General features: G+C 39.3%; 2 protein-coding genes across 6 annotated transcripts; both read left to right on the top strand.

The window, feature by feature from the left end:
- The first annotated feature begins 25,582 nt into the window (after positions 1-25,582).
- On the top strand, positions 25,583-130,846 carry KBTBD12 (kelch repeat and BTB domain containing 12). 5 transcript variants are annotated; one of them, XM_037803182.1, is made up of 8 exons: positions 25,583-25,732; positions 26,743-26,822; positions 31,267-31,375; positions 32,989-34,170; positions 39,636-39,906; positions 41,959-42,109; positions 96,654-96,851; positions 127,416-130,846. In XM_037803182.1, the coding sequence occupies exons 4-8, from the start codon at positions 33,101-33,103 to the stop codon at positions 127,595-127,597; spliced, it is 1,872 nt and encodes a 623-aa protein (XP_037659110.1). In that variant the 5' UTR covers positions 25,583-25,732; positions 26,743-26,822; positions 31,267-31,375; positions 32,989-33,100; the 3' UTR covers positions 127,598-130,846. The 5 variants fall into 5 exon arrangements, with proteins under 5 accessions (XP_037659110.1, XP_037659101.1, XP_037659105.1 ...); XM_037803173.1 differs by having other exon boundaries at positions 26,740-26,822; XM_037803177.1 differs by lacking the exon at positions 31,267-31,375.
- On the top strand, positions 65,625-66,359 carry LOC119509266 (ADP-ribosylation factor-like protein 5B). The gene has a single exon (XM_037803200.1). The coding sequence runs from the start codon at positions 65,757-65,759 to the stop codon at positions 66,294-66,296; it is 540 nt and encodes a 179-aa protein (XP_037659128.1). The 5' UTR covers positions 65,625-65,756; the 3' UTR covers positions 66,297-66,359.
- Positions 130,847-144,179: the final 13,333 nt, after the last annotated feature.

The following is a 144,179-nucleotide window of genomic DNA, read 5'->3' as shown; positions in this document are numbered from 1 at the left end:
ACACACAAAACACACTCACACACACATGTACTAGGATACTAATAAAAGTGTCATAACTTCAGGTGAATTTTATTTTCTTCCTTGAACTCTCCTGTATTGATTGAATTTTTTATAATGGACACATTTTTTTTTAGCATAGCTTTTTTCTCCACAATGAATGACAAATTAAGTCTAGGATCAGAGACTTCCTCATGAAAGTCATATAACCAGGTGTCACAGGTACATTCCCCAGGAAACAGCCTCTGAAACTCTGAGGTGTGTGTGCAGGAGGTTGAATGGAGACTGCTTTGGGAGTTGACAATGGTAAGGGACAAAGGAAGCAGGACTGGGCAGAGGGAGAAGTAGGGCTGCAATGCAGTTGCAACATAGGTCTCAGCTATTCTGAGCTCACCATGGTGAGCTCTGGATCTGAGGTGGCCCTTCAGGGCTATCTCAGATTAAGGGCCTTTGTACCCCCTCAGTGACCAGTCATTGGAGGCAAATTGCCTAAAGGCTAGGGGCATAACCATGGGCAATTCCAAGAGGGGGCTCAGCTGTGCACCCTCAGTAGTTTTAACCCTTTGGCAGATGGTAGAATGAGTGCCTCTCTGCAGAAGGGAGGAACTGAATGTAAATCACAGTATGCACCATACCAATGATAGATACAAAGGCACAGCATGGAGCCACAAGAAGGAAGGAAAGGATAATCAGAAATATTCTTTTGTACATACTATGTGCCTTGTGTTTGGCAGTGTACACGTTATCTTATTTAATCTTCTCAATAGCCTTATGAGCTGTGTATTTAAGTTTCACCATTTACATATATATAGAATCTGAAGTTCAAAGATATTAGTAACACTTGCTCAAGATCAGGCAATAAGTAAAAAATAGAACCAGGATACTACCCCAGACACAGATATCTTATGGCAAAACCTCTTTCTACCTCATCATTAAGCCATGAAGACTGATTCCCAGTGTAGATTGATTAGAATGAAAACCCATAAAGGCATAAAACCAGACTTTTAAAGCCATGTTGGCATGAAGAACAAAGAAGTAAAAATGGTACAATACAAAAAAATCAAATAAATATGAAGGTAGGCATTAACAGAACAATTGAAAGACAAAAAAAATACAAGACTTACAAACACCAAATAGCAAAATGGTAGAAGAAAGTCCTGCATTATCAGTGGTTGCTTTAAACGTAAATGTATTAAACTCTCCAGTCAACAGGCAAAGATTGGCAGAATGAACAAAAAATCATGACCCAACCATAGGCTATTTACAAGAGACTCATTTAAAATCAAAGACACAAGTAAGTTGAAAGTAAAAGGATGAGAAATAAATACCTTAAAATAGTAACAAAAAGAGAGCTGGGGTATCTAGACTAATATCAGATAAAATGGACTTCAAGTCAAAAACTGTTACAAGGGACAAAGAAGGTCATTATATACTGAAAAAAAGAGACAATTCAACAATAAGACAATTTTAAATATATATGAACCTATCACGAGAGCCCCAAAATATATGAAGCAACTATTGACAGATTTGAAGGGATAAACAGACAGTTTTACATTAGGAATGGGAGACTTCAATATACCACTTTTATTAATGAATAGAACATCCAGACAGAAGTTCAATAAGGAAATAGAAGACTTGAATGATACTATAAACCAACTAGTCATAGCAGATATATACAGGATATTTCACCCAACAGCAACAGAATACACATTCTTCTCTAATGTATTTGGATCATTCTCAAGGATAGGCCAAATAATATGTCAGAAAATAAATTTCAATAAATTGAAAAATGTTGAAATCTTACAATGTATCTTTTCTAACCACAATGAATGAAGCTAGAAATCAAGAGGAAGTACTGGAAATTCACAAATATGTGGAAATTAAATAATGCTCTCTTAAAAACCAATGGGTCAAGGAATAAATCACAAGGGAAATTAGGAAATATCTTGAGACAAATGAAAACAAAAACACAAAATACAAAAACTTATGGGAGGATTTCAGGAAGATGGCAGATCAGGAGAAGCAAAAGAAACTTCTCCTCCATGAAAAAGACTAGCTAAAGGGCAGAAATCACTCCAGGACAGCAGTGCCAGGGTGCCACCAGCCACACTGGGACCTGTACACCACATAGTGGGGACTTAGATGGCGAGGCAGAGACGGCACTCTCTATGGACAGGGTGAGTTTGAAAAGATGAGATGAGTTTGTTCAGCCAGGACCACCATCAGGGACTGGTGGATGGAGCTGGCCACTGAGTGCAGGAGGGAGCAGCTTTCCATGACCTGTGCACCCATTTCAGCAGTTGGCTGGAGAGATAACTCTTCACAGTCCTGTGGCTGAGAACTCTTGTGAGGGAACTTGGGGTTCAGTGGTCTTGTGGTGACCACACCCACTCTTCCTCTATGGAAGCCCATGGTGTACACAGCCAAGAGGCGAGGGCACCACACTGAAGCCCCTTCCCAGCCCCAGAGACTCACAGGTGCATAGTGGACAGGGACCACAGTGCATTCGAGCTGGAGGCTGAGATGTACAGCCCTGCAGCCCCAGAGTGGTCCATTCCCAGATCCACTGTGCCTACAGCAGACTTCCTGCAGAACTGTGCAGGGCCCACCACACAACCACAGGACTGGGAGTCTCCAGTGCACACAGAGAACTGGTGTACTGATTGGATTTTGACACAGTTTGGACCCCCTCATACTTCACAGATGAAGTTGGGATAAGCTGACTTGAAAGTAAGAGGTGGCTCAAGAGTGCCCTCTGCTGGTAGGACAGGGAAAGTGCACTCCACCAAGCTATAGCTCTGCCAAATTATAGTTAAATGTTCAAATAATCCTACATATTCCTAAATAACCATATCAAGATCAGCAAATGCCCTGAGGCCAACAACAGAAAATCATAAAGCACATGAAGAAACTGGAAGGCAGGGACAAGACAAATGAACAAATTAAAAGCCAAAGGAGACACAGAACTTGGAGGAATTAATCAAAGAAGTACACACCAATCTCCAAAACAACTTCAATGAGTTGGCTAAAGACATAAAGGACATCAAGAAGACTCTAGAAGAACATAAAGAAGAATTTGAAAGAGTAAATAAACAATAACATCTCCTGGAAATAAAAGATAACACTGATCAAATAAAAAATATATTAGAGACACACAAGAGCAGATTTGAAGAGGCAGAAGAAAGAATAATAGTGAACTAGAGGACAGAACAAGGTAAGCATATGTATGTGTATAGCATAAATATACACCCTTAATATTTAAATTTTTAAGGTTGAATATTTAAATATCAAAATAATAGTAAAAGATAGAACTGAAAAGCACAATTAATAATAACAGACAAGTCGGGGGTGGATTAGATGGAGTTAAAGTGTCTCAAGGTCACTTGTATATCAAGGAGAAGAATAAAGGAAGTAATTAAATTTAGCTTTTTCAAAAGTTAAGTATCCATAATGAATTTCTAAGTTAACCACTGAAACAATATGGAGTATAATATTTCCAAACCAGCAAAGGTATAAAATAGAGTAAAAAATAAATGCAAAATAATGCAATAAAGAAGGAGAAACAATTAGAAATCCAGAAGTGGGCACTGTGCACAGTAGAAGAGATCTCCAAGTCATCTAGCTCTTTCTTGAGTTACTGGAGAAGGAACTCCTAATACTCAGAGTGTGGATATCCCCCTATTTTTTCTCCCTCTTTTCTCTGTTCTCTCACATCTCTGTCCCTAGGCAATCTCTTGGCAATGGTTAAATGACATAAAATGCAGATCAAAGATGCCCAACAAACTCCAAATGAACAAACCAAATAACCACACTCCAAGACATATACTAATCAGATTGTCAAATGCTGAAAAGAACAAACTCCTGAAAGCAGCAAGAGAGAAGCAATTCACCATATACAAGGGAAACCAATAACTAAGTGTACTCAGAGGCACCATAGAGATGAGAGGCAGTGGTATGATATACTTAAGACTGAAAGAGAAAATTGGCAGTAAGAACTCTTTATCCAGCAAAGCTCTACATCAAAATTGAGGGAGAATTTAAATTTTCACAGGCAAACAATACAGAGAGAATTTGTTAACACGAGACCTGCCCTGCAAGAAAACTAAAGGGAGTTCTACACTGCAGGAAAAAAAAAAAGAGGAGAGGTCTGGAGAAGGGCACAAAACTGAAGAGTATTAGTAAGGGTATCTTGAAAAAGAGGGGGGAGGGACAGATCTGACAAATAAAAACCAAGGATAAGATGGCTGATTCAAGAACTGCCTTCACAGTAATTACATTAAACGTGAATGGATTAAACACCCCAATGAAAAGATAGATGTCAGAATGGATTAAAAGGTATGAATCATTAATATGCTGTTTACAAGAGACTCATCTTAGAACTAGTGACACAAAGAGATTGAAAGTGAAAGGATGGAAAAAATATTCCACACAAGCTACAGCCTAAAGAAAGAAGGGAGAACAATACCAATATGAGAAAAAAAATAGACTTTAAATGCAAAGATGTCATAAGAGACAAAGAAGGACACTATATTTACAAGGAACAATTCACCAAGAAGAAAATAACAGTCATAAAATGTTTATGCACCCAAACAAGGAGCTCCAAAGTAGATGAGACAAGCATTGGCAAAACTGAAGGGAGCAATAGACATTTCTACAATAATGATGGCAAACATCAATGCACCACTCACTTCTATAGATAGAATAACCCAACAGAGGACCAATGAGGAAACTGAGAATCTAAACAATGGGCTAAATGAATTAGATTTAATAGACATATATAGAGTGTGTGCATCCCAAATTACCAGGATATACATTGTTCTTTAGCACTTATGGAACATTCTCCAGGATATACCAGATGCTGGGGCCTCAATAAATTCATAAAAATTAAAAGCACATTCTCTGACCATAACGGAATGCAACTAGAAGTTAAAAACACCAAAGAACCAGAACATTCACAATATATGGAGGTTAAACAACACCACTAACAATCAGTGGGTCAAAGAAGAAATTGCAAGAGAAATTGGCAATATCTAGAGATGAATGAAAACAGGAACACACCATATAAAAAAACTATAAGATGCAATGAAGGCGGTGCTGAGGGGAAATTTATAGCTCTAAATGCATACATTACAAAGGAAGAAGAGCAGAAACCAAAGACTAACTGAACTGTAGAAGCTAGAGAATGATCAGCAAACTAAACCTAAAGCCAGCAGAAGAAAAGAAGTAACAAAACTAAAGCAGAATAAATGACATGGAGAAAAAAAGAGAAAGAGAGAGAGAATAAATAAAACCAAAAGCACATTCTTTGAGAAGATCAAGATTGGCAAACCCTTAGCTAGACTGACAAAGCAAAAGAGAGAAGACCCAAATAAACAAAATAAAAAATTAGAGGGGGACATTACTGTGGATCACAAAGAAATTTTAAAAATCCTAAGAGGATACTATGAAAAACTGTACACCAACAAACTAGACAACTTAAAGGAAATGGATAATTTTGTGTAAACACATGAACAGCCTAGACTGGCCCAAAAAGAAATAGAAGACCTCAACAAACCAATCACAAGTAAAGAGATCCAATCAGTCATCAAAAAGCTTCCTACAAATAGAAGTCCAAGCCCAGATGGCTTCATGGGGGAATTTTGTAACTTTCCAAAAAGAACTGACAACATTCCTGTTCAAACTCTTTCAAAAAATTGAAGGAAAAGCAACACTACCTAACTCATTTTATGAAGCTAACATCACTCTAATACCAAAACCAGATAAAGGTTTGACAAGAAAGGAATGCTACAGGCCAATCTCCCTAATGAATATAGATGCAAAAATTCTCAACAAAATACTTGCAAATCAAATCCAAAGACAAGTTAAAAGAATCATACACCATGACTAAGTGGGGTTCATTCCAGGCATGCAAGGCTGGTTCCACATAAGAAAATCAATCCATGTAATATAACACATATCAAAAGGGAAAAATCAAATGATCATCTTAATAGATGCTGAAAAGGTATTCAACAAAATTCAGCATACTTTTTCGATAAAATCATTTCAAAAGGTAGGAATTGAAGGTATGATAAAGAGCAGATATGAAAAATTCTCAGCCAGCATAGTATTCAATGGTGAGAGACTGAAAGCCTTCTCCCTAAGATTAGGAATGAGACAAGGGTGCCCGTTGTCCCCACTGTTATTCAACATTGTGCTAGAAGTGCCAGCCAGAGCAATCCAGTAAGACAAAGAAATAACAGGTATCCAAATTGGAAAGGAAGAAGTAAAACTGTCATGATTTGCAGATGATATGTTCATACATTTGGAAAATCCTGAGAATTCAACAATATAGTTACATTCAGCAAAGTGGTAAGATACAAGATTAATGTGCAAAAGTCAGTAATTTTCTATACACTAGAAATGACCTAATTGAAGAGACACTCAAGAAAAAAAATTCCATTCAAATAGCAACTAAAAAAATCAAGAACCTAGGAATAAACTTAACCAAGGATGTAAAAGACTTCTATACAGACAGTTACATAACTTTACTAAAAGAAATCAAAGGAGACCTAAAGAGGTGGAAAGATATTCTGTGTTCATGTACAGGAAGGATACACGTCCTTAAGATGTCAATTCTACCCAAACTGATCTACAGATTCAATGCAATTCCAATCAAAATTCCAACAACATATTTTGAAGACTTGGAAAAGCTAGTTATCAAATTTATTTAGAAGGCAAAGATGCCTCGAATTGATAAAAACATTCTAAAAAAGGAAAACAAAGTGGGAGAACTTACACTTCCTGGCTTTGAAGCTTACTATAAAGCCACAGTAGTCAAAACAGCATGGTACTGGCACACAGATAGACATATTGATCAATGGAATCAAACTGAGAGTTCAGAAATAGACCCCGGATCTATGTTCAATTGATTTTTGATAAAGCCCCCAAATCCACTGAACTGGGACAGAACAGTCTCTTCAACAAATTGGGCTGGGAGAACTGGATATCCATATCCAAAAGAAAGAAAAAGAACCCCAACTTCTCACCCTATACAAAAATTAACTCAAAGTGGATCAAAGACCTCAATATAAGAAACAGTACTATAAACTCCTAGAAGATAATGTAGGGATACATCTTCAAGACCTAGTATTAAGAGGTAGTTTCTCAGACCTTATACCCAAAGCACAAGCAATGAAAGAAAAAATAGATAAATGGGAACTCCTCAAAATTATAAGCTTCTTTACCTCAAAGGAATTTGTCAAAAGGTGAAGAGGCAGCCAATGCAATGGGAGAAAGTATTTGGAAACTATATGTATTAGTTAGGGTTCTCTAAGGAACTAGAACCAACAGGAGATATCTGTAAATACGAGATTTTATAAAAATGTTTCACACAACTGTGGGGATGCACGAGTCCAAATTCCTTAGGGCAGGCAGTGAGCTGGCACTCTGATGAAGGTCTTCGATGAACTCCCCAGGAGAGGCTGGTTGGCTGAAGAAGAAGTGAAGGTTCTCTCTCTTCTCCCTTAAAAGTCTTCAACTGATTGGATTAAATCCAGTTGACTGAATTCTCTCATTGTGGAAGGCATGCCCTTTGGTGATGTAATCACCCACAGAGGCAGTCAATTGACTGACAATTTAGCAAACCAGCCTTCTGGTTTATTAACCAGCCACAAATCTCCTTGCAGTAATGGTTAGGCCAGTGCTGGCTTGACCAGACACCTGGGCACCATCACCTGGCCAAGTTGACCTAACTACCACACCATATATCTGATAAGAGACTGATATCCTGCATATAAAGATATGCAACTCGATGACAGTAGTACAAACAGCCCATTTATAAAATGGGCAAAAGATATGAAAAGACATTTTTCCAAAGAGGAAATACAAATGGCTAAAAAACATATGAAAAAATGTTCATCTTCACTAGCTTTTAGGGAAATACAAATCAAAACCGTAGTGAGATATCATCTCACACCAATTAGAATGGCTGCCATTAAACAGGAAACTACAAATGCTGGAGAGGATGTGGAGAATTTGGAACTCTTATTCATTGCTAGTGGGACTGTAAATGGTACAGCCACTCTGGAGGACAGTTTGGCAGTTCCTCAGAAAACTAGATATCGAGTTACCCTACCATCTGGCAATTTCACTTCTTGGTATATACCCAGAAGATCTGAAAACATAACATGAACAGACATTTGCACACTGATGTTCATAGCAGCGAGGTTCACAATTGCCAAGGGATGGAAACAATCCAAGAGTCCATCAACAGATGAGTGGATAAACATTATGTGATGTATACATATGATGGAATACTATGCAGCAGTAAGAAGGAATGAGATCCTGAAACATATGACAACACGGATAAACCTTGAAGACATAATGCTGAGTGAAATAAGTCAGACACAAAAGGAGAGATATTGTATGTTACCACTACTATAAACTCCCTGAACAATGTAAAATCAGTCTTATAATACTGGGGACATAGAGATAGACAGAACCTAGTGAAGAGAGAATGATAACCTAATATGTACAGACATGATAATGAGGGTGAAATTAAGAGTATGGACATGGACAGGGGTAATGACTATTTGTTAATGGGATTATAAGTATTAGTGCCACATTGAAGGTGAACATGAATGAAAGTGGTTGTTTAAAGGCATGTATCCCACAGATTAGCACTGCAAATATAAATAAGTGCTTGCATGATATATTTTTAAGGTATAACACTGTTACAAAGAATTAACAACAGTGTGGTATATGGGAAAAACTACCCATTGCATATTATAGATTATATTTAATAGGAATACCTTACCAGTACTGCACTAATACTAGGGATAAATAATTAGGGGGTTGATAAGAGCTTTGGGATGTTTTGTGTTAGGATAATTGTTTAAAATTGAGAGTGATGATGGTTGTACAACTAAGTAAAGATAATGTGAAATACTGATTGTTTATCTTGGACAGAATATATGCTATGTGAAATTAGGAACCCTCTACTTAGTAAGTCAGGCTCTTGATATTCAGGCTTGCTCTTGTGAAACTTATGGCTATAAAAGGAAGGCTAAGCCTTCCTATAATTATGCCTAAGAGGCACCTTCAGAAAACCTCTTTTGTTGCTCAGATGTGGCCTTTCACTCTCTAAGCCCAACTCGGCAAATAATTCATTAACCTCCCTCCTATGTGGGACATGACTCCCAAGGGAGTGAATCTCCCTGCTGACATGGGACATGGCTCCTAGGTATGAGCCTGGCCCTGGCATGGAGGGATTGAAAATGATTCTTGACTAAAAGGTGGAAAAGAGAGGTAACAAAATAAGGTTTCAGTGGCTAAGAGATTTCAAATAGAGTTGAGAGGCTATCCTGGAGGTTTCTCTTATGCAAGCTCCAGTCAGAGATCCCAAATGGCCACAGTATACCATGCCTTAACCAAAAGTAGTCCCCAAATACCTACGTCCCTACCTGAGATTATATAAAAGATGCACTCACTAAGTTTTATCTTTCAGAAACTTAAATCCACCAGAGTGTTCCTATGCCAGACAAATCCTAAAACCCAGAAGCAATAGCTTCTTTAAGACCATCAACCAGATGCAGCCTCCTTCCCCATAATGTTGACACCCCTTTTTAATATGAACAAGTTAGGGTGGTCACTGCCTAGACACACCTGAAGATCAAGAAACATTAAATGATAGGAAGGGGTAGCCAACATTCAAGATAGGATTTAACAAAGGATTATGAATACTGGATCTTTATGTAACTTTTTTTTAGGTGCTAGGGTATTAGAATAGCTGGAAGTAAATAGCTGAAAATGTGGAACTGTAACCCACAACATTCTTTGAAATTTGCTCTCTAACTACTTGTTAAATTGTACTTTGAAAGTTATCACTGTTCTATATATATGATAAATTTCACAATAAAAAAGTATTAAAAATTAAAAAATAAAAAAACTTATTGGATGCAGCAACTACAGTGCTAAGATTTGAGTAGAGATAAATGAAATAGAGAATTAAAAAAAAAACACACACACAATAGAATCAATGAAGCCAAAAGTTGGTTCTTAGCATGGACATGAGTGAGCTCATATTCAATAAAGGCACACACAGGAGATGGATGTGGGTTTTTCCAGCTTCCTCTGGGCCACAGTCTTGCTCATGCTCTGGTATTTTCCTAGGCTGTGCTGAGGGGAGATTACTCTGCCTCCTTGCTATTTTTTGCCCAGCCCAAGGATGGCTCCAGCCTATAAGTCAGCCCAGGACTGAGTGAGAAAATCAAGAAATTGATACAGGAGAGAAAAATAACCACTCAGTAAGGGTACACATCTGAGGTATGGGACCCAGAAGGTGAGAAAAAAGGAGAGTGATGTTTTGAGGAAATAACATGGAGAGAAAATTGCATCAGTTTGGCAGGCCCAGATCTGGAACAATGTCGGTAGATCTTGAATCTGTACTTCAAGATGTTATTCTAAGCTTCTTGCTTCAGCTAAATTCTCTGGGCTAAAACTAGGCCATTGGTTAAGATGGGATCCTACCATGACTTCAGTCAGCACTGTGCATTCCTGGGAACTAGGATATATGAGAGAAACAAAACAATTATGTTCATGGCAATGATTCAAACCCTACACCTTTGCTCATGCAAATTAATAAATAAAAAGTACTCAAGGGGAAGATTTATAAGCAGCACTGTAAGTGCTAAAGGCTGTATGGCCAGTGGGAAGAGCGTGGGCTGGAATCAGGCCTGTTACCAATTCCCTGAGAGTCTCAGAATACAAGTCCATTATTAACTCTTGTCCAACACCTTAGTATCTTCATCCCTAAAATCAATTTGAACCTCAAATGTCTATGATTATAGCAATTGTTATCACCACAGGGATAGGAAATACTTATATAAAAAAAAAAGCCTGCATGTTTCTGGCACAAGGACAGACAGAAAGACCAATGGAATCAAACTGAGAGTTCAGAAATAAACCTTCACATCTATGGCTGATTGATTTTTTACAAGGCTGCCAAGTCCGCTCAATGGAGAAAGAATAGTCTCTTCAATAAATTGAGCTGGCAAAACTGGATAGCCATATGTAAAAGAATGAAGGTGCACCTCTATCTCACATTATATACAAAAATTAACTCAAAATGGATCAGAGACCTAAATATAACAACCCAAACTATAAAACTTCTAGACAAAAACATAGGGAAACATCTTCAGGACCTTGTGTTAGGCGGCGGTTTCTTGACTTTATGCCAAAAGCATGAGCAGCCAAAGGAAAAAATAGATAAATGAGACTTCACCAAAATTAAAAGCTTTTGTGCATCAAAGGACTTCATCATAAAAGTAAATACACAACCTAAGAATGGGAGAAAAAATTTGGAAACCACATATCTGATAAAGGTTTAACATCCAGAACAGACAAAAAATTTTACAATTCAACAAGAAAAAGACTAAAAACCCAATTTAAAAATGGGCAAAACCTTTGAATACACATTTCTGCAAAGAAGATGTCCAAATGGTCAAAAATAAAAAAGCATGAAAAGATGCTCCACATCATTAGCCATTAGGGAAATGCAAATCAAAACCACAATGAGATAACATTTCACACCCACTAGGATGGCTACTATTTAAAAAATGGAAAATAACAAGTATTGGAGAAGTAGGAACACTCCTTCATTGTTGGTGGAAATGTAAAATGGTATCACTGCTGTGAAAAGTAGTTTGGCAGTTCCTCAAAAAGATAAGAATAGACTTACCATATGACCTGGTGTTTCGGTTTGCTAAGCTACCTGAATGCAATATACCAGAAATGGGTTGGTTTTACAATGGGATTTATTAACTTATAATTTACTTGAAAAAGTCCAACTCAAAGCATCAACAGGATACCACCTAGACTCTGAAGACAGGCTGCCAGGAGCTGGGACACCTCTGTCACATGGGAAACACATGGCCAGAGTCTACTGGTTGTTCTCTCCTGGATTCCATTGCTTCCTGCTGCTGGCTTCAGTGGCTCCCTTTCTGTTTTCTGTGTGCCCTCCCTCAGCTTCTTGGTGGGTGGGGGAGTGGGGGAGGTCTCTAAACAGCTCTGGGTTTTTTTTCCCATCTTTTATCCTCTTATAAAGGACTCCAATAAGACTCACCTTGAATGGGGTGGGTCACATCTCAATGGAAATAACCTAATCAAAAGGTCCCACCCACAATAGGTCTGCACCCACAGGAATAGATTAAAAGAACATGGCCTTTTCTGGGGAACATGACAGCTTCAAACCATCACACCTAGTAATCCCACTTCTAGGTATATACCCAAAGAACTGAAAGCAGACACTTGAACAGACCTTTGTACACCAATGTTCATGGCTACCTATTGACAGTTACCAAAAGATGGAAGCAACCCAAGTGTCCATCAACAGATGAATAAACAAAATATGGTCAATACATACAATGGAATATTATTCAGCCGTAAAAAGGAATAAAGTCCTGATACATGAGACAACATGGACGAACCTTGTAGACATCATGTTGAGTGAAATAAGCCAGACACAAAGGAACACATATTGTATGATCTCACTGATATGAAATCATTAGAACAAGCAAATTCATAGAGTCTGAAACTAGAATACAGGTTACTGATGGTCAGGATAAGAGCAGGGAATGGATACGGAATTTCTCTTTGGGGCCATGGACAAGTTTTGCTCATGGATGGTAGTGATGGCACAACATTGTGAATGTACTTAACACCACTGAATCATGTATTTGTATGTGGTTAAAAGGAGAAATTTCAAGGAATATATATGTTACTAGAACAAAAATTTTTAAAAAATCTTGGACATACAACACAGTGAAGTCTAATGTAAACTATGGCATATAGTTAATAGACTAATCATAATAATATTTCATCAATTGTAACAAAGGTACCACACTTATGCAAAGTGTTGATAATGGGGAAAACTGTGAGTGTGTATGGGGAGGCTGTTATATGGGAACTCTGTACTTTCTGCGTGATATTTCTCTAAACCTAAGAACTTCTAAAGAATAGAGAGAGAAAGAGAGAGTAACTTTCCCCAAATAGGAGAGCCAATAGGATGAGAGTATCCAGCCACTCCAAAGGAATTCAGATCCGATACTACGGTTCATCAAGGGCAAATGTTGTAATTGATCAAGAGTGGGTTATGGTCATTATAGATTGTAGGCTTGATTCTGATCCCTGAAAAAATTCCAGAACCTATTCTCAAACGGATGGTTTGTGAGCACTTAGAAAACATTGTGAGGATCTCTAGGGGTCCATATGTACTCTGTTGTAAAATAAATATATATAAATCAGGCCAGACTTAACTCATGTCCTCTTCTAAACTAAAGTCAATTAAAGAAATGATTGCTGGTGCAAAGTTTTTTATTTTGGTGAAATTTTTGATAAAGTTGTTTGCAACATTCTCATGGATCAGATGGTGATATAACACTTGAGGACATTTTCATGGCAACCTAAAGACCACTCAAAGAAAACTGATGGAACCTTCTTTAGACAGGAAGGGATGTCTTTAGTGGAGGGTCACAAAGACCTTCTCTGTTAAACTCTTCTTTATCGAAAGAAGACAGTATCAGACCCACTTATCACATTTGGGGATAATAATAAAGATGCAAAAAGAACATAGTAAGCAGGGGGATGAGGCAGTATAACAGATATGGAATTAGAGGATGGATCTTCCCTGTCCAGCCCCCTCACCAGCTAAATGGACCACCCTGTCATTCACCATTTATCATGCTGAGACTCTGCGTCCTCTCAGGCAGCAGAGGGAGGATTAAATGACAGAATGAGCAAAAGGCATTATGCAAACTGCAAGCCCCAGATAACCCACTAATCATCAGCAACACCTCATGCTGGGAAATTCAATCAGAGCTCCAGCAGCGTGAGAGCTGAGCGGGTGGGATGGAGACAGCATCTGTAATTCCTATTCGAGATCACGCTGTCATTTTTTTTTTTTTGGTTGTTGTTTCTACCCCTGTCTTTGTCAGGTTTCGGAGACAGGGATTTACTGATTTATAAATCTAATTGTGTGCTAATTTATAAAGCATATTTAGAAGATTTCCATGCACCTGCTACTCTTCAGAAGAGTTTAGATAGTCAGTCCTGTCTTAGTTTCCTAGGGCTTCCGTAACAAACTACAACAAACCAGAAGGCTTAAAGCAACAGAAATTTATTCTCTCCCAGTTCTGGAGGCTGGAAGTTAGATTCAAGGTGCCATTCTACCTCTGACGCCTCTAGTGTGGGATCCTTCCTTGTCTCTTCTAGTTTTTGCTGTTCTCAGGTGTTCCTTGGATTGTGGCTGCATTACTCCAATGTTGGCTTTGTCTTCGTATGGCCATCTTCCCTGTGTGTCTGTCATCTCTTCTCCCATTTCTCATAAAGATACCAGTCATTGTACTGGGGCCCTCTTTAGCCCAGCATGACCTCTTCTTAACTTAACTAATAACATCTGCAAAGACTATTTTCAAAAAGGTCACATTCACAGGTTCCTGGGCTTAGAACTTGATCCTAACTTTGGAGGGAAACAATTCAACCCACAACAAGGCCATTAAGACATTCTTCACAGCTTATTCTAGAAACCTGCTTCTCAGAACTCAAACCCATTTATTTCTTTCAATTTCACACTTCCTTATGGTAAAGGAGGCTATTTCAGTAAAGAGTGTTAGCATTTCAACCGCTAAGTTCCTTCCTAGTTTCCCAGCCTTGTTCTCACAATCTTCTTTCTCCTCTAATGTTTTGAACCTCCCCCTTGCCAAGGATGTCTCAGTTTTTTGCTGTCATTCCAATGTAAAGCTTCTATCTTATGATATCCTTGACTTACCCTGAGGTCTCCTTGAGCTTAATTAGTGTTTCCTAGGTGTCCCCCACAGGATATTAATAGGCATCCCACCAGACCCATATCCTCATCATAGACCCAGAGTTTCCAAGGTCAAGAACAGTTAGGAAATGCTTTGCCTCCTGACTGTAGGATTCCCTACAACTGTGAATACTGCTTTCTGATTCTTCAAGAAAGGGATATGGAATGCAGCATTTCCCAAATTTTCAAATTTAGAATTCCATGTTCCAGAACATCTTGAGGAACTAATGTCCCACTTTCACAAATGCTGATCGGTACTCAGTATTTCCACTTCCTGTTGGTCTGTGACGAAGACTGCTAACTGCCCACCAAAATCCTTTTTCCTTCCTCTCGGATGCAGAGTTAGACTCCATTTCCTAACCTCCTTGCAGCTAGGTGTGAGCATGAGACCAAGTTCTTGCCAAGGAAATGTGAGTAGGAGTGATACTTGGCTCTTCTAGGTCCTACACACACAAAAAAAAACATATACTCTTCCATGAGCTTTCTCTTCTGGCTGACCAGGATATCAACATTCAAGTGGCCTTGGAAGAGATGGCAGAGCCACTATCAGCCAGGTTCCTGACTGCTAAATGAAGGAAAGCTACACTGGTGACTTGAATAGCTGCCAGGACTGTTGCATGAGCAACAGATAAACTTTTATTATCTTAATCCATGAAATGTTGACTCCTGTTCTCATTTGCTAAATCTGACGAAATGCAGTATACCAAATGGGGTTGGCTTTTACAATGGTGTTTTAGTTTCCTTGGCTGCTCAAGCAAATACCATGAAATGGGTCAGGTTAAACAATGGGAATTCATTCACTCACGGTTTGAGATTGAGAAAAAGTCCAAATCAAGATCAGCAAGGTGGTGTTTTCTTCCTGAAGACTGTGGCATTCTGGGGCTGGCTGCTGGTGACTTTTGGTCCTTAGCTTATTACAAGGCAAAGTACTTGGCAGTATCTCCTGGTCTCTCCCTTCTCTACTGGATTCCACTGTTCAGGTTCTTGCTTCCTGTGGCTTCCTCTCTCAACTTCTGTGGGTGTATCCTTGTCTCTCAGCTTCTCTGGGACATCTCTGAGCTCTCTGGGTTTCATCTCTTAGCTTCTGTATTTTTTATCCTCTCATAAAGGACTCCAATAAGAGGATTAAGACCCACCTTGAATGAGGTGGGTCACATCTCAATTGAAATAACCTAATCAAAAGATCCCACCCACAATATGTCTGCACCCACAGGGATGGAATAAAAGAACATGGCCTTTCCTGGGGGACATAACAGCTCCAAACTACTGCAAATAGGGATTTATTAACTTATAATTTACAGTTCTGAGGCCATGAAAATATCTGAATCAAGGCATCAACAGGCAATGCTTTCTCCATGAAGACTGGCTGCTGATGATCTGGGACTCCTCTGTCACATGGGAAGGCACATGGTGGTGTCTACTGGTCTCTCCCTTCTCTCTCATGTTTTGTTGCTTCCAGCTTCTAGCTTCAGTAGCTTCCTCTCTGGGCTTCTGCATGTTTTTTCTTTTAAAATCTTCTCTGTGTACTTCTCTGAAATGTATCTGTTAGCTTTCTGGGGCTTTTTCTGTGTCTTCTCTCTCTCTTTTATTTTCTTATAAAGGACTCCAGTAAGAGAATTAAGACCCACCTGGGACATGCCTCAACTGAAATAACCTAATCAAAAGGTCCCACCCACAATAGGTCTACACCCACAGGAATGGATTAAAACAACATGATCTTTTCTGAGGTACATACTGCTTCAAACAATCACAAGACCTATTTGTTACTGTGGCCTATATTTAATCCAGCCTGGTTTTCCTTCTTCACCCCCAGTAATTTAGCCTCTGCTCCTAACTTTGTTGCTGAAACTGCCCATGACACTGTCAGTGACTTTGTAGCCTTACCCTGAGGGCTTGTCCCAGTTCTCAACCTCTTCACATAATCTGACCTCCTTCACCACAACTTCCTCCTTGTTGGATATCGGCAAACTTGTTCTGTCTGTTTCATCATGACATGGTCATTCTATCTCCTTCACTGTCTTTTTTTCCCACTTCCTCCCCAGCTTCAGTTGCTGCCTTTGGTCCTCCTTGCTTTTCTCCCTAGTTTGTTTCATCTCTGATTTCATGGGCTCTACCATCTCATCCACAGAGCCATTCGGGTATCCAGGCTAATGGTAGCTTATCAAATCTACATATCTCTCCCTGAACTCACATGTGTGTCCCCAATACTTATTTCCAAATTACTACAGGATTTCTTCACTTAGAATCACAGATCATAGATGCCTTAGTTTGCCAGGGCTGTGATGACAAATATCATAAAATGGGCTGTCTTGAGAAACAAGGATTTATTGATGGTTTCATGGTTTTGAAGAACAAATCAAGAAGTCAGCAAGGCCATGCTCTCTCACAGAGTCAGTAGCATTCTGGGGGTGTCCTCCTCTATCATCAAGCAATTTTCTCTCTCCTTTCTGGCTTCTTTTGACTCTGACTTCTTCCTCACTGAGAGCATCTGAGTTTTCTCTGTTTATAAAGCCTCCAGTCATCTGTAGTAAGACCCAACCTGATTCAATTTGTCTACACCTAAACTAGTAATAACATCTTCAGAAGTCCTATTTACAAATGGGCTCACACACAGGAGTGTGGATCAAGATTTGAACATGTCTTTTGTGGGGGATGTGATTCAAACCCCAACAATAGAGACAGTCTTTTCCCTCTGAAGCTCTCTCATTTCCTTCAGGTCACCTCCTCAGAGAGGTCTTCTCTGATTGCCTTATATATGCTATCACCCCTTCCCACACCTTTCTATCCCCTTACTCTGCTTTCATTTTCTTCATAGCACTTATCACTACCTGACAAGATATTCTAATTTTGTGTGCTACTGCTAGAATGTAAGCTCTATAGGAGCAGGGACTTTCTTTGTTTTGTTCTATAATTAACCTACATATGTAGAACAGTTTCTGACATATAATAGATGTTCAATAAATCTTTGTTAAGGAATTGATGTCCAAAAGTTCATCTACTTAAAGTCACATAGTTAGTGGTACAGTATGGACCTCAGTAAGGTCTTCCAACCCTATCCAGGGCTCTTTTCACTGCCTGATAATCCTAAATCTCTTCAACTCATAATATCTAACAAAGGAACTCTTCCCCCATTCAGTTAGCCACTGCTATAACTGATACCTTTAGTCTTCCAGTTTCCTCAGGTAAAGATTGTTAATCCTATAGCTCCCTTTGACTCTTGACCCTCTTATATTAGATCTAGATCTAATCTGTCAGGATGGCCATTTCCCTTCAAAATGTCTCTTACAACTGTCTTGGCCTCTTATTCTGAAACTCTACCTTAGACTCTCAAAATAAATTTTAATTGAGTTTCCTGCTTCCATTCTCAGTCAGCACCTTGGTGACTGTTCCGGTTTGCTAATGTTTCACTGAAGAAAGGCTACTGGCATCCAGAAAACCTCTGTTCACTTGGAAGGCACGTGGCTGGATTCTGCTTGCTCCCAGGCTGTGTTTCAAAATGGCGTTCTCCAAAATGTCAGCATCAGCTTTCAATAGCCATCTTCAAAATGTCTTGCTTGGCTTTAGCCAACATCAGGGGTCTGCAACTCCAAGCATGTCTAAGCATCACCTTCAGCAAGCATCTGGGCCTGTGTGGCTCTCTTTTAAAGTAATTCAGTGATTAAATCAAGACCCATGGTGAATGGGAGGGGCCACACCTCCATGGAAATAATCTAATCAAAGGTATTACCCACAGTTAGGTGGGTCATATCTCCATGGAAACAACCTAATCTAAAGATTCCAACCCAATCAACACTAATACATCTGCCCCGACAAGACTACATTAAAGAATATGGCATTTTGGGGGACATAATACATCTAAACCAGCACAGTAACCTCGAAGATTCAAGTTCATAGGGTATCTCTAGAAGATTCAAGTTCATAGGGTATCTCTAGAAGACCCAAGAAACTGATAATAGTCACTCTGGAGATGAGGGACTGGGAGATTGAAGATTTGAGGTTCCTAATGGTATGAATTTTTATCAATTGCACATATTATATTGAAATTGAACAGTTTTAAAACATTCTATTTTTAAATGCTGTTTCATGTCCAGATTTCTTTTGTAGAAAACTTTTTGAAGGAGAGAATATATCTCTTAACTTGGCCAAGCTAAAGATATAAAATGAAATCACTGCCAAACAAAGAATATAACGATTCCAAGAAGAAAGGGAGGAAGGAATCACTGCGTTAAATGAGCTTGAGGAAAAAGGCATTGGTTTTGACTGGGTTCTTTATGGCCACCAAGAGAGCAATTTTGGCAGGCTGTGAGGACAGGAGAAGGGAAGTAATGAATGGAGAGGAAATGAGCACCAATAGCACAAGTCACACATTTCAAACTTTTAGCAGCAAAGAGAAGGAGCAGTAAGAGAATGTTACTAGGAAGGGAAGCAAAGGTAAGTAAAAGTTTCTTGGATTTTTCTTTTTTTTTATGATTAAGAAAATGTTTCTATGTTTGAAAGTGAGAGAAAAAGTGAATGAAGATGTCAGAGATTTGTCTTCCCTCTAGATTATGGTCCAAAAGACCATGTCTGTTTAAACTTACATCTAACTATGGCTGACAAAGAATAGAGTCCCAATAAATATTTGTGAAAGGATAAGATGAATGGACAGATGAAGACAGAGATGTTACTCTTCCTTTCCAGCCAAAGTTTATGCTGAGTTCCTCTGACAATGGGAAAGAGAAGCTGGGGGTCACAGGGATATCCATGTGACCCCCACCTTGCTTATGAAACATGGAGTGAGGTTCTTTGCTCCAACCAAGCATTAGCAGGTGGGAAGAAAGGGCTGGACACTTAATTCAAGAAGAGTGCTTTGGGTTTATTGGAAACACTGGACAGAGCAACAAATTAAACTATATCACACACACAGTCAGTCTGGGGGACATTCTATAAGGCAAATGGCCTGAATTCTTCAAAAAGTCAATGTTAGAAACAAAAACAATAAAAACCATTGGGAGAATGTTCTATATTAAAAGTAACTAAAGATTAATAATTACCATATACAATGTATAAATCTCGACTGGATCTTAGTTGGCAAAACAAAACAAAACCCAGCTGTAAAAGACATTTGGGGGGATAATTGGGGAAATTGAAATATGAACTGGGTATTGGATGATGTTAGGAAATTATTAATATTACTGATAATATTACTGTGGTTAGGTAGGAGAATGTCCTTACTTTTAGAAGATACATTTTGAAGTATTTAGGGGTAAAGTGTCTTGATATACAATTTATTTTAAATTGTTCAGCCAAAAATAAAGGACAGAAAGTTAAAAACTGATTAGTATAGATGGAGTTCACTTTACTAATCTTTCAACTTTCTTAATCGTTTGATACTTTCCATAATATAACTTGAGGAATAAAATAAATAGGGAAGAAAAAAGAAGAATGCTTTGGGAGAGGAGCTAGAGTGAGCAGCGGTAGACAAGAGCACATTATAGCTGGAAAGCAAAAATTTATATTCTATGAGTAAGCCATTCTTTTTGAAGCACAAATCAAATCAAAGCAAGGGCACTGAGGGTCTCCCATGTGCCGGCCATGGGCTGAGCACTGAGGATGCATACATGGGTGGGACACTCTCTGCCCTGGAGAAGCTCACCAGCCAACAGGGTATGGGACTCTAAACCCCCATAATGCAATCGGCCAAATGCCTCTACCAGTGGCAGAATGAGAGTATTCTAGGTATACAGTTGACCACTTCATTAATTCTGCTGGAGACGTGTCCTGGAAAAGATAAACAGGAGAGGTGACCTTTGAGCTGGACTTGGGAGAGAATCAGATCCCTAAGTATATTCATTCATTTACTCAACAACTATTTATTGAGCTCCTACTCTGTGACAGGACCTGTGCTGGGCTCTGGAAACACAAGGATGAGCAAAAGCTGACACAGCCCCTGCCCTCGTGGCACTTACAGCCTAGCAGGGAAAAGAGCTGTTAAGCAGACAATTGCACAAATAAGTGCAAGGCTGAACCTGAGACAAGGGATACACAGAAGAGGTGCACACCACTGTGAACAGGGAAATAAATGCTTGTGAATTAAGGAATCTGTGTAGAGTGTGCATGGCAAAAACTGCTGTTTCATAATAGCTGTTCTCCCCCTTCTAATAAGAGAACATCTGGTCACCCAGAAAAAAGACTATATTTCCCAGTCTCCTACTTCCCCCCACCACTGCAATTAGGCTTGGCCATGCAACTAAATTATGGCCAATTTGTATGAGCAGAAGTGATGTGTGGCTTCTAGGTGAGTCTTCAAAGCTTGTCTTCCCCTCCCCTGCTCACCTGGCTGGAGGTGATGGTGAGCCACCTTGGAGCACATAGACTAGGTAATTCTCTAGAGAAGATGAGAACACAGAAAGAGCCTGGATCAATGACACCATGGAACCACCACAGCAGCTTGGAATGTTTCTACCCCAGTTAGTTGTGTGAAGGAAAAATTAACTTCCTGCCCATTTAAGGAACTATCATTCTAATTATTTGTTAGAGCAGCTAAACCTGAATGTCTTAACTCATTGAATCTATAATATCGCCAACAATTACTTAATAGACACAAAACACAACACAAATTAACCATACCTATGTTTCTATCTATGTGGACCCTACCTAAAACAGGATTTGAGTATTCATATATTTAGGATTCAAGTGTTCCATTGCTGGGGAAAATGAAATCATCTTGGAATATGGAGAGAAATTTGGCCTCCAGAATGTTTCATGACCTCTCAAAACCTCCAAATCTGCTGGATTAAGTTGTGTTCAGCCTTGAACATCCTAAATATGGAACGTCTAAAGGTGGCTTCTGGAGATTGAATCACGTCCCTCACAAAAGACATGTTCAAGTATGAATCCATGTTCTGGTGGATGTGAACTCATTTGTAAATAAGACCTTTGAAGATGTCATGATTAGTTAAGATGTGGACTCGTTTGTGAATAGGATCTTCAAAGAACCTACTTAGATGAAGCCAAATTCAGTTAGGGTGGACCGTCATCAGTATGTCTGGAGGTCTTATAAAGTGAGGAAATTCAGGTACAGTTAGTTGGAAGAAGGAAGAAGCCAGAAGCCAGCGCAAACCAGAAGAGCCTACACAAAGAGAGAGAGAGATCGATCTCCATATGATGGAAGATTGCCAGAAAGCTATCACCAGAACACAACAGACTTTGGAGAAAGCAAATACCTTAATGTTATACCTTAATGTTATACTCCTAGCTCCCAAAACTGTGAACACAATAAATTCTTGTTGTTTAGGTCAACCTATCATATGGTATTTGTTATAGCATCTCTGGCAGACTAAGACAGTGGTTTCTCATGACAAAAGTAGGAAAGTGTATGGGTTTAGTAGACAGATAATCAATGCACTCCTCATGCTTCCTTGTAATGGATTTTTAAAGTGGAAGAGTCTTCAGAAGAAATACGGCCCACTTTTCTGCCTCAAGTCAGGATGAAATAAATAATAAGAGATGGCTTTCTGTCTCATATTCAAGATCTTTGGGGAAAGGCATTTCCACTTAATAACATATGCCTGGTCAGGGGAAAATTAATTTGAGTTACTTTACAGCTTATCAAAGCACTGTCATACCCATTATCATTCCCATTTCATCCTCTCAATAATTTGGTTGTGGGACAGATCCTTTATGATTTTGCCTATTATACTCCAAGAATCAGAGTGACTTCCATGAGGTCATGTGGCCTTAAGGAACAGAGTTGGGTCAGGATACCAGGGGTCCCACCTCAAGGTCCCCCCTTCCTTTGCACTTTCCCACTTTTTCTCTCAGTCATCCAAAGTCAGACCATCTGGTCTGCTAAGGACCTGAGCTAGGCTGTGGGAATGGGCAACTAAGCTGAACAGCATGCAGTTCTTGACCTCAGGAGCTCTCAGGCTTGGCAGAGGACATCTCTCAGGTATGTGCACATGGCTACGAACGAAGATCTGCAGGGAAAGCATCACACAGTGCCACAGGCATTCCAGGCTCTGAGCCCTTAGACTAGGGCCACCAGCAAGGACAAAAAACACAGGTAGTAACTTCTGGAACTTCTGCTTTCCCAAGCCCACTCGTGCTGAACCTGAAGCTGCAGGCTACTTAATACTATCTCCTCCCAACACACACACACACACACACACACACACATGCTCACCCAGAGAACAGGGATTGAGACGAAATGCACCCAGCTTGCACAGTCAACACTCAATTCAAGCCTCCCAGGCCCCAGACTTCTGTTCTTCTGCAATCATTTTTAGTGTCTTCTATCTGCTTGGTCCTAACCAATTCTCTATGAACCCTTCACCTCCCATACCCTTCCCCTGTGCTCTCTGGAATAGGCTCACTGCTCACAGATTTCCCCCCACCATTCCCCCAGTCCACTTTAGGATGCCACTTATCTTTGACCCTCTCAAGTGGTGGTGCTTTACTCTCTTACACCCCACAAACCTCAGGTTGAGGAGGTGGAAGTGGCAACCTGAATTCCAAGCCTCCAACGATCAAAGCTAGAAAGTGTAAAAGAAAAAATTTTAACTCAATTTCCTAGACTCCCTCCAAGTCAGGGTGCAGGTGTATGACCTAGTTTCTTGTTCATCAGAGGCAACCTCAGGAGACCTGGAGGTGGAAGTGGTGCTAGAAGAGTCCAGAAGGTGCTAGAAGAGTCTAGAAGGTGCTAGAAGAGTCAGAGTCTTTGGGCAAGCATTGATGGGAGACTCTGAGACAGTCATGGGAGAGTTTCTGGAGCAAATCCCCACCCCAGGGGCAGAGTAGTAGGTGGCAGTGTCATTTTCTGACTATGTTGCTCCAGGATCCATTGCCCCCAAAAGCATGACATCAAAGTCTGGTTCTGGGGAATTCTCAGACCAGCCAGATGGAATTCCACTGTCTGCAACTAATGGCTCTGACCCATTCATTTTTTCACTTACTCAGCAAGTATTTATTGAGCACCTACTTTGTGCCAGGCACTTTTCTAGGTGCTGGGAATACAGTCGTGAACAAAAGAGTTAAAATCCCTGCCCTCATGGAGCTTACATTTGGGAAGCAAGAGGCAGACAGACAATGGACAAAATAAGTAAAATTTATGGACACGTCTATGTGTGTATATGTATGTATGTATGTATGGGTAGATCAGTGTCAATGGGCCAGATCTACCATCTTGGTAAAATCTACCTGAAGGAATACAGAAAAACAATCCAACCTTTACAAGAAAGTGAAGGCTGAAAATGAAGCCTTGAGTGAAAAGGAAAGGGGAAAGACCACAAAAAGAGAGAGGAGAGAGAGAGAGATCATATAGGAAGGAGCAGCAAGTAGGAAAAGAGCAGTAAGTCATTGCTGGTTAAAGAAGTGTGTATTTACATACCCTAGAAACAAGAAGCATATTCCTTAAAAAAATTTGTGCTAAATTAGTATACTTGATAAATATTCAGTGAATTAATCTTCATTAATATCTTGGCAAATGGATTTTTTGATTATCAACTAAAATCAGTTAATGATAGAGGCCAGATTCTAACTTGTTTTACTGACCCCAAGCCCAAGCTCTTCACACCATATCACTTCCTCTGAAAACAAATGAAAGAAATGTAAATGATGTAATTAAATGGGAAATCAAACAGGGCCTTCAGAAACAGCTGAGAAAGACTCATTAGCTTCCCACCAACATCCTATAAAGGAAACCAGAAACCCATGAGTACAAACAGTTGTAGAAGGATCTAAATGGGCCAAGGGATGTTTATGGGAAAGGGAAAGAGGAGTTTCCCCCAAATAACTGTAAATATGTAAATGTAAGTACAACTATATGGAGAGGTTGACATGAACTCCTTTTAAATATTTTTTTCAGGGGCTTTACTTTCCAATACAAAATTTGTTTTGTTTTAAACTAGATGATCTAATAGATATTGTAGACATTCTGTAACACCAAACCCCTCAAGGGAAGTTTTCCCATCCCTTCCCGGTACCACAACGCTGAAGGCAGCTAACCGATCCTTTGCCAGGCTTCTAGAAAACCTCCCTCTCTGAGGGGCTTGGGGCTCCCAGATAGAGTTGCCAGGTGTAGCAAATAAAATCACAGGCCAAAACAAAGATACAAAACAAACAAACAAACAAATCAAAAACAGGACACCCAATTAAATGTGAATTAACCATGCAATATTTGGGACATACTTATACTAAAAATTTATTCATTGTTTATCTGAAATTCACATTTAATTGGGCATCTTGTATTTTATCTGGTAACCTTACCGCCAAGTCCCATTTAGACCACACAGGGTTTTTTTTGGTCGTTTTGCTTTTTTTCTTTTAAGCTTAAAACGGGAAGATGTGTCATTAAAAAAAAAAAAAAATCTGATTTCCGGATTCTTTTTTAAAATGTATCCTTGTCCCCTTAACCCCGCTCCGAATAGAGGGTTCCGTGGCCCCGGCACGCGAGGCAGAGCGGGAAAACTCCGCGCAGGCGCAGAGCTGTCCACGGGGGCAGCTGGGTTTTCCCGGGACCCCTGCTAAAGACCCCGCGCAGGCGCAGAGCGGCCCATGGGGGGCTGCAGTGTCGTGGCCCCGGGGCCCAAGCGGGAATACCCCGCGCAGGCGCAGAGCGGCCAACGGGCCGTCCGGGCCGCCTCAGGGCGAGCACCTGTCGCCTCAGAGAAGCGATGGCGCCGCCGCCAGCGCCCTCCCTGTCACTCCACAAGCCCTGGGTCGCCGCCCCTCCCTGCCGCCGTCTATTTATAGCGCTCAGCGGCCAGGACAGGCCCATATTGGGCAGTGTGAGCGCCGAGGGCCGAGGGAAGGGGCCTGGCTCCGGGCCGCTCACCCCGGGAGGGTCCCGCCGCCATCTCCCGCGGCCTCTGTGGAGCAGCGGGGCCGGCCACGTCCAGAGCCGGGAGCAGCAGCTTCGTAAGTAGAGGGGCCCGGGCCGAAGCCGTGTCTCAGCTTCTCAGGCCGGGGCCCTAGAGAAAGAACCCGGGCCTGGGGTCCCGAGCGCGGCCCCAGGGGGTTTCCCTTGGGTTCTCCTGCGGTCCGCCCCCTGTTCATCGGGTCTCAGCTGAGCAGGGGAATGCACTCGCCTCCTTCCTCTTAGCCCCAGCATTCACCTTCGAGGTCTTCATAGTATTATCGATCTCTGAAAATCGTCTCGCTGGTTTATTATTCCCCTCTCTCCCTTCCTGGACTGTAAGCCCATAAAGGTAGGGGTGCGTTCTGTCTTTCCATTCCTGGTTGTATTCCTAGAACCTGGAACAGTACCTGGCACATAAAAAGACTTCAGTAACGTTGGTGCCTTCCTGGGTAACTCTCTGAACTTTAAAGTGAAGAGAATAATTGCCCCTGCATCCCACTCCCCCAAACATATACATGATTCGTAAAGGAACCACTGAGCTATAATGTGTGTTAAAGCACTTTGAAAAGTATAAAGCACTGTGAGAACGTAAACCGTTGTCAACTCCTCAAAGGCAAAGACTAGAAAACTTGGCTTATCGTTGTCATCTGTGTGCCTGGCAGCTATTAAATGTTTAGTCAGCTGGGACGGATTATTACTATCAAATGAATCAGGCCTTTTTCTCTATTAGTGGGACAGAGTATATTTAGGGTTGTGGAGGTGTTCTAGGTCATTTTCCACTAGTGTCTGCAAGTGTAGGATTTGAACAAAATAGGGTATGAGGAAGTAATGGTTTAAACCATGAGTCACCAACTTAAATGGCCTTTGGATGACATAAGTGGGCAGGGGTGAGAAAAGCAATAGCATAAAAGGAATTATAAATGATGATAGACTTCATTCTGGGGACTGGGGAATTGAGAGTAGATGTCCTATCTGAGAGGCAGAGCAGCTGTCTACTCAGTTCCAACACACCGTTTCATGGGAATTAAGGACCATCTCCTCCATTGTGTTTTTTTTTTTTTTTCAGTAGATACTGGAATGTTTTGACTTTGCATGATGGCGCCTGATTTGCCAAAATAGTCCAGGAGCAGCCAACTTGTGATCTCTGGCGTAAGTAAAGTCAATACATGTCTTCACTGGCTTCCTGAGAATGGAGGCCAAATTCCAGGAAGCAGATGTTGACTGAATTAATTTTGAAGTTAGGGGTAAGATATGGATGTCACAGTGCATCAGGCGAGGAGCAAGGAAATCAGTAATTCTAGATGATTTATTTGGCTTAGACAAGAGGACAGCAACTTGAAGCATCAGGCATGACTTTCACATGTAGGAGGAAAATATCGTCAAATAGTAGTTTATTAACATATGTAAAAACTAAAAAAATAAAAGGTTATCTTGAACTTGCAATTTAGGTTAAGCAAATCGTTAATTTAATTGAACCAACACTATTCAGCAACTATTATATGCCGGGCATCATCACAGATAGATGGTAAGAATACAGAAATGATTAAGATTTAAGTCCTTTATTCTCAATATGCTCGTTATTGAAAGTGGAGGTAGGCATATGCCCAAGTAAGTTGCAATACCATTGGTGCAGTGAGTGCTGCATGCAAAGAAGGGCAGGGAAGGCTTTGCTGAGGAGTGATGTCTGAGCTGAAATTTTGAAGAGCCGATTATGTTTTTTTCATGTAGACAGTGGAGGAGGATATTTCAGGCTCAGAGAATAACGTATGTAAAGGCATGTATCTGTTAGGGAGAATTATCCTTGGTTCAGTGCTACTAGAAGATTAAATGTGCAAGGAAAGAAAGTCAGGAGATGAGGCAGGAAAAGTTGGTAGGTGCTGGAATGTAAAGGGCTTCCTAATGCCTGGATAAGGGGAAGTGTTGCTGAAAATAGATTTAGGATAATTTTTTTTTTATGTGGGATAATTTTATACATGGTAGTTACCAACTTACAAAAGGGTTTTGTTTTAAATATTGAAATTGGAACCTTATTTTCTGATATCGTAATGTTGACATTCTTAGGCTTCCCAAACAGTCTTGAAGGGGGTTTAAATAGGCTTTGAAATTTAGGAGCCCGGGTCCAAGGAATTTTACAGGTCTTCAGTCTTTTCATCTATGAAACTTAAGGCTTTGATGTTGATTAACTCTGTCATTTCATAATTGTGACCTACTCGTTATACTGGGCGTTTCTCTGGGGAAAAATGCACACCAGTTCAGGCATCCAATAATTTATTTTCCACAAAAGCAGAAGTAGGAATTGTTTCTGCTTTCCTCCCTCATGCAGACTGATGCCAGGAAAATTCAGGAGCATGGGAGGGCTCCAGCCACAGGTTTTCAAAGATAGGGACAGCAGTTCTCATTCAGATTGGATAAGGAGATTGTAACCTTTCTCTTTTCCAGTCACTCTTAAATTGGGCTTGATACACTCTGACACTTTAAAAAGAAAATTCATATTGTATCTATTTGTTATCTTTCTCTTTACATGTATCAGATGATGCCCAGACATGGTTTATTTACAGTGTGGATTTTTGAGATTCACCCATGTTGATACATATAGTTGTAGATCATTCATATTTTCCTGCTATATAATTTTCTCTTGAGTGAATATACTACATTTTATCTGTTCTCCTGTTAGTGGACATTTAAACTGTTCCCAATTTTTTTGCTAGTTCAAACAGTGCCGCTATGAATTTGAACTAGTATTAACTTCAGCAGAACATGGAGAGTCTTTATAGAGAAGAAGGTCTAGTCGTGTATCAATCATTATTTAAAAAAAGTAGTAACTTTAAAGATAATATAAAGATTATGAAATTAAACATCATAAAATCAAAACATTGGCAGTTTAATTAAATTTTTTCACTATGTGCTTATAGCTATCCATTTCTCAAAAATTTATAGTGGTCCGTTTCTCAAAACTAAGTATAATGGACATGGGTATAACCACATTTTTGATATGCAAAGTAATTAGGCTTTATTCTTGTGATTAATATTTATCTTTGGTACTTGTTTTATTCTCCACTATTATGGGTATTATTAATATGAATGCACCAGTTCAGTTTTCTATACATTACAACAGAGAGTAACTTTCTCTTGATATCATTGAGAACATTTATACAATTTTATTTTGCTGATGAAAGGAGAATACCCTCTCTGTCCTTATTACAAGAAAAAGTTGCTGTCAGCTGTCTTTTATTTGGGCTGTGTCTCTACCCACAAATGGCTTCTATTTGTACCTAAACATTTTTATTATTTAAAAATTGTTTATCCTGCTTCAGCTTTACCAAACTCATTTTACCAATTAAATTACATATTGTAGATGTGTGGCCTCATGTAGTCCTCCCAACTATTCCTGTATAGTTCTCAAAACTAATCCGAGGTGAGAAAACTGAAACTTGTTTATGCCACTAGATAATGGAGCAAAGATTCAAACCCAGGCATCAGAAACCTAGGCCAAAGCCCATGTTTCTAACCTCTGAGCTATGCTATGCTACACCACTGTGAACTACTTAATAAAATTTTCTATTTATTGAGGAATTGGATGCCAAGGACTTGATCCAATTTATATACATTATTTCCATTTTAAAGATTTAGACAGCAAGGTTTAGAAAGGTTTAATAATTTTGTTAGGATTATAACAAATAAGTAGCTAAACTGGGATTCAAACCCAGGGCTATATCACCACAAAGCCTCTGTCTGCCATTCCAGTATCTTCTGTGCACCGTGTATGTACAAGAAATAATGCTGAGAATGTTTTCTGAAGTCTAATTTAACTATCTAGGTGTTTCCCAGGATTTCCATCAGTAAATACATGTACTCTGTAAATCCATAGCAATTAGAGCAGCTTTCAGGAGTTGTATAAAAGACAATTGGAAAGAAGGGAAACTTAAAATCTGTGACTATTTAAAATATCTATGAGTATTTAAAAACTTGATAATAAATTTTTCTACAGAATGTATGAAACTGATTTCTATCTTAAAAGTATTTTCTTTTACTATTTCTTTTATATTTCTTTTATTTTCTATCAAAAAGTTTTTTTTTTTGTTTTGTTTTGTTTTGTTTTGTTTTGTTTTTGTCACAATGTTTGGGATAGACAAGTTGCATTCCAGTATACTATTTATTTAAGAAACTGATTTATTTGGGGGAACTTTCCTGGGGGCAACCAAATGTACTTTTTACAACACGAATCTTATCATACCCTTCTTAAAAGTCTTTAGCTGTAATTAAACAGAGACATGGAGATTAGACACACAAAGAATATTGTCCTACATGTAATCTATAAAATGGAATTATTTATAGTACCGGAATAAGGATTGGCAACTTGTTGCCAGTTTTTGAATAGCCCACAAGCTGAGAATGGATTTTATATTTTTTAATGGCTTTAAAAGTCAGAAGAAGACTATTTCATGATACGTGAAAATATGTGAAATTAAAGTATCAATATCCATAAATAAAGTTTTATTGGAACACAGCTACTCTCATTTGTTTACACATTGTCTTTGGATACTTTTGCACTACAAGAGCAGAGTTGAGTTATTTTGACAGAGATCGTACAGCCTGCAAAGCTTAAAAGATTTTCTGTCTGGCCCTAGTTTGCCAACCCTTGCACTAGAGGGGGTGTAAGAATGCAGACTTTGGAGTCAGACAGACTGGGTTTGAAACTCAGTTCCTTCACCTGGGAAATGCTATGACCATTTAATAAGAAGTGGTAAAATCAAAAGAATGACTTAGTGATTGCTGCCTTTTATCAAGGAGAAATGAGGATAAGTAAAGGGTTTTATGGTTCTTTTACTTGAGAAGGCAATAATAGTATTTAAGAATACGAAAGTGAAATTTTATATGATATATAATTACATTTACCTTAGGCAATCTTTTTACAAAATTTTTGCATATACAACTTATATTAGTAAAGACAATTTCAAATGACAGCAATCGCAATTTAAACTAGCTTGAACAATAAATAAAAGTAATGTTTGTCTCTCATGACTGAAAATACAGATAAAAGGCACGTTTCAAACTCCATTGCTTTACATTCTCTGCCTTCATCCCTATATGGGCTTTGTCCTCATGCTGACTTCCCTCCTGATGGGGACATGACTTCCACAGTTCCAGACCTCCCATCTGTGCACAGCTCTGTCCAAAAGGACATCCCCAACCACTGAACCAGAGATGTGGGCTTCACTCTGAACAGGCTCATCTCAGGGCTCATCCCCGTCCTGAACCAGTCACAGTGGTGAGGGCTATGGGAGTCAGTCCCACCCCAGCTACACCAAGGGTGTGCACATTGGATGCTGGGGGAAGCCCGACATTGTCCCCTAGAAAGTGGGCTCGTAATGTGTTTATAGAGAAGACATGTTAATAGCTCATAATTCATAATTCATTGGTTATTCCATGTTTAAACTCTGAAACTAATGGCACCTGTGTTTTTACTAAAAGAAAAGAGCCTTTATGGCAGAAGGTCCAGTAAGGTTAATTTGTTTCCTACCTCAAAGATAGAAAATCTTAGAGTTGCAATCATAGCATCTGGGTCCCCAGCAACTCATTTCTTTTCTAGCAGCACCAGGATCAGCACTTTGGGAACAGGAACTGAGTCTGAACTGCCTGCAGTGTGTTAAATCCAGCAGTCCTACCTGGAAGCTATGTTTGACATTTCTAGCCCTGTGAATGTTGGTATCCTTTGAGGGATTCTTGAATATCATATGAATAGAAAAAAGAAAACGTTAAATATTTATTTCCTTATGAAAATGTTGTTTTCCAGTTCACAGAAACAGCTATCATTTATAAAGTTGATTGATGTGTTTATGTATAAATAAGCTTAAATAAAAAATGTGATTTGGGCTAGTCATGGTGCATTGTAGGAAGGTTCAGAAATATAATGACCTCTTAATTACCCATAATTGAATTAGATTTTTGTAAAAATCCAGAACAAAAGCAAAAAGCAGAGGTTAACTTTTAACCTGCAAGTCCTCACAAAGTTATAAAGTTTCTGTTGAAATAAAACTTGAGCTCTTAATGCCAGAAAATCCATCAAGGAGGGTTTTATTCCTATTTCAAATATACAAATTTTAAGATGGCTGGTTTTATAATTCCACACACTTCAGTATAGTGCTTCTTAATTCTTATAGTTGCCATTATATTAAACATTTCTATCATGCGTAAAACAAACTTTTAACTTCTGAATTCTAAAAAAAAAGCCGTTTCTCATCGAGACATAAAATTTCTAACACATAGTCCCTTTACAGCTGACAAATTTTGCTTTCACTTTATTGAAATTATCACCTTCTCTTCTTTCTAATACTAACTTTTCTAACATCAGCATTGATTCTTATTGCCTTAAAGCCAAGTAAGAACTAGAAAGGGTGACAGAAACTTGAGGTTGACAGAAACATTAAGGTTTTTGACTCTAAGAATGTCCTTTTAAAATCAAAACAAAGTAACTTTCTTGAAACATCCTGTTTCCAATCTTCTGGGGAAGGTGAGAGTAAAACAACTAGCTTAAAGAGACTTTTATTTAGACTAGTGCTTTTTAAGGTGAAAACTGATTCAGTCTCTGCTTTTATGAAATAGGGACAAAGGGAAGCTGAGCGTTGAGGGAGGATCGAGAAACTGGGTGGCTTTCATGCAGTTTCTATGGTTAGGACAATTTAGTTGTGAGTTTCAAGTATTGTGAATTCTTAGGTCAGCCTATATTTGGTTGTTTTCCAGAGCCCAAAAGAAATGACCTATGCATTTTCCACTGTTCTGAATTATTTGTCCCAAAGTGAAGTTTGAGTGGGATTTTAGTGGCCATTTTTTTTTTTTTCAGCCTTCTCACTCTACTTCCAGATAACAGCCATCATGTCCCCAGTCATGGTTTTGTGGATTGGCCATTATAACCTTTGGGTGCATTTGGAGTGATAATGCTGCATCTCCTCACAGAGAATATTACCTAATGCCCCTGTGCCATCTGTCTACTGGTCAGCTGTATTTGGTAACTGGAAATGGAATTATAAAATGTGCCCACCTAATCACTTCTCTCTTCCTTCCCCTTTGGAGGGAAGACTACTTTCCAGTCCTAGAAAAATCTCTTCTTCTGATTAGGAAAATGCCGTATCAGTGGTTAATAATTTGCTGTTTATACAATTAAAGACATTATTTTTAGATACCAAAATAGTCACCTTAAAGTTAAACTGTTATGTGTGGAATGAATAATGATAAAGACTTCTTAGAACTAATGCTGCATATCTAAATTGTAGAGAATTTTTTCTTAAAAGAAAACTGCTTCTGTTCTTTCCCTCAGGAATGTTACGTGACATCTCTGTTGCTTTGTGAGTAATCAGACATGCAAATAACCCCTCAGAAATCAAGCTAAATTTAAAGAAGGCTTACTTAGAAATTTTTGAGAGTGTGTCATGGAGTGCAAGAGTGAGGGAAAAGAAAAATACCAACATAGCTTGAATTTACTTAGTAAAATTAAGAACATGAAAGAATTAGCAGAAATGATTGATGTGATTCTCATAGCAGAAGGGGAGAAATTTCCTTGCCACAGACTGGTCCTGGCTGCATTTAGCCCTTATTTCAAAGCTATGTTCACCTGTGGACTACTTGAATGTACTCAAAGGGAGGTCATACTCCATGATATCACAGCAGAAAGTGTGTCAGTGGTGTTAAATTACATGTACAACGCAGTTTTGGAGATCAATAATGCCAATGTACAGACTGTAGCTATGGCTGCCTATTTCATGCAGATGGAAGAAGTCTTCTGTGTGTGTCAGAAGTATATGATGGACCACATGGATGCTTCCAATTGTGTGGGTATCTATTATTTTGCAAAGCAGATTGGAGCTGAAGATTTATCTGATCAATCAAAGAAATATTTATATCAGCACTTTGCTGAGGTGAGCTTACATGAAGAAATACTGGAAACTGAAGTGCACCAACTTCTGATGCTTATTAAATCAGATGATCTTAACATATCCAGAGAAGAGAGCATTCTGGACTTGGTTTTGAGATGGGTGAATCATAACAAAGAATTGCGCACAGAGCATCTTGTTGAGCTTCTGAAGCAAGTCAGATTGGAACTTATAAATCCTTCCTTTTTAAGACAAGCCCTAAAAAGAAACACAATGCTTCTGTGCTGTGCAGATTGCATTGACATAATTCAAAATGCTTTCAAAGCCATCAAGACACCCCAGCAGCATTCTCTAAATCTTCGTTATGGCATGGAGACTACCAGTCTTCTGCTTTGCATTGGCAACAATTCTTCAGGAATCAGGTCAAGACATAGGAACTATGGAGATGCCAGTTTTTGTTATGATCCCTCATCATGCAAGACCTATTTCATCTCATCTCCGAAGTATGGGGAGGGCTTAGGAACCGTGTGTACTGGTGTTGTCATGGAAAACAACACTATAATTGTGGCTGGAGAAGCAAGTGCCTCTAAACTCTCTAGACAAAAGAACAAGAATGTTGAAATCTATAGGTATGTATTTGACAGTGAATTTCTAAATTTGCTTTAATTGTCATGCTTTGACATTAAAAACAATACAAGAAAATACTGTTGAAAGAGTGGTCACATCTTAAGTAATATGTAGTCAAAATTACCCTGTAAGTCTCCCATAAAGAATAGTGTTCAGAACATAGTTTTGGGTAAACATGTATTTAAAATCCTAACCGTATAGTAAAATAGCATATATATATAATTCATAATGAAATCACCCACATATTAAAATTATTTTTCTATCCCTTTAATTGATGAGAAATAAAGTTGAATTTGGTAAGTTAAATGTGTGTATGTATGTTATGATTTCATTGTTTTATTATCTTTCATTATTTATCCATATGTTGACATATTACATAGCTTTGTTTTTAAAGAGCCTGATAGCATTTTTAACGAGATAGAAAAGTTTATTTATATGGTCTCCTCTAAACTCATTTTTATTTCATAATTCTGAGTAATTAGTCATTTTTTTCTTGACCAAAAATTACTAGTCATCTGTCACTTTTCAGTGTGTATCCTTAAATTGTGGATCTTTCCTAAACCTGCAGTATTACCAAATGTGTGTAGTCTAAGAATACTTCCATCTTAGAATGGTGGGAGGAGAACAAGAATGTCTGCTAAGAAGTGGTATATCATCTAGGTCTTGTTTTGTGAGAACACATTTATTTACTCAGAAAATATTCAACAGTTAAATATAATAAATGTGCAAATAGAATAATTACTAGATAGTAAAAATGTCCTTCAACATCCACACCATCTCAGCCTTCAGTTCCCTCTTACCAAAGTTTGTTCAGACTTTTCGGTCAGTGTACCGGTTTGAGTGTATTGTGTCCCCCAAATGCCATTATCTTTGTGGTCTTGTGTGGGGCAGAAGTTTTGGTGCTGGTTGGATTTGCTTGGAGTGTGCCCCACCCAGCTGTCGGTGATAATTTTGATGAGATGTTCCCATGGAGGTGTGGCCCCGCCCATTCAGGGTGGGCCTTGATCGGTGGAGCTATATAAATGAGCTGACTCAGAGAGAGGAAACGAGTGCAGCTGGGAGTGATGTTTTGAAGAGGAGCAAGCTTGCTAGAGAGGAACGTCCTGGGAGAAAGCCGTTTTGAGGCCGGAGCTTTGGAGCAGACGCCAGCTGCCTTCCTAGCTAGCAGAGGTTTTCCGGACGCCATTGGCCATCCTCCGGTGAAGGTACCCGATTGCTGAGGTGTTACCTTGTACGCTTTGTGGCCTTAAGACTGTAACTGTGTAGTGAAATAAACCCCCGTTTTATAAAAGCCTATCCATCTCTGGTGTTTTGCATTCTCCAGCATTAGCAAACTAAAACAGTCAGAAAGTAATTCTTCCTGACAGTGAAAATGAAGCAAAGGAAGAATTATGAGGTGCAATATTTTTCGGTCGTTTCTTAGCATTATATTATCAGTTTCAAGCTATAGGCCTTTCCCTTTTATACTTTGAAGACATGTCTAATATCCCCAAGTAGTGAGGGGGTGGAAATGCAGAACCCTGGATGAGGGACCTGGACCTAATACACATGGCAGAGCATGTTGCTGAGCAGCCAAAACAGCCTTCTTCAAAATTGTCAGGTATAGACTACGGCACGAGGATATGAAATCTTTACAGGAAGAAGCAGCTTTGGCTTTCCTGACCTGGTTTCTATGGTCCATGACACTTGTTTTACACTTGCTTTTTGTGAGGTGCCCTTCTTTCCACTTTAGCCCCTTCTGCAAGTACCTCGTATTCTTTAAATAGCTCTTTTTCTTCCTCATCAAGATGGTCCACAATTCTGCCATCAGAATTTATTTTTAAAAACAGTCCAGCCCTGTCAAAGTATCTTTCTATTCTGATCGTCAGATACCTTTCCTCTTAGCATTTTTTTGAAAGCCTGATGTCATTTCTTAATGGCTTATATCTAGTTATATACTTAGCATGTTTCCCTTCTTATATATCTTGAACTCAACCAGGGTTCCCCTCATCAACCACTTCCTCCATATTGGTCAGAATTAGGGTAAAAGTATCAGTTACATTCATCATTTCCCCCACAATAATGAAATTTTCAGCAAGGCAAAACAACTTGTACCTTCTTAGAATAACTTGTACCTTCTTCCCCAGAGGTAACTTCTGACCCTCAGGCCTGACAGGGAAGTTGGAAATTATCTGGAGCATTGGTTTGGACTCAGATAAGACTTCCATCAGATTCTGAATAGATAAAATCTAGCACTACTGAAGGTCACTTTAGTTCCAGTTTTATGATACGTGTGAGAAATGTATCATCCTGTGGTACATGCCTTCAATATTATTTCTGTTTCTTATCCCTTTTATCTCTGTCCAGATGCTCTTCAGTTTGCCTCTGCTCTCTAGTTCATAGATTTCCATGCATATATTCTTTTCTTGACTTGAAACAGGAAATAGAATAGTGCTCTAGGAGGTAATTTCTTTTTTAGAAAGGTACACCTTTATCTTTCTCTTACTCTTAGCCGTCACACTGATATACAAACAGCTGAAGATATGTGTTGTCTTTAAACTGTCAACTTCTTTATACATTGTTTTCATCACTTTTGTTTTCTTTTTTTATGTCATCCATTTTTCTTCAGAATAACAAGCTTTACAGGTTTCAAAACTTTCTCTCCCCATTTTCAGTTCAAAATGATAAAATAAAAATCAGATTAGCATGTCATCCGGCAGATATGTACTTCCCAACCTCATTGGGATGTATTTTGTCCCTGACCTATTTTCTTAAACCATGTCTCAGAGAACCAAAATATGTTTTAGTTCTATCCATTTATCTGTTCAGTTCGGTTTACTTAAGTAGCCCCTGTTACTGGACAAACATCTAATAGTCCTTTCACTTCTAAAATCCAGTACCATTAAAAATAGTGGTGAACATATCACCTTTGATTCTAGAGACTTTGGTTTCCTGTCTAAAATTACACTGTAGAAGACAGCTATCATAAGGTTGGATAGATTTCTGCATTCAGTTTGTGACAAACCAGACATGCCCTCAGGAAATGAGTGTACTTTCCAACTTCCCTGTCAGGCCTGAGGTCAGAAGTTATCCCTGGGGAAGAAGGTACAAGTTGTCCTAAAACAACAGAAGTTTCCTATATGTAACTTACTGTCAAATGCTTGAAGCAAAATCAGTAGTCTGTACTTTAAAAACTGTACTCGCAAAACACAAATATAATTTCATTTGTTTCCAAATATTACAGTCTTTGTTCTTATTTTCCATATTTTCCTAATTTTTGTTTAGTTTTATTTTAGTTTTGAATTCCAGGTACACTTCCTGGGTTTTCTGGGACAGAACTGATTTTCACATATTTTATCCCATTGTCCACAGAAATATTTTTGTTCTTCTCAGACTAATCATGTATGAAGAAAACAGACTTACAATTTTCATATTCAAGACCAAGGAAAACCACACTCTTAACTAAATGGCTAAATAATGACACACAGACACATACATGCATTATGTATACACACATTATGTATATATGTATGTGTATGTGTGTATATACATGGATATCCATTATATGCGGATACACACACACACACACACACACACACAATTGCACACATACACACAGATACTCAGTTAATGCATTAGATTCTAGGAAGCATGTGAGACCAAATTCCCTCATGCCCCTGTCTCTCAGGACTTTTCTTGATATACGAATATAGCTGTTCATGGAACACATTACTGTACCTGTTAGATTGAAAATATATGTTAAATGCCCAGCAGACATTAACAGGTGGGTTTTTTTTTTACAGTGCTCTGACTTCAGTTTGCGTTTTCTGTTTTAAGCCAGTTAGAACAACAATTCTTAAAACCCTAGTTTTGAGAAAGAGGAGTGAGGGAGGCAAGGGGGAGGAGGGAATTAACAAGGAGCACAAGGAGACTTTAGGAGGATGTATTTATTTTCTTGACCATGGTTGATAGTTTCACAAATGTATACCTGTGTCAAGTTACCAAATTATACATTTTAAATATATACACTTTGCTGTATGTCAATTATGACTCAGTAGAGCTGTTAAAAGATAATAAAATACATGGCAAGTCCTTCACAAAACAAGTTTAAAAATCACTTCAAAGTTTTAGAGGATATGCATTAGAATGTCATATAATAAACATAAATAAAAAATTATTCTGTAGTCCTCTGACCAGTAGCTTAAATCAGTTTTACCATAATTAAAATCCAAATTCCTGATTTTTGAGCACCTACATTCCAGACACTATTGTAACAACCAAAAAATCTGTTTGAACAGATTTTTATTCTGATCACTCACCTAGCTGAACAATCTTGAGTCCAGCGAAATTAAGAAAGTTGCCTAACTCACAGCTGAAATAAAACCTAAGTATTGGCCCTCAATTCCACTATAATTTGCAGTCTTTAGAAGTGCCTTCTAATAGGTTTTAATCTGCATGTTGAGATGTTTGAATTGAAATTCTTCTATTGAAGAATTGAAGGTAATAAATGTGTTACTGTCATAACAAATGTTTTAGATTTATAAAGTACATGTGCTATGAATTAAATGTGTGTTTATATTTAGAAATTCATCTTTAACCTCCCAATGTACATACCCCCAGAATGTATGTTTGCCCTAATTTTACATAGGAGAGAATAAGCTACAGAGCTGGAATTAGAAGCGGTGCGCCCTTACTCCTAATTCAAGGCTCTATTAACTTTGTTGATACACAAAGGACAAGTTCAGATCACTCCTCTGCAACAAAATAAAAAGAGCAGTGCACTAGGAACAGAGAAATCTGTTTCCTATTTACTTACTAGCCGCAGTCACAATTCTGACTCTCATCTGATCATTCACCTGTAAAATTGGAAATATCACCTGCCCTGCCTTCTTCACAAGGTATGGTAAGGTTCAAATGAATTGATCTTTCAAAAACTGTAAGAGCTAAGTAGATGTAGAGTATTATGAATAAAACATACCTTTCACGTAAAAAAAAAAAAAAAAACCCTAGGTATCTTGCATCATCCCACTACATAGCTCTGAATTGAGATATTTTCAGATCCTCTACTTAAAACTGTTATATTCTTTAATGTAGTAGTAAAGGGATATGTCTAGTCAGAATAAGATGTTTTTCTATTTTTGCTTACTTATATTCTTCTTTTATGGTAAAATTATAAATGTTTTGCTGAAAGACTGTCTCATTTGTTCTTGATTTTCTTTCCCAGAATTAGAAAATGAAGACTATATTCTTGGATACTCTATACTTTTCATATATGTTATTTTCCTAGAATTCTTCAGTTAGATGTGGTTAATCTTTTTTAAGCAACAACAAAACTGTACCAGTACCTTGCATTAATGTTTTTTCCTCTCCGATTAGTAGAACCAGATCACATTGTTTTTATTGGGGGAAAAAAAACAAACTTGCATGTTTCTTGGGTAAGTTGTTTTCTTGTTAATGCTAAGCCCGGGTTCTCTCTGTTCATTTTCAGGTATCATGATAGAGGAAACCGGTTTTGGGAAAAGTTATGCACAACTGAATTTCGGGAGCTCTATGCTTTGGGCAGTGTCTATAATGACCTCTATGTTATAGGAGGACAGATGAAAATTAAAAATCAGTACCTTGTTACAAACTGTGTTGATAAGTACTCTGTAGAACGGGACAGTTGGAAAAGGGTGTCTCCTCTTCCACTACAATTGGCGTGCCATGCTGTAGTAACAGTGAATAATAAACTTTATGTGATTGGAGGCTGGACCCCACAGGTTAAGAAGTTTCCTTTATACCTAATTGGCATGGCTCTGCTGAGTCTGGCTGCTATGTTGAAAATGGTGTAGTTGTTGAATACTAAAAGAACATGGCTTACGTTTTGGTAAGATGCTTTCTGTTTTCTGGAATATTAAATTTAAGGCTTAAGATGTGTTAGGCATATACATGGCTTCATTCGATATTCATGCTATGTTCTTCATAATTCTTCCCATTCTTGCTAATTATGAAAGATGCTTTTATAAGAGATCAGCTGTAGGGGGCATCTAAGTGGGAGGCAGGGAAGCTGGATCCTCATCCCAGTATGTGACCTGGGGCAAGTAACTCTTAGATCTTTTCCATATTTAAAATTCTTATTCTAGGTCGGAAACCATAATAGTGTCCCTGTGATGTCACAATCATTTCCACGAAAGTAGATTGTGATTTTAAACATGTTGAGACTTTTCTGGGCATTAGCACATAGATTGGAGTGTTGTTTATATGGAAGCTCAGCAAAATGATGACAAGCCCAAATGGAAAAATCAGTCGACTATGACCACAGGGCCCTTTTGGTTCTCTTTGGGTTTCCCCTCCTGGTGCCTTGGAGCCCTCACAGTAGTATCACTCCAGCCGACTTCTGCCCTGGCCATTCATTCTTTCTAATAAAAACTTAGTCTTATTAGCTCATTGACCATTCCCATGAAGTGAAGTAAATGAATTTTTGCCTATATGATTTCTTATTTCTCCAGATTTGATTCGGAATAAAAAGGATACTTTTTGCATTAATTTCATAAACTTAGAGTTTGTCTTTTGTATCTTATCATATCCTGTTGTGAAAACTTAAACATCACATTTAACACATTTTTTACTTGGACCATGTATCAAAAAGTGTTAAAGATTTCATCACAGTTAATAGCTCAAACCTGACAAGCTATTAAGCTTTTCAGAATTGTTTACAAAGTTAGTTTTTTTATGAGTAAGCTCCAAAGTCAACTTAGAAGCATTTCTTTCACTAAAATAGAACTTAAACACTAATAAATTAGAAGGAAAAGTAAAATAATAAAGTTAATATTCATTGATTCATATATATTTGAACAGGTGACACATGAAGGTTTATTGCATAAAAATAATATATTCAAAAATATTGCTTTTGCTAGTTTGGTTTAGTTCCTAATACAGAAAATTAAATTGCAAGATAAAATGGGGTTGTGATTGTACCATAGTGATCATAATTCTTTGTGTATTAAAAATAGTCAACTAAAATTAAGTGCACAGTATTTTCATAAGCCTTATTTCTGTGTTGAACAACTGCTCCACCACCCCCAGAAAAAGACCCTTAGAATTCTTAGTCTACAACCATATAAATTTTCTGACACATTGTATAGTATATAAAAGACATCAATTCTACTTCAAGTTTATGAATAGGAGAAGCTACATAAATCTATATAAGAATAAACAGTTATTCTATTTTTACTGGCTCTAGTCATAATAATATATGTAAATAAAATAAATATATAAAATAACTGCAAATAATTTAGATTAATCCATATATCTTGAAAAACTGAATTCAGACCATTCCTGCCTAGGTCCAAATTATGGTATAAAATGCTTTAATTACTAAAACGCTAAAATGTTTTTGCAACTTTGTTCCATTTGGATTTAAAAATATAAAGAAAATTGTCTTATAAATTATTAAAATTAGTTTCTTAAAATCTTAGAATTTGGTTAAAATAGAATTACACGTTAGATACTGTTCAAAAGAGCATGGCTTCATTTTTAAGGCTTTGCAGTTGCTTCATTTTTTTAAAAAAGCTATATTGTCTCACTGCTAAGATCACAGATTGTTTGCTATAACACAGCAACTCAGCCCCATTGCTACAGAAAATAAATTCCTCTGATACTAACAGTGTACTTATAACACCAAGTAATGGAATCTGGTATGCCTGTGAGTAGAGTCACTTTGGTTAACCCCTATTTATCTCTTTGGCTGCTTGCTTTGATTAATTGCATTCATGCACTCACAAAGATCTTTAAATGGTATGTTATTATATTGGCTGTCATATTTCATACAGATGGATCTTCCTGATGAAGAACCTGATCGATTAAGCAACAAACTGTTGCAGTATGACCCCAGCCAAGATCAATGGACACTGCGGGCACCCATGAAGTACTCTAAGTACCGGTTCAGTATTGCCGTGGTCAACAGTGAGATTTATGTTTTAGGTAAGAAGCAACAAATTGCTAACAGAAAGTATAACTACTTTTTATTTTCCTCAGCAGTTTGCCTCAGTAAAAATGAAATATTCTCCCTTCCTCTTGAATCTCAGTTAAAATGCATTACCGGCCAAAATTTTTCTTTAATTTCTTGTTTTCTAGAGCACAAATAAGAGTAATAGAAGGTCCATTGACCTATTGTTTTTATGGTATCTTCAAGTACCTTAAAATGCAAGAACTGTAGTGATACATCCTTATATATACTATCAAGTAGAATACTTTGAAATGGAAATAAGTCTTTGGCCACCTTTAGTCAATGAAATATGGGCCTTTGCAACCAACTATGATTATCTGTGTATGGGACAGAAAACCACCTGGGTAAGACCATGCCACAAATTATGCCAGTCCTCTTCATTTTGCCTCACCCACCAAATTTCTATAGAGGTGTCATTAAATAATCCCCATCTGAACCCATCTCTTGGATATGAGTGATCTTGTGCTAACCAGCAGGGATTGGTGAAAGATTTTGGTTCATTTCCACTGAAGTGAGCCAAAACAGCTGCAAAACATTCCCTATACTTCTCCTATTCTTCATTTATCTTTTCTTCTTTTATTTGGCCCTTTGCTCTTCTAAGAACATTCTATCTTCTTAATATCATCCTTTATCACCTTCCCCACTTCCCATAAATATAGGAAAGAATGAGACTGAGATAAGGAGGCTGGCTGAATTGGTAAAATGATAACTGTGCCAATTCTTTATTTCATCCAATCCGCATCCTTGGCTACCTGGCAGAAACATGGGGAAGATGATGGGTAGCAAAGAGATGGCAACGACAAAATATGAAATATGGGATGAAAGCAAACCATTTGCACTTGAATAGAAATGATTTCTTTTTTTTACTAAAGGGAAGCCATTATCTCTTGGCTGTTTGCATAGTATGAAGCAAAAGAATTAATGTTCTCAAATATTAATAGTTGTTTTATGGTTATAAGAGCAAGAACATTATGCAACATAATTTATGACTACCTCGGCTATGAGACTCACTTGTAATTATAATTAAGTTTTTTCTCTGCAAGTATAATGTCTTACTTTGTTGTAACCATATGCTATGTCACAGACCCAGAAGAAACAATACCTAGGCTATGATAGATTGCTTAGAATAGATTGGGGGAGGGGTGTGCCGATCTGTCTAATTATAATACAAGTTGGAGGCAGCTAAAAGTAGAATAAAGGTGTTGTATCAGTTGAATCATAATGATAATTCCCCCTAATGTGGAGCCACAACTAGGCCACATGTGGAATAAAGATGATAATATCTTTATTGGTAAATTACATGGGAAAAGGCACCTAGAGACACCCTTTGAATGAATGAAAGGGAGAAGATTTTAAAGATTTTTAAAAACCTTTAAGATTAGGATAGGTGAACTAGAAAATAGAGTATGCTCCGGGAAAGGGGGCAGTGGGGAGAGGCAGGGAAGTACAACTAGGGGAGAATGGCATAAGCAGAGCCTTGGAGGTGATATTGAAGGTGGTAAGGGTAGAGGATGAAAAGAGTGAGTCAGTGAGCCCATCAGGGATAGCGAGTTGTGAGATACAGGCAAGTAGGCTAGGAGCCAGATTATGAAAGCCTATGAATGAAGAATTAGCAGTAAGAATCCACAAGGAAGCAACATGATTATAGAATGTTTTAGGAAAAGAGATCAAAGAGACTAGAAGTGGAGTGACCAATTAGGAAGGTTTTTGCAGTAGTTTAGAAGCTAGTTTCTGGATATTCAGAACTGGAAACCACATCTGTAATCAACCCAGTAAGTGTTACCACCTTGGATTCAACCCAGTCAACTTCCCAAACATTTGCTCCTTAATTCCCAAATATATTTATAAGCTTTGAAATGGAATGCAGTTCTATTTTTTAGGTATTTTTGTGATAGTCTTAGTTCAGATTTAATTGTTCACCGAATGTATAATTTGAGCAAATATAGAGAACCCTAGAACCTTATCAGTTTCAGTGGCACACAGGTACTTTACAGTCTTTTGTTAACTGTCTTAGTAAAAGCCCTTTCTTCTTTTGGGAATCTTTTTGTGCCCCACTGTGTTTGGGCTCACTGCCAATAAAGTGATTCTCCTTAATCCCTGTAATGGATTTAATTTCTTACTATCTCCTTGATAGTCCACAGACTATCCCAAAAAGAGCAGCCTCCGAAATCTCCTTCACTAGGGAGGCATCATGATAAAGTGGAGAAGGCACCAACTTTGGAGTTAAATAGATTTGAGATTTAAATCTGTCTCCACCACTTACTACCTATGCATCCTTGTCTAGTAAATCTTTTTTGGCTAATATTAAAAATGGAATGCCTACCTCATAGAGTGTTTAAGATTAAATAACATGACATATGTAAAATCCCTATTGTGTAAGTGTTCAAATGTTGTTATACTATTGTTGATTGGACTGTTATGTGTTCCTAGCACTTAAATGAATTGCTGGATTTGCTGAATTGCTAAATAGTTTCATATAATAATCATAAAAACTATGACAAAGTTTTATTAACTCTGTTCTGTATGGCTAATTAGATATCTGGACTGATGCTCCTGCTGAAAATACCTGAAAATATTGGGTAAAACATTTTTTTTTAATATTCTGAAAAACTTCTAAGATATCTCCTGGCAGTAAAAATTTAGCAGGCCAAAAGCCAAGTGAAATCAGGAGACTTAAAGCTGTGGAGAAGTGAAAAGGTCAACACATCCTATCCCCCCAAACAACTATTCAAATGGACAGATTTGTCAAAAACAACCATTTCATGATTCTAGAAAGCAACCAAAGACAAATCAAAAATTGAGAAGAGTTTATTCACAAAAAACAATGGCTGAATTTAAACTAAGACTTCAGGGAGTCTGCAGCATACTTACCTGTGACTTCCCCTCTTCACCCCAGCCTATTCAGCATGGTATTTCTACCAGAGTGGGGCTAGCTATGAAAACCAGCAGCTTTGTTGCCTGAGAGAGCTGACATGTTTGGGAGTAAAGGGTGAAAACTTACAGCTTAAATGGGAAAAGCTGCATCTTTCCTAGCCTGAGCTTTTGCTCCTGGTTGGGGTAAGCTGCAGACAAGAGAACCAGCCAGAAATTTAATAGATATTTTCCAGGGAGGTCCTGGAAATGAGAGAGCCATAGAGGGGCTTGATAAATTCTCCACACATCCCTGGAGGCTAGGGAAGCTACACAAGCATCCAGCCCCAAGACAGACCCAAGCTGTCTATACAACCCTGGCTGCCTGCACATGCAGGGGAGTCTAAAGAAGGACCAGGATCTTCACACATACCTTGCTGACTGGGGAGCTGAACATATGCACAGGGTAGGCCTGAGAGGGCCAAGCAGAAAACAAAAGTCAGGGCAGACTTGGAAACGACCTGAACTATAAATGTGCTCCCTCAAAGGGTGGAAATATTACTGGTATTTGAGTACAAAAAACCTGTCATTTACTAGCCACTAAGCTATGTAGAAGTAGAGGTGACACCTAGGAAACTAGGCTGAATAATAAAACTAAAAATTTTTTTAATGAAGGAGAGACAGTAGCACACCACAAGGAAGGTAAATTCTGCAGATTAAATCCAGACAAGTTACTTAAAAGCACATAACAACAACAACCCTTAGGGGAAAAAAAGAAGAAAATCACAATCAAGAATTATTATAATGTTTTTGTCTCAATGTCCAGCTCTCAATTAAAAAAAATATATAACATATGCAAAGAAATAGCAAAATGTAACTCATACTCAGGGAAAAAAGTATTTTGTAGAAGCTGTCTCTTGGCGGACCTGGATGTTGGATTGAGGAGTCAAAGACTTCAAAGTAGCTGTCAGAAATATGTTCAAAGAATTAAAGGAAACCATTTTTTAAAGAATTAAAGGAAGATATGATGACAGTGACTCCACAATGATATCAGTAAAGAAAGAGAAATTATTTAAAAGAACAAAATGGAAATTCTGGAGTTGAAAAGTATAAAACTAAATGAAAAATGTACTAGACTGCCTCAAGAGCAGTTATGAGATGGCAGAAGAAAGAATCGGTGAACCTGACGCTATACATCAATGGAAATTATAGAATCTAAATAACAGAGAAAAAAATTTTGAAGAAAAATTAGCAGAGTCATGTGGAATAATATTAAGCTTACTAAATAGGTATTATGGGAATCTCAAAAGGAATGAAGAGAGAGGGAAAGGGAAGAAAAAAATTTAAATAAATAATGGTCAAAATTCCCAAACTTGATCAAAAGCATTAATTTACAGATCCAAACAGGATAAATTCACAGAGAACCTCTCCTGAAGACATCACAGACAAACTATGGAATGACAAAAAGAAAATCTTAAAAGCAGCAAGAAAAAATAACTCATGATGTAGAGGGGAACAATAGTAGGATCAGCAAGTTGTCTTGTTTTCAGAGTCAATGCTGGCAAGAAGGCAATGGAAATAATATATTCGTAGTGCTGCAGGGGGAAAAAAACAAAACCAAAATCAAAAACAGCCTTGTCAACCAAGAATTCTATGACCAGGAAAACTACCCTTCAAAAATGAAGACAGGATAAAGACATTCCCAGTTAAATATTAAGACAGATCATCTGTTTCTAGGTGACTTACCGTATAAGAAAGGCTCTATGAAATCCTTCAGGTTGAAAGAAAATCACACCAGACAGTAACCTTAATCCACAGAAAGAAATGAAGAACACCAGAATGGTAAATATATGAGTGAATATAAAAGACAATGTAATTATGTATCTTTATATTTCTTCTTTTAATCTCTTTAAAAGATGTAGACTCAGAGAAAAAATTATGGTACTGTTTTGTAGGGTTTGTAACATACGTAGATGTAATATATATGACAATGTCACAAAGTAAGGTGGAGGAAATGGAAATATATTGGAGCAAAGTTACTATATTTTAAGAGAATTAAGTCAGTATTAACTTGAAGTAGATTGCAATAATGTAAAATACATATTGAAATTCCTGGAGAGACCACTAAGAAAAAAAATTAAATAGTTTAAAAATTGAGGAATTAAAATGATGCACTAAAAACATATTTGTTAAATACAAAGAAGGCTGAAAAAGAGGAACTGAGGAACAAAGACTGTATGAAACACAGAAAACAAGTAGCAAAATGGGTGACAGAAATTGAACAATGTCAGAATTGCCTAAATTGGGAAGAGGACAAATCCTTCAATTAAAAAGCAAACATTTTCAGACCAGATAAGAAAAACTAAGTTTTACTATATGCTCTCTATAAGAAATACACTTTATATTCAAAGACACAAATAGGCCAAAGGTAAAAATGACAGAAAAAGACCATGCAAATAGTAAACAACACAAAGTGACAAAGATTTTAAAAATATGGAAGTTTGAGAGACATGAAGGGAGGAGGATTCATAATGTTTAATCATCATTCCTTAAGGAGAGGAAAGAAAGAATGGGACAGAGGTGATATTTGAAGAAATAATGGCAGAGAATTTTCTAAAACTAGTGAAAGATGCCAATACACAAATATAAAAACTGCAGTGAGTGCCGAGCACAATGGATAAACAAACAAAAAAACACACATGGAAACTTGATAGTGAAACTGAAGAGCATACCCGCCCCCCACAAAAAGAGATCTTAAAGGCAGCTACAGAGAAAAGATTACTGACAAAGAGGTGACAGAGTAACAGCTGGTTGTTAGACAGAATAATGAAATCCAGAAGACAGAATTATATTTTCAGTGCACTAGGAGAAAAGAAATGCCAGCCTAGAAATTCACACCCAATGAAAGAATCTTTCAAGAGCTGGCATGAAATGTAGGTATTTTCAAAGTAAAACTGAGAAAATGCTACCGAAAGACCACTCTTAAAGGAATTCTAAAGTATGTTTTTCAGTCAGAGAAAGTGATCCCAGATTAAAGGTCTGAGATGCAAGATGAAAGAGGTAAGCATATGTATGTGTATAGCATAAATATACACCCTTAATATTTAAATTTTTAAGGTTGAATATTTAAATATCAAAATAATAGTAAAAGATAGAACTGAAAAGCACAATTAATAATAACAGACAAGTCGGGGGTGGATTAGATGGAGTTAAAGTGTCTCAAGGTCACTTGTATTATCAAGGAGAAGAATAAAGGAAGTAATTAAATTTAGCTTTTTCAAAAGTTAAGTATCCATAATGAATTTCTAAGTTAACCACTGAAACAATATGGAGTATAATATTTCCAAACCAGCAAAGGTATAAAATAGAGTAAAAAAATAAATGCAAAATAATGCAATAAAGAAGGAGAAACAATTAGAAATCCAGAAGTGGGCACTGTGCACAGTAGAAGAGATCTCCAAGTCATCTAGCTCTTTCTTGAGTTACTGGAGAAGGAACTCCTAATACTCAGAGTGTGGATATCCCCCTATTTTTTCTCCCTCTTTTCTCTGTTCTCTCACATCTCTGTCCCTAGGCAATCTCTTGGCAATGGTAGTAGCTGTGATAACTTGAATGAGCCAAAACTCCTTTCCATTCACTGAAGCTGCAGTTCCAAAAGGACAGTGTATTCGATTTCTCCAGAGAAAGAGAACCAACAGAATGTGTGTATGTGTGTGTGTGTGTATCTGTATATGATTTTATATATATAATCATAAATATAGTGTGATTTATTATAATGAATTGGCTCATATGACCACAGGGACTGGCAAGTCCAAACTCTCTAGGGTAACTGGTGGCTGGAAACTAAACTGACATTGGAACCATAGTGTACAGAAGGCAGGATGGAATTTGCAGCTTGAGCCTACCCAGGTCATTTGCCTTAAAAAAAAAATTCAACATTTGCTGTAGGATTTAAATAAGACCCAGAATTTCATAACATATTCAGAATGTCCAGGATACAGTCCAAAATTACTCAGGATATAAAGAACCATGAAAATTTCAACTAACATGGGGAAAAAAAACAGACAACAATGACAAAATGGCATGGATTCTGCAGTTATCATTCAAAGACTTTAAAGCCGTTTTTCTAAAAATGTTCAATCAATCGTGAACATTCTTGAAAAAAATATTAAAATAGTCTCATCAAAGAAATGGAAGATGTGAAAAAAAAATGGAAAATTTAGAACTAAAATTACTGTGAGGAAAAAAAAAACATCATTGGATGGATTTAGCTGCAAAATGGAGATGAGAGAGGAAAGAGTCAGTGAACATAAAGACAGATCAATAGAAAGTATCCAATCTGAATGGCAAAGAGAAAAGTATTCAAAGAAAATGAAGAAAACTCCAGGAACCTCTGGAACAAGGACAAAATATTTCCTATTCATGTCATGAAAGCCAAATGCAATGGGGTGACGTATTTAAAGTGCTGAAAGAAAAAGATACTGCCACCTCAGATTCCTATAACCAGAAAAAATATATATATACCTCAGAAATGAAGACAAAATAAAAACTCTTGCAGGCAATCAAAAGCCAACAGAGGGAGGCGGGGCAAGATGGCAGACTGGTGAGCTGTATGTTTTAGTTACTCCTCCAGGAAAGTAGGTAGAAAGCCAGGAACTGCGTGGACTGGACACCACAGAGCAATCTGACTTTGGGCATACTTCATACAACACTCATGAAAACGTGGAACTGCTGAGATCAGTGAAATCTGTAAGTTTTTGCGGCCAGGGTACCCGCGCCCCTCCCTGCCAGGCTCGGTCCCGTGGGAGGAGGGGCTGTCGGCTCAGGGAAGGAGAAGGGAGAACTGCAGTGGCAGCCCTTATCGGAAACTCATTCTACTGATCCAAACTCCAACCATAGATAGACTGAGATCAGACACCAGAGAATCTGAGAGCAGCCAGCCCAGCAGAGAGGAGACAGGCATAGAAAAAAAACAACACGAAAAACTCCAAAATAAAAGCGGAGGATTTTTGGAGTTCTGGTGAACATAGAAAGGGGAAGGGCAGAGCTCAGGCCCTGAGGCGCATATGCAAATCCCGAAGAAAAGCTTATCTCTCTGCCCTGTGGACCTTTCCTTAATGGCCCTGGTTGCTTTGTCTCTTAGCATTTCAATAACCCATTAGATCTCTGAGGAGGGCCCTTTTTTTTTTATTTTTAATCCTTTTTTTTTTTTCTAAAACAAGTACTCTAAGAAGCTCAATACAGAAAGCTTCAAAGACTTGCAATTTGGGCAGGTCAAGTCAAGAGAAGAACTAAGAGAGCTCTGAGACAAAAGGCAATAATCCAGTGGCTGAGAAAATTCACTAAACACCACAACTTCCCAAGAAAAGGGGGGTGTCCGCTCACAGCCATCATCCTGGTGGACAGGAAACACTCCTGCCCATCGCCAGCCCCATAGCCCAGAGCTGCCCCAGACAACCCAGTGTGACGGAAGTGCTTCAAATAACAGGCACACACCACAAAACTCGGGTGTGGACATTAGCCTTCCCTGCAACCTCAGCTGATTGTCCCAGAGTTGGGAAGGTGGAGCAGTGTGAATTAACAAAGCCCCATTCAGCCATCATTTCAGCAGACTGGGAGCCTCCCTACACAGCCCAGCAACCCAGAACTGCCCTGGGGGGACGGCACTCACCTGTGACTTAGCACAGTCGTCCCTCAACAGAGGACCCGGGGTGCACAGCCTGGAAGAGGGGCCCACTTGCAAGTCTCAGGAGCCATACGCCAATACCAAGGACTTGTGGGTCAGTGGCAGAGACAAACTGTGGCAGGACTGAACTGAAGGATTAGACTATTGCAGCAGCTTTAAAACTCTAGGATCACCAGGGAGATTTGATTGTTAGGGCCACCCCCCCCTCCCTGACTGCCCAGAAACACGCCCCATATACAGGGCAGGCAACACCAACTACACACGCAAGCTTGGTACACCAATTGGACCCCACAAGACTCACTCCCCCACTCACCAAAAAGGCTAAGCAGGGAAGAACTGGCTTGTGGAGAACAGGTGGCTCGTGGACGCCACCTGCTGGTTAGTTAGAGAAAGTGTACTCCACGAAGCTGTAGATCTGATAAATTAGACATAAGGACTTCACTTGGTCTACAAATCCTAAAAGAACCCTATCAAGTTCAGCAAATGCCACGAGGCCAAAAACAACAGAAAATTATAAAGCATATGAAAAAACCAGACGATATGGATAACCCATGCCCAAGCACCCAAATCAAAAGATCAGAAGAGACACAGCACCTAGAGCAGCTACTCAAAGAACTAAAGATGAACAATGAGACCATAGTACGGGAGACAAAGGAAATCAAGAAGACCCTAGAAGGGCATAAAGAAGACATTGCAAGACTAAATAAAAAAATGGATGATCTTATGGAAATTAAAGAAACTGTTGACCAAATTAAAAACATTCTGGACACTCATAGTACAAGACTAGAGGAAGTTGAACAACGAATCAGTGACCTGGAAGATGACAGAATGGAAAATGAAAGCATAAAAGAAAGAATGGGGAAAAAATTTGAAAAAATCGAAATGGACCTCAGGGATATGATAGATAATATAAAACGTCCGAATATAAGACTCATTGGTGTCCCAGAAGGGGAAGAAAAGGGTAAAGTTCTAGGAAGAGTATTCAAAGAAATTGTTGGGGAAAACTTCCCAAATCTTCTAAACAACATAAATACACAAATCATAAATGCTCAGCAAACTCCAAATAGAATAAATCCAAATAAACCCACTCCGAGACATATACTGATCACACTGTCAAACACAGAAGAGAAGGAGCAAGTTCAGAAAGCAGCAAGAGAAAAGCAATTCACCACATACAAAGGAAACAGCATAAGGCTAAGTAGTGACTACTCAGCAGCCACCATGGAGCTGAGAAGGCAGTGGCACGATATATTTAAAATTCTGAGTGAGAGAAATTTCCAGCCAAGAATACTTTATCCAGCAAAGCTCTCCTTCAAATTTGAGGGAGAGCTTAAATTTTTCACAGACAAACAAATGCTGAGAGAATTTGCTAACAAGAGACCTGCCCTACTGGAGATACTAAAGGGAACCCTACAGACAGAGAAACAAAGAAAGGACACAGAGACTTGGAGAAAGGTTCAGTACTAGAGCGATTCGGTATGGGTACAATAAAGGATATTAATAGACAGAGGGGAAAAATATGACAAACATAAACCAAAGGATAAGATGGCTGATTCAAGAAATGCCTTCACGGTAATAATGTTGAATGTAAATGGATTAAACTCCCCAATTAAAAGATATAGATTCGCAGAATGGATCAAAGAAAATGAACCATCAATATGTTGCATACAAGAGACTCATCTTAGACACAGGGACACAAAGAAACTGAAAGTGAAAGGATGGAAAAAAATATTTCATGCAAGCTACAGCCAAAAAAAGCAGGTGTAGCAATATTAATCTCAGATAAAATAGACTTCAAATGCAGGGATGTTTTGAGAGACAAAGAAGGCCACTACATACTAATCAAAGGGGCAATTCAACAAGAAGAAATAACAATCGTAAATGTCTATGCACCCAATCAAGGTGCCACAAAATACATGAGAGAAACACTGGCAAAACTAAAGGAAGCAATTGATGTTTCCACAATAATTGTGGGAGACTTCAACACATCACTCTCTCCTATAGATAGATCAACCAGACAGAAGACCAATAAGGAAATTGAAAACCTAAACAATCTGATAAATGAATTAGATTTAACAGACATATACAGGACATTACATCCCAAATCACCAGGATACACATACTTTTCTAGTGCTCATGGAACTTTCTCCAGAATAGATCATATGCTGGGACATAAAACAAGACTCAATAAATTTAAAAAGATTGAAATTATTCAAAGCACATTCTCTGACCACAATGGAATACAATTAGAAGTCAATAACCATCAGAGACTTAGAAAATTCACAAATACCTGGAGGTTAAACAACACACTCCTAAACAATCAGTGGGTTAAAGAAGAAATAGCAAGAGAAATTGCTAAATATATAGAGACGAATGAAAATGAGAACACAACATACCAAAACCTATGGGATGCAGCAAAAGCAGTGCTAAGGGGGAAATTTATAGCACTAAACGCATATATTAAAAAGGAAGAAAGAGCCAAAATCAGAGAAATAATGGATCAACTGAAGAAGCTAGAAAATGAACAGCAAACCAATCCTAAACCAAGTACAAGAAAAGAAATAACAAAGATTAAAGCAGAAATAAATGACATAGAGAACAAAAGAACAATAGAGAGGATAAATATCACCAAAAGTTGGTTCTTTGAGAAGATCAACAAGATTGACAAGCCCCTAGCTAGACTGACAAAATCAAAAAGAGAGAAGACCCATATAAACAAAATAATGAATGAAAAAGGTGCCATAACTGCACATCCTGAAGAAATTAAAAAAATTATAAGAGGATATTATGAACAACTGTATGGCAACAAACTGGATAATGTAGAAGAAATGGACAATTTCCTGGAAACATATGAACAACCTAGACTGACCAGAGAAGAAATAGAAGACCTCAACCAACCCATCACAAGCAAAGAGATCCAGTCAGTCATCAAAAATCTTCCCACAAATAAATGCCCAGGGCCAGATGGCTTCACAGGGGAATTCTACCAAACTTTCCAGAAAGAACTGACACCAATCTTACTCAAACTCTTTCAAAACATAGAAGAAAATGGAACACTACCTAACTCATTTTATGAAGCTAACATCAATCTAATACCAAAACCAGGCAAAGCTGCTACAAAAAAGGAAAACTACCGGCCAATCTCCCTAATGAATATAGATGCAAAAATCCTCAACAAAATACTTGCAAATCGAATCCAAAGACACATTAAAAAAATCATACACCATGACCAAGTGGGGTTCATTCCAGGCATGCAAGGATGGTTCAACATAAGAAAATCAATCAATGTATTACAACACATTAACAAGTCAAAAGGGAAAAATCAATTGATCATCTCAATAGATGCTGAAAAAGCATTTGACAAAATCCAACATCCGTTTTTGATAAAAACACTTCAAAAGGTAGGAATTGAAGGAAACTTCCTCAACATGATAAAGAGCATATATGAAAAACCCACAGCCAGCATAGTACTCAATGGTGAGAGACTGAAAGCCTTCCCTCTAAGATCAGGAACAAGACAAGGATGCCCGCTGTCACCTCTGTTATTCAACATTGTGCTGGAAGTGCTAGCCAGGGCAATCCGGCAAGACAAAGAAATAAAAGGCATCCAAATTGGAAAAGAAGAAGTAAAACTGTCATTGTTTGCAGATGATATGATCTTATATCTAGAAAACCCTGAGAAATCGACGATACAGCTACTAGAGCTAATAAACAAATTTAGCAAAGTAGCAGGATACAAGATTAATGCACATAAGTCAGTAATGTTTCTATATGCTAGAAATGAACAAACTGAAGAGACACTCAAGAAAAAGATACCATTTTCAATAGCAACTAAAAAAATCAAGTACCTAGGAATAAACTTAACCAAAGATGTAAAAGACCTATACAAAGAAAACTACATAACTTTACTAAAAGAAATAGAAGGGGACCTTAAAAGATGGAGAAATATTCCATGTTCATGGATGGGAAGGCTAAATGTCATTAAGATGTCAATTCTACCCAAACTCATCTACAGATTCAATGCAATCCCAATCAAAATCCCAACAACCTACTTTGCAGACTTGGAAAAGCTAGTTATCAAATTTATTTGGAAAGGGAAGATGCCTCGAATTGCTAAAGACACTCTAAAAAAGAAAAACGAAGTGGGAGGACTTACACTCCCTGACTTTGAAGCTTATTATAAAGCCACAGTTGCCAAAACAGCATGGTACTGGCACAAAGATAGACATATAGATCAATGGAATCGAATTGAGAATTCAGAGATAGACCCTCAGATCTATGGCCGACTGATCTTTGATAAGGCCCCCAAAGTCACTGAACTGAGCCATAATGGTCTTTTCAACAAATGGGGCTGGGAGAGTTGGATATCCATATCCAAAAGAATGAAAGAGGACCCCTACCTCACCCCCTACACAAAAATTAACTCAAAATGGACCAAAGATCTCAATATAAAAGAAAGTACCATAAAACTCCTAGAAGATAATGTAGGAAAACATCTTCAAGACCTTGTATTAGGCGGCCACTTCCTAAACTTTACACCCAAAGCACAAGCAACAAAAGAGAAAATAGATAAATGGGAACTCCTCAAGCTTAGAAGTTTCTGCACCTCAAAGGAATTTCTCAAAAAGGTAAAGAGGCAGCCAACTCAATGGGAAAAAATTTTTGGAAACCATGTATCTGACAGAAGACTGATATCTTGCATATATAAAGAAATCCTACAACTCAATGACAGTAGTACAGACAGCCCAATTATAAAATGGGCAAAAGATATGAAAAGACAGTTCTCTGAAGAGGAAATACAAATGGCCAAGAAACACATGAAAAAATGTTCAGCTTCACTAGCTATTAGAGAGATGCAAATTAAGACCACAATGAGATACCATCTAACACCAGTTAGAATGGCTGCCATTAAACAAACAGGAAACTACAAATGCTGGAGGGGATGTGGAGAAATTGGAACTCTTATTCATTGTTGGTGGGACTGTATAATGGTTCAGCCACTCTGGAAGTCAGTCTGGGAGTTCCTTAGAAAACTAGATATAGAGTTACCATTCGATCCAGCGATTGCACTTCTCGGTATATACCCGGAATGTTGGAAAGCAGTGACACGAACAGATATCTGCACGCCAATGTTCATAGCAGCATTATTCACAATTGCCAAGAGACGGAAACAACCCAAATGTCCTTCAACAGATGAGTGGATAAATAAAATGTGGTATATACACACGATGGAATACTACGCGGCAGTAAGAAGGAACGATCTCGTGAAACATATGACAACATGGATGAACCTTGAGGACATAATGCTGAGCGAAATAAGCCAGGCACAAAAAGAGAAATATTATATGCTACCACTAATGTGAACTTTGAAAAATGTAAAACAAATGGTTTATAATGTAGAATGCAGGGGAACTAGCAATAGAGAGCAATTAAGGAAGGGGGAACAATAATCCAAGAAGAACAGATAAGCTATTTAATGTTCTGGGGATGCCCAGGAATGACTATGGTCTGTTAATTTCTGATGGATATAGTAGGAACAAGTTCACAGAAATGTTGCTATATTAGGTAACTTTCTTGGGGTAAAGTAGGAACATGTTGGAAGTTAAGCAGTTATCTTAGGTTAGTTGTCTTTTTCTTATTCCCTTGTTATGGTCTCTTTGAAATGTTCTTTTATTGTATGTTTGTTTTCTTTTTAACTTTTTTTTCATACAGTTGATTTAAAAAAGAAGGGAAAGTTAAAAAAAAAAAAAAAGAAAGAAAAACAAGGAAAAAAAAAAAAAGATGTAGTGCCCCCTTGAGGAGCCTCTGGAGAATGCATGGGTATTCGCCTACCCCACCTTGGTGGTTGCTAAGATGACCACAGACATAGGGGACTGGTGGTTTGATGGGTTGAGCCCTCTACCATAAGTTTTACCCTTGGGAAGACGGTTGCTGCAAAGGAGAGGCTAGGCCTCCCTATGGTTGTGCCTAAGAGCCTCCTCCCAAATGCCTCTTTGTTGCTCAGATGTGGCCATCTCTCTCTGGCTAAGCCAACTTGAAAGGTGAAATCACTGCCCTCCCCACTACGTGGGATCAGACACCCAGGGGAGTGAATCTCCCTGGCAACGTGGAATATGACTCCCGGGGAGGAATGTAGACCCGGCATCGTGGGACGGAGAACATCTTCTTGACCAAAAGGGGGATGTGAAAGGAAATGAAATAAGCTTCAGTGGCAGAGAGATTCCAAAAGGAGCCGAGAGGTCACTCTGGTGGGCACTCTTACGCACACTTTAGACAACCCTTTTTAGGTTCCAAAGAATTGGGGTAGCTGGTGGTGGATACCTGAAACTATCAAACTACAACCCAGAACCCATGAATCTCGAAGACAGTTGTATAAAAATGTAGCTTATGAGGGATGACAATGGGATTGGGAAAGCCATAAGGACCACACTCCACTTTGTCTAGTTTATGGATGGATGAGTAGAAAAATAGGGGAAGGAAACAAACAGACAAAGGTACCCAGTGTTCTTTTTTACTTCAATTGTTCTTTTTCACTCTAATTATTATTCTTGTTATTTTTGTGTGTGTGCTAATGAAGGTGTCAGGGATTGATTTAGGTGATGAATGTACAACTATGTAATGGTACTGTAAACAATCGAAAGTACGATTTGTTTTGTATGACTGCATGGTATGTGAATATATCTCAATAAAATGAAAATTAAAAAAAAAAAAAAGCCAACAGAATTCATTGACAGCAGACCTACACTACCAAAAATATTCAAGAAAATACTTTTGACTAAAGGTAAATTATCCCAAATGGAATCCTGCAACTTCAGGATGGAATAAAGAGCACCAGAAATGGTAATTTTTTAAATAAATATAAAAGGCTGATGATAATAGCAATTATAACCACAAGATAAGGATGTGTGAAATATTTAACAATAAAAGTGCAAAGGTGGGGGGAAGGATGGAGTTAAAATGCTGTCAGGTTCTTATATTGTTTGAGACATGGTAAAAGTATTAACAAGGTAGACTATAATGTCAGAAATGCCTATTGAAATCTCTAGGGTAACCACATTTTTAAAAAAAGCATTTGGCTTTCATAGTTTTATTGAAAAAGCAAATGTTGGTCTGATTTTGGTTCCTTTGAAGGTAATGTGTCTTTTTTTCCAACTTCTTTTAAGATTTTCTCTTCATCCTTCGTTTTCAGCAATTTGTGATGTACGTGAGTCTGGTTTCTCTGTGTTTATTCTGCTTGGTGTTCACTGAGCTTTTGGAATTTGTGGATTAGGGTCTTTCATTGATTTTGGAAAGTTCTCTGCCAATATCTTTTTGAATATTACTTCTCCCTGACTCTCTCTCTTCTTCCCTTGTGAGCCTCCAATTATCTCTCTGCTAGACCTTTGGACATGTGCCAGTTGTCTTTTATGCTCTTATCTGGATTGTTTTTCCATACTTTTTCCTGTTTATACCTCAGTTTGAATATTTTTTATTGACCTGTCTTCATGTTCACTAATGCTGTCTTCTGTGTTCAGGTGTTAACATGCATGTTATTCTCTTTCATAGATTTCAATTCTCTGGTAAATTTCTTTTGGTGAATTTCTCCAGTTTTCTTATCCATTTTGTCCATCTTTTATCAGGCATATTTCCCTGTCTGTTCACATGTCTAGTCTTTTTTTTTTTTTTGATTGTATACTGAACCTTGGGAAAGATCCATAGAGGCTCTAGATGATATCCTCCACAAGAGAGTTCTGCCTCTCCTTAGTATGACAGATAGAGCAAGGAACTGCTCACCTCAATACAATAAGAGATTGAGCTAGGTGGGCCAAGGCTGTGTTTCAGCCTTAGTAAGATTCAATCCATTTGTGGTTTGTCCCTGTTATTTGGACATGGCCCTTCTAGGCTTTTGATTGAGAGCCTGATGGATCTCTGTCTCTTCTGTCTGGAAAGACTGTGAGGATTCAGTTCTCCCCTTCAAAGTTTTTGAGCTTAGCTCTTTATCCTCCTTGAAAAGCTTAAAACCTGACAGATATCTCAAGAGGAAGACCACTCATGTATTTATGGCAAAGCCCTTCATTTAGTAGGACTTGGTCTTCTGTGTGCCATGCAACTGTAGGAGATTTCTCTCTGACTTTTGGAAGTATCTGGCCCAGAATCCAAGATCACTCCAATAGTCAACATTTTCAAGGATAAAATTGGCCACGTGTTTGAGTTTCCTCTTTGCGGATCCTTTAGTTTCCAATCTGTCACACTAGTCCCACATGATCACCAGAAACTCCCTTGGATTCTCTTTCCTTCAGTAGAGTCCATCTTTTTGCCCCAAATTCAATTCTTAGCCTTCATCCAGAATTAGCAAATACCCCCATGGCAGAAAATGGCCAAGGAACAGCTCTTCCTTCTCTGGAATTTTAGTTCATGTAGTCCTCATTGGTTCTTTACCATCCCAGTTTCTGAAATTTTCCTGCATTCCGCTGCTCTAGCTTAATGCTTATCTGGCACATAATAATTGTTTGACAGATTTTTGTTAACAGAACAGCCATAGGGATAACTTAGCCATAACTCAGTTTCAACCATTATTTATTCAGTGTCCCAACATTCCTTGAAAACCTATTTTAATTAGTTATCTATTCTTAACTGCAACTCAAGAAACCCAGTGAGGAAGACTCACAAGACAGAAATCAGTGTGATGAAGGCTATTTATAGAGATGCATAGAAATATAGGGATTCAGGGAAGGTGTCACAGAAATGTTGATTGAGCTCACTCTTGAAGGAGTGAGGGTTTGCCCAACAGCAGAGCATAAGGAGGGAATTCTTGGTCATTAACTTACCAATAGCATGTTATGTTAAATGACAGTTTTTTGGTATGTTGGGAACATCAAAGGCACTATGAAACAAAAGCAGGAGATGACCTGGAGAGGTAGGCAAGAGTCAGCCCATAGAGAGCTTCATGTGCTGAACTTGGAATTCAAAATTTGTCTATAAATGATGGAGAGCCTTTGAAGAGTTTTAAACAGTAAAGTTACAGCAGGTTAGTGCTTTTAAAAAGAACCAAACAGCTCTATTCTATCTAAATATGTACCTCCAAGAAACTAAAAAGGACAACTATTTGGAATTGTTAAACTTGGGGACTGTGATTGGCTTGGGGTCCACCCACTGCCCTTTGCCATTAAATATTGCTCTTAAATGGACAGATGGGCAAGAGCTCCATCTTTAGTATCTTGCATTAACAGAATCTATATGGCCTTGTCACAAAATCCAAGCTGAGAAACAGACAAATGAAGATTTGAAGTTAAAGTTCTAAGTAGGGCATGAAGAAATTCTCAGTCTTTAGAGACTATATCAAGGGAAGTCTTTGCTTCTTTCTGTTACCTGTATTTTAGTTACTGCACTGTTTGATAGTGTGAAAACCAGGTGACGACCCAAAGAAAAGAAAGGAGTTGGAAATCAAATTAGCTAATTTTGCTCTCTGTAAAGTAGAGCTTTAATAAATGTGTCATGGCAATAGCTAAATTATGGCTTGGATGAAATGTGGATTTTTATTATCTATGCTTTCTTTGTTCCCTGTTAGCATGAGAATTTAAGAATTGGCTTTGTAGTTTCACCCATTATTTCACTTAAGAATGTAATGTGATTTCATTACTTTTGTAGGTTTTAAATTTCATTCATTATCCAAATTTGATATGCTAATATTGGCAATAAGTATAACAATTAAAATTACAAAACATGATATTGAGCTAAGAAGAGCTTTACAGGGAGGGAAAAATCCCACACATTGTGGAAAGCATATGTGAAATTCAATTTCTATACTATTCAAATTGAATAGTGTGGAAATTCAATATAGTGAGGGAAGTGGGAAGCAGGAGGTAACAAGGGCCCTACGATAATGGGGAGGAAAAAACATCAAAGACCTATGAATGGGAAGGGGGGCAAGATGGCAGACTGGTGAGCTGTATGTTTTAGTTACTCATCCAGGAAAGTAGGTAGAAAGCCAGGAACTGCGTGGACTGGACACCACAGAGCAATCTGACTTTGGGCATACTTCATACAACACTCATGAAAACGTGGAACTGCTGAGATCAGTGAAATCTGTAAGTTTTTGCGGCCAGGGGACCCGCGCCCCTCCCTGCCAGGCTCAGTCCCGTGGGAGGAGGGGCTGTCAGCTCCGGGAAGGAGAAGGGAGAACTGCAGTGGCAGCCCTTATCGTAAACTCATTCTGCTGATCCAAACTCCAACCATAGATAGACGGAGACCAGACACCAGAGAATCTGAGAGCAGCCAGCCCAGCAGACAGGAGACAGGCGTAGAAAAAAAACAACACGAAAAACTCCAAAATAAAAGCGGAGGATTTTTGGAGTTCTGGTGAACATAGAAAGGGGAAGGGCAGAGTTCAGGCCCTGAGGTGCATATGCAAATCCCGAAGAAAAGCTGATCTCTCTGCCCTGTGGACCTTTCCTTAATGGCCCTGCTTGCTTTGTCTCTTAGCATTTCAACAACCCATTAGATCTCTGAGGAGGGCCCTTTTCTTTTTTTTTTTTTTTTTTTTTTAATCCTTTTTTCTTTTTCTAAAACAAGTACTCTAAGAAGCCCAATACAGAAAGCTTCAAAGACCTGCAATTTGGGCAGGTCAAGTCAAGAGCAGAACTAGGAGAGCTCTGAGACAAAACGCAATAATCCAGTGGCTGAGAAAATTCACTAAACACCACAACTTCCCAAGAAAAGGGGGGTGTCCACTTACAGCCATCATCCTGGTGGACAGGAAACACTCCTGCCCATCGCCAGCCCCATAGCCCAGAACTGCCCCAGACAACCCAGTGTGACGGAAGTGCTTCAAATAACAGGCACACACCACAAAACTGGGCATGGACATTAGCCTTCCCTGCAACCTCAGCTGATTGTCCCAGAGTTGGGAAGGTAGAGCAGTGTGAATTAACAAAGCCCCATTCAGCCATCATTTCAGCAGACTGGGAGCCTCCCTACACAGCCCAGCAGCCCAGATCTGCCCTGGGGGGGACGGCACTCACCTGTGACATAGCACAGTCATCCCTCAACAGAGGACCAGGGGGTGCACGGCCTGGAAGAGGGGCCCACTTGCAAGTCTCAGGAGCCATACGCCAATACCAAGGACTTGTGGGTCAGTGGCAGAGACAAACTGTGGCAGGACTGAACTGAAGGATTAGACTATTGCAGCAGCCTTAAAACTCTAGGATCACCAGGGAGATTTGATTGTTAGAGCCACCCCCCCCCCCTCCCTGACTGCCCAGAAACACGCCCCATATACAGGGCAGGCAACACCAACTACACACGCAAGCTTGGTACACCAATTGGACCCCACAAGACTCACTCCCCCACTCACCAAAAAGGCTAAGCAGGGGAGAACTGGCTTGTGGAGAACAGGTGGCTCGTGGACGCCACCTGCTGGTTAGTTAGAGAAAGTGTACTCCACGAAGCAGTAGATCTGATAAATTAGAGATAAGGACTTCAATTGGTCTACAAATCCTAAAAGAACCCTGTCAAGTTCAGCAAATGCCACGAGGCCAAAAACAACAGAAAATTATAACGCATATTAAAAAAACAGACGATATGGATAACCCAAGCCCAAGCACCCAAATCAAAAGATCAGAAGAGACACAGCACCTAGAGCAGCTACTCAAAGAACTAAAGATGAACAATGAGACCATAGTACGGGAGGCAAAGGAAATCAAGAAGACCCTAGAAGAGCATAAAGAAGACATTGCAAGACTAAATAAAAAAATGGATGATCTTATGGAAATTAAAGAAACTGTTGACCAAATTAAAAAGATTCTGGACACTCATAGTACAAGACTAGAGGAAGTTGAACAATGAATCAGTGACCTGGAAGATGACAGAATGGAAAATGAAAGCATAAAAGAAAGAATGGGGAAAAAAATTGAAAAAATCGAAATGGACCTCAGGGATATGATAGATAATGTGAAACGTCCAAATATAAGACTCATTGGTGTCCCAGAAGGGGAAGAAAAGGGTAAAGGTCTAGGAAGAGTATTCAAAGAAATTGTTGGGGAAAACTTCCCAAATCTTCTAAACAACATAAATACACAAATCATAAATGCTCAGCAAACTCCAATAGAATAAATCCAAATAAACCCACTCCGAGACATATACTGATCACACTGTCAAACACAGAAGAGAAGGAGCAAGTTCTGAAAGCAGCAAGAGAAAAGCAATTCACCACATACAAAGGAAACAGCATAAGACTAAGTAGTGACTACTCAGCAGCCACCATGGAGGCGAGAAGGCAGTGGCACAATATATTTAAAATTCTGAGTGAGAGAAATTTCCAGCCAAGAATACTTTATCCAGCAAAGCTCTCCTTCAAATTTGAGGGAGAGCTTAAATTTTTCACAGACAAACAAATGCTGAGAGAATTTGCTAACAAGAGACCTGCCCTACTGGAGATACTAAAGGGAGCCCTACAGACAGAGAAACAAAGAAAGGACAGAGAGACTTGGAGAAAGGTTCAGTACTAAAGCGATTCGGTATGGGTACAATAAAGGATATTAATAGAGAGAGGGGAAAAATATGACAAACATAAACCAAAGGATAAGATGGCTGATTCAAGAAATGCCTTCACGGTTATAATGTTGAATGTAAATGGATTAAACTCCCCAATTAAAAGATATAGATTCGCAGAATGGATCAAAAAAAATGATCCATCAATATGTTGCATACAAGAGACTCATCTTAGACACAGGGACACAAAGAAACTGAAAGTGAAAGGATGGAAAAAAATATTTCATGCAAGCTACAGCCAAAAGAAAGCAGGTGTAGCAATATTAATCTCAGATAAAATAGACTTCAAATGCAGGGATGTTTTGAGAGACAAAGAAGGCCATACATACTAATAAAAGGGGCAATTCAGCAAGAACAAACAACAATCGTAAATGTCTATGCACCCAATCAAGGTGCCACAAAATACATGAGAGAAACACTGGCAAAACTAAAGGAAGCAATTGATGTTTCCACAATAATTGTGGGAGACTTCAACACATCACTCTCTCCTATAGATAGATCAACCAGACAGAAGACCAATAAGGAAATTGAAAACCTAAACAATCTGATAAATGAATTAGACTTAACAGACATATACAGGACATTACATCCCAGATCACCAGGATACACATACTTTTCTAGTGCTCACGGAACTTTCTCCAGAATAGATCATATGCTGGGACATAAAACAAGCCTCAATAAATTTAAAAAGATTGAAATTATTCAAAGCACATTCTCTGACCACAATGGAATACAATTAGAAGTCAATAACCACCAGAGACTTAGAAAATTCACAAATACCTGGAGGTTAAACAACACACTCCTAAACAATCAGTGGGTTAAAGAAGAACTAGCAAGAGAAATTGCTAAATATATAGAGACGAATGAAAATGAGAACACAACATACCAAAACCTATGGGATGCAGCAAAAGCAGTGCTAAGGGGGAAATTTATAGCACTAAACGCATATATTAAAAAGGAAGAAAGAGCCAAAATCAAAGAACTAATGGATCAACTGAAGAAGCTAGAAAATGAACAGCAAACCAATCCTAAACCAAGTACAAGAAAAGAAATAACAAGGATTAAAGCAGAAATGAATGACATAGAGAACAAAAAACAATAGAGAGGATAAATATCACCAAAAGTTGGTTCTTTGAGAAGATCAACAAGATTGACAAGCCCCTAGCTAGACTGACAAAATCAAAAAGAGAGAAGACCCATATAAACAAAATAATGAATGAAAAAGGTGGCATAACTGCAGATCCTGAAGAAATTAAAAAAATTATAAGAGGATACTATGAACAACTGTATGGCAACAAACTGGATAATGTAGAGGAAATGGACAATTTCCTGGAAACATATGAACAACCTAGACTGACCAGAGAAGAAATAGAAGACCTCAACCAACCCATCACAAGCAAAGAGATCCAATCAGTCATCAAAAATCTTCCCACAAATAAATGCCCAGGGCCAGATGGCTTCACAGGGGAATTCTACCAAACTTTCCAGAAAGAACTGACACCAATCTTACTCAAACTCTTTCAAAACATAGAAGAAAATGGAACACTACCTAACTCTTTTTATGAAGCTAACATCAATCTAATACCAAAACCAGGCAAAGATGCTACAAAAAAGGAAAACTACCGGCCAATCTCCCTAATGAATATAGATGCAAAAATCTTTCTCAACAAAATACTTGCAAATCGAATCCAAAGACACATTAAAAAAATCATATACCATGACCAAGTGGGGTTCATTCCAGGCATGCAAGGATGGTTCAACATAAGAAAATCAATCAATGTATTACAACACATTAACAAGTCAAAAGGGAAAAATCAATTGATCATCTCAATAGATGCTGAAAAAGCATTTGACAAAATCCAACATCCGTTTTTGATAAAAACACTTCAAAAGGTAGAAATTGAAGGAAACTTCCTCAACATGATAAAGAGCATATATGAAAAACCCACAGCCAGCATAGTACTCAATGGTGAGAGACTGAAAGCCTTCCCTCTAAGATCAGGAACAAGACAAGGATGCCCGCTGTCACCACTGTTATTCAGCATTGTGCTGGAAGTGCTAGCCAGGGCAATCCGGCAAGACAAAGAAATAAAAGGCATCCAAATTGGAAAGGAAGAAGTAAAACTGTCATTGTTTGCAGATGATATGATCTTATATGTAGAAAACCCTGAGAAATCGACGATACAGCTACTAGAGCTAATAAACAAATTTAGCAAAGTAGCGGGATACAAGGTTAATGCACTTAAGTCAATAATGTTTCTATATGCTAGAAATGAACAAACTGAAGAGACACTCAAGAAAAAGATACCATTTTCAATAGCAACTAAAAAAAATCAAGTACCTAGGAATCAACCAAAGATATAAAATACCTATACAAAGAAAACTACATAACTCTACTAAAAGAAATAGAAGGGGGGTTGGGCTCAACGCGCTCGAACAAAGGGCTCTCCGGGCCGGCGCCGCAGCTTGGGACGGGCTGCCGGCCCGTCGGGCTCTAGGCCGCGCCTCGGTCCCCGCGGCACCTGCTGCCAGAGGCCCGCGGCCAGCGCGGGCTCGTGATGGGGCTCCTCTTCGCGAAGCTGTGGAGCCTCTTCTGTAACCAAGAACACAGAGTAATCATAGTGGGACTGGATAACGCAGGGAAAACCACCATTCTTTATCAGTTCCTGATGAAAGAAGTGGTTCACACCTCTCCCACCATAGGAAGCAATGTGGAGGAGATCGTGGTGAAGAACACACATTTCCTCATGTGGGACATCGGGGGCCAGGAGTCCCTGCGCGCCTCGTGGAACACCTACTACTCCAACACGGAGTTCATCATTCTTGTTGTTGACAGCATTGACCGGGAACGACTAGCTATTACAAAAGAAGAATTATACAGAATGCTGGCTCATGAGGATTTACGGAAGGCTGCAGTCCTTATCTTTGCAAATAAACAGGATATGAAAGGCTGTATGACAGCAGCTGAGATCTCTAAATACCTCACCCTTAGCTCCATCAAGGACCACCCCTGGCACATCCAGTCCTGCTGCGCCCTGACGGGAGAAGGGTTATGCCAAGGTCTTGAGTGGATGAGCTCCCGGATTGGTGTGAGATAACTGTTCCGCTCGAGAGAGACTGCTTTATTTATTCTGTGGACCTGGACACTCTCCCCGGCACCTTTGGCTGCTAAGGCAGCAGCATGTTTAATTTATAACAACACAAACCTCTGCAAGCGACACTTGAATCAAGTGCAGCTGAAATGGAAACATAAAAGAGTTTTTAACTTTTTTTTAATGCACTAATCTTCAGTTGGATGAGCATAATGTATGACAATGTTTTCAGCAACAAATTCTTCTGACTGCTATTCTAATTATTCAAAGACTGCCTCGTGAGAAGTGTTTGTTATGTATTCAACGTTTTCTGAAGTATTGTCACGACCCTTTCGTTTATTGATCCCAATGCCCACCCGCCATTAATTACTAATTTGATAGAGTCATAGTGGAAATCATCAGGTACCTCTTGCAAACTTCTCTGACTCTGCACATTTGCTTCCTCCGTAAACCACTTATCGTGTGGACAGAACTTGTAACAAGTGGGGGAAGCCGCCTGGAGGGTACACACGCAAAGACTAAACATCATGAGAATTTGCCTTTACATGAGTGACTCCCCCACCGTATTGCAAATCATGGAATAATTTTACGTTGCTATTAGCATGGAAATTAAGTAGATTATTTATCTGAAAGAATGAAGGTCACTCTTCGGCCTGTGACTGGAGAGCGAGAAGTGACCCTTTATTCACATTTGGTCAGAAACTAATCCCAGCTTTGATGATGAATGCTGTTGGATAAATCTCATGTTAAGAATGTCACATTATCCAAGGCAAACATAACTATATGACATTACTAAAGCATACCAGCGCTAAAATGGAAACAATACCTGGGATGTTATTACTATCAATTACAAACAACTTTATTATCAGCAAAAGCTTCAAAAATCTATTTGCTAGGGGCATCATATCTGTAAATACTATATTTTGAGCAAGAACTAAAACAGAAATATAAACAGTTCATTTTATTTCGTAAATTTTGAAGAATACCTGCATCTGTAATAACATTTCTACCACCAGCAGCATATTACTTACTGTACCACGTGGCGTTCCTTACATCCATTTGAGGGTGTAGTATAATAGGCTAGAAACATTGCCATATTTATAGTTATGCTTCCTGTTGTAATATTTTTTGCTGGATTATAGGCAACTGCAGAGTTTAATCCTAGTTTTTAGACTATTACTTCAAGACTCAAAGTTAATACACTAACAACTTATAAGTTTAAAAAGAGGAAAAAGTCCCAATCTATCAGAAGTGTATTGGATAGCATTAAGTCACAAGACAGTTTTTCTAAGGAAGAAAAATCTACACATTGCGTACCTTAAATTAAGAGGGAAGGACAAGCATAGTAGTTTCAATCCTGCTTTTTTCAGATGTTTGAGTTTGCAATAATGAAAAGGTTAAAATGCATACTTAGAGAATAATACTTCATTGTGCAGTATTTTTTAATTTGGGTCAAAAAATAAGATTCAGTGTTCATAAGAATATCAAAATACCTGTTCAGAGTATTGGCTTAATTTTAATATTTTATTTGTATATTGATTTAAATTTTGCCTTGTTTTCAAGTGTACTGATTTATTATATTTAGTCTAATTTAATGTGGTAACATTTTCTGATTTCTATTTAGTGGTAGCATACCCTAGAACTGAAAAATGTCGAAAGTAAAGCTTTCTAGACTTTGGGAACTAATGGTTTGACTTTTTTTTTTTAACCTTTTTCTTAGTGATTCTGTACAGGTAGAGAATAAGCTTTTTTTATTTTTTTTTAAACATAATTCATAATCAGTAACATGGGAACAAAGGAGACATAAAATAGTATGGATGCTTTGTGGGGTATGGATGTGGGTGGGGTGGAGGGAAAGTTATTGAAAAACACCTTTTACCTAAAGCACATTTTGCCTGAATTTCTATCTTGGTTATATAGTTCAGCTGTCTATATTAAAGGTAATTCTTTTAAGTCTTGTTTTGAAAAGAAGCATATTCAGTACTTCTGTAACCATTCTTATTATGAAATGATTATCTGCCTTCTACATAGTATGATTGGCTGGCTCAATTTTCCTCAAGCAAATTATATGTTTATTTTTTGTATTACCACATCAGCATTATATCAAAAGTGTTTTTACTAGTCAATTGTATTTTGTCAAACAACTACTAGTATATACTCAAATTTGCTATTTAATTTTTAAGATACAATTTATTTTGTTTTCTAAATTCTTTTTTAAAATATGTTAGTTTTGCATTAGAAATGATTTATGTTAACTGTGTGTTGAAGATGAAATCAGCATGCAACTAGATTTTGTGCCAAAATCTGTGTTTGAACGTTGATTGACTGAACATTTTGTAAAAGTTCAACCAGGAAATTTATGTAAAATTTTTTAAAAGTATTTTATAAGTTCTCTTTAGATACCTTTTGTTACAATAGTATGAAAGCCAGTTATCTTTTACTCCAAGAGAATGTGCTGACTCACACAGGTATCCAGTACTGAAGCGCCAATTCTGACATTCATGGTAAACCAATTACGCAGTACTGTCGGGTGAAAAAGGCGAACTGTAATTCATTAGTGCCTTTATTCATATTTTGAGATAAATTCTCAATTTGATACTATGCCTGTTCTTTGGAGGTCAGATTATCAGCTGAGTCATTGCTGATCATGTGATCGGCACTTCGCCCTCCCCTTCAGCCTCACACGCTGCCTCCCAAGGTCTCTCCTAAGTATTGGAAAGCAATGCAGCTGCCTACTTACCCTCAGGAGGTTATTCCACATTATGTTTTTAGTTTGAGAATACAGAAATTAAATTTTAATGGTAATCTTTTCAATATAGTGTTACAACTTAAATAGAAAACTACCCTGTAAATTCAAATCTGGCATCTTTCCTAATTTTGAATATGTTACTTTCTTCATCTTTTAACCCCACCTCTGCTCTTATTGATGCTCGTTTGAGGACTCTCTTAGTATTTAACAGGCCCTTTTACAAGAGATATTCTTCATTTTTTGAATTGTGAATTATTAATCCCTTAAAATCTGGAATATTAATGTAAATGTCTATTAATCGATTAAAAATTGAAGATTAAATATGTAAAAAAAAAAAATAGAAGGGGACCTTAAAAGATGGAAAAATATTCCATGTTCATGGATAGGAAGACTAAATGTCATTAAGATGTCAATTCTACCCAAACTCATCTACAGATTCAATGCAATCCCAATCAAAATTCCAACAACCTACTTTGCAGACTTGGAAAAGCTAGTTATCAAATTTATTTGGAAAGGGAAGATGCCTCGAATTGCTAAAGACACTCTAAAAAAGAAAAACAAAGTGGGAGGACTTACACTCCCTGACTTTGAAGCTTATTATAAAGCCACAGTTGCCAAAACAGCATGGTACTGGCACAAAGACAGACATATAGATCAATGGAATCGAATTGAGAATTCAGAGATAGACCCTCAGATCTATGGCCGACTGATCTTTGATAAGGCCCCCAAAGTCACTGAACTGAGCCATAATGGTCTTTTCAACAAATGGGGCTGGGAGAGTTGGATATCCATATCCAAAAGAATGAAAGAGGACCCCTACCTCACCCCCTACACAAAAATTAACTCAAAATGGACCAAAGATCTCAATATAAAAGAAAGTACCATAAAACTCCTAGAAGATAATGTAGGAAAACATCTTCAAGACCTTGTATTAGGCGGCCACTTCCTAGACTTTACACCCAAAACACAAGCAACAAAAGAGAAAATAGATAACTGGGAACTCCTCAAGCTTAGAAGTTTCTGCACCTCAAAGGAATTTCTCAAAAAGGTAAAGAGGCAGCCAACTCAATGGGAAAAAAGTTTTGGAAACCATGTATCTGACAAAAGACTGATATCTTGCATATATAAAGAAATCCTACAACTCAATGACAGTAGTACAGTCGGCCCAATTATAAAATGGGCAAAAGATATGAAAAGACAGTTCTCTGAAGAGGAAATACAAATGGCCAAGAAACACATGAAAAAATGTTCAGCTTCACTAGCTATTAGAGAGATGCAAATTAAGACCACAATGAGATACCATCTAACACCGGTTAGAATGGCTGCCATTAAACAAACAGGAAACTACAAATGCTGGAGGGGATGTGGAGAAATTGGAACTCTTATTCATTGTTGGTGGGACTGTATAATGGTTCAGCCACTCTGGAAGTCAGTCTGGCAGTTCCTTAGAAAACTAGATATAGAGCTACCATTCGATCCAGCGATTGCACTTCTCGGTATATACCCGGAAGATCGGAAAGCAGTGACACGAACAGATATCTGCACGCCAATGTTCATAGCAGCATTATTCACAATTGCCAAAAGATGGAAACAACCCAAATGTCCTTCAACAGATGAGTGGATAAATAAAATGTGGTATATACACACGATGGAATACTACGCGGCAGTAAGAAGGAACGATCTCGTGAAACATATGACAACATGGATGAACCTTGAAGACATAATGCTGAACGAAATAAGCCAGGCACAAAAAGAGAAATATTATATGCTACCACTAATGTGAACTTTGAAAAATGTAAAACAAATGGTTTATAATGTAGAATGCAGGGGAACTAGCAATAGAGAGCAATTAAGGAAGGGGGAACAATAATCCAAGAAGAACAGATAAGCTATTTAACGTTCTGGGGATGCCCAGGAATGACTATGGTCTGTTAATTTCTGATGGATACAGTAGGAGCAAGTTCACAGAAATGTTGCTATATTAGGTAACTTTCTTGGGGTAAAGTAGGAACATGTTGGAAGTTAAGCAGTTATCTTAGGTTAGTTGTCTTTTTCTTACTCCCTTGTTATGGTCTCTTTGAAATGTTCTTTTATTGTATGTTTGTTTTCTTTTTAACTTTTTTTTTCATACAGTTGATTTAAAAAAGAAGGGAAAGTTAAAAAAAAAAAAAAAAGAAAAGAAAAACAAGGAAAAAAAAAAGATGTAGTGCCCCCTTGAGGAGCCTGTGGAGAATGCAGGGGTATTGGCCTACCCCACCTCCATGGTTGCTAACATGACCACAGACATAGGGGACTGGTGGTTTGATGGGTTGAGCCCTCTACCACAGGTTTACCCTTGGGAAGACGGTTGCTGCAAAGGAGAGGCTAGGCCTCCCTATGGTTGTGCCTAAGAGCCTCCTCCCGAATGCCTCTTTGTTGCTCAGATGTGGCCCTGTCTCTCTAGCTAAGCCAACTTGAAAGGTGAAATCACTGCCCTCCCCGCTACGTGGGATCAGACACCCAGGGGAGTGAATCTCCCTGGCAATGTGGAATACGACTCCCGGGGAGGAATGTAGACCTGGCATCGTGGGACGGAGAACATCTTCTTGACCAAAAGGGGGATGTGAAAGGAAATGAAATAAGCTTCAGTGGCAGAGAGATTCCAAAAGGAGCCGAGAGGTCACTCTGGTGGGCACTCTTACGCACACTTTAGACAACCCTTTTTAGGTTCTAAAGAATTGGGGTAGCTGGTGGTGGATACCTGAAACTATCAAACTACAACCCAGAACCCATGAATCTCGAAGACAGTTGTATAAAAATGTAGCTTATGAGGGGTGACAATGGGATTGGGAAAGCCATAAGGACCACACTCCACTTTGTCTAGTTTATGGATGGATGAGTAGAAAAATAGGGGAAGGAAACAAACAGACAAAGGTACCCAGTGTTCTTTTTTGCTTCAATTGCTCTTTTTCACTCTAATTATTATTCTTGTTATTTTTGTGTGTGTGCTGATGAAGGTGTCAGGGATTGATTTGGGTGATGAATGTACCACTATGTAATGGTACTGTAAACAATCGAAAGTACGATTTGTTTTGTATGACTGCGTGGTATGTGAATATATCTCAATAAAATGAAGATTAAAAAAAAAAAAAGACCTATGAATGGAAATAGTTCTTAGGAGCTAAATGATGAAAATAAGCAAAATTTGACCTCTGAGAATTGAAGGGAGAAATAATTAATTCAGTGGGAAACAAGCCTTTTAATTAACAGGTAAAATTCAATTGAGTAACATTGGTGTCAGATAGACAAAAAGTTTCTAATGAAGAGATGTATTCTTATTATTATAATGTAATTTGATTCAGTAAAAACTCAATAGGGGCATATAATATGTCAGACACTGGGATGGATGCTGTGGACCCAGAGATGAAAGGCATACTTGATACCCAGAAGGACAAGATGCAGCCAGATCAACTGAATGTGCAGTAAGGTGCACACCTATGGGACACTGTAGATGGTCAGCTAACTTACTCTGCCTGTGGAATTAGCCAAATGGAGAAAAAGGAGAAAAGTATACTTAGCACCAGGAACAATATAAGTCAAAACACAATAAGGATTAGAGTGAATTTATTTAATGCTTTAATACCTTCATACGCCAGTATTCATGAGTGAATGTTAACTTAGTCTGTTTTCAATTAAATGTCAACTATTGATTATTGTTAAAGGATGAGACTACTACTCAATATATCTGAAGTCAAAAAGGCTGAAATTATTGCTTGCTTAAGTGCAGGGATGGTTTAGTTGGTCGGACATATTCTCATTGAGCAGAGCGAACTGCTGATTATAGATAGGGTTTGGAGCAGGAGTTTATTTTGGATTAGTGTTGGTTACAAAGGTAGTAGGAGTGGGTTGCTGTCAACCTTAGAAGTCTGGTTTGTGTTCATTACAGAGACAGGAGTGGGTCAACGTCAGCCTTAGAAGAGGATTCGGTGGAGTGAATCTGCCACTGATAGGCTGCCTTTCAGAGCTTGAGGCTATCTCTCACTGATTGGTTCACTGAAGCAAATTGTCATCGATTGATTAATCAGGTTAAAAACCAAATCTGATGCTTACTTGTTACCATGGCTATAGGACAATTATAGGCTAGCAGTGTGGGGACTTCCATATGTCTCCACTCTCCCTTTTGGTCTTCTCTTGGCCAAAGCTGCAGAAGTGACCATCAGGGATGGTCCAGGCAGTCACCATTGTTGATTCTTCTCAAAGATAAAGTTTCATTTGTGGGTCTGATTTTCAGTTCGCGTGTCTATCAGCATGAGTTCATGCTGGTTTTGTCTTTGAATTATTTTTTAGTACCATGGATATATAGATGTAAGACTCTGGATAAACACATCAAACAACTGTGCAGCAAACAAGTGTAACTAAAAGTTCTTCAAGAAGTTACTGGAGGATACCTAATCCATAATCCAAATTGTTCCAGGTCAGACCATGACAACAAATCCCTATGGCTCCCTGAGTCCTCCTTAATAATCAAGTTGCCTTTTTCATTTTGCCTGGTTATAAATTGTTCCACCTCATCTGTGGTGTTGCTCCAGGTACAAAATGTAGTGTTAGCAATGACACAGGCTCTCTCTGGTTAGTAAAAGAAAAGCCATAGTTATGTTATTATCCCATTTACTTGGGCAAAGGAATTTAAATTGCTTGGTTTTGTCCTCAGGGCAAGTTCTTTACTATTTTCTGTATCAGCCAAAGTGAGGGACAAGTTTTTGAGGACCATGTGAGTTGAGCACCACCTTTGGATGGGATTGTTATCCTCAGGAGTCTCTTCCCACGAGTGTTCATTTACATTTCCCAGGAAGGGTTTTATCCTTTCAGACTCTTTAACAGAAGACGTAGTCCACTGAGGGTTTTGGAAAGGCATATATTTGAAGTGGTCTAACTAATAAATCAATTAGTCCAGGTCCTGAATAGGCATCAAAAAGTCTAATTCCCAATAAGCTACATTAGAAATGTGATCAGCCTTACTGATCTTTGGATCTCATGACAAAAAGTCACTGTTACATTCTAAGAAAATTTGTATCCCCCTCTCCAAGTGCAAGGACATTTTTCTTATTTTTTGTATTGTATTAGTATTGGTAATGTTAGTATAACATATTTCTACACAATACTTCAAAGTGGCAGCACAAGGAATAGCTTGGGAGAGCTAAATTATAAAGTTAGGATGGTCATAATCTCTAGTAAAGCCTAGACTTAGGAAACCAATAGAGAAAAAATATGATCAAAGGGATAAAGAACAAAATTACACAATGAAGAGTGTGACAGTGGCTCTGGTGTACTCTTGCTCTGGTGGTTTTGGACAGAAACTGTCTGCTTTGTGCATCTTCTTACTCCAAGGATTCTCCTGGACCATATGCTTCTGGAGGTTATCTAGGGAACCTCAGTTTAAGGTCTCTAATTGGGTATATGTCCAATGCTGTTTACTTCCTAAAGCTCTTTAAAGATGTTTAGCCACATGTTAGAGATCTTTTAAATCAGCAGTTTTCCAATCCAATTTTACTTCCTGAGACCCTTATTTCAGATTTGAATCCATTTACAGAAAGAGAGAACAAGACTTACTTTGCCTTAGCTATTTAGGTTTACCCTGGAAAGTTGTTTGAAATTTTCCTAAAGTCTATTTTTAAAGTGTCCTATTAATTTGTCTTCATTGTGTTTACAATTTTGAATCTTTGTTTTCCTATTACTTATCCATTACTATTTGGATAATTATATAGACAGGGTCCCTATACACAAAAAGCTTATAATCTAATTTTTGAGGTATAACATACCCTTCAGTAAGTAGACAATCTACCTTGACATTCTGAGTAGCACAAAAACTTGTTTTCCTGGCATTATTGGAAAAATGAAAGCTTCCACATAGTTAGCATTTTCCAAATAACTGATGCCAGCACCTTTAAGTGCCAAAATCTGATAACATTTTTAATGAGAAAAAATATTTTAAGCCATCACACTTTACTCTGCCTTATAAAAAGTTTTTTTGAAGGAAATTAGTATTTGTCCACAAATTACTAACTGTTAGCATTTTGTGTGTATTGTCTCAGTCCTCACATTATCCTGCAAAGGTAAATTCTTTGATATTTTTATCATACAAATAGTGTGATTAAATCCAGGATTCAAACCCAAATCTGTTCAGTTTCAAAGTCAAAATAATTTTTTTAAATTACTCAGTCATTAACAGCAGCAAAAATTGTACTCCTTTGTATGTGAGTGACATGCATTGACAGTTGAATTATGTAGAATTGTTTGCCCCCTAAACTAGAAGGCCACACATTGCTGTGTTTTGATGGTTCTACCTTTACTTGCCTGCTGTCAATTACCATTTCCTCAGTTCTCATTAATGTCACTATATTATGTTACTAGTTGTACATACAAGATTGTATATAAAATTGTGCATTCAGATTCTCCGTACAGTTGTACATGCATATAATTGAATGCATACTGACTGTACATAAATTTAGGCCGTTAGGTCATGTGTGTTTAACAATCTTGCTAGTCCTTCCAGAGTAAAATTCAAGGTCTCTGACCCAGCAGTGCTATCCAGACATGGTTTTCACTTTGTTCAGGGTTTGCAGTTGGGCTCTGGAGAATGGTTTGAGGTCTGTCTGCCTGCTCAGTGACAGGTTGCAGTAACAGGTTCTCTGAAGCCCGAGAGGCCTAAAAGCCTTGAGCATCTAACTACCAAGGAGAGAGATTTAGGCATGAGGGACAATCTGGCTTATTCAGTTAATGGCCTTTGGCTTTACCTTACTATATTTTAATATATCTTCTGAGTTATTCCCATCTGTACAAAGATTTTCCACTCATCTTCTTTACCTCAAGGAAGTCACATAAAGGAAAGGTCTTTCTAAAGACAGATCTTATCTCTCTGCAACTTGCTTGCCATGTGACTTTGAGCAAGTTGTTTAACTTCTCTGATTTTGTTTCCTTCATTCATAATAATATATTAGTTCATGCAGTTGCTGTGAAGCTTAAGAGAGTATTACATGAAATGCTGAATACTGAGGTCCATTATTCTTTAGTGCCCTAATAATATTTAGCCCAGCTCTTCCCTTAAATTTAGTACCCTGAGATATTCCGGTTCCCCCCTAACAGAGCTCTGCTATTAGCCACCTGGCCCGGCTGAGGAAGAGTCATGTTGCTGGAATCACTCTGTCCTGCATTTTGGGTCAAAGAACCTGTTCTTTCTGCTTTCTTCATTTTCTACCCTTGTAAATATGTACTAACTCCATTACTGCATATTTACATAGACCTCTTTTTCTGCATGGAGCAGGTACACATTTTCAAGTGTGGAACTTTTTGAAACATATAGAATGTATTCCTCCCATAGGAACTAAAGGGGGAAACATTAAACTACCAGACATTGTGGTTAACACTGACCCTGAAGGTTTTATTTGAGTTATAAAGATTTTAAAATATTGGCCTTGGTTAAAATTTGTGCTTACTCTTTACTTGTAGAAATGTTTGTCTCTGGGAAAGCATGTTGGCATGAATAATTTGAATTTAGATGAAACTAACATCTGGAATTATGGCAATCTAGCCAAGGGGCATATTAGTCAGACATTGGATAGTTTTTCCTGGAAATCTATAAATTGCCATGTTACAATGAAAGTAAAGAAAAAGATATGGCTAGTTTTTTTTGTTTGTTTGTTTAAGTCACTCCATTTTTCATGTGTTACATGTGTATTTTATCAGCTTTTCCACATTATAATTGGCTTTTCTGTTGGACAACTTCCTGGAAAGCTTACAATAATTTAAATAGTCTATGTATGCCTTATGGGTAAATGGGTACCCTTATTGAAAACCCACATTTTAAAACCTGGCTGATTTTCATTTAACTTTTTTCCTAAGAATTTTCTCAGGAAAATATCCATATTTGTTAGGAAATGAGAGAAAGAGTGGTACTGTGTTCTTAATAACAGCACCAATTGAAATCCTTTGGGAAAGAGACCAAATGAAAAGATGCTGTTTAAGTTCATGCATTTTAATATGCCTTTTTTTTTTTAAGAAAAATCTTTTTTCCACTTGTACTATGAAAGCTCAATATAAAAGATAAAGTAGTTAAGCTACTTTAATCCAAAATATATCCTGGTCTTCTAAAAATGTTCTCTAAAATGGCATTCCAGAAATTTTAGGTTAATATATTTTATTGCTACGAGAAAATGTTACCTTGTTGTTTTGAAGGTTTTAAATTCTATTTTTGTAAATAATAAAGTAGAAACTGAATTTAATGAACACTTATACTAATAACATTTTGTAAATGTAGGACCTTCTCATTTCCACCTCCATAAAACCTAGTTTGTGAGCCCTTGGTGAGTGTCTCTATTATAAAATACTGATTGAGATTTGGTACCAGAAAACCAAAAAAAGTTTCTGTGTAGGATAAACTAACAAGCATTTTAGATTTCATACTCTTAGTTATGCTTTTGAATAAAGTATACTTGTTTCTGAAATGAAGTATATATTCATAAATATGCTTTGAATTTCCATAAAGTGTTTTTAAAAAATCAAACTCTATTCACAAGTTGCTTCAGTTTGATGGGTCAGACAAAATCAAATATAGAAAGTAAGCACCAGAATCTACTTGTGAAAACATCTATACCCTTTCCCAAGCTGGCCCCAGCTGTCTTTCCAGCCTCATCTTCAGCCCCTTTCCTCCCAACCCCACACAACCTACACTGTAGCCACACAGACTGGAGGTCATTTTTTGAACACATCTCATTTCTCTGCCTTTGTTTATCTTCTTTCCTCTGCCTGTAATCTCTCCTTTCCTTCACTAAGTTCTACATGACTTTCAAGGCCCAGTGAAAATACCATCTCCTCTTGGTGGTTTGCATGAACCCTCGGTCAGAATTAATTGCTCTGGTTCTTCCACAGCACCCTATTTTACCTCTCTCATGGCCCTTGTCACACTGTACTCAGACTGTCTAGGGGAATAGACTTTACAGCTCTGTGTCTCTTCTAAAAGCCAGCCCTGGGCCTGGCTTATGCAGTAGATACTAAAATACTGGTTTACTGAGTAGAATGTCCTCATCTCTGTAGCCTGTCCTATTCTTTCAATATGTAAAAAGCCACAAAAATAATCAGAGTTACAAGTCTTGGGGGGAATTCTTTAAAAAATAGGGACTTTTCATTTTCCTGTCTGGGGAGACAGTTAATATTAAGCCTTCCCACAAAGCCAGTACCTCAACTATGAATGTTGTTTTCTCCAGGACACAATTTTGTGCCTCATTAAGTTTACTGGAAACATAACAACATTGTGGAAGTCTGACTCTCAGCTTGAATGCCATTAAAGAGTAATGAAGAGAAAAGTTACATAAAGGGTTCAAGTCATTATAGTAAATGCATTTCACTTTACTGATGAATTATTTTATGAGATGAGAAGACCTAGATTTAAGTTTCATTGTGGTAAGACTTTTTTGTGTTTTTTTTTCTTTCTTTTGAGAAAATTCTAAGATTTTTTTTTTTTATAAAAGTGGTTCTCAAATTATCTAGGTTGCTTTATTAAAAGGCAGGTTCCGATTCAGAACCAGACCCCAGAGCCTGGGGGAACACGGCCATACCTCCTCACACCAGTCAAGAATTATAGGCTAACATGTGTCACCTGCTGGGCAGAAAAGCACAGTGACCTGAGGCATCAAAGGGTGGAGCAATTTTCTAAGACACACCCGCAGGGAAACCAGATACTGAATATTTCTTCCCTCTGGGACCTGAGCCTGTTCTGGTCTGGGAAAACCTGATTTGGATAACCAAGGAAACCATGCCTAGACAACAGAAAATTACAACCTACACTAAGAAAAACAAAGTTATGGCCCAGTCAAAGGAACAAACGTACACTTCAACTGAGATACAGGAATTTAAACAACTAATGCTAAATCAATTCAAAAAGTTTAGAGAAGATATTGCAAAAGAGATAGAGGCTGTAAAGGAAGCACTGGACATGTATACGGCAGAAATCAAAAGTTCAAAAAAACTGCTAGTAGAATCTATGGAAATGAAAGGCACAACACAAGAGATGAAAGACACAATGGAAATATACAACAGCAGATCTCAAGAGGCAGAAGAAAACACTCAGGAACTGGAGAACAAAACACCTGAAAGCCTACACGCAAAGGAGCAGATGGAGAAAAGAATGAAAAAATATGAGCAACGTCTCCGGGAACTCAAGGATGAAACAAAATACAATAATGTACGTATCATTGGTGTCCCAGAAGGAGAAGAGAAGGGAAAGGGGACAGAAGCAATAATAGAGGAGATAATTAATGAAAATTTCCCATCTCTTATGAAAGACATAAAATTACAGATCCAAGAAGCGCAGCGTACTCCAAACAGAAGAGATATGAATAGGCCTACGCCAAGACACTTAATAATCAGATTATCAGATGTCAAAGACAAAGAGAGACTCCTGAAAGCAGCAAGAGAAAAGCAATCCATTACATACAAAGGAAGCTTAATAAGATTATGTGCGGATCTCTCAGCAGAAACCATGGAGGCAAGAAGGAAGTGGTGTGATATATTTAAGATACTGAAAGAGAAAAACCACCAACCAAGAATCCTGTATCCAGCAAAGCTGTCCTTCAAATATGAGGGAGAGCTCAAAATATTTTCTGACAAACAGACAATGAGAGACTTTGTGAACAAGACACCTGCCCTACAGGAAATACTAAAGGGAGCACTACAGGGTGATAGAAGACAGGAGTGCGTGGTTTGGAACACAATCTTGGGAGATGGTAGCACAACAATGTAAGTACACTGAACAAAGGTAACTATGAATACGGTTGAGAGAGAAAGATGGGGAGCATGTGAGACACCACAAGAAAGGAGGAAAGATGACGACTGGGACTGTGTAACTTGGTGAAATCTAGAGTATTCAACAATTGTGATAAAATGTACAAATATGTTCTTTTACGAGGGAGAGCAAGCAAATGTCAACCTTGCAAGGTGTTAAAAATGGGGAGGCATTGGGGGAGGGATGCAATCAGCATAAACTAGAGACTGTAACTAATAGAATCATTGTATTATGCTTCCTTTAATGTAACAAAGGTGATACACCAAGGTGAATGCAGATAAGAGGGGGGAATAGGGGAGGCATGTTAGACACTTGACATTGGTGGTATTGTCTGATTCTTTATTCTACTTTGATTTAAGGTTATTTTTCCTTTTGCTGCTTCCTAGCTGTCATTTTTTTTGTTTCCTCTTTCTTTTGCCTCTCTACCTTCTTTGACTCTCCCTCTGCCTTGTGGAAGAAATGTAGATGCTCTTGCTTAGTATGAGCAGAATGTTCAATCAGGATGAACTTAAATGTTTGGAAATGAACAGGGGTGTTGGTAGCAAGATGTGAGAATAACTAACAGCGCCGAATGGTGTGTGAATGAAGTGGAAAGGGGAAGCTCAGAGTCATATATGTCACCAGAAGGAAAGTTGGAGGTCAAAAGATGGGAATGTATAAAACTGAATCCTGTGGTGGGCAATGTCCATGATCAACTGTACAAATACTAGAAATCACTTCATGAACCAGAACAAATGTATGACAATACAATTAGAAGTTAATAATAGAGGGACATATAGGGAAGAACTATATACCTATTACAAACTATATACTACAGTTAGTAGTATTTCAACATTTTTTCATAAACAGTAACAAACATACTATATCAATACTAGGAGCAACAATTGAGGGGGGTTGGTTAGGGATAGGGGAGGTTTAGAGTTTCCTTTTCTTTTTTTCTTTTTTCATCTTTCACTTTATTTCTTGTCTGGAGTAATGAAAAGTTTCTAAAAATTGAACAAAAATTAAGTGTGATGGATGCACAGCTGTATGAGGGTACCCAGGGGCAAGTGATTGTACACTTTGGATCTTTGGATAATTGTATGGTATCTGAACAATGTCAATAAAAATGGAAAAAAAAAAAAAGATTGGGGTGATGAATGCACAACTATAAGATGGTACTGTGAACAGGTGATTGTACACCAGGGATGACTGTATGGTATGTGAATATTTCTCAATAAAACTGAATTTAAAAAAAAAAAAAAAAAAAAAAAGGCAGGTTCCTAGGCCTCCTCCTTGGGAAATTCTGAGTCAATAGGTCTGAAGTGGGACCTAGCAATCTGAATTGTAGGAAGCGTCCAGGCAATTTTGGTGCAAATAATCATAGGACCATCTTTTGAGAAACATAGATGCTGGGAGGAAAGTGAAAAGGTAATAATGTGGAAAGGAGGAATCATATGCTCAAAATATTTACTAAGCATTTACTGTGTAAGCCAGGTCCTGGGATAGCTTTTAGAAGATAATAAGAAATAGTAAATATAAGGCAGAGATGATAAGGCAACGTCTCTTCCCGTAGACAGCACTATATCTTCAAGTGTTCTGAGAAGTTAAATAAGATTTTTGTGGATAAAGTATCCTGGAATTCTTAAGTTATCAGAGCAGGCTGTCTGGTATGTTCTGATCTAATTCCAAGAGTGTTCTGGGCTTAGATATATACTTCTTAACCACATGCTGAACAAGAAAGAAAAATGCTTGTACAATGGCCAAAGAAGTCAGGCAGGGTGTTCCTGATGTTTCCTTGTTTTGAGAAAATACTTGAATTTAGAGATGCAACAACTGAAGTGACTTTGAACTGGGATAAATGGTTCACCATGTTTTTGCTGTAAGTATCCAGGAAATCTATTTCCAGTTAAGCATATGAAGGGTTTGAAACCTTGATTATCTGTCACCCTCAATGGAGAACTCAGAAATAAATACTTTCAGGGACCAAAGTTTGTGATGGCTGTCAAACTGAAATTTAGCTATAGTAGTTTTTATCATTGATATCCTAAAACGTTTACAAAGTTGATAGCTCCATATTTCGTTGTGACAATGAATTAGGCATTGTACTTTATTCAATCAGTGTGTAAATATAATGCTGTATTATATATGGCTTCATGTTTGCCTTTGATTTCTCAGTGAACTGTGAGTGCCTTATGAACAAAAGCTGATTCTGAACTTATTATTCCATGGCACCTAGTACCAACATGAAGTAGGTATCCAAAATATTCTTACAGATTCCTTAAAATTAACTAGAAGTTTAAAGTGATTTGTTTCTGAAATCAGAATGTTTAGAAGCCCCTGTTGGATGGTGATGATAATGTTATTAAGAAGAGAGAAATATCTTAGCAGAAATGCTTTCTCAGCCTCTGATTTACTTATGTGTGTTTGCAGGAAAGCATAATGTTACACAGCCAAAGGATAGTTGTGCCATCACATATTCAGTGCCTTGCTTTTGTGAGGCAGAGGCAAATTGTGAAAAGCCAAACCAGTAGCAAGGATTTGTTCAAAAAACCAGATCCTGGGTATGTCTTCATGCAATTTAATGTATAGAACCATCTCTATCTAGGACATATTATGAGAAAAAGATCATATTGTTGCCCCTAAATCTTTACCAAAATGTTAAATTATATTCAGTATCTTCAATTCACTAAGGCAGGGAAGAATGTTATATTTTAAAACATCATAAAGGGTTGAAACAACAAATGTGATGCTTTAAAGAGGAAAATATCAATTATCAAAAAAAAACTACCATTCTGAGTAAAAGTATTATCTTTCTTCAATTAGTTTATACTAATTCACATATGTGATCAATTTTTTAATCATTCCCTTCCTCTACCAATTCTTGGGTAAATATGGAAATGAGCACAAATTATCACTTTCTGTAAATCATTTTACAGAAATATGTCAAGGCAAATATGTCAGAGACTTATTATGGCTTTTTTTCTCTAATACTTAATCAACAAATATTGTTGAGCATCCTTTAAAAGAAAGGATGCTCAGCAGTATGCTTGGCATCTTAGAGAATATTAAAACATACACTTTTTCTTCAGAGGCTTCTATTTTGTGTCTCTTACACTTTTTTTTTTTTTTAATCATCATTTTATTGAGATATATTCACATACCACGCAGTCATACAAAACAAATTGTACTTTCGATTGTTTACAGTACCGTTACATAGTTGTACATTCATCACCTAAATCAATCCCTGACACCTTCATTAGCACACACACAAAAATAACAAGAATAATAATTAGAGTGAAAAAGAGCAATTGAAGTAAAAAAGAACACTAGGTACCTTTGTCTGTTTGTTTGCCTCCCCTACTTTTCTACACATCCATCCACAAACTAGACAAAGTGGAGCTTCGTCCTTATGGCACTCCCAATCCCACTGTCACCCCTCATAAGCTACACCTTTATACAACTGTCTTCGAGATTCATGGGTTCTGGATTGTAGTTTAATAGTTTCAGGTATCCACCACCAGCTACCCCAATTCTTTAGAACCTAAAAAAGGTTGTCTAAAGTGTGCGTAAGAGTGCCCACCAGAGTGATCTCTCGGCTCGTTTTGGAATCTCTCTGCCACTGAAGCTTATTTCATTTCCTTTCACATCCCCCTTTTGGTCAAGAAGATGTTCTCCATCCCATGATGCCGGGTCTACATTCCTCCCCGGGAGTCATATTCCACGTTGCCAGCGAGATTCACTCCCCTGGGTGTCTGATCCCACGTAGGGGGGAGGGCAGTGATTTCACCTTTCAAGTTGGCTTAGCCAGAGAGAGAGGGCCACATCTGAGCAACAAAGAGGCATTCAGGAGGAGACTCTTAGGCACAAATACAGGGAGGGCTAGCCTCTCCTTTGCAGCAACCGTCTTCCCAAGGGTAAAACTTATGGTAGAGGGCTCAACCCATCAAACCACCAGTCCCCTATGTCTGTGGTCATGTTAGCAACCATGGAGGTGGGGTAGGCGAATACCCCTGCATTCTCCACAGGCTCCTCAAGGGGGCACTACATCTTTTTTTTTTTTCCTTGTTTGTCTTTTTTCTTTTTTTTTTTTTTTTTTTAACTTTCCCTTCTTTTTTCAAATCAACTGTATGAAAAAAAAAGTTAAAAAGAAAACAAACATACAATAAAAGAACATTTCAAAGAGACCATAGCAAGGGAGTAAGAAAAAGACAATTAACCTAAGATAACTGCTTAACTTCCAACATGTTCCTACTTTACCCCAAGAAAGTTACATAATATAGCAACATTTCAGTGAACTTGTTCCTACTACATCCATCAGAAATTAACAGACCATAGTCATTTCTGGGCATCCCCAGAACGTTAAATAGCTTATCTGTTCTTCTTGGATTATTGTTCCCCCTTCCTTAATTGCTCTCTACTGCTAGTTCCCCTACATTCTACATTATAAACCATTTGTTTTACATTTTTCAAAGTTCACATTAGTGGTAGCATATAATATTTCTCTTTTTGTGCCTGGCTTATTTCGCTCAGCATTATGTCTTCAAGGTTCATCCATGTTGTCATATGTTTCACCAGATCGTTCCTTCTTACTGCCGCGTAGTATTCCATCGTGTGTATATACCACATTTTATTTATCCACTCATCTGTTGAAGGACATTTGGGTTGTTTCCATCTCTTGGCAATTGTGAATAATGCTGCTATGAACATTGGCGTGCAGATATCTGTTCGTGTCACTGCTTTCCGATCTTCCGGGTATATACCGAGAAGTGCAATCGCTGGATCGAATGGTAGCTCTATATCTAGTTTTCTAAGGAACTGCCAGACTGACTTCCAGAGTGGCTGAACCATTATACAGTCCCACCAACAATGAATAAGAGTTCCAATTTCTCCACATCCCCTCCAGCATTTGTAGTTTCCTGTTTGTTTAATGGCAGCCATTCTAACCGGTGTTAGATGGTATCTCATTGTGGTCTTAATTTGCATCTCTCTAATAGCTAGTGAAGCTGAACATTTTTTCATGTGTTTCTTGGCCATTTGTATTTCCTCTTCAGAGAACTGTCTTTTCATATCTTTTGCCCATTTTATAATTGGGCTGTCTGTACTATTGTCATTGAGTTGTAGGATTTCTTTATATATGCAAGATATCAGTCTTTTGTCAGATACATGGTTTCCAAAAATTTTTTCCCATTGAGTTGGCTGCCTCTTTACCTTTTTGAGAAATTCCTTTGAGGTGCAGAAACTTCTAAGCTTGAGGAGTTCCCATTTATCTATTTTCTCTTTTGTTGCTTGTGCTTTGGGTGTAAAGTCTAGGAAGTGGCCGCCTAATACAAGGTCTTGAAGATGTTTTCCTACATTATCTTCTAGGAGTTTTATGGTACTTTCTTTTATATTGAGATCTTTGGTCCATTTTGAGTTAATTTTTGTGTAGGGGGTGAGGTAGGGGTCCTCTTTCATTCTTTTGGATATGGATATCCAACTCTCCCAGCCCCATTTGTTGAAAAGACCATTATGGCTCAGTTCGGTGACTTTGGGGGCCTTATCAAAGATCAGTCGGCCATAGATCTGAGGGTCTATCTCTGAATTCTCAGTTCGATTCCATTGATCTATATGTCTGTCTTTGTGCCAGTACCATGCTGTTTTGGCAACTGTGGCTTTATAATAAGCTTCAAAGTCAGGGAGTGTAAGTCCTCCCACTTCGTTTTTCTTTTTTAGAGTGTCTTTAGCAATTCGAGGCATCTTCCCTTTCCAAATAAATTTGATATCTAGCTTTTCCAAGTCTGCAAAGTAGGTTGTTGGAATTTTGATTGGGATTGCATTGAATCTGTAGATGAGTTTGGGTAGAATTGACATCTTAATGACATTTAGCCTTCCTATCCATGAACATGGAATATTTTTCCATCTTTTAAGGTCCCCTTCTATTTCTTTTAGTAGAGTTATGTAGTTTTCTTTGTATAGGTCTTTTACATCTTTGGTTAAGTTTATTCCTAGGTACTTGATTTTTTAGTTGCTATTGAAAATGGTATCTTTTTCTTGAGTGTCTCTTCAGTTTGTTCATTTCTAGCATATAGAAACATTACTGACTTATGTGCATTAATCTTGTATCCCGCTACTTTGCTAAATTTGTTTATTAGCTCTAGTAGGTGTATCGTTGATTTCTCAGGGTTTTCTAGATATAAGATCATATCATCTGCAAACAATGACAGTTTTACTTCTTCTTTTCCAATTTGGATGCCTTTTATTTCTTTGTCTTGCCGGATTGCCCTGGCTAGCACTTCCAGCACAATGTTGAATAACAGTGGTGACAGCGGGCATCCTTGTCTTGTTCCTGATCTTAGAGGGAAGGCTTTCAGTCTCTCACCATTGAGTACTATGCTGGCTGTGGGTTTTTCATATATGCTCTTTATTATGTTGAGGAAGTTTCCTTCAATTCCTACCTTTTGAAGTGTTTTTATCAAAAAGGGATGTTGGATTTTGTCAACTGCTTTTTCAGCATCTATTGAGATGATCAATTGATTTTTCCCTTTCGAGTTTTTAATGTGTTGTAATACATTGATTGTTTTTCTTATGTTGAACCATCCTTGCATGCCTGGAATGAACCCCACTTGGTCATGGTGTATGATTTTTTTAATGTGTCTTTGGATTCGATTTGCAAGTATTTTGTTGAGGATTTTTGCATCTATATTCATTAGGGAGATTGGCCGGTAGTTTTCCTTTTTTGTAGCATCTTTGCCTGGTTTTGGTATTAGATTGATGTTAGCTTCATAAAATGAGTTAGGTAGTGTTCCATTTTTTTCAATGTTTTGAAAGAGTTTGAGTAAGATTGGTGTCAGTTCTTTCTGGAAAGTTTGGTAGAATTCCCCTGTGAAGCCATCTGGCCCTGGGCATTTATTTGTGGGAAGATCTTTGATGACTGATTGGATCTCTTTGCTTGTGATGGGTTGGTTGAGGTCTTCTATTTCTTCTCTGGTCAGTCTAGGTTGTTCATATGTTTCCAGGAAATTGTCCATTTCTTCTACATTATCCAGTTTGTTGCCATACAGTTGTTCATAATATCCTCTTATAATTTTTTTAATTTCTTCAGGATCTGCAGTTATGTCACCTTTTTCATTCATTATTTTGTTTATATGGGTCTTCTCTCTTTTTGATTTTGTCATTCTATCTAGGGGCTTGTCAATCTTGTTGATCTTCTCAAAGAACCAACTTTTGGTGATATTTATCCTTTCTATTGTTTTTTTGTTCTCTATGTCATTTATTTCTGCTTTAATCCTTGTTATTTCTTTTCTTCTACTTGGTTTAGGATTGGTTTGCTGTTCATTTTCTAGCTTCTTCAGTTGATCCATTAGTTCTTTGATTTTGGCTCTTTCTTCCTTTTTAATATATGCGTTTAGTGCTATAAATTTCCCCCTTAGCACTGCTTTTGCTGCATCCCATAGGTTTTGGTATGTTGTGTTCTCATTTTCATTCGTCTCTATATATTTAGCAATTTCTCTTGCTATTTCTTCTTTAACCCACTGATTGTTTAGGAGTGTGTTGTTTAACCTCCAGGTATTTGTGAATTTTCTAAGTCTCTGATGGTTATTGACTTCTAATTGTATTCCATTGTGGTCAGAGAATGTGCTTTGAATAATTTCAATCTTTTTAAATTTATTGAGGCTTGTTTTATGTCCCAGCATATGATCTATTCTGGAGAAAGTTCCGTGAGCACTAGAAAAGTATGTGTATCCTGGTGATTTGGGATGTAATGTCCTGTAGATGTCTGTTAAATCTAATTCATTTATCAGATTGTTTAGGTTTTCAATTTCCTTATTGGTCTTCTGTCTGGTTGATCTATCTATAGGAGAGAGTGATGTGTTGAAGTCTCCCACAATTATTGTGGAAACATCAATTGCTTCCTTTAGTTTTGCCAGTGTTTCTCTCATGTATTTTGTGGCACCTTGATTGGGTGCATAGACATTTACGATTGTTATTTCTTCTTGCTGAATTGCCCCTTTTATTAGTATGTAGTGGCCTTCTTTATCTCTCAAAACATCCCTGCATTTGAAGTCTATTTATCTGAGATTAATATTGCTACACCTGCTTTCTTTTGGCTGTGGCTTGCATGAAATATTTTTTTCCATCCTTTCACTTTCAGTTTCTTTGTGTCCCTGTGTCTAAGATGAGTCTCTTGTATGCAACATATTGATGGTTCATTTTTTTTGATCCATTCTGCGAATCTATATCTTTTAATTGGGGAGTTTAATCCATTTACATTCAACGTTAAAACCGTGAAGGCATTTCTTGAATCGGCCATCTTATCCTTTGGATTATGTTTGCCATATTTTTCCCTCTCTCTATTAATATCCTTTATTGTACCCATACCGAATCTCTTTAGTACTGAACCTTTCTCCAAGTCTCTCTGTCCTGTCTTTGTTTCTCTGTCTGTAGGGCTCCCTTTAGTATCTCCAGTAGGGCAGGTCTCTTGTTAGCAAATTCTCTCAGCATTTCTTTGTCTGTGAAAAATTTAAGCTCTCCCTCAAATTTGAAGGAGAGCTTTGCTGGATAAAGTATTCTTGGCTGGAAATTCCTCTCACTCAGAATTTTAAATATATCGTGCCACTGCCTTCTCGCCTGCATGGTGGCTGCTGAGTAGTCACTACTTAGTCTTATGCTGTTCCCTTTGTATGTGGTGAATTGCTTTTCTCTTGCTGCTTTCAGAACTTGCTCCTTCTCTTCTATGTTTGACAGTGTGATCAGTATATGTCTCGGAGTGGGTTTTTTTGGATTTATTCTATTTGGAGTTCGCTGAGCATTTATGATTTGTGTATTTATGTTGTTTAGAAGATTTGGGAAGTTTTCCCCAACAGTTTCTTTGAATACTCTTCCTAGACCTTTACCCTTTTCTTCCCCTTCTGGGACACCAATGAGTCTTATATTCGGACGTTTCATATTATCTATCATATCCCTGAGGTCCATTTCGAGTTTTTCAATTTTTTTCCCCATTCTTTCTTTTATGCTTTCATTTTCCATTCTGTCATCTTCCAGGTCACTGATTCGTTGTTCAACTTCCTCTAGTCTTGTACTATGAGTGTCCAGAATCTTTTTAATTTGGTCAACAGTTTCTTTAATTTCCATAAGATCATCCATTTTTTTATTTAGTCTTGCAATGTCTTCTTTATGCTCTTCTAGGGTCTTCTTGATTTCCTTCATATCCCGTACTATGGTCTCATTGTTCATCTTTAGTTCTTTGAGTAGCTGCTCTAGGTGTGTCTCTTCTGGTCTTTTGATTTGGGTGCTTGGGCTTGGGTTATCCATATCGTCTGGTTTTTTCATATGCTTTATAATTTTCTGTTGTTTTTGGCCTCGTGGCATTTGCTGAACTTGATAGGGTTCTTTTAGGGTTTGTAGACTAGTTGAAGTCCTTATCTCTAATTTATCAGATCTACAGCTTCGTGGAGTACACTTTCTCTAACTAACCAGCAGGTGGCGTCCACGAGCCACCTGTTCTCCACAAGCCAGATCTCCCCTGCTTAGCCTTTTTGGTGAGTGGGGGAGTGAGTCTTGTGGGGCCCAATTGGTGTACCAAGCTTGCGTGTGTAGTTGGTGTTGCCTGCCCTGTATGTGGGGCGTGTTTCTGGGCAGTCGGGGAGGGGGGGTGGCCCTAACAATCAAATCTCCCTGATGATCCTAGAGTTTTAAAGCTACTGCAATAGTCTAATCCTTCAGTTCAGTCCTGCCACAGTTTGTCTCTGCCACTGACCCACAAGTCTTTGGTATTGGCGTATGGCTCCTGAGACTTGCAAGTGGGCCCCTCTTCCAGGCTGTGCACCCCGGGTCCTCTGTTGAGGGATGACTGTGCTATGTCACAGGTGAGTGCCGTCCCCCCAGGGGCAGTTCTGGGCTGCTGGGCTGTGTTGGGAGGCTCCCAGTCTGCTCAAATGATGGCTGAATGGGGCTCTGTTAATTCACACTGCTCCCCCTTCCCAGCTCTGGGACATTCAGCTGAGGTTGCAGGGAAGGCTAATGTCCACGCCCAGTTTTGTGGTGTGTGCCTGTTATTTGAAGCACTTCCGTCACACTGGGTTGTCTGGGGCAGCTCTGGGCTATGGGGCTGGCGATGGGCAGGAGTGTTTCCTGTCCACCAGGATGGTGGCTGTGAGCGGACACCCCCCTTTTCTTGGGAAGTTGTGTTGTTTAGTGAATTTTCTCAGCCACTGGGTTATTGCCTTTTGTCTCAGAGCTCTCTTAGTTCTGCTCTTGACTTGACGTGCCCAAATTTCAATTTTTTGAAGCTTTCTGTATTGAGCTTCTTAGAGTAATTGTTTTAGAAAAAGCTAAAAGGATTTAAAAAAAAAAAAAAAAAAACGGCCCTCCTCAGAGATCTAATGGGTTATTGAAATGCTAATAGACAAAGCAACCAGGGCCATTAAGGAAAGGTGCACAGGGCAGAGAGATCAGCCTTGCTTCGGGATTTGCATATGCGCCTCAAGGCCTGATCTCCGCCCTTCCCCTTTCTGTGTTCACCAGAACTCCAAAAATCCTCTGCTTTTATTTTGGAGTTTTTCATGTTGTTTTTTTTCTATGCCTGTCTCCTCTCTGCTGGGCTGGCTGCTCTCAGAGTCTCTGGTGTCTGGTCTCAGTCTATCTGTGGTTGGAGTTTGAATCAGTAGAATGAGTTTCCGATAAGAGCAGCCACTGCAATTCTCCCTTCTCCTTCCTGGAGCTGACAGCCCCTCCTCCCCCGGGACTGAGCCTGGCAGGGAGGGGCGCGGGTCCCCTGGCCGCAAAAACTTACAGATTTCGCTGATCTCAGCAGTTCCACGTTTTCATGTGTGTTGTATGAAGTATGCCCAAAGACAGATTGCTCTGTGGTGTCCAGTCCACGCAGTTCCTGGCTTTTTACCTACTTTCCTGGAGGAGTAACTAAAACATACAGCTCACCAGTCTGCCATCTTGCCCCGCCTCCTCTTACACTTTTAAATGACAGAATGTTTTGGATTAATAGTTCTTTGCAAGGCCACTTCATAAAAGTATTAGTAGAAACTTGGCCTATGTCCTATTAGGTTAGGTCCAACCCAAGTTTGGAGAGATTAATGATTCATCAGGCAGGCAAGTCTGGGGGGAAAAGATGAGCCCAACAACAGATTCACATCAACAATCTCTCTCAATATCTGGGCTGAGATTCCTATATCCTTAAGCAGATGACTTTTATAATTGGCCAGATCTTGAGTTTTCACCTCTCTTGACCCGGGGCTTGCCACATTCTGAAAAGCCAATCTTTGCTTTCTGTTTTGACTGAAAAAAAGTATAAGAAAAAAGATACCAAGGATGAGGCTGCAGAGCTAATCCATTCATAAGTTCAGTTAAATTTTCTTTCTTGACTCTTTGAACCCAATGTACAAAGTATTAGGGACACAGATATGAATTAGGCAGCATTATTCCCTCAGTAAACTTACAGTCTGATCTATAGGGAGACATACCCATAAATAAATAAGAGTAATATATTTTTATAGGAAACTTGATAGATATCTGTTAGAGGACTGTGGGAGCCCAAAGGAGGGAATGGCTGATTCTGTGTGGAGAGATGTAAAAGATTTCTTCAGAGGGTGACTTCATTAAGCTGAGCCTCAAAAGAGGAGTAGGAGTTTGTCAAGTTCAAGATGGGAAGAAGAGGTTATTCTAGGCAGAGAAATACACACGAGCAAAGAAGGAAGGGCTAAATATGAGAGATGTTGAGAAGGTAAAATCAACAGAATGAGGTGATGATGAGATATGGAGGGTACTGAATCAAGGAGGACAGTGGTGACATTCATCTGGGACTTTGACTCAGTCCCTATTGCCTCTAACCTGTAGTGACATCTACAGGTCATCCTCTAAGCTTGCTCCTTTCCACTGTTCCCAGCGTCTACCTTTGTTCTCCCTTTATGAGCTCAGTCTCAAGACTTAGTGGGGACCCTGCAGGATAAGCTAGTGAAGAGGGATGTGGAAGAAACTAGGAAAAGAAACTAGGAAACTAAAAAACTAGGGAATTAGCCATTCCCTCCAGGATTTGAAAGAACTAACCAGGTAAGGCTTAGACTTGACACACTAGTATTGAAATCCGGTGAGACCCAATCTGGGATGAGACATAAAGCCCAAATAACAGAAGGGTTATTTGGAATCAGATGGGACAACAATTTGTATTTGCAGCATATTTGGCACCCAGGTCTCAGGTCCAGAACTTACTATCCATCTGACTACATTTCCATTTGGAAATTATAAGACATTTCAAACACTCCATCTTTCCTCCAGAATCAAGTAGTAGCTTTAACTAGTGGAACTCGGTCTTCCTTTTCATCTCTTTCAATTTAATTTTTGTGGAAATCTGTTTTGGATAGCAAAAAAAGATGCAGAAAGATGATTGTGTTTTCTTAGCCTGGTGAGGCTAAAGGACTGTGATGTGTTAGCAGGTAAAGAGAATGGCCTTAATAAAAGTGAAGAGTATCAGTTCATGTTTTATGAGCCCCAAGACTTTGAAGACTATACCAGAAACACACTGTTTATTAACATAGTCTAGCATAACACAAAATGTGGTAAAAGGCAGGTAAGCCTGCTTTCAACCCTGTCCTGAAGGACTTTTTTTCCTGAATAATAACTGAGAACCCTGTGTTAGACTATAGAAAGGGACAAGTAGCTAGGTTCAGGTCTTCTATGATTTTAGGCCCCAAATCCGGAATTATAAAATGAGCCTTGAAAAGATCAAAGAAGCCTGAGAACTTATGTAAGAATAGAACAAATTGTCACAAGTTTTGTATTAGCAGTGAATGGATTGTATTTAACATGCAAGTCAGAGAGTAGCCCATGCACTCAGATGCGTGCAGCAGTTTTACTTCTGGAAGCCTACAGACTGCAAGATCCTTTTCTGCCTTTCATGATGTCCACTTGACAGTTCCTGCCTCTCTCGAACTTTATAACTAAGCAAGTTACTCTAAATCACATCAAAATTTTTTTTTCCTCAGCTGAGTGGGAAGCTCGGCTTAAATCTCAGTTCTTTGACCATCTGATTCTCTCTAGCCAACTAAAAAGAAGCCTTTAAGATAGATTTGACCATAAAATTAGTAAGTTGCAATTATAGATATAGCAAGTAATTATGTTTACAGTAATCAAATCTAAGATTTCAGCAACTTCAGTAAACACTGGTTTGCCTATGTAACATCCTAGAACATGAAAGAGAAAGGGAATTAACACTTAATTGAGTACCTACTACCTGCTAGCCATTTTATTTACATGCAGTAAATGAGAATAAATACATAAAAGAAAATTCCTATAATAATACTTGTGAATAGGTACACAAGTTCTCCCTTACCCTCCTCCTCCTTCATGTGGTCACCTAATAATTTAATCTTTGCAACAATTTATGAGATGGGTTTTATCATCCTAAACTTACAGATGAGAAAATTGAGGCTTAGAGAAATTAGATTGATCCAATTTGTCCACCTAGTAAGTGGTGAAACAGGAATATGAACTTAGGGTCTGTCTGCTCCTAAAAGCCCACATGCTTTTTCCATGACACAAAGGGAGCCTATCACAGTAATTTTATGTGTATATATATAATGTGTGTGTGTGTGTATGTATTTCTAAGGCTGGCTTAGCAATGCAAGCAACTTTGGGAGCTTGTCAGAACTATTACAGTATCCCTTGAATGTGATTCTCCCCCTCCTATTTTGGATCATATGTTCCACACACCCATAGGAGAACAGAATAAGCCTGCTACCTCGAGGCAATTCTGCTGGCAGAAGGCCCTCAGGAAGCCCAGGGACCAGTGTATTCAAGGGCAGAGTGGATGACACGTCCTTGGAGAATATCAGAGAAGCACAAGTGCTCTCCTTTCTCTGCCGTCAGCCAGGTCTCTGCCAGGCTTTGTGTGTTAGAACCTCCCCCTGTACTGGGAGAGATGTTTACTCCCATAATCCACAGAAGGGAAAGAGTCTAGAATAGCCTAACACAAGAATAAATGGGTATTGATATTTGAAGAAATGAAAAAGGGGAGAGGGAAGCACTGCTCTCTTCTGTAACCTTCTCCCCCCACCCCCTCAACCCCCAAAAGAATATATTTTGCATTTGGGTATGAATCATAAAGATAATTTTTATTCATTCACTCATTTTTGAATAAAGAAAAAGTCAGTCTCATACGTTCTGATAGCATGTAAATTAAAGATACGGAGGTATCTCATTGAAATTCTAAAGAGGTGCTGATCCTACCCTAGGAATTCTCTCATCTAAAGAATTTTCTCTTGTAGTGCTGGTGCTGACTTATTAATCATGCTTTTATTTGATTATTTATCTAATCAGGATTCACCTTAAGTTGAAGCTCATTAAATCTGCTGCTAATAGAGTGATGCTGAAAGTATACTTGATGGTGAAATTACATCCAAGTAAGACAGAGAATGTGTTCCAGCATTCGTAGTCAGAAACAAAGGCAGAGTGGCCTGTAAGCCCTTTTCCCCTTGCGTAGAACATGTAAACTTGTCTGCCAACCAAATAGAAAGGGAGCATATTTAAAACATTCGTTTTGTAGATTAAGAGCTGAACATTATAATTAAATACACTTGGTGACAGAGCGATGAAAATGACAAGCACTAATAATTCCAAAAATCAAGACATTAATATCCATTCTTAATATGCCTTATAGTGGGAAAGCTTTTCTAATGGGCTTTTCTGTAAAACTTCTGAGTTAGATTCAGGATTTTGGTTGCCTCCACCTAACTCTCCAGGGACTTTCATTTAACCTGTTTGCTTCCACTTATATTTTAAAGTGGTTATAAATATAAGCCAGCCTAAATATATCTCTGCTGGGTCTTGCAGAAACAGATAACTAAATCATCTTATGTTTACCTGATGGATGGTTGCTGGGCTCAATTGCTACAGATAAATCCTCTTCTTTAAGGCCCCCTTGTCCCCAAAATAGGAAATTCTACTTCTTGTTGGGCTAAGAAATCTCTGGCTACCACCGTGCCACATTGAAAGAGAACCCATAAAGCGCAAAGCTGTGCAGTTAACCAAGGCCACTGCATCCCCTCCTTGGAAACATTGCAACCCAGACTTGGCACTGTAACGGGATAAATTATTTATCCAGTCAGATGAGAGAGAAAGCAGCTAAGAGCTTCCTGAGTTTATAGCTGCAGCCCCCAGATTCATATAGTGTCAGGAAACAAGCCAGGCTCCATCAGCAAAAAGAAAAAGACTTTTCCTCCAGAATGTCCTCTTCATCACCTCTTCTGCCTGGCATAAGCCCCAACTGTGGTGAAAATAAGCTGTTACCAACAAACTTCTTGGATAAATTGAGCACTTACTGTGTGGCAGGGACTATGAAAAACTAAAGAATTATATTAAAGAATGACCTTTGCCATCAATGAGCTTACAGTACATCCATGTGGACAGACAGGGAAAGCGTGAGGAGTTAAATTTCTTATTCATTCCAGAAATACAATGGGTCAGGGCACTGTGCCTGGTACTGGGGGCTGGAGACTGTAGTGAACAAGATAGGAAAACAGATACAGTCTGACTAGTGCAGTGATGGGTAGAGTGTTAAATAATGGTGATAAAAGAAATGCCATGAGACAGTGTCTGGTTAATTCCCCAGTGATAAATAGCATAAAGCTGCTATTGGTTTGGATTTTGATGTTGCTGTGAACAATATCCAAATACCAGAAAACATTCCTCAATGAGTATTCTGGGACCCTGTCTACATGACACAGAGCTGGTTTAGCCGGAGGCCAGCTCTGTAAAGTCTTTTGGGTTCTTCAAGAAGTTGAGGCAACAGGACTGGATGGAATTAGGTCATTGATGAAATGAGTGTCTGTAAGGAAAGGAATGTCTCTCCTTCCTTGGAATTCACCTCAGTCTTGGGAAATATCCTTTAGGTCAGGAAGTAGTGGCCCTGACCTTTAAGACATTTCATTTTGGGACTTAGGAGGGGAGAACAAAAAGCCTACAAATTTGAGTTTCTCATTACATGGATTAGAGATTCTTATACAGTTACTTTTCCCATGGAGGTTTTGCATAAAGTCATAATTATGTAAACGATATTTCTGTTACTTCTTACAATCTCTCTTGACTTCTGAATCTAATTTGTCATGATGCCTTCTATTCTGTTTCTTTGTATGCATGGCCCCTTCTACCCCATTAATTTTCTTGAGAGCAGGAAACAACGCCTTATACTCCTTATCACTTTAGTACATTGCCTTGCATATAATAGACACTCATTGAATATCTGTTGAATGAATATATTGTACAAAATGGAGGATGCACTGGACATTTGGGTTTGAGACCTTTCTTTGACCCCAAACCTAAAATTTTGTCAAAGAATGTCCCTTCCCTAATTGGGAAAGATGTTTGCAACTTAGGAAAAAAAAGGGAGAGAGGGTGTGGATGTTGAAGGATGGTAAGGACATATCCCTAACCAGGCAGATCAGCAAAATAATTCCTAACCATCAACAGGTAGACAGATGTCAGAGTCCCTCACATTCAAACCTGAAATGTTTATTTTAAAGGGATGCTCATTCTTTGGACCACTGTTGGATATTTTAGACTATAAGGCCTCTAGTGGAACCAGCCTCATGTATAAGTCCAAACGGAGGGAACACGAGCAGTTAGGAATAAGAATGGCATTACATTTGGCTATGGAGCAACTAGTAGACAACACTATTGCTTAGAAATTATCTTAGAGGTAGCACCATGCAATAAAGAGGAAAGTCAAAGGCCCATAAACTTGTGATACATACCATGGCAGGGAGGGGTTGTTATCCACGATGGACTTTCCGTCCTTGCTCATCTCATTTCTGTTCATCATTCTCTATAGGTGGAATTGGCTGCGAAGGTCAAGACAAGGGTCAGGTTCGAAAATGTCTTGATGCTGTGGAGATCTACAACCCTGATGGGGACTTTTGGAGAGAGGGCCCTCCCATGCCAAGTCCTCTCCTCTCCCTGCGAACCAATTCTACTAATGCAGGAGCAGTGGACGGGAAGCTCTATGTCTGCGGGGGATTCCATGGAGCAGGTATTGATCCAGTTTGAAATGCTTTGTAACCTCTTTTGGTATTGATTTTGACCCCTCTTAACTAACCCAGTTACCAATAAATAGCCTGAGAGCAATGTGAGACTGGCAAAAGCATGGACGTCAGAGTTTGGTGATCCTGATCAACTCACCAAACCTAGGCTGTTGTAAGAATTAAGTGAGATCTAGTTTATAATGCATCTGGCACATAGCAGACGCTCAATAAATGTTGGTTGAATATGAAGAGAAGAGAACCAGGAGAGGGAAGGCTTGTGCCTGATTGTAGGACTAAAGGAGGAGAGGTTTAAAAATGTGAAGAATAGGTGGGGACAGATAAAATGACCAGAAGCATTGGATTGTATGTGTCCTTCTTGAGCAAGAGATTCTGCCCTTCAGAAAACTCTTTTATTCTCACCCCACTAAAACTACCTGAAATAATTGCTTTAAAGCATTTCTAAAATCATACCTAACCTAATGAATATGTTTATTATTAAACTTAGTTTCCATGTTTTTAATTGTACCGTCATTACATTCTACAGTATGGATTCATAATTTTTTATGTAACGGAGATTTTTAAATACGCATAAATTTCCTAAGCAAAAGTCTCCAAAGTCTTATTAGTTGCATTAGTAAATAAGGCAGAATGCAGTTATATTAAACATAGCTAACTGTTTAATTCTAACATGACTGATAGGAACACTATGCTAGTACATACCCATGAAAAACATGCCTCAAGAGCACTTATGTTTTGGAAAAACACCAGGTTAAAGTCAAGCTGACACTGCAGCAAAGCAGAGCTTTTTTATATGTCTACCTTCATTTGCAAGCTCGTGTAATAATGTAAATTAAAAATAAAGTTTCCATTATGAATTAAAAGATACTTAGGAGATACATGAACCAAATGCAATGGATGGACCATATTTTGGCTCTTGATTCAAAGAAGATATAAATGTTATGTAAAAAGACATATTTCAGATTATCTGGGAAATTTGAATATGGACTGGGGTATTAAATGATATTAAGGAATTGTTCTTTCTGTTAAGGTTAATAATGGCATTGTGGTTTTATATAAAAAAGCAAGAAAAATTTTAAAGTCCTTAACAATTAGAGGTTGTTTAAAAGTGTATATGGTTGAAAATTAAATGTTGTCTGAAATTTGCTTTAACTCACTCCAGCAAGAATAAATAGGGCTAGAATAGATTTTTAAAGATTGGCATAATTTTGATAATTATTAAAGCTAGATGGTAAGTGAGTAGGGCTTTATTTTACTGCTTTTGTTTATGCTTTGAAATTTTCCATAATAAAAAGGTCTAATTTTTTTTCTATTTTTGTTCTTTCAGAGAATTTTCCAAAGTTTTTTTAAACTGTTTTAATGTCTTTTATGTCAGACATCACATGCCATTCTTGTGTGAAGGTAGTTATCTATCATAGTAGCAAAAAACCTGGCACAACAAGGAGGCCTAGTAAGTAATCCTTGTTCAAGATCTCTGGGTAAGAAGGGACATGAGTCAGGAGAGAGATCTCAGGTGCTGGACCCGCTCACCACTCACCCACTAGGGCTCCCCACAGGCCATGCCCTCCGTTCTCTGATGTTTGACTCTCTCTTGACCAGAAAAGGACAGAAAATACAGGGGTAGCCTCAGGACCTTCACAGATATGGGTGATAATTAGTGTCTAAGGATCTAGAGCAGTTCTAGTTTGCCTTATTTCTTTATCGTATCTTTCTTTGTATAATATTGAGTCAGAGAATTGATATTCTCCAGTTTTTCATACCATAAGCCAGCCTCTCTTCCTGGGACTATAATGGACTGAAGATGCTTTCAGCCAGAGGGAAGGGAATCTACTAGATAAGCTCTTAATTATTTGGTTCTAAAATTTTAGATTGTCTGGAATTAGCTAAATGAATCATCACTGGGGTTTTATACAAAATAGAATAATTGTATAATAGTGTGCCCATTATGAACTAGAGATCTCACCATCAGACCTAAAAACAGGCACTGAATTTTCTCTCCTTTGGGACACAGACCTACTTTTCCTATTTGTATATACAGAAAACCATAGTCAAGAAGTTAATCTCTTTTAAATCTATTTAATTAATTAAATAAATATGCATTGACATATACTTTGTACATTTGGATATAATCTTGAGATATTAACATTGATGGGGAGGACAGATGCATAACCATGTAATGAAGTAATTTGTTTTTGGTTAAAATAATAGATTGAACACCTCTATTTCCTCCTCAAAGCCCACTAAAATGATAGTAAATAAAATGAACCTAGTAAGAGAAAGAGAAGACAAAAGAAGACTACTGCAACAAAGTTGTGAAAGCTGGAAAGCAGATGAATGAGTTGTAATTAACTAGACTGAAAAAGTTCAATCCTAAACTGACGACAGGAAAAGCAAAAAAAATCAACCTGATTTATACCACAGATCCCCAGATAGGCTCAGGAATTGGCCACAACATGTAACTCTGGAAGTGGTAATGAAAGTGATACTGAAAACATGAAGACTGAAAGACAGGAAGATTTCTAAATCTCTTGCCCTATTCTCAGCCTCTCCTCTAATCCCCACAAAAACAAAAGTTGAGGGCAGCAGTTGAAGTCAGGAGTCCAGGACTAAAATCAAGGGGATTAAATGAAAATTTGCATAGTGAATATTGAATTCCCCAGCTTTCTCCCCTCCCTGGGTCCCAGAATGTTGGCATACCTTTTCTGAGGTACATAACAGCTTCAAACCACCACAATTAGTCACCAGGGAAATGCAAATCAAAACCACAATGAGAAGAATCAAAAAGTCAGATAATAACAAGTATTGACAAGGATTATAGAAATTGGAATCCTCAATCTACTGCCAGTGAGAATGTAAAATGGTACATACACCTCCTTTGGAAAACAGACTGGCAATTTCTCAAATGCTTAAACGTAGAGCTATTTGATCCATCAATTCCACCCCTTGGAGTATGAAAACATATCCACACAAAAACTTGTACATGAATGTTCATAGCAGCAGTTCATAATAGCTAAAAATGTCCATCAGCTGATGAATGAATAAACAAAAGATGGCATACACACACTTACACTTACACTCACACATACATACACACAATGGAATATTATTCAGACATAAAAAGGAACCAAGTACTGATACATGCTACAACATGGATGAACCTTAGAAACATTATCCTTAATTAAAGAATAATTAATAATAACAGAAGCCACATGTTATTATATGGTTCCATGTATATGAAATGTCCAAAATAGGCAAAGCTGTAGAGATAGAAAGTAGATTAGTGGTTGCCAGGGGCTGGGGAAGTGGGGAGTGGCTACTAATAGGTATGGGATTTCTTTTCGAGGTGATGAAATGTTCTGAAATTAGATATTGGTGATGGTTGCACAATTCAGTGAATATATTAAAAACCATTGAACACTTTGAAAAGGTGAGTTTATGCTATATGCATTTTATCGTAATACAGCTGTTATTTAAAAAGTCAGAACCCTTACCTCTCTTTCCCCGCACTGTGATCAGCTTCTGTGTTTGACACTAATGAGGAGTGTGCATAGAGGTAGGTAGGTTCTTTGAGTTGAGGCAAATATGGCCCATTACAAGGACAAAAAGTTAACTTTCCTGAGATAAAGAGGGAAGACAGTGGTGGCAAGTGATTTGCTTCCAGAGAGTTCAGCAGGCTCCCTGCTTGCAAAATTCCCACTTTGGCTCTTGCCCCAGCTGCTGACTCTCTGAGACTCAGCAGCATCTTCCTTCTAGGCTCTGGTTTTAGTCTGTTTCCTCCTAACTTTCTGATACAGGATCCTCTCACCTCACACTACAGTAGCCCTTTGGCATGTACATTTTTCTGCAATTTGCAGCTACTCTTCTTTTCCTCCTAGGGTTACATGGGAACTTTGGATTTCTTGCACAGGCTGAAGGAGCAGGGGAGACCTGCTGTATCTCGATTTTCTGATATTTGGAGGCTGTCCAGGTGGAATGGGGTCGGAGCAGAGAGATTGCTCCCAGATTTCCAGCATGACTCCCCTCTGCTTTCAGTTCCCCAACAACCACGCTGAGCCATTTCCACTATCTTCCCTGGCTAACTTCTAGGGTTTCCAGACAACATTTTTACCTCAGTCATCTCCTCCAAATCTTTCCCTTCTCTACCCAAGACTGGAAATGTTCTCCACTTCCATTTTCTTTCTGGCAAGAACTTCCCTTAAATCATCCTTCTGTTTTCCTCACATCCAGCCTTGTGTCCCAGCCTTAAAGGTGGAAAGGCTGCAGAGAATAAACCCAAATTATCAAAAAGTAAAAATGCATTGGAAGTATTTTTTTTTAATCTCAGTAACAAATATAAAATAAAACTGACAGCCTACAGCTACCTGGTGTTTATTCTGTACTAGGTGCTTGTCTTGGTTTGCCAGGACTGCTGTAACAAATACTATGACTGTTTGACTTAAACAACAGGAATTTATTGTCTCACAGTTTGAGATGCTGCAAGTTCAAAATTGAGGTTTTTGGCGGGTTGTGCTTTCTCTGAAGTCTGTGGTGTTCTGGTGGTGCTTTGCCAGCAATCCATAACTTGATCTCTCCTCTTGTCACATGGCTGCCTGTCTCCTTCTGTCTCTTCCTCAGTCCTCCCTCCATGTCAGAATTTCCTGTGCTTATAAGGACTCTGGTCCTATTGAATTAAGTCCCACCCTTTCATTTGGACTCATCATAACAAGATCTTTGAGATCCCATTTACAAATGAGTTCACACTCACAGGACTGAAAGGGTTAAGACTAGAATATGTCTTTGTGGGGAACATGATTCAGTTCATAAAGGGACTGTTCTTAGCACTTCACATGAGTTCATTCATTTACTTCTCACAACAGCCTGTGAGGTAGTTACTTTCCTTTAGTTTATAGGTGCAGAAACTGAAGCCACCTGAAGAGGTCACACAGAGGGTAAATGTTAAATCTGGGCTTCAACCCCTGATAGTCTGGACCTGAAGTTTATTTGTGGAACCAGTAAGCTAATTATAATTGATTAAAACCCATTTTTAAATTATAATTAAATTATTATTTAATTGAATAATAATTATAATTGATTGAAACCCATTGAATAAAAATAGTGCCAACTAATTAATGTGGAAGAAATGATAGAAGGATAGATAAAATCATCTTTTTATAACTCCTAATATAATAATTGGTTCAGACAAAAATCATCAATGTGTGCTGAAATCATTGGTTGAAAGATTATGAAGAAGAGGATATTCAAATGGCACCAAAGTATTATCCAACGGATCACACACTAATCACAAAAAGAAAAAATATGGTTTGTTACAATGGATGGTCACCATTGTAACAAATAATCAAATCGTCTTTAATAATAAGACAATTTTATATTTGCTTCCTGTGTGATAAAGTATGAGGTATTCTTTCCCCCCCCTTCCTGCCAAAAAATAAGTTTAGCTTGTAGCAAATCAAGCCTCTAGACTTAATGTCTAGTTTATAAGAAATCCAAAGGATAGAGTAACAAGTTAAATGACCCTATGAGGAAATAAACAGACATATCCAGAATGTGGGGCATTATGCAAGAAAACTGACCCACACTCTTCAAAAAATTGTCTTGAAAAAAAAAAAAGTGGGGACTATTCTAAATTAAAAGAGTCAAGAAAGACAAAGCAACCAAGTATAATGTGTGAACTTTTATTGGATTGGATTCTTGTTCGAAAAGAAAATCTATGTAAGACTTTTGGACAATTGGAAAAATTGGAATATGGACAGTGTTTTCGATGTTACATGAAAGTTCTTTGGGTGATGAGGTGCAAAAACAGCCAGCCAGCTGAGAATGCATGGACAGGCAGCTTTGTTGGATCAAAGGCCTGGAGGGGGAGGGAAAGAATGAGGGTGGCAGAGGAGCAGGCTGGGCTTACCTAACCTAGGCTCCTGCGAGGGTCCGTGGAGCAGGGATGGGGGAGAAGAATACATGTGGGTCCCAGGATCTTGCCCTTACTGTGACCCAGAAGGGAGGTTTATAGGCTTCCTATGAATACTGGGGATTGAAACTATCAAACTATACTGTGCAAAAAGCAGCAGCAGCACAGGCCATTTGGAGAAGCTTAAAGCAGCTTCTTATCATCCAAGCCATATGGAAATAGAGGCCTTGCTAATATATTATGCAGCATAAAAGGAAAGAAGCAGCAAGGAACCTTTTGGAGATGCAGCAGCAGGGGCTATTTGGAGAAGTTAGGGGCAGCTCTTATCATCCCAAACCATATAGAGGTGTAGGCCTTGCTAAAATTGCAATTATGCCCAGGACAGAGCTAACTGAGGTAGTCTCTCAAAATGAAAACTTAAGACCAAGCCATGCAGGATGACAAAGCACCGAATATAATTTCTTTTATCCCATTACAACTATATACTGATAAATGTGTCAATTCAACAAGAAGATATAAAATTATAAATATATATGCACCTAACAGCAGGGCCCCAAAATGCTTGAAGCAAATGTTGACAGATTAATAGTAGAAGACTTCACTATACTACTTTCAATAATAGATAATGGACTGATCTAGCCATAAGATCAATAAGGAAAAAGGAGACTTGAATAGTACTATAAACCAACCATATCTAATGGACATATATAGAACATTTCACCCAACAGCAGAAGAATACACATTCTTCTCTAAGGAGCATGGATCATTCTCCAAGATAGCGTATATGTTAGGTCATAAAACAAGTCTCAATAAATTCAAAAATATTGAAATCATACACGGTATCTTCTCCAACAACAATGAAATCAAGCTAGAATTCAATAACAGAGGGAGAACTGGAAACGTTACAAATATGTGGAAATTAAACAATGCACTTTTAAGCAAAAAATGGGTCAAAGAAGAAATCAGAAAGGAAATTAGGAAATATCTTGAGGTGAATGAAAATGAAAAGACAACATGCCAAAACACATGGAATGTATCAAAGGGAGTGCTGAGAAGGAATTTATAGCTCTAAATTCTTATATTTAAAAAAAAGAAGGATTTCAAATCAGAGACCTAACCTAACATGGAGGATCTAAAAAAAGAAGAGCCAACTAAACCCAAAGCAAGCAGAAAGAATGAAATAACAAAGATTAGAGTGGATATAAATGAAATAGAAAATAAAAACAATAGAGTGTCAATGAGACCAAAAGATGGTGTTTTGAAAAGATCAGTAAAATCAAACTCTTAGCTAGACTGACAAAGAAAAAAAAGACAGAGGACATAAATAAGTAATATCAGAAATTGGGGGTGGGGGGGAGACATTATTACGAACCACACATAAATAAAAAGGATCTTAAGATGATACTATGAACAACTGTATGCTGACAACTTAGTTAACCTAGGTGAAATGGAAAAAATCCTAGAAATACACAAACAACTTACACTGACTCAAGAAGAAATAGAAGAGAGGACTTTCGGAAGAGGGCAGTTAGGAGAGACAGGGCAAAAAAACACCTCCCTGAAAAATACTAGATAAAAGCCAGAAAGTGATCCAGAACACCAGTTCCAGCGATGCACCAGGTGGACAGGGTCTGCTAAATCCACAGGGACCGTGCACTTGGTGAAGCCTGGAGTCTGTGTTCTAAAACAAGTGAGTAAGCCTGCTGGATATTCGGCCGCCACGCTGCAGTGTGGGGAAACCGTGGGTTGGCATTTGGAGTCGGACTGGTTCTTTTTTAAAAACCCAAAAGCGGCTGTAGATACAGCAGCGAGAACCGCACAGTGAAGCACAACAGGAATGGCGTCTCCACAACCTGTGGGTATGCCTCAATATCTGGTGTGGACGATAGCCTTTCACGCACCCACTGCTAACTGTCTCAGAGCAAGGAAGGCAGAGGTTAGCCAAAAGGGGAAAAAACCACACCCCTTAAAGCCATCTTCCCATCAGGCTGGGAATGCTCCTGCCCAGCACCAGTGCCACTGCCCAGAGCCACGCCAAAAAACCCAGTGCAACGAGAGGTGTTTCCAGCGATACGCACACACACCACAATATTGGCAATAGCCTTTCGCACACCCACAGCTAATTGTCCTGGAGCTAGGAAGGCAGAGCTGTACAAAAGGGGGGAAATTAACACACCCCATACAGCCATCCTTTCAGCAGGCTGGGAACGCCCCTACCCGGCCCTGCGGCCCAGAACTTCCCTTTAGGGATAGTGCACACTTGTGAGGTAGCACAGCCTTCCCTCAGCAGAGGCCCTAGGAGGGCACAGCTTGGAAGAGGGACCGACTCGGAAGTTCCAGGGACCATACGCCAGTACCAAGAACTTGTGGGTCAGCAGCAGAGACAAACAGTGGCAAGACTGAACTGAAGGCTTAGACTCTTGCAACAGCCTTAAACCTCCAGGAACACCTGGGAGGTTTGATTAAAGCCACCCTCCCTCCCTAACCGCTCAGACACACACCCCACATTCAGGGCACATGGCACCAATTACACATGCAAACTTGGTGCACCAATTGGACCCCCACAAGAATCAGACCCCCACACACCACAAATCAAAGTTGGGGAGAACTGTTTTGAGGGGAATAGGTGGCTTGCGGGTGCCACATGCTGGTTAGTTAGAGAAAGTGTACACCACCAAGCTATAGATCTGACAAATTAGAGATAAGTCTTTGAATTAGCCTGCATATCCTAAAAGAATCCTATCAAGTAAAGCAAATGCCAAGAGGCCAAAAACAACAGAAAATTTTAAAGCATATGAAGAACCCAGATGATATGGATAACCCAAACCCAAACACCCAAATCAAAAGATCAGAGGAGACACAGTACTTGGAGCAATTAATCAAGGAACTAAAGACAAACAACAAGAGCATGGCACAGGATATAAAGGACATGAAGAAGACACTAGAAGAGCATAAAGAAGAAATTGCAAGAGTAAATTAAAAAAAAGATGATCATATGGAAATAAAAGAAACTGTTGACCAAATTAAAAAGATTCTGGATACTCATGGTACAAGACTAGAAGAAGCTGTACAACAAATCAGCGACCTCGAGGATGACAGAACAGAAAATGAAAGAACAAAAGAAAGAATGGGGAAAAAATCAGAAAAATCAAAATGGACCTCAGGGATATGATAGACAATATAAAATGTCCAAATATAATACCCATTGATGTCCCAGAAGGGGAAGAGAAGGGTAAAGGTCTAGAAAGTGTATTCAAAGAAATTGTTGGGGAAAACTTCCCAAACCTTCTACAAAACATAAATACACAAAGCATAAATGCACAGTGAACTCCATATAGAATAAATCCAAATAAACCCACTCCAAGACATATTCTGATCACACTGTCAAATACTGAAGAGAAGGAGCAAGTTCTGAAAGCAGCAAGAGAAAAGCAATTCACCACTTACAAAGGAAACAGCATAAGACTAAGTAGTGACTACTCAGCAGCCACCATGGGGGCAAAAAGGCGGTGGCATGACATATTTAAAATTCTGAGAGAGAAAAATTGCCAATGAAGAATTCTTTATCCAGCAAAGCTCTCCTTCAAATTTGAGGGAGAGCTTAAATTTTTCACAGACAAACAAATACTGAGAGATTTTGGTAATAAGAGACCTGCCCTACTTGAGATACTAAAGGAAGCCCTATCGACAGAGAAACAAAGAAAGGAGAGAGAGAGAGATGGAGAAAGTTTCAGTACTAAAGAGATTCAGTATTGGTTCATTAAAGGACAATAAGAGAGAGCAGGACAAAATATATGACAAACATAAACCAAAGGATAGGATGGCTGATTCAAGAAATGCCTTCACAGTAATAACATTGAATGTATATGGATTAAACTCCCCAATTAAAAGATATAGGTTAGCAGAAGGGATCAAAAAAAATGAACCATCAATATGTTGCATACAAGAGACTCATCTTAGACACGGGGACACAAAGAAATTGAAAGTGAAAGGATGGAAAAAATATTTCATGCAAGCTACAGCCAAAAGAGAGCAGGAGTAGCAATATTAATCTCAGATATAATAGACTTTAAATGAAAGGATGTTATGAGAGAAAAAAGAAGGCCACTACATACTAATAAAAGGGGCAATTCAACAAGAAGAAATAACAATCATAAATGTTTATACACCCAATCATGGTGCCACAAATACATGAGACAAATACTGGCAAAACTAAAGGAAGCAATTGATGTTTCCACAATAATTGTGGGAGACTCCAACACATCACTCTCTCCTATAGGTGATCAGCCAGACAGAAGACCAGTAAGGAAATTGAAAACTTAAACAATCTGATAAATGAATTTGATTTAACAGACATATATAGAACATTACATCCCAAATCACCAGGATACACATTCTTCTCTAGTACTCAGAACTTTCTCCAAAATAGACCATATGCTGGGACATAAAACAAGCCTCAATAAATTTAAAAAAATTGAAATTATTCAAAGCACATTCTCTGATCACAGTGGAATACAATTAGAAATCAATAACCATCAGAGACTAGAAAATTCACAGATACCTGGAGGTTAAACAACACACTCCTGAACAATCAGTGGGTTAAAGAAGAAATAGCAAGATAAATTGCTAAATATACAGAAACAAATGAAAATGAAAACACAACGTATCAAAACCTATGGGACGCAGCAAAAGCGGTACTGAGGGGGAAATTTATAGCACTAAATGCATACATCAAAAAGGAAGAAAGAGCTAAAATCAAAGAACTAATGGAGAAACTGAAGAAGCTAGAAAATGAACAGCAAACTAATCCTAAACCGAGTAGAAGAAAAGACATAACAAGGATTAAAGCAGAAATAAATGACATAGAGAACAAAAAAAAAAAAAATAGAATAAATAACACCAAGAGTTGGTTCTTTGAGAGGCTCAACAAGATTGACAAGCCCCTAGCTAGACTGACAAAATCAAAAAAGAGAGAAGACCCATATAAACAAAGTAATGAATGAGAAAGGTGACGTAACTGCAGATCCCGAAGAAATTTAAAAAATTATAAGAGGATACTATGAACGACTCTATGCCAACAAACTGGATAATGTAGAGGAAATGGATGATTTCCCGGAAACATATGAACAACATAGACTGACCAGGGAAGAAATAGAAGACCTCAACCAACCCATCACAAGCAAAGAGATCCAATCAGTCATCAAAAATCTTCCCACAAATAAATGCCCAGGGCCAGATGGCTTCACAGGGGAATTCTACCAAACTTTCCAGAAAGAACTGACACCAATCTTACTCAAACTCTTTCAAAACATTGAAGAAAATGGAACACTACCTAACTCATTTTATGAAGCTAACATCAATCTAATACCAAAACCAGGCAAAGATGCTACAAAAAAGGAAAACTACCGGCCAATCTCCCTAATGAATATAGATGCAAAAATCCTCAACAAAATACTTGCAAATCGAATCCAAAGACACATTTAAAAAATAATACACCATGACCAATTGGGGTTCATTCCAGGCATGCAAGGATGGTTCAACGTAAGAAAATCAATCAGTTTATTACAACACATTAACAAATCAAAAGAGAAAAATCAAATGATCATCTCAATAGATGCTGAAAAAGCATTCAGCAAAATTCAAAATCCCACCCAAGTGACCTCTTGACTCCATTTGAAATCCCTCAGCCACTGAAGCTTTATTTCGTTTCATTTTGCATCCCCCTTTTGGTCAAGAAGATGCTCTCAATCCCAGGATGCTGGATCCAGATTCATTCCCGGGAGTCATATCCTGCGTTGCCAGGGAGTTACACCCTTGGGAGTCAGGTCCCACGTATGGGGGAGGGCAGTGAGATCACCTACCAAGGTGGCTTAGTTAGAGAGAGAGTGGCCAATTGATTTTTGATAAGGGTTCCAAGTCCACTCACTGGGGAAATAATAGTCTCTTCAACAAGTGATACTGGGAAAACTAGATATTCATATGCAAAAGAGTGAAAGGGGACCTGTACCTCACACCATGCATAAAAATTAACTCAAAATGGATCAAAGACCTAAATATAAGCTTTGGCTGTTTGGGTCTGTGCAATGCCATAGAATTTTAAAATCTTGTCACTTTCTACAGAGTCACTTGGGGTTCTACTAGGGATAGCATTGAATCTATAGATCACTTTGGGGATTATTGTTCAGTCCTCCAATCCTCCAATCCATGAACATGAGATCTATTTTTCAGTTATTTAGATCTTCTCTATTTTCTTTCAACAATGTTTTATAGTTTTTAGAATGTAAGTCTTATACTTCTCTTCTTAAATTTATTCCTAAGTATTTTATTCTTTTTGATGCTATTGTGGATGGAATTGTTTTCTTAATTTCATTTTTGGACTGTTCATTGCAAGTGGATCAATGTAACAGTTGATTGCTTGTGTATTGACCTTGCATCCTGCAACCTTGCTGAACTCATTTATTAGTTCTTACAGTTTTTAGTGTATTCTTTAGATTTTCTGTATACAAGATCATGTCATCTGCGAATAGAAAGAATTTGACTACTTTCTTTCTAATCTGGGTGCCTTTTATTTCTTTTACTTGTTTAATTGCCATGATTAGAATCTCTAGTACAATGTGAAATAAAAATCACAAGGCCAGACGTCTGTATCTTCTTCATGATGTTAGGGGGAAAGAATCCAGTCTTCCATCATTAAGTATGATGTTAGCTATAGGTTTTACATAGATGCCCTTTATCAAATTGAGGAAGTTACCCTCTATTCCTAGTTTGTTGAGTATTTTTATCATGAAAGAGTGTTTGATTTTGTCAAATGCCTTTTCTATGTCTATTGAGAAGATCACATGATATTTAGTTTTTAATCTATTAGTATGATAAATTACACTAATTGATTTTCAGATGTTGAACCAACTTTGTATTCCTGGAATAAATCTCACATCGTCTTGGTGTATAATTATTTTTATATGTTGTTGGATTCAATTTGCTAGTATTTGTTGAGGAATTTTTCATCCATTATTCATAAGAGAGTTTTCCGTTCTTGTGATGTCTTTGGATTTGGTATCAGGGTAATATTGGCCTTATAGAACGAGTTGGGAGATGTTCCCTCCTCTTCTGTTTTTTAGGAAAGTTTGTGAATAATTTGTATTAATTCTTTATATATTTGGTAGAATTCAGCAGTGAAGCCACCTGGATTTCTTTGTCTGTAGCTTTTTATTATTAATTCAATCTCTGTACTTGTTATAGGTCTACTTAGATTGTCAGTTTCAACCTGTCAGTTTCAGTAGTTTGTCTTTCTTGGAATTTGTTCATTTCATCTAAATTACCTAAATTGTTTATATGTAATTGTTCATGGTAGTCATTCATGATCCTTTCATTTCTGTAAGGTCAGTAGTAATGTCCTCTCTTTCATTTCTCATTGTAGTAATTTGAGTGCTGTCTCTTATTTTCTTAGTCACTCTAGTTTAAGATTTGTCAATTTTGTTTGTATTTTCAGAGAACCAATTTGTTTCATTGATTTTCTCTATTATTTTTCTGATCTCTGTTTCATGGATTTCTGCTCTTATCTTTATTATTTCCTTTCCTCTATTAGCTCTTTTTTTTTCCAGTATCTTGAAGTTGAATATTAGGTTATGGACCTGATAGCCTTCTTTTGTATTAATTATAGGCATTTACAGCTGTAAGTTTGCCTAGAGAAACTACTTCACCTGCATCCTATATGTTTTGGTATATTGTGTCCTCATTTTCATTTATCTCAAAGTATTTTCTGAAATTCCTTTTCAGTCTCTGGTCATTTAGGAACATTTTGTTTAATTTCCACTCCCAATTTTTTCGTACTATTGATTTTTGATTTCATTCTGTTGTGGTCAGGGAATATACTTTGCCTTATTTCTATCCTTTTAAATTTACTGAGGTTTGTTTTATGGCCTAGCACATGTTCTATCCTGGATAATGTTCCATGTGTTCTTGGGAAAAGTGTATATTATGTTGTTTGATTGAGTGTTCTATAGATGTCTGTTAGGTTTAGTTGGTTAATAGTGTTCACATCTTCTGTTTGCTTGTTGAACTTGTCTAGTTGTTCTATCCATTATTAAAAGTAGGGTATACAAGTCTACAACTATTGTTGTTAAATTGTTTATAGCTGCTTTTCTCTCACTTTTTGTTTTATGAATTTTGGTGCTCTGTTACTAGGTGCAAATATGTGTATAATTGTTATATCTTCCTGATGGATTAACCCTTATATCATTATAAAATATTCCTCTTTATATCTAGTAGGATTTTTTGTTTTAAATTCTATTTTATCTTATATTTGTATAGCTACTCCCACTTTCCTGTGGTTGCTGTCTGCAAGATATGTCTTTTTCCTTTTTTTTTTCCAATCTGTTATGTCTTTGAATCTAAAGTGTGTCCCCTGTAGGTAACATAAGGTTGGATCATTGTTTTCTATCCATTCTGCCAATCTCTGCCTTTTGCTGAGATTGTTTAATAAACTCATATTTAATATTATTATTGATAGAATTGGATTTAGATCTGCTATTTTACTTTGTTTTCTACGTGTCTCATAACTTTTAGTTTCTCTGTTCTTCCTTTACTGCTTCTTTTACATTAGGTGAATATTTTCTTATGTAACTTTTTAATTTCATAAATTATTGTTCACTATATTTTTGAGTTTTGCTATTGGGTTTACCATATACATCTTAAGTTATCAGAATCAGCTTCAGATTTATACTAGCTTAATTCCAGTGATATATAGAAATACTACTGCCATATAGCTAAATCCCCTTTCTCACTTTTTGTGGTATTATTGTAATGCATATTACATCTATTAATGTTACAAACCCAGCAGCACCTTGTTATAATTATTACTTTCCCATCTGTAGTCTTTTCCTTAGCCCATTACAGCTTTCTTCCCATCCACCTCCTTTGTGCTGTTATTGGCAAAGATATCACACATATAATACATTTCTATATGTTATAGCCCAACAATACATTATATGCATATTACTATAGACAATTGCTCTGAAAGTTAGTTGAGAACAAGAAAAATATGCACATAGTGTCTTTAAAATTGCATAATTACCTTTACCACTGCTCTTTGTTTATGTGAATTCAAATTACCATATGGCATAATGCTTTCAGCCTTTAAAACTTCCTTTAATGTTTCTTGTAAACAGGTCTGCTAGCAACAAATTCTCTCAGGTTTTGTGTATTGGGGAAAGTTATTATTTTGCCATCTTTTTTTTTTTTGCCATCATTTTTTAAATACAGTTTTATTGAGATGTATTCACATACCCTACATTCATTCACAGTGTACAATCAGTTATTCACAATACCATCATATAGTTATGCATTCATCATGAGAATCAATTTTTAAACATTTTCCTTACTCCAAAAAATAATTAAATAAAAGTAAAATTAAAAAAGAACACCTAAGCCCTGCAACCTCAGCTGATTGTCCCAGAGTTGGGAAGGTGGAGCAGTGTGAATTAACAAAGCCCCATTCAGCCATCATTTCAGCAGACTGGGAGCCTCCCTACACAGCCCAGCAGCCCAGAACTGCCCTGGGGGGACGGCACTCACCTGTGACATAGCACGGTCATCCCTCAACAGAGGACCCGGGGTGCACAGCCTGGAAGAGGGGCCCACTTGCAAGTCTCAGGAGCCATACGCCAATACCAAGGACTTGTGGGTCAGTGGCAGAGACAAACTGTGGCAGGACTGAACTGAAGGATTAGACTATTGCAGCAGCTTTAAAACTCTAGGATCACCAGGGAGATTTGATTGTTAGGGCCACCCCCCCTCCCCGACTGCCCAGAAACACTCCCCACATACAGGGCAGGCAACACCAACTACACACGCAAGCTTGGTACACCAATTGGGCCCCACAAGACTCACTCCCCCACTCACCAAAAAGGCTAAGCAGGGGAGAACTGGCTTGTGGAGAACAGGTGGCTCGTGGACACCACCTGCTGGTTAGTTAGAGAAAGTGTACTCCACGAAGCTGTAGATCTGATAATTTAGAGATAAGGACTTCAATAGGTCTACAAACCCTAAAAGAACCCTATCAAGTTCAGCAAATGCCACGAGGCCAAAAACAACAGAAAATTATAAAGCATATGAAAAAACCAGACTATATGGATAACCCAAGCCCAAGCACCCAAATCAAAAGACCGGAAGAGACACAGCACCTAGAGCAGGTACTCAAAGAACTAAAGATGAACAATGAGACCATAGTACGGGATATAAAGGGAATCAAGAAGACTCTAGAAGAGCATAAAGAAGACATTGCAAGACTAAATAAAAAAATGGATGATCTTATGGAAATTAAAGAAACTGTTGACCAAATTAAAAAGATTCTGGACACTCATAGTACAAGACTAGAGGAAGTTGAACAACGAATCAGTGACCTGGAAGATGACAGAATGGAAAATGAAAGCATAAAAGAAAGAATGGGGGAAAAAATTGAAAAAATCGAAATGGACCTCAGGGATATGATAGATAATATGAAACGTCCAAATATAAGACTCATTGGTGTCCCAGAAGGGGAAGAAAAAGGTAAAGGTCTAGGAAGAGTATTCAAAGAAATTGTTGGGGAAAACTTCCCAAATCTTCTAAACAACATAAATACACAAATCATAAATGCTCACCGAACTCCAAATACAATAAATCCAAATAAACCCACTCCGAGACATATACTGATCACACTGTCAAACACAGAAGAGAAGGAGCAAGTTCTGAAAGCAGCAAGAGAAAAGCAATTCACCACATACAAAGGAAACAGCATAAGACTAAGCAGTGACTACTCAGCAGCCACCATGGAGGCAAGAAGGCAGTGGCACGATATATTTAAAATTCTGAGTGAGAAAAATTTCCAGCCAAGAATACTTTATCCAGCAAAGCTCTCCTTCAAATTTGAGGGAGAGCTTAAATTTTTCACAGACAAACAAATGCTGAGAGAATTTGCTAACAAGAGACCTGCCCTACTGGAGATACTAAAGGGAGCCCTACAGACAGAGAAACAAAGACAGGACAGAGAGACTTGGAGAAAAGTTCAGTACTAAAGAGATTCGGTATGGGTACAATAAAGGATATTAATGGAGGGAAAAATATGGCAAACATAAACGAAAGGATAAGATGGCTGATTCAAGAAATGCCTTCACGGTTATAACGTTGAATTTAAATGGATTAAACTCCCCAATTAAAAGATATAGATTCACAGAATGGATCAAAAAAAATGAACCATCAATATGTTGCATACAAGAGACTCATCTTAGACACAGGGACACAAAGAAACTGAAAGTGAAAGGATGGAAAAAAATATTTCATGCAAGCTACAGCCAAAAGAAAGCAGGTGTAGCAATATTAATCTCAGATAAAATAGACTTCAAATGCAGGGATGTTTTGAGAGACAAAGAAGGCCACTACATACTAATAAAAGGGGCAATTCAGCAAGAAGAAATAACGATCGTAAATGTCTATGCACCCAATCAAGGTGCCACAAAATACATGAGAGAAACACTGGCAAAACTAAAGGAAGCAATTGATGTTTCCACAATAATTGTGGGAGACTTCAACACATCACTCTCTCCTATAGATAGATCAACCAGACAGAAGACCAATAAGGAAATTGAAAACCTAAACAATCTGATAAATGAATTAGATTTAACAGACATATACAGGACATTACATCCCAGATCACCAGGATACACATACTTTTCTACTGCTCACGGAACTTTCTCCAGAATAGATCATATGCTGGGACATAAAACAAGCCTCAATAAATTTAAAAAGATTGAAATTATTCAAAGCACATTCTCTGACCACAATGGAATACAATTAGAAGTCAATAACCATCAGAGACTTAGAAAATTCACAAATACCTGGAGGTTAAACAACACACTCCTAAACAATCAGTGGGTTAAAGAAGAAATAGCAAGAGAAATTGCTAAATATATAGAGACGAATGAAAATGAGAACACAACATACCAAAACTATGGGATGCAGCAAAAGCAGTGCTAAGGGGGAAATTTATAGCACTAAACGCATATATTAAAAAGGAAGAAAGAGCCAAAATCAAAGAACTAATGGATCAACTGAAGAAGCTAGAAAATGAACAGCAAACCAATCCCAAACCAAGTACAAGAAAAGAAATAACAAGGATTAAAGCAGAAATAAATGACATAGAGAACAAAAGAACAATAGAGAGGATAAATATCACCAAAAGTTGGTTCTTTGAGAAGATCAACAAGATTGACAAGCCCCTAGCTAGACTGACAAAATCAAAAAGAGAGAAGACCCATATAAACAAAATAATGAATGAAAAAGGTGACATAACTGCAGATCCTGAAGAAATTAAAAAAATTATAAGAGGATATTATGAACAACTGTATGGCAACAAACTGGATAATGTAGAAGAAATGGACAATTTCCTGGAAACATATGAACAACCTAGACTGACCAGAGAAGAAATAGAAGACCTCAACCAACCCATCACAAGCAAAGAGATCCAATCAGTCATCAAAAATCTTCCCACAAATAAATGCCCAGGGCCAGATGGCTTCACAGGGGAATTCTACCAAACTTTCCAGAAAGAACTGACACCAATCTTACTCAAACTCTTTCAAAACATTGAAGAAAATGGAACACTACCTAACTCATTTTATGAAGCTAACATCAATCTAATACCAAAACCAGGCAAAGATGCTACAAAAAAGGAAAACTACTGGCCAATCTCTCTAATGAATATAGATGCAAAAATCCTCAACAAAATACTTGCAAATTGAATCCAAAGACACATTAAAAAAATCATACACCATGACCAAGTGGGGTTCATTCCAGGCATGCAAGGATGGTTCAACATAAGAAAAACAATCAATGTATTACAACACATTAAAAACTCAAAAGGGAAAAATCAATTGATCATCTCAATAGATGCTGAAAAAGTATTTGACAAAATCCAACATCCGTTTTTGATAAAAACACTTCAAAAGGTAGGAATTGAAGGAAACTTCCTCAACATGATAAAGAACATATATGAAAAACCCACAGCCAGCATAGTACTCAACGGTGAGAGACTGAAAGCCTTCCCTCTAAGATCAGGAACAAGACAAGGATGCCCGCTTTCACCACTGTTATTCAACATTGTGCTGGAAGTGCTAGCCAGGGCAATCCGGCAAGACAAAAAAATAAAAGGCATCCAAATTGGAAAAGAAGAAGTAAAACTGTCATTGTTTGCAGATGATATGATCTTATATCTAGAAAACCCTGAGAAATCGACGATTCAGCTACTAGAGCTAATAAATTTAGCAAAGTAGCGGGATACAAGATTAATGCACATAAGTCAGTAATGTTTCTATATGCTAGAAATGAACAAACTGAAGAGACACTCAAGAAAAAGATACCATTTTCAATAGCAACTAAAAAAATCAAGTACCTAGGAATAAACTTAACCAAAGATGTAAAAGACCTATACAAAGAAAACTACGTAACTCTACTAAAAGAAATAGAAGGGGACCTTAAAAGATGGAAAAATATTCCATGTTCATGGATAGGAAGGCTAAATGTCATTAAGATGTCAATTCTACCCAGACTCATCTACAGATTCAATGCCATCCCAATCAAAATTCCAACAACCTACTTTGCAGACTTGGAAAAGCTAGTTATCAAATTTATTTGGAAAGGGAAGATGCCTCGAATTGCTAAAGACACTCTAAAAAAAGAAAAACGAAGTGGGAGGACTTACACTCCCTGACTTTGAAGCTTATTATAAAGCCACAGTTGCCAAAACAGCATGGTACTGGCACAAAGATAGACATATAGATCAATGGAATCGAATTGAGAATTCAGAGATAGACCCTCAGATCTATGGCCGACTGATCTTTGATAAGGCCCCCAAAGTCACTGAACTGAGCCATAATGGTCTTTTCAACAAATGGGGCTGGGAGAGTTGGATATCCATATCCAAAAGAATGAAAGAGGACCCCTACCTCACCCCCTACACAAAAATTAACTCAAAATGGAACAAAGATCTCAATATAAAAGAAAGTACCATAAAACTCCTAGAAGATAATGTAGGAAAACATCTTCAAGACCTTGTATTAGGCGGCCACTTCCTAGACTTTACACCCAAAGCACAAGCAACAAAAGAGAAAATAGATAAATGGGAACTCCTCAAGCTTAGAAGTTTCTGCACCTCAAAGGAATTTCTCAAAAAGGTAAAGAGGCAGCCAACTCAATGGGAAAAAATTTTTGGAAACCATGTATCTGACAAAAGACTGATATCTTGCATATACAAAGAAATCCTACAACTCAATGACAATAGTACAGACAGCCCAATTATAAAATGGGCAAAAGATATGAAAAGACAGTTCTCTGAAGAGGAAATACAAATGGCCAAGAAACACATGAAAAAATGTTCAGCTTCACTAGCTATTAGAGAGATGCAAATTAAGACCACAATGAGATACCATCTAACACCGGTTAGAATGGCTGCCATTAAACAAACAGGAAACTACAAATGCTGGAGGGGATGTGGAGAAATTGGAACTCTTATTCATTGTTGGTGGGCCTGTATAATGGTTCAGCCACTCTGGAAGTCAGTCTGGCAGTTCCTTAGAAAACTACATATAGAGCTACCATTCGATCCAGCGATTGCACTTCTCGGTATATACCCGGAAGATCGGAAAGCAGTGACACGAACAGATATCTGCACGCCAATGTTCATAGCAGCATTATTCACAATTGCCAAGAGATGGAAACAACCCAAATGTCCTTCAACAAATGAGTGGATAAATAAAATGTGGTATATACACACGATGGAATACTACGCGGCAGTAAGAAGGAACAATCTCGTGAAACATATGACAACATGGATGAACCTTGAAGACATAATGCTGAGCGAAATAAGCCAGGCACAAAAAGAGAAATATTATATGCTACCACTAATGTGAACTTTGAAAAATGTAAAACAAATGGTCTATAATGTAGAATGTAGGGGAACTAGCAGTAGAGAGCAATTAAGGAAGGGGGAACAATAATCGAAGAAGAACAGATAAGCTATTTAACGTTCTGGGGATGCCCAGAAATGACTATGGTCTGTTAATTTCTGATGGATATAGTAGAATCAAGTTCACAGAAATGTTGCTATATTATGTAACTTTCTTGGGGTAAAGTAGGAACATGTTGGAAGTTAAGCAGTTATCTTAGGTTAGTTGTCTTTTTCTTACTCCCTTGTTATGGTCTCTTTGAAATGTTCTTTTATTGTATGTTTGTTTTCTCTTTAACTTTTTTTTTCATACAGTTGATTTAAAAAAGAAGGGAAAGTTTAAAAAAAAAAAGAAAAAAGAAAAAGGAAACAAGAAAAAGATGAAAAAAAAAAAAAAAAAGAACACCTAAAACATTCCATTCCCTCCCCCATCCCACCCTATTTTTCATTTAGTTTTTGTCCTCATTTTTCTATTCATCTGTTCATACACTGGGTAAAGGGAGTGAGCCATGAGATTTTCACAATCACACAGTCACACCATGTAAGCTACACAGTTACACAATCGCCTTCAAGAATCGAGGCTGCAGGGTTGCAGTTTGACAGTTTCAGATATTTCCTTCTAGCTATTCTAATACAGTAAAAACTAAAAAAGAGATGCCTATATAGCGCATAAGAATGCTCTCCAGAGTGACCTCTCAACTCCATTTGAAATCTCTCAGTCACTGAAACTTTAATTTGTTTCATTTTTCTTCCCCCTTTTGGTCCAGAAGATATTCTCAGTTTCATGATGCGGGTCCAGGCTCATCCCCAGGAGTCATGTCCCACGTTGCCAAGGAGATTTATATTCCTGGGAGTTAGGTCCCATGTAGGGAGGAGAACAATGAGTTTTACCTGCCGAGTGAGCTTAGCGAGAGACAGGCCACATCTGAGCAACAAAGAGGTTCTCTGGGGGAGACTCCTAGGCACAACTATAAGTAGGCTTAGCCTCTCCTTTGCAGTAACAAGCTTCTTAAGTTGCCATCATTTTAAAAAATACCTTTGCTGAAGATACCATTCTTGTTTGACAGGATTTTGTTTGTTTTGTTTTCTTTTGTTGAGCACTTTGAAACCTTATGGCCTCCAGTGTTTCTGCTTAGGAGCCACCTCTTAATCTTCTTTAGGTTTCCTTGTAAATGATGAGTCATATTTCTCTTGCAGTTTTCAAGATTTTCTCCTCCTTTGACTGTCAGCATTTTCACCATGATGTGTTTAACTCTGGGTCTTTTTGTGTTTACCTTATTTGAAGATAATTGACATTCCTGGGCATTTAGGTTATCATTTATCAATATATTTGCAAAGTTTTCAGCCATTATTTCTTTGAATATTTTTTCTCTCCTCCTCTCTCCTTCTGGTACTCCCGTACATGCATGTTGGTGAGATTAATGGTGTTCCATAGTTTTCTTTGTTCTTTTTTGTTTTTCTGTTCTTCAGTTTGCATAATCTCTTCTAATCTATCTTTGTTTACTAATTCTTTTTCTGTCCATTATATCTACTGTAGGTATAATGTTTGTGGGTAACACTTTGTGTTTCTTTGCAGGCCTGAAAACATTTTGTTGAAAATAGGACATTTTAGATAATATATTATAGCAACTCTGAGCACTAGTGCTCTCCTTCAAGTGCTTGTCATTGTTATTTGCTTGTTTATTTTTTTAGTGACTGGTTGGATTATTTTACTGAAGTCTGTTTCTCCCTCATGCTGTTAAGCCTCTCTTGTTTGTTCCCCACAGAGACTCAGCTTTGGGTACTGTGAGATGACAGTGCTGCTGGTAGAGCTGTCTTCCACTCTCCCTGAACACACCCAGCTGTTACTCTCCACTGACTGCCAAACAGTTGCTCTACTGTTTTCAACAATACCCTGGGGCATAAATTCCTCTTCAAACAAATTCAATCAAATTGTGGTTCATTAGAAGGAATCGCTTCTGAAGTCAGTGCTTTATATACATTCTGACCCCAGGAGGGTTCTTTTCAGCAGTTCTCAACTGCAGAGTAGCTGGTCTACAGTCTAGACTGCATCTTCATTAGAGCCACGCATTTCCTCCCAATTGCCTTTCTCCACAACTTCCACTGTTCTTGAGAGTGTCCTTACATTTAAACTTCTCCATGATTTCTTGCAAATGAAGTCAGTTTCTTTGGGAAGAGATTAGGAACTATTGTTTTACAACTTTCTTCTTCTCTCAGGAAAAATATGAATCAGGAGTCTGAATTTGGGGTGTATGGACAATGGCAAGCTTCTCTCTGGGTGACATATTTGCCCTAGAAGCCAAGTGCTTGATTGTGGGGAAGCAGCATCTTGTGGTCCTCTTGTCTCAGGACCTGGTGTGGAACCACTACCGTACAAACCAGAAAAGGACTAGCAGTTGCCCCCAAATTCTCTGCATGTTGTGCTCAAGGCACAGCCTCCATTCCACTGGTGGGAGTTAGGTGGAAGAAGGGAGCCACATATTGACTGCACTCGCCTGGGACTTAGCTTCAGCAACAGGCAGCTGCAAATAGGATGAGAATCACAAGTCCTGCTCCTTCTGGGAAGAATATCCTCTAGGGGAAGCTGGGGAAATAAGGAGCCCTGTGTTCTTGGCTGCAGCAGCCTGGAGTGGAGTCTCTGCCTTGCTGAGCTCTCAGGGGAGAGAATGGCAATGGTCTTGTTTCAAATACTCTCATTTCTTACCGGATTTTCATAGATTTTCTTGAATAGATGTCTTTTCATTTGCTGTTTTCCCTAAGAACCAATTCCATAGGATTTGAATGGTTGATTTTTTTTTTTAAACAATTTTCACCAGTTTCACCGGGGAACAGGTAAGTATAGCTCCTCACTTTGTCCTGCCAGAGGTCAATTCTGGCTATCATGTTTTAGACCTTGTGGAACTTTGATATGGTTCTGAGACCTAGAAACATGTCACATGTAGGGAAAGAAAAATTCTGAAATTCACAGTCCATCCTAGACTTGTAATCTGCAAAAAGACTAGGTCATCAAACACAGTTGAAAGTCAGTGCAGTGCCAAGGAAAGATAATCAGACTTACAGTCAAGGAACCTAGATCTATATCCCAGTCTAGTATTACCAGAGCTCTGATGGGGTTAGTTCTTTAATTTCTCTGAGCCTGTCTCCTCATCTATCAAATTAGGATAATGTAGTCAGTTGAATTGTGTCCTCCAAATTAATATATTAAATTCCTAACCCCCAGTCCTGTGAATGTGATTTTATTTTGAAACAGGATTCTTGCAGATATAATCAAGTTAAGATGAGGCCATAGACTAGGGTGGGCGCTAATTCCAATGACTGGTGTCTGTATAAGAGAAAAGAAAAGGATATTTGGATACATAGGCACGAGGAAGAAGGAACAGAGGCAGAGATTGGAATTTTGCTGCCACCAGCCAAGGAATGCCAGGGGCCACCAGAAGCTAAAGAGATGCAAAGTAAGATTCTTCCCTAGAGCCTTCAGAGCGGGCATGGCCCTGCAGACACCTTGATTTTGGATTTCAGGTCTCCAGAACATGAGAGAATAAATTCCTATTGATTTAAGCCACCCAGTTTGTGGTAATTTGTTACAAGCAAACCTAGAAAATTGATACAGATAATGATAGCACTAACCTCACAGGTTCAGTGAAAGGTTTAAAAAGGCTAACGTCTGTTTATTACTTGGCACAGTGTCACTCAGCAGGTACTCAATCTACATTATTTGAATCTGAATAAAACTTTTTCAAAATACATAAAAGGGGACTTCACTTCAGGGGAAGAAGGCTTAGTAGGGGACTGTAGGACTCACTGCTTCTAAAGCGGCTGGTGGACAGGCAGAAACTGTCTGAAACAAAGGGCTCCGGAGGCCAGGAGAGCACTGTACAGCCTCCAGGGAAGAACAGGAGGAGGAGTCTGAGAAGCTGGGGCTAAGAAACTGAGGGAATTGTGCCACATAGTGGCCAGCACTCATCCCCCACCTTCAAGGCAAGGAGTCTCTGTTCAGTCTGTGGCTGGCTGCTGTGGACAGAGGATGCAGAGGCTTTCCTCCCTCAGAAATTGGGTGAGGCAAGGCCAGGCGCCAAACGTGACTTCTGATCAAGTTTGGAATGCTGGGTCCTGGCTCTGAATCACGTTTCTAGCCTACCCAGACAAGATTCCCCGCAGACATAGTTTCAATGCCGCCCAAGGGTAAAGCCTGTGCAGGTTGGAAAAAAACACTCCCTCCTTAGGGCTACTGGTAATAGTTTACTGAAGAGCGCCATCTGCTTGGCAGGCCAGGAAAGCACAGCTTTGGGGAACCGGAAGAAAAAAAAGCTTTCTGGCATCTTTCCTGATGCTCTCCCCAAGGCCCTTTGGAACTGGTCTGTGCCCCCTTTTGTGGGCCCCTGGCCCTATTTTGATCAGTTAAACATGGGCAGTTCTAAAGATGCAGAATAAGTTGGACCAAGTGTCAAAGAAAAGCCTTAACTCAGAGCTCAGCAACAATAGACACCTAGGCAAAAGAGAGAAACTGGGCATAACTTTTTCCAGTGGAAAAATCTTTCAGGAAATGGAGCTGAAAAAAGATATTTTCAAACAAACATAATCTGAAAGAGTTTACCATAATAAGACCTCCCCTAAAAAGTATAATACAAGCTGTTTTAGTTTGCTAATGCTGCCAGAATGCAAAACACTAGAAATGGATTGGCTTTTATAAAAGGGGGTTTATTTGGTTACAAAGTTATAGTCTTAAGGCCATAAAGTGTCCATCAACAAAGGGTACCTTCACTGGAGGATGGCCAATGGTGTCCAGAAAACCTCTGTTGGCTGGGAAGGCACGTGGCTGGCATCTGCTCCGTATTTCTGGTTTCAAAATGGCTTTCTCCCAGGACGTTCCTCTCTAGGCTGCAGTTCCTCAAAAATATCACTCTTTGTTGCTCTTGGGGTGTTTGTCCTCCCTTAGCTTCTCCGAAGCAAAAGTCTGCTTTCAAAGGCCATCTCCAAAAATGTCCCTGTAAGCTGCAGCTTCTCTTTCAGCTCCTGTGCTTTCTTCAAAGTGTCTCTCTTCGCTGTAGCAAGCTCACTCCTTTTGTCTGAGCTTATATAGTGTTCCAATAACTAATCAAGACCCACGCTGAATGGGTGGGGCCACATCTCCATGGAAACTATCAGCCAGAGTTATCACCCACAGTTGGGTGGGGTGCATTTCCATGGAAACAACCTAATCCAGAACATTCCAACTTAATCCCCACTAATATGTCTGCCCCCACAAGATTGCATCAAAGAGCATGACTTTTTCTGGGGTACATAATATACACAAACAAGTACACAAGCATAAGGAAAATTATCCCAGATGAAAAGTCTAAGATTTTAAAAAGAATGAAGAGCAATAAAAGTGCAAATATGTAGGTTTTTTGAAGTGAATCATTGTATCAAACAATAATGTCTTGTGGAGTTAAAAAAAAAATACAGAGAATTAAAATGCACATCAACAATAGCTGATAAGTTGGGAGGGGAAGTAAATAGAATTAAACTGTTCTAAGTACCTCCAAGAGGAAGATGAAGGAAGGTATTGATTATCTTTAGATATTGATAAGTTGAGTATGCATGTTTTAATTTCTGGGAAAGCCACCAAAAGAATAGAAACAGGGTTTATAACTTCAAAATCAGTAGAGGGAAAGAAATAGAATGATAGAAAATACTTAGCCAATCCAAAAGACAGCAATAAAGGAGAAAAAAAAGAACAAGTGAAACAAGACAAATCACAAAATAAGATCATAGATTTAAACCAAAATTTATCTGTAATTGCATTAAATGTAAATGGATTAAGTGCTCAAATTAAGACAAAGATTGTCAGAATGATTTTTTAAGAGCCTACTTTTTACTATTTATAATATTAACAAAAAAGATTCTGATGTAGCTGTATTTGTATCTTACTTCAGTAAGAGGTCCTCTTCATAATGATAAAAGCTTTAAATTCATCAAGAAGATACAAAATTTTAAAATTTATATGCACTTAACATACTCAAAATGTATACACTAAAAATTGACAAAACTATAAGGAAAAATAGACAAATACATAATATTAGTGATATATTTTAATACAGCTCTCTCAGCAGCTGGCAGAAAAAGCCCACAAAAATCAGTTTCTTAATTTCCTGGCTACTATGACAAATAGCACACAATGGCTTGGCTTAAACAATGGGGATTTGGGGGCTCATGGTTTTGAAACTAGGAGAAGTCCAAAATTGAGGCATCAGCAAAGCAATGCTTTCTTCCCAAAGGCTGTGGTCTGCTGAATGCCAGTGATCCTTGGGTTCCTTGGCTTTACCCATCACAGGGTCATGTCTTCTCCTTTCTCTTCCAGTTCCATTGACTTTGAAATTCTTACTCCTCTGTGTGGCTTTCTCTTCATAAACCTCCAGTAACAAGACTAAGACCCAATCTCAACAAGATTAAGACCCAATTTCATTCAACTTAACTAAAAATAACATATTCAAAAGGTCCTATTTACAGTGAGTTCACACCCACAGGAATGGATTATGATTAGAACATGTTTTTCCTGAGGTACATAATTCAACCTGTAACAGTCCACCCTCTGGTCCCAAAAAAGATATGTTCTTCCACATGCAAAATACATTCCTTCCTATCACAACACCCCAAAAGCCTTAGGTCACTTCAGTAACAACGCTGAGTACAAAATCTCATCAAAATCAGTTATGGGTGAGGTCCATGCTGGGGCAAAAGTCCTCTCTTCTGTGGACCTGTAAAACATAGAAAACAAGTTATCTGCATCCAGTATACAATGGTGTGACAGACACAGGATAGATATTCCCATTCCAGAAGAAAGAAATTGGAAAGAAAACAGGGTCCCAAACATTTCTGAAATCCAGTAGGGCAAATTCCATTAGATTTCAAGGTCTGAAAATCATCTCTGGATTGATGCTTTGTTCTCTGGGCCTCCTGGAGCAGCAGCCCCACGCTTTCTGAGTATTTGCACAGTGGCCATCACTCTCCCCAAATGCTAGGACCTAGGTCCCACCCTCTCTGAGCACTGCCGTGGCACTCTTGGTCTGCCCAAAAACTGGGGTGTATGCCCAACCCTCTCCAGCATTGGGGTGGTGGTCAAACTCTCCCTGAACACCTGGGCATAGACCCCACCCTCTCTGAGCAATGGGATGAAGCTGGACATCAAGATGGGAGGCCCACCCCCCTCAAAGCACCAGAGCAGATAGCCTGCTCCCTCTAAGCACAGTGGCAGACCTATCCTTTCCACACATGTGGGTGGGCCCGCTTTCTTGGTGCAAGGAGATCATTTCAGTTCAGATTTCTGCTTCCATGGTTCTGCCCTTGAAGTCATTCTTCCTTCAATTCATCGTTTCTCTGTCCCTTTCAGTCCAGGCTGGCAGTGGTTCTACTCATACAAATTTCACAAAAAACCTTGTTGACCTTGTGAGCAGTTCAAGGGAGTTTAAACCATCAGACAAAAGGACTTTACACAGATACTTCCTGGGTAACTGCATTTCCAATCCTGACTTCCTCTGAAATGGCTAACTGGATCCATATTCAGGCACACCCTCTTTAGCAAAGGTTTGTTCAGTTAGACCCTTGTGCAGAGCCCAGTTCTCTGGGGACTTTGGTCATGGAAGCTCAGAGAGGTCACTGGTAGAGCTGCTTCTGGCCCTGGTTTCTCAGAGCACACTACCTGGATAGGCTGAGAATTTTTCAAATCATCAATTGCTGGTTTGTTAGTACTTGGAGTCTACTTTTGGGTTTATTCTTTTCCTCTTGCATTTTACCATAAGCTGCAAGGAGAAACCAGGCTACCTCTTCTACTCTTAGCTTGGAAATCTCCTCAGCTAAATATGCAAGTTCATAACTTACAAGATCTGCCTTCCATCTGACATCAAAACACGATTTCTCCAAGTTCTTTGCTACTTTAAAACAAGGATCATCTTTCCTCCAGTTTCCAATAACACAGTCATCATTTCTTTCTAAGACCTAATTAGAAGTGCCTTTAACATAATTCATATTTCTACCAACAGTCTCTTCAAAGAAATCTAGGCTTTTTCTCTCAAGCACCTCACAGTTCTTCCAGCTTCTACCCAATTCCAAAGCTGTTTACACATTTTTAGTATTTATAATAGCAGCACCCCATTTTCCAGTTCTAAAAACTGTCTTGGTTTCCCATCTGCTACGAAAAATACTGCATAGTGGGTTGGCTTAAATAATGGGAATTTATTGGCTCACAGTTTTGAGGCTAGGTAAAGTCCAAAATCGAGGTGTCAGCAAGGTGATGTTTTCTTCTAAAAGATTGTAGTTGTCTTTTGCTGGCTGCTGACTCTCCTTAGGTTCCCTGTCTTTCCCTGTCACATGGCAATGTCCTCTCCTTTCTCTTCCAGTTCTGTTGCCTTCCAAATTCTTGCTCCTCCATGTGGTTTTCTCTTCATAAAGCCTCCAGTAATAGGATTAAGGCCCAACCTCATTCACTTGGGCCACACCTTAAGCAAAAATAGTATCTTCAAAAGGTCCTGTTACAATGGATTCACACTCACAGGACTGGATTAAGATTAAGATGTTTTTCTGGGGTACATAACTCAGCCTACCACAATCAGTAAATATGTGGAAGACAGGACGACTTAATGAACATCTACAGAACAGTACACACAACAATTGGGGAATACATAATTCTTAACAAGTACTCGTGGACCATTTTTGAAAATTGACTTTTATCTGCCATGACTGGGGTGGGTACTTTTATATACATTATCTCCTTTAATCATCATAAAATTGTGAAATAGGCATCTGGGCTGGAAACCTTCCATTTACCCCTCTAGATCCACCCTCTACCCCTCCCTACTATGCTCTGTCTCCTACAAGACTGACCTACATGGGCTGCATCAGTGGGCTCCCTTCCCCTCTGGCTTCTGGTTGGGTTCAGCCTGTGGGAGGCAATAGTGGGAAACTGGTAGGTAAAAGGAGAGTCAGGGTGTTTATTCCTGCTCCCTCCCTGCTGGCTTGCTGAGAATAGCTGCGTCCCTATCCTTATACCTAAATCTACTCCTGCCAGGCAGCCCTGTCTATACAACTCTTCCCTCCAACTTCCAGGAACCACTTCTTCCTCTTTTCTTTCAGGCCTAGGGGTGGTAATGGCCCCTTGCTGTTATCAGTACTGAGTCCATCCCTCATGTGTTTCCTAAAGCTTGCCCACACCTTTGCTGATGGTCCCTTTACTGAACTCTCTCTTCAGTTTACACCATTTGAATGTGCCATCCATTTCCAGCAAGGACCTGACTATTAGCATCCCCCTCTTCCTTTGAGGAAACATAAGCTCAGGTAGGACAGTGACTTGCACAAGCTCACATGACTGCCCATGCCTCCTCTCATAGATGTGAAAATAAGGACAGTTTCCATCACTTGCTTGTATCATTGATAAGTCATTAGCACAACTTTCAGCTTGAGACAATAATATGCCCTGTTAGTACCTCTTGAATAACTTTTGAATGTGAGTTGTCACATGGCCTTTGTTAGCTCCTTAAATGTCAGGAACACTGTGTCTTCCTTTTAAAGTATCAGTATTCAGTGGTTTGTTAATTAATTTTTGTGCCTAATGCCTTTTGGGAGGTTATTCTATACATTGATGATGACCTCTGAGTTTAAAACCCCCATGATATGTTGTCCTACTACTATGCTGTTTTTCAGATCGCCATGAGGTTATCTCCAAAGAAATATTGGAGCTGGACCCGTGGGAAAACCAGTGGAATGTTGTAGCCGTCAATGTCCTCATGCACGACAGCTATGATGTCTGCCTGGTGGCTAGGATGAATCCCCGAGACCTCATACCCCCGCCTTCAGATTTGGTAGAAGAAGGCAGTGAGCACTGAGGTCAGCATTGCTGTAAAGTCTCCTGTTTTGTCTGCACATGAGGCAACCAGAATGGAGAGAGCCCACAGGCACCCATCAGTCGTCGCAGAAGTGTGTGTTGTGTGCGTGCATAGTGGCCCATGTGCAAAGCAGTGTGTGCTGGGCCCTCAGGGACTGCCCAGTCCATCAGGGTAGATGAGACACTGCACAGCAGAATGTGATCACGGCCATGAGAGGAGCACAGGGTGAGTCCTTAGGAGAGCAAGGGGATGGAAGGATTTCACTCTGTCGGGTACTCGAGGTCCACATTGCCAGGGAGCGGGCCTCTTGTCAGGGTCGTGAAGGATGCGGAGGAAGCAGTTCCATGGGCACAGTCGATGGTAAGGTCCCTGAAACATGAGCAAAGGCCCAGAGGTGGGAAAGCACCAGGCATGTTTGAGACATCCCAAAGGGCCAGACTGCCCTGGGGAACAGGGTTTGCTACTAAGGCTAGAAAAGGTGGTTGTAGCTAAATGACTGAGAGACTGAGGAGTTTGAACCTAGTGTCTCAGTGATGTTAAAAGTAGCCTTCTCTTTGTGTTCTGTTCTGGCTTCAGCTTCATAACTATTGTCTATTCTCATTCAAAATACTCTTCTAGTGCAGCAACAGTGCCAAATACTGTGGCTAGCTTGGACTATGAGTTCACCACAGCCTAGCACTCACACCACCCAGCAGTGAGCAGAGGAGTTCAGCCCTGGGCTGTCGCGGTCAAGGGACAGTGATGAGAGCTTCTGTAGGCCTGATCCACTCCAGGGTTGACACGGAGTGTCCTAGGCGGGATTTACCCAGGCTGCCTCTCCCCAGGCCCTCAGACACCCATGACCTTCTGCATCTTGGCCCTTGGCTGACTAGAACTGACCTAAATCACCCAAGCCAGGGATAGACCTGCCTCTTGAATGGAGGAGAGAGGAAGCAAAATCACTTTGGCTAACTGCTGCCTTCTTGGACCCAGCTTTTGCAATGTGTCCCCAGTGTTATAGGGCAAGGATGGTGCCACCTTATTGAGCCCACAATTGAACACATCAGAAAGCAGCCAACTCCCAAAATCTATTTTAGGGACTATATTTAAATGGCACATGGAAAATCCATCTATTTTGCTTCCCATTTATATTTCTGGAAGCACAGTGGTTTCAAAGAATGCATTTTGGTAGCTGTTCTTCAATGACTTTTCAAAAGAGGTTGACACTGCACAAGGCCCTTTTTAAATCCCTGATGAAAAACTAGTGCCTCTAGGGCTTTTCCAGAGGGAGACAATGCCTAAATCAAGATGGCTCTTCTTTGGTGAAGAGTCAAGTGTTCGTCCATGTCCCAGGTTTCAGCTGCTAACCCAGGCAGTAGAGGCAAGTCCAACTGAAACTTGAGCCAGTTGAAAATCTGCTTCTGCCGCCATGGAGTGGCAAGGGCGGGGGATGGTGGGGAGGCACATGAGACTTGCAGGGAGCTTACACCACTGTCCAGGTTTATTGTCCCTGAGAAGGCTAAACTCTAGGAAAGCAGGAGCCATGTCCTCCTTTTCTCCATGGTACCCCAAGTGCCCATCACGGTGCCTGGCATACTAATTGACCTTTGGAGGCCAGAATAAAGCAGTGCCTCTAAGTCCCAGGTTCTTGGTCTCTGACCATTTCTAGGAATCTGAGTTAAAATGAGCTGAGACAATTCTCCCTGGTGGAGAGTCATAATCTGAGGATTCTTTTACTTGCTGCAAAGATATAGCTGTTCCTCAGAGTGGGCCGGGCTAGTTGGTGGCTGTCGTGGTAGAGGCTAACATCCACAGGATCTCTGCTCCCCTGAGTTACTCTGAAAAGAATCACCAGGCCTAACTCAACCTACTTGAACATACCAGAAGCTCTCTCGTTCCCTGAATCAAAGAGCCCTTGGTGGTATATCATGATACACCTTTTGGATGTATTGAATTTGAGATCTAGGTTCTAGTCCACCTCTGACACTTACAAGATAACCTTTCTGGAGTCTTGTTTTCCTTCATTTGCAAAATTGGAAGAAAAATACCGCATACTTTATGGAGTTAGTGTGAGGATGAGAGAGATAATGGTGAGCAAAGTGCCTGTTAAATTCTAAACCAATAAACATTATTTAGCTGCCGTTGTTGTTATTATTATCATTATCATTGTAATCATCATTGTTCCCAGAGCAAAGTGCCCCAAACAGAACCCAGTCTTGGATGTTAGGAAGAGATTTGAGATAGTTCTTAATTTCCCAGACCCAAGCACTTGGCTGTTCAGTTGTGTTGGAAAGGGCACTTGTCAACCAAGGAGCTGATGAGCAAGCAAGGGTTTCCTTGGATCTGAGGCATCTCTGGTGGCTTTTCTGTGCATCCTCCCGAAGACAGACCCTTCAGGGGCTGAGGCAGCACCACAGAGGCACCTGGGGCTGAGAGGTTACAAGATCATCGGCCACACAGAGGCACGATGGGTGAAACCTGAATCCCCTCTAATGCAGGATTTCGTTTGGGAAGTGTCCGGATGAAGATATGCAGAGAGTGATGAGAGAGGCCAGGGGAAGAGGGATGGCTTCTCTAGAGAGTCAGGAAGGGCGGTGCCCCCAAGCAGGGTTGGCACTGAAGAACAGGAAGGCATCTAGAGGCAGAATACCTCAAACTCTGTTCTGTGGAGCCCCTGAGATCCCAACAGGGACATCACAGATTTCAGATGTTTAATCTTACTTGTTTAAAGATGGCATATAATAGATTGCTTGCTTTGGTGCTTATTTTAAGTTCTGGGTGCTTCTTGTCTGACTTTCATATTTGTAATTTAAAACATCATGTCCCTGCCTTCCTGTTGTCAGGTTCAATTTCGAAACACAATTTTCCTCTCTCTCCTTTTTTCACCTGAATTGAAGACTGCCCCAGTATTGCATGAAACTTCTGCTATTTGCTAATTCTTCTCTTTGTGAATCAGGGTTGCTTAAAACTGAGCAACAAAGCATAATAAGGAAATAATTTGGATGCTGAGGCTGATATAAAACTGCAGCTGTCAACAGTAACCCTGAGTTCAGTTTTTGTGTTCATCAGGACAGCCTCATTGTTCTCACTGATTGACTTTATAATGAGCAAATGCTTTAAATTTGAACTTATAAAATAAATTTTCACTAATAAAATATTGCTTTCACTTTGCTTTTTATATTGCAATTCCATGTAAATTTCATTTGAAAAGGGGTTCCTGTGCCTAGAAAATGTGAGCTTTCCCAGGGTGGGGTGGGATAACCAGCTAGAAGATGAGCAAAAGCAGGAGCTCAGAAGAGGGGCATGTGAGGTGGGTGAGGGGCAACAGGTGGCCCCTTTGCCAGGGTGGCTGAAGTATAGGACGATGTCAAGAAAAGGAGATGAAACCAGTCACAAAAGACCTGGAATGCCACACCAAAGAGTCAGGACTTGATTCTTCAGCAAGGCCATCACTCCACAGCCCATTGTGGATGAACAGGGTGAGGACAGCAGTGGGCAGACAGCAGGAGGCGCTGCAGGAGCTCATGTCACAGAAGCCCCAACTAACCCAGCAGCAGTGGGTTTAGAACAGTGCACCGCGAAACAGAGAATGCCAGTGAGTTACTGACATTTTCAGAGAGCAGGGAGATGCCAGGAGTTTGAGTGACTCTTGCAGAAAAGAATGGCCAATCAGCCAAATCAAAAACCAGAAAATCTTTCAAAGGACCCTACACCCATTTGGGAGTCAGCAAGAGAGGAGAAGAGGTACTGGGGTGCAGAAGTCAAGCCATCCCACTCTGCCGAAGCCAGAAGACTCAGGTGCTTCCCCTGCAGCCATTTGCCCTTTCTTCCTTGTTTACAGAGACAAGGACCCTATCCCAACTTATCGGCAAATCCTGCCTAACCCAAACCAGTCATAGTAATCCCATTCCTTTTACAAGTGGTTGGTTTAATTAGCATTGTCATCTGGCACAATTCTGGCAATGAGACCTAAAGAGAAGAGTACTGAAAGGCTTTGGGAAAGAGTTTCTCTTAAAAAGAGATGCAGTGGAGGAGATGTGCTGTTCTGCTGAGTCTCGTCAAGTCCACAGGATCCCTGGAACTGCAGCACTGTCCCGCAGCCATGAGGGGAGCTAGCCAGAGACGACTGCAGTCCATCCACAGGGGTGGGAGGCAGGGTGGAGAGGGATGGAAAGAACCCAGGCCCTTGATGACATCATTGAGCCAAATTGGCCAGCCCTGGGCCTTCTTGCTAGAAGAAACTTGTTATAATAACTTTTTCTTATTGTTCAAGCCACCTTGAGTTACTTGCAACCCAAGATTTCCTAACTGATGCTCCAACTTCCACAATCAAAGGTGCTTTCTCTTGGAATGACATTTGTTACCCCTGCCAAAGGAGAGGACTCAAACAGTCCCTGGGATGTCTGCCAACATTTGTATCCATTGCAGTAAGGTGAGTTCTCCCTACCTGGCAAGTGCTGATGGTTTACAGTCCCAAGTTGCTTCTTGGTTATTGCTCTAGTATTCCTTTATCTCTGAGATCCTCAGCATTTTTGTTTGTTCACTTGTTCCCCACAAATCCCACCCATTACCTGTTTTTGTAAATAAAGTTTTATTGGAGTACAGCTGCACCAATCATTTGCATATTGTCTATGGCTGCTTTCATGCTACAGTGGCAGAGTTGAGTAGTAAAGCCACAGAGACCATATACCTACAAAAGCCTAAAGTATTTACTATCTGGCCCTTCACAGAAAATGATTGCCAACTTCTGGTATACACTACCAAATGTTCTTGAAGAAAACTAAGCTAAGGGCTTCAGATGAGAGTCACTCTCACCCCCTTTCTCTATTTCATATGTTTGGGTGCCCAGCCCTGAACTAGGCACTGTCAGGACATCCAGAAGGAAAACAGAGGTTACCCTGCCTTTGAGGAATTGCTCAAGAGAAGACAAACATGATGGATGACCACAAAGCATGAACATTTTCTGTGCAAATTTTTTGTGCCGGGCTCAGGGCTGGGCAGAGAGGTGTGATACCAGGCCCCGCTCTTAATGAGATCACATTCTAGCAGACCTTCGTCAAAACTCAGCTCATCAGGCAAAAATGTAATGTAGTCCAAGTTACCCTTGTATTAATGTCCTATTGTGCCATAACAAATTACCACAAATTTATTATCTCACAATTCTGAGGCTCAGAAGTCCAAAATGTTTCTCACTGGCTCAGGGTTTTCAGAGGTTCCCATCTCTCAGGTTCTTTCCTGAAGTTCCCTGACCTATATCTCCATTCCAGGTGGCCACTTGTGACTCCATCTTTAGCCCCCAGGAATCCAACATCCCCCTCTAGCTTCTTCCCTCTGAGGCCCCTCTGAGTGGCCCAGCAGGTCTTAAATTACCCCATGCTGGACCTCTCCCCACCACAGCCCAAATCTGGCCCATTGGAAACACTCATAAAGCCCCTGCCCCAATCCCAGCCCCGCTACTCCTCCTGGGACAAGCCCTTTGGAAGCCCCCATCAGTGGACTTGAGATGAAGGAGGTAAGGGCCTAAAGGCAGGAAAGGGTGGAGATCACAGCCTAGCAACTTTAATGCCTTCTGAAGCTTTCTCTTTCCAAACCTTCCCCACTCCCTACACTTTGATCCCTTTTTATATTCTTATTCAACTGAGGGATCCAAGCACAATGCAACTGGTTTTCTACTGTTTCCTTTATAAATACTGCATACAAGGATCTGTCTTATGTTCAGTTTGGTATCTGATACTGTAGTGGCCGTCCTCCAAGACGGCACCCAATTATCCTCTTCTGGTATTCACGCCCTTGTGTAGTCTCCTCCCACCATGGACTGTGCAACCAACTGCCTACTGCAGAAATGACTGTGCAACTTCTGAAACTAGATCATAAGAGACATTGTAGCATCCTCCTTGCTCTCTCTGGGATCACTCATTGGGGGAAAAGACAGCTGCCAGGTCATGATGCTGCTCAAGCAGTCCCACAGAGATGTCTGCACAGCAAGGAACTGAGGCCTCTTCAACAGCCAGCCCCACCAGCCATGTGGGTGGACCACCTTAGAAGCAAATCCTGCAGTCCCAGGCAAGCCTTCAGATGACGCAACCCACCCTCGCTGACATTTTGATTGCAATCTTATGAGAAACCTTGAGCCATTTCCTGGTTCCTGATCCACAGAAACTATGAGATAGTAAATATTTCTTGTTCCTTTAAACTTACAAAGAGAGAAGAGAGAAAAGAAAGAGACCTAGAGAATCAATCCAGGACAGAAAACAGTCAGCAAATAGGAGCTCCAAAGAGAGCAATCAAAAGGAAGGAAATGATCCAAGACATGATAGCATTTTCCCAGGATTCACCTGACTGAAAGGCCCAGCAGTGCTTGCTTCACACCACAGGTGAAGAGTGACCTACACTGAGCAGCCCTTGGGGAATTGCAGAACCTCAGGGGATAAAGAACTACATACCTATGGGTGGGTGGAGTGGGTTACATTTAAAGGGATGAGACCAGAATGACATCAGATGGCAGACATTTTTAGACATGCAGAAATTTAGAAAACTTTTGTTCCACTTATCTATTGTGTAACAAACTACCCCCAAATTTAGCAACAACTTTTTAATCATATCTTATGATGTTGTGGGCCAGGAATTCTAGCCTGGCTCAGCTGGGTGATTCATCTGTTTCACATGGCATTATGGACGTCACTTGGTGGTATCAGCTGGCAGACAGTATTCAGCTGGAGGCCAAGCACCCTTCCCAACCTTGTTCTGTGGTGTAGATGGCTAGAAGGCTGGGCTCAACTGGGACCACACAGATTCTCCAACTTGGTAATGTCGCAGCTCCAAGAGTAAATATTCCAGGAAGCAAGTCAGAAGCTGCATGGCCTTTCATGGCCCACCATTCGAGGTCATATCACATCACTTCCATCATACCCTATCAGTTGAAGAGTCACAAGCCTACCCAGACTCAAGGGGAGGGACTAGACCCACCTCTCAAGGAGAATAGTGTCAACAAATGTACAGCCATGTTTTCGAATAGCCACATTTACCTTCCATTCACTTTCTAAAGAAGTTCCTCAAGGATGTGCTCAAGCAAAATGAGGGAGTTAACCAAGGAAAAGGAAGACATGGGGTCTGGAAGCAGCAGATCCTGGTAGGAGATGGTCATGGGAAACCCCAGGCTGACTGACTTGCTATAGGCCCAGAGAGCATCCACTCCAGATGGGAAAAAGAGAAAGGAGGACTCCAGAAGGAAGGTTCCAGTACAAAAAAAAACAAAACAAAGAAAAACACTAGAGTGACTCCATGGTCTGTTGGTGAAATTATAGAATATAGGAATTAAGTAAATAAACATAAAGAATCATGCAATTGAAAAAATGAGGCAATGTTTGCCATAATAAATAAGAAAAAAAATACAGTGTGAATGCATGGGAGCAATTATATTGTGCCACTAGGGTTTGAAAAGAATACTTTTGCATAGTCATAATATTGAAACACAATGTAAACTGGAAAAGAAGCATAAGTATTTGGGGAGGTGGAGAAGAGGAGATGGAGATTTGTAAAATAGCTAAACCTTCAGCTAACTATAATAGCTAAAATCGAGAAACCAAGAAATAACAATATAGCATATTCTTTACAAATGTGGAGGTAACCTCCAGAAATTAAAAAAAAAAAGCAAACAACTAAGAATGTTCAAAGCGGCTACATCTCAGGAGTAAAACTGAAAGGAGGGAGAGTGGGGCAAGAGGTTACTCATTTAGTTACAGCTTTGGAGAAATTTTTAGGTGCATGTTTTAATTTGATTAGAGAGCTAAATGTTTAATTTTTCAAATATATTACAATAAAATAAAGAGGTGGAACTAGAGGGTCTCACAGTTCCTTAGCATAATAGGCTCTCCAGGCTAGAAAGGACTTTAAAGTTGATTTTCTGGGAGCTCTGCCCTTGCAAAGCTAGCCTTAGAGAAGCTGGTCAAGGATCTGAAAATGAGATGGTCTGACTTCACGAATGGCTAGGCCCTCCAGCCTGGGGAGCAGTGTCTCATGGGTCCCAGCAGGAGAAGGTTTCTCTCTAACCCTGAGCTGCTCAGAGCTGCCTCCCTGCTTTAATCAGCCACGACAGGTATCAGATGGCCCCAGGTGACTGAGAAGGCCAAAGGTCTCAGAGAAAAAAGTGGTGTGAGTAATTGGCCATGAAGTGACTTATTGATCAGATGGATTGTTTCTGATGGCACAAATAAATAGTCAAATCGGCATGAGACCACAGGGCTGCTGCTCTCCCAACTCCACTCTCCCATTGGCAGCCAGTTCACAGTCATGTTTGGTCTTCGGGAGGGCTCCCCATCTGTCCTGGGGCCCCAGGAATGGCTTTTCCCAGGAAGTCCCATTATTTATCTCTACTTCGATTCTGAAGCCTCTACAGTGGGTTGTCATTTTATTTGCATTTAATGCCAGGGGAGGAGAGGAGGAGCCTGTAACTGACCTGGCCCTAAAAGTCATATTTTCCGTGGTTTCAAACACACATAAAGAAGGTATTCCCTCCAGATGTCACGCTCCAATTCACTCATTTCACCAGCATTCATTGCCTCCAAGCAATACCCTGGGCCGGACCCTAGAGTCAAAGGCGAGGCAGAGTCATGGCCCAGTGGGTGTTAACCAGGTGTGACGGCTGGGTTTATGTGTCAGCTTGGCCAGGTGTTGGTGTCCTGGAGTCTGGTCAAGCAAGCACTAGCCTGTTACTGCAAGGACATTTGTGGCTGGTTAATAAACTAGAAGGCTGGTTTATTAAATCATTAGTCAATTGATTGCACCTGTGACTGATTGTATCAATGAAGGGCGTATCTTCTGTAATGAGAGAATTCATTCAGCTGGATTTAATCCAATCAGTGGAAGACTTTTAAGGAAGAGAGAGAGGACCTTCTGCTAGCCAGTGAAGCGTTTCCTGAGGAGTTCATCGAACACCTTCATCGGAGTTGCCAATTTGCTACTTGCCCTGTGGAATTTGAACTCGTGCATCCCCACAGTTGCGTGTGACACTTTTGTAAAATCTTATATTTACAGATATCTCTTGTTGATTCTGTTTCCCTAGAGAACCCTAACTAATACACCAGATGCTGGGGAAACAGGCACAACCATGATCACTCAGCCCTGCAGCCTGCCCTCTGATAGCAGAGGCTGGAAATACTCTGCAAGGAGACAAGCCCTCTCATGCATTTTGGGTGGAAGTGAAAATTGCCAAAATTTCTTCAGGGGACACTATGGCATCATAAATTTTAAATGCCTGCACCTTTTGCCCAGCAGTTTTGTTTCCATGAATACATCCTACAGATAGAGTCCCATTTGCACATAAAGACATCATCAAAGTATTCCAGCAAAGGACTGCAAACACCTAAATGTCCATCAATAAGTTGTCTCTTATCTATACAATGAATATTTTGTAGTCATTAAAAAGAAGTGGGCAGATAGATAGCACTACAAGACTAATCCCAGGATAAAAAGAATGAAGAAATGTCTGTATAAGAAACAACCATTTGTGTAAAAAAAAAAAAAAAAAAGTAGGAGTTGTATGTACAACTGAGTTTGCATGTACCTAGAACATTCTGGACTGATACACAAGAATAGGTATGAGAACTGGGAGTCTATAGATGGGTAAGAAGGTTATTTACTTTTCAGTGCATACCAATTTGAACTGTTTGAATTTTTTGCATGTTCACAAAAGCTTATTTTTTTTAATTTTTTTTAATCAATGAGAGCACAAAGAAGGGCTTGATGGTGGAGGGGTTGAGAGATTGGGGAAGGTGACAGTGGGCCCAACCATTCCTAATTGAGGGAAAAAGCAAGAAAGCGCGAAAGGGCTTAGTGGATCTGGGGACTTAGTTGAGTTTAGTAAGGCTGGGGCAGTAAGGGTAATGATGGAAATGAGGCTAGAAAGTGAGTTTGGGGCAGATCGTGAAAGCCTTGAGTTTGGATTTTATCTAGTAGACAAAAGGGGGTGGGCAGAAGATGTACCACGTCAGAAGGAGTGGTTTTGGGAAGAGGGGGGTCTCACTGGAGGCGGGAAGATGTTGCAAGAAGGCATTGGGAAGTGATGAGACCCCAAATAACATGGTAAACATGGGGTTGGAGAGAAGGGGACAAAATCAAAAGACAACTCAAAATCAAAAGAGAGAGAGGGGAAGGGCGAGAGGGAGGGATGGTTGTTTATTTGCTGGGGGAACAGTGCTCAGCGCACTGGTGTTGGAGATGAGTTTGATTTGGGGCTTGAGGAGCTTAAGGGCAGCAAGATGGAAGGTTAAATGATTGGATGGAATGAAGTGATATAAATGAGGACGGATGCATGGGTGGGTGGGTGGATGGATGGAGAAACAGAAGAACTGATGGGTGGACAAAGGATGGATAGAAACCCCAGAACAGCATCCCTGAGCCCAAGTTTTCTCCATTCTGCAAAAAAAAAAGATGATTTTCTGGATCCTCCCTCACTGTTAACTGCCATTGAATGCTTTCCTAGTGCAAACTGGGCACTGCTGGCAGATGGCAGGGAGGACAAGCCCAGCTCCCAGGAAATGCAGGGCAAGTTTCCTGTTCCATGCAGGACCCAATGCTAGCCCCATAGCTACCCAGTCCTCACCACTGAACCTGGATCTGGGGGCTCAGCCAACTTTTCTGAGTGAATAAAGAATAAATAAATGAATAAATGAAAGATTGGGTTAGATGATCTCTAAGATTCCTTCAAAGGCAAACACACAATGTATGATTCTAAGTCCTTGGTTGATAAATTTCCTGACAGATTCTAGAAACCAGTCGGTAGCCATGCTAGCATGTCCCCTCTGCCCTGCTCCAGGGGTGCCATCTGTCCAAAACAGCCCAGACTCTAGGACACAGGGTTAGACTCCATCCTCCCCAGACCCTACAAGCCCCACGATACTAAGAACCTACAGCTCCCACCAGAGAGTCTCACTCACCAAGCAGAAAAGCTGCCAGTCCCTTCACTGAGGCCAACATTCCTAATAATGGCTGCTAACAGATTTGCAGATTGTCGTGGGGTCCACTATAGTCCCTTGTTTTAGTTTGCTAAAGTTGCCAAAATGCAATATAACAAAAATGGGTTGGCTTTTATAGTGGGGATTTATTAACTTACAATTTACAGTTCTGTGGCTGTGAAAATGTCCAAATCAAGGCATCAACAGGTGATGCTTTCTCCCCAAAGACCAGCTACCTGAAATCTGGGACCTCCTCTGTCACTTGGGAGGGCACACTGTGGTGTCTGCTGGTCTCTCCCTTCTCTCCTGGGTTTCATTGCTTCCAGCTTCTGGCTTCAGTGGTGTTCCAGTTTGCTAATGCTGCCAGAATCCAAAACACCAGAAATGTTTTGGCTTTTATAAAGGGGATATATTTGGTTACAAAATTACAGTCTTAAGGCCATAAAGTATCCAAGGTAAGTCATCAACAATCGGGTACCTTCACTGGAGGATGGCCAGTGGAGTCCAGAAAACCTCTGTTAGCTGGGAAGGCACGTGGCTGGCGTCTGCTCCAGAGTTCTGTTTTCAAAATGTCTTTCTCCCAGGATGTTCCTCTCTAGGCTGCAGTTCCTCAAAAATGTCCCTCTTAGTTGCCCTTGGGGAGTTTTTCCTCTTAGCTTCTCCAGAGCAAAAGTCTGCTTTCAACAGCTATCTTCAAACTGTCTCTAATCTTCAGTTCCTCTCTAGCTCTTGTGCATCCTTCAACGTGTCCCTCTTGGCTGTAGCAAGCTTGCTCCTTCTGTCTGAGCTTCTATAGTGCTCTAGTGAACTAATCAAGGCCCACGCTGAAATGGGCAGGGCCACACCTCCATGGAAATTATCCAATGAAAGAAGTCACCCACAGTTGGGTGGAACGCATCTCCATAGAAACAACCTAATCCAAACTTCCAACTTAATCCCCACTAATATGTCTGCCCCACAAGATTGCATCAAAGAATATAGTTTTTTCTGGGGACATAATACATTCAAACCGACACACCCCCCTTTCCAACTGAAGACATCCTTGCGCCCAGTTTCAGCCTGGAGGTGAGTCCTGCATGGAGAGGGCTTCTCTTGGCCTTGGACAAGCTCCACGGAAAAGGCCCACCCCAGCCCTCACCCCTTGGGAATCAGCCAGAAGCCAGGCCTGGTCCCAGAGCCTCGGGACTGCGCCAAGGCAGAGACGTGCCAGAGCCAGAGTCGGCTGGATGCTCAGGACATGGATATTCCCAAGGAATTTATTATTATTAATTTCATTTTAGTTCAATGATGATTTGTGGTTGATTTTTTTCCCACATTATAGAGTGATATTCACATGCCATACATTTATCCACAGTGTACAATCAGTTGTTCATGGTATCATCATAAAGTTGTACATTTATCATTGTGGTTGATTTTTAAGATTCTCTTTTTAAAATTCTCTGGCATTTCTTTTAAAATAACCTGCAGGTGGGGATGGGAGAAGGGTCTACATGAAATAAGATTGGCCATGGGTTGACGACTCTTGAAGCTGAACGAGGAGGGCATGGGAGTTCTGATAGTCTCTCTACTTTTGTGGGTATTTGAAATTTTTTATGAAATAGAGAGTATTATTTGTACTCTCTGTGAAATACTGGGTAACTCTCCCCTTATTGGAAACATTCCCTGTGGCTGCCTAGATCCCCCCATGACTATGCTGCACCACAGTGGACAGGTGGGCAAACACAGAGGGAGCATGTCCAGCAGGGTGGGTGGGCACGGAATACCTGCTCCACTGCTTATGAGCTGACAGTTCTTGGGAAGCAGCTCCCAAAATAGCTGGGATGAGGGGCATCAGGTGGGGAGTGGGGCCTTTGCATTATGGAGTACCCCCGTTTAGAGAAACAAAGCAAATGCTCAGAGGATCCAGACGGCACTTGCTTATACAACATCTGGCCACCCTCCCCTGTGCCCGGCTCCCTCCTCCTTTCTGGGTTCACTGTCTCCAGCACTTGTGTGGCACCCATGGTGCCAGCCTTGTTGCTGGCAGCTCAGAGGGTTGTTCCCCACACACGCTGGGAACCCCTTAGTCCATCAAATGAGTCAGACAGGATGGGAGAGAAGCTTGTGTGAGGGACTTGTGTGAGCATCACATGGAAACCAAGCACGTGGCCCCTGGTAGCATCAGGAAAGTGAAATCTCATCATTCTCTGTGTGGCTGTCCCCTCCCTGGGGTCTGCCTTCTTAGGGAGCAGGCAGAGATCTTGGGCTTCCTTGGACCCCATCCCTGTCCAACTCAGGACATCCACCGCACACACGTGGCTGAATGCCTGTCTGCTCAAGTGTCTCTGGAGTGTTCCACAATCCCAGAAGGAGCATGGCTTTGCCATCAAAATTCCACTAAACTCAACTAAATCACACCCTTAGGCAAGCCTGGCCAAGGAAAGCAGCCACCGCCATCATAGTGCCATCAACACCCCAATGTAGAGAGCACCGAAACCTCTCCACGGATGCCAGAAGGACTTCCACAGCCAGCACCTGTTATTCTTGGGCCTGCAAGGCTCTCTCTAGCTGCAAGGGATGGCTATTTTAACAGACCCAGGGAGCAGCCATCAGGCAATGACCCAGCTCTCTCATCCTTGGGCAGGACTACTCTGGGAGGTATGTCCCACAGTGTCCTCCTGAGGACCCCAGCAGGATTAAGTTTCAGTTGACCCTAGTGGTAAATTGCTTGAGAACGCACCTTTCATTGGCTGACTGGGATCACAGCCCATATGAACTACTTGTAGCTGAATCTTTGTTTTGATCTGTGATGGTTAATTTCATGTATCAACTTGACTAGGTTGTGGTGTCCAGTTTGGTTCAAGCAAACATGGCCTGTTTGCTACTGTGAGGGTTTTCCACAGATGGATTTGCATCATTAGTCAGTTGATTGCATCTATGGCTGATTGTATCTACAATCAACTAAGGAGATTGCCCTCAGTAATGAGTCTCCTCATACACTCAGTTAAAGGCATAAAAGGGAGAACAGATATTTCAGCAGTCAGAAAGAATTTCTATCTCAGCTTCAGCCAACCAGGTTCTCCTGGGGAATTCAACATCACCTTCACCGAGTTTCCCACTTGCAGCCTGCACTATGGAATTCGGATTTGCCAATCCTGCAGTAGCCAATTCCTGTAATATAACCTCTTTTGTATCCTGTTGTAATATATCCTATTATATATAATACAGCCAATTCCTATAGTAAATCTCTTAACATTTACATACGTGTGTGTGTGTGTGTGTGTGTGTGTACATTTATTTATTTTTTATCTATCTTATCACTTCTGTTTCTCTGGAGAACACTGACTGATACACAACCTAAAACAGCCACTCTTAGAGCTCTCAGCCCCCCGGGGAACAGGGTGCTCCCCTGGGCTGGGGACCTTATGGTTGCCTGTCACGTATGATTGCCAGGGGGTGGGCTGGCCCTGGGGTCAGAAGAAGGAGCCAGAAGAAGGTAGGCAGGGGATCCACCATCCATGTCCTAGGAGAGGAAGGTGTTTGGCCACAATACCCCAAAACTCTTCTCTTCTCTGCTGGGGTCCCCTTCATTGTGATGAAAACTCAGATGACTTCAAACGCAGCACAGCTTCAAACAGCCCTCTGGAGAATGGCTGTTATTTCAGAGTTTCCATACTTCAGACCCCTTCATCAACCTAGAATTCTTGATCAGAGTCAAGGTGAATTCCTTAAAGCACCAGAGAGTCTCAGAGTCTTCCAAGCTCCTCATTTTATAAACGAAGTCCCAGGGAGGTAAAGTGACCTGCCCAAGGTCACACAGCCAAAGACTGGAGCCCGGACCTGCCACACCTCCCAACACTAAATTAAGTCTTGTAATTGCATAGACAACACTCAACAGAGCCAGCTTGAGAAGGAAGAAGGAAGAGGCCCCCACAGAGCTGACCTCCCTCAGGGGGCCCCAGAGCTGGAATAAGAGTGATTTTCCCCTAGATTCTGCTCAGGGTTGTGCTGGGGCAGGCAGATACTGGCTCACGGGAGACAAGAGGGCACCTGTTTCCCACTTGGCATTCAGTGACGTCTTTTTGGTGGCCTGAAATCGACTTCCCCAAGCAGACATGGTGGGAAATGGGCAACACTACAAATCAGGCCTTTTCTTCCCCCAGAAAGCCAGTTGTTCAACATTTACCAGCACCCACTGGTTCTGTCCCCTGTATTTCATCATTATCATCATCATCATGGTTCATGACAATCCCAGGCATATCTCAGCCTGGTCCTTGACCCTGAGCTCCAAGCATATCTGACTGCCCCTACCAGGCACTTCACCCTAACTGAGCTTCTGATCTCACCCCTTGTTCAGGGCTGGATTGTGTCCCCCTAAAAGACATGCTCAAGTCCAGATCCCAGTGCCATGAATATGACTCTTCCGGTTTGCTAAAGCTGCTGGAATGCAATATACCAGAAACAGATTGGCCTTTATAAAGGGGATTTATTAGGTTACCAATTTACATTTCTAAGGCCATAAAAATGTCCAAACTAAAGCATCAACAAGAGGATACCTCCACTAAAGAAAGGCCAATGGTGTCAGGAACACCTCTGTCAGCTGGGAAGGCATGTGGCTGGCATCTGCTGGTCCTTTGCTCCCAGGTTCTTGTTTCAAAATGACTTTCTCCAAAATGTCTCTGGGCTTCTGCCTCTCTTAGCTTCTCTCTCTCAACTCCTGTGCATCCTTGCTTGTTCTTCCAAGGCATTTCTCTCTAAGTGTCTGGGAGTCCTCTCTTAGCTTCTCCAGGGCAAACTCTGGCTTCATCTCTTAGCTTAGTATCTCTAAACATCTTTCTTTCTGCATCTCCAAGTGTCTCCAAGCATCTGGGTCTGTGTTGGCTCTTAGCTTCTCCCGGGGGCAAACTCTGGATTACGTATCTTAGCTTCTCTCCAAAATGTCTCTCCCAGCTCATCTGAGCTCCTTGTTTCCATGAGCTCTCTTAAAGGACTCCAGTGATCTAATTAAGTCCCACCCAGAATGGGCGGGGTCACACTTCCATGGAAATGGTCTAATCAAAAGGTCTCACCTACAGTTGGGTGGGTCACATCTCCATGGAAACAACTTCATCAAAAGCTTCCACCCTAATCAAAAAGCTAATAAGTCTGCCCCCACAACATTGCATTGAAGAACATGACTTTTGCAGGGGACATTATAAATTCAAACCAGCACAGGAACCAAAAAATTTGTGTGACTTGCTTTATTGTGATATTCATTTTCTTCTGGTGGTCTGGAACCAAACCTGCAATATCTCTAAGGTATGCCTGTACTTTCTTTTCCTGTTCATGCAACGGGAAGTGAAGGACACGGAGGCCCTGGAGGATAGCAGAGCCACAGATAGAAGGAATCTGGTATCCTCAGTCACCATTTGAAGAAGGGCCAACCCCACCTCTGGATGTATACACAAAATAACTGAGAGCAAGGACTTGGACAGATATTTTACACCAATGTTCATAGCAGGATTATTCACAATTGCCCAAAGGTGGAAACAGCCCAAATGTCCATCAACATATGAATGGATAAACAAAAAGTGGTATATCCTTAAGATGGAATACCATTCAGCTGTAAAAAGGAATGACTTGTGATACATGTGACAACATGAACCATGAAAATATTATGCTGAGTAGAATAG

Source organism: Choloepus didactylus, chromosome 1 (genome assembly GCF_015220235.1).
Source record: "Choloepus didactylus isolate mChoDid1 chromosome 1, mChoDid1.pri, whole genome shotgun sequence".
In the NCBI taxonomy this organism is placed as follows: domain Eukaryota; kingdom Metazoa; phylum Chordata; class Mammalia; order Pilosa; family Megalonychidae; genus Choloepus; species Choloepus didactylus.
This window is presented reverse-complemented; position numbering and strand designations above follow the sequence as displayed.

Excerpts from the sequence above, each read along its gene's own strand:
- LOC119509266 (XM_037803200.1), top strand. The coding sequence starts at position 65,757 with ATGGGGCTCCTCTTCGCGAAGCTGTGGAGCCTCTTCTGTAACCAAGAA.
- KBTBD12 (XM_037803177.1), top strand. The coding sequence starts at position 33,101 with ATGGAGTGCAAGAGTGAGGGAAAAGAAAAATACCAACATAGCTTGAAT. Across the intron at positions 34,171-39,635 it reads AAGAATGTTGAAATCTATAG|GTATCATGATAGAGGAAACC; the intron begins GTATGTATTTGA and ends GTTCATTTTCAG. Across the intron at positions 96,852-127,415 it reads CGGGGGATTCCATGGAGCAG|ATCGCCATGAGGTTATCTCC; the intron begins GTATTGATCCAG and ends GCTGTTTTTCAG.